This window comes from Vipera berus, assembly GCF_964194415.1.
Source record: "Vipera berus genome assembly, chromosome: 2".
Taxonomy (NCBI): domain Eukaryota; kingdom Metazoa; phylum Chordata; class Lepidosauria; order Squamata; family Viperidae; genus Vipera; species Vipera berus.
In genome coordinates, this window is record NC_138203.1 from 16545484 (window position 1) to 16683579 (window position 138096).

The 138096-nt window shown below is 42.2% G+C and overlaps 1 protein-coding gene across 2 annotated transcripts; it reads left to right on the top strand.

The window, feature by feature from the left end:
- The first annotated feature begins 73064 nt into the window (after positions 1-73064).
- On the top strand, positions 73065-121160 carry MALT1 (MALT1 paracaspase). Of its 2 annotated transcripts, XM_081320242.1 has the most exons (17): positions 73065-73281; positions 76990-77153; positions 79112-79233; positions 83668-83818; positions 88238-88416; positions 90114-90210; positions 96733-96765; positions 97096-97122; positions 99540-99569; positions 102693-102896; positions 106511-106688; positions 109389-109463; positions 110614-110741; positions 113640-113789; positions 115428-115585; positions 115847-115972; positions 117686-121160. In XM_081320242.1, exons 1-17 carry the CDS (start codon positions 73112-73114, stop codon positions 118136-118138), a joined length of 2445 nt encoding a protein of 814 aa, XP_081176368.1. In that variant the 5' UTR covers positions 73065-73111; the 3' UTR covers positions 118139-121160. The 2 variants fall into 2 exon arrangements, with proteins under 2 accessions (XP_081176368.1, XP_081176369.1); XM_081320243.1 differs by lacking the exon at positions 96733-96765.
- Positions 121161-138096: the final 16936 nt, after the last annotated feature.

Below are 138096 nucleotides of genomic sequence, written 5' to 3' on the forward strand. Positions count from 1 at the left end.
GCAGAGTTGGCAACCCCCGCGTCGCGTGAAGGATGTTCAGCGACTTCTTGGATTTGCCAACTACTATCGAACATTCATCCCTGGCTTTGCTGCCTTGACAGCCCCCCTCACCCGGCTCCTGCAGAAGAAGACTCGGTTCCAGTGGAACGCCCCCGAACAACAGGCGTTCCAAGCTTTGAAGGACGCCTTCATGAAGGAGCCCATCTTGAAGCATCCTGACCCGCAACGGCCGTTTGTCGTGGAGGCGGACGCCTCCGACATTGCCATTGGGGCCGTGTTACTCCAGGCAGCGACGCCCAACGGTACCCTTTTCCCTTGCGCGTATCACTCTCGGAAATTGAACCCCTCGGAGCGCAACTATACCATCTGGGAGAAGGAGCTGCTGGCCATCAAGGCAGCGTTCGAGGCTTGGAGGCATCATCTGGAGGGGGCGCGGCATCAGATCGAGGTCCGGACGGACCACAAGAATCTGGAAAGCCTGCAGACCGCTCGGAATTTGAACCAACGCCAGATCCGGTGGTCCCTCTTCTTTGCGAGGTTTGACTTCCGGGTGCGGTACATACCAAGCGGGCACAACCAGAGAGCGGATGCTCTGTCCAGGAAGCCCGAGTACACCCGAGTGGAAGACAAGCTTCCGCCCAGGACCGTGATCCCCGTCGAGTCTTTTGCTGCGGTGCGGGAGCCGGTGGATATACGGGCTCGGATCCGGGAGGCGCAGCAGCAGGAGGCGTGGGTGGCTCAGCGGAAGGAAGAGGTGGGGCCAGATTCGCCTTGGTCGGTCACGGATGGACTCCTGTATTATCGTGACCGGCTCTATGTTCCAGGAGGGCCACTCAGGGGACTCGTCCTCAGCCAATGTCATGATAACCCGGCTGCGGGGCATTTTGGCCTGTTCAAGACTCTGAACCTGGTCTCCCGTACATTCTGGTGGCCCCGAGTCCGACACGATGTCCAGTCTTATGTCACCTCCTGCGTCCCATGCAGGCAGGCCAAGTCAGCGACAGGGGCCCCGCCTGGTTTACTGCAGCCTTTGCCAACGCCCAAGAGACCCTGGGGGGCTGTGTCCATGGACTTTCTGACGGATCTACCCCCATCCTCCGGCTTCACGACAGTGTTTGTGGTGGTGGACATGCTGACCAAGATGGCGCACTTCATCCCCTGTCGCGGCTTACCGTCAGCTCGCGCCACTAGTCGCATGTTCATCCAACAGGTGTTCCGGCTGCACGGCCTTCCCGATAGGGTCGTCTCTGATAGGGGGGCCCAGTTTACAGCCCGCTTCTGGCAGGAGTTGATGCGGGCGTTGGACATTAAGGTTTGCCTCTCGTCCGCGCATCATCCTCAGACCGACGGGGGTACCGAGAAGGTCATCGGCATCTTAGAGCAGTATCTGTGCTGCTATGTTAACCTGCAGCAGGACAATTGGGTGGACTATTTGGCCATAGCCGAGTTTGCCTTTAACAACTCGCAGCACACCTCCACGCAGATGACACCGTTCTTGGCCAACGTGGGTTATCACCCTCGGTTTTTCCCCCTTTCTCCCGTGGACTCACCGGAGCCGGCAGCGAACGAATTCATGGCGGAGTTACAGGCGATCCATCGGTTGGTGCGACGGCAGCTGGAGAAGGCCAAGGCCGACTACAAGAGGTTCGCCGATCGGTCGAGAAGGGATACGCCTCCACTATCGGTGGGGGATCGGGTCTGGCTGTCCACCAGGAACCTACCATCCACTCGGCCGGCGAGGAAGCTGGACCACCGTTACCTTGGACCGTTCCCAGTCGAGGCCGTCATCAACCCGGTCGCCTATCGTTTAACTCTGCCACGTTCCCTGCGCGTGCACCCCGTCTTCCATCGGTCCTTGTTGGTCCCCGAACAACCGGCCTGTCCACTTCGCCAAGCGGAACCTCCTCCATCAGGAACTCGTGATGGAGGCAGCACCCCCGAGTACGAGGTCGCCAGCATCAGGGATTCCCGCTGGCTGAAAGGTCGCTTCCAGTACCTGATCGAGTGGAAAGGGTACGGGCCGGAGGACTTCACATGGGAAGACGCGACCGCCGTTCATGCCCCTGCGTTGGTGACTGCTTTTCACGAACAGTTCCCATCCCGACCGCATCCGGATCGGCAGACCCGGGGGAAGGGCCCTGCGGTGCGGGATAGTGTTGTGACTCAGGGCCAGCCTGTGGGTCCGACAGCCGGGTCCGATGTATCGGAGGACTCAGATGTGGGGGAGGAGGGAAACGAACCGGCTGATGATGATTTAGAGGCTTTGCAGAGTCCTCAGCCGGGGACCTCTTCTCAGCTGTGTGAGCCCGAGAGTGCGGAGGATGATGACCCACAGCTGGCCCTGTTCAAGGACGCCCGACGCAGGAGGCAGACGAGCAGGGACAAACAAAGAAAGACTATGGGACTCCTCGGGAGGAGGCACAGGGAGACCACGCCCTGAGCTCTCTATAAAAGAAGTGTTTGGGGAGGGGCTGGTTGCTGAAAGCAACCTTTACCGCTTGAGAAGACAAGCTCTTGTGTTTTTGTTAACTGCGTAATTAAATCTTGGCAGAAGCCTTTTAGCCTTGGACGCTTTCCAGACTCTTCTTTTGATTAGGGGTGCGAGAAGAGGGCTGGTTCAGAACAGCCCTCAACATCTGCTGCTGCCTCGCCCTGTCCACCACCCACGCCCTCCCTCCACCCTGCACCGGCGTCTGGCTCAGCGACGGCAAGATTAAGAAGATGAGAGTTCCGGCACCTTTTTTTTTTTTTTTGAGAAAAAAAGCACTGGATACCATGCTTAAAAATATATCATCAAGATGTTTATGGAGATTCTCAATCATCCAGGTCATAGTTGTCCCAAAAGTGCTTTTCCAAAAGGCAACTGGACTTAACTTGTTTTTTTTTTCCTTTTGGACTTTCCTTTTTCTTTTTTCCCCTTCCTTCAGAACTGAAGAAGCTTCTTGGATGAGAAGCAGAATATTTTCAAAGAAACGTTATTCCTCTTGTAGTGGAAGAGGCCATAAAACCGCGAGTTCTAATGGAAGATACTCAGCTTTGGGGCAAGAATATAAGCTTGTGCTTTCTCTTCCCCACAGACCTTCATCAAATGATTGACTTCCATAATGAGTAAAGGGCCAATACAGAGGAAAAAAGTTTCCAAGACTTATTCCAGGCATTTCTCCTTTAGCTCCACTGATAACATAGTTCAATTTCAATACAGAACCATGCAACTCAAACCAGTGAAAAAGAGAGCTAGCTGAGCCACAGTTAGAGCCAAAAGCACAATGGCAAGCATGGTCTCAGATCATTTCAATATTACAATAAAAGAGATGGAATTTGCAAACAGAATCTATCTGTCTGTCTATCTATCTCTATCATCTATCTATCTAGGTTTTTTTTTTCATAGAACGCTCAGAATGGAGTTCTGGCACATTTTTTGGATGGAACCTTGTAGGGTAGGCAGGTTGTATGACATGTGTGAGTTCCGGCACCTTTTTCTTCTACCATTCTGTTTGTCTGTCTGTCTGTCTGTCTGTCTGTCTGTCTGTCTGTCTGTCTGTCTGTCTGTCTATCTATCTATCTATCTATCTATCTATCTATCTATCTATCCATCCATCCATCCATCTCATATCTATCATATCTATCATCTACCAGTATAATATCTATCTATCTATCTATCTATCTATCTATCTATCTATCTATCTATCTATCTATCCATCCATCCATCCATTGAAGGAAAAGTCTTCATCAGGGTCCAGTCCAAGCTGGGAATAAACAACATGGCAACTCCTTTAGAAAGAAGGTTGTAGTTTATTGAAGAGGAGAGCCAGACAGAAAGACGGCTCTGGAAGAAAAAAGAGTGAGCACATGTAGTAGGGAGTGGGTTTTTATACTCTTTTGGCCTTTTGTTTGGAGTTGTTTCCTGTTCCTGTTTGAGGCTTTGTATTTCCTGCGTCATGTACTTTGACCTGAGTTTGAGTGTGCCCCTTTGGCATCTGTGGGTTAATCCTATTATGTCCTGTCTTAGGGTTGGGTGGGGTATGTAGATTTTAGGTGTCTTCCTAAGCTTCAAGCTGGAGGGCTCCAACCTTCCTGAATGGATTATTACATCTGCATTTCTACACAGTTTAAAGATGCTAGGATTACATAACACTGATTTAGGGGCATCATATTTTTGAGTCACCTGGAGTTTTGATTGTAGTTTAATGACTTTTTAATGCTTGTATCATTTCTTTGTGAGGCAAGATTATGGTACATAAGATGGATGTCTGAAGAAGTCATCTAAATAAATAAATAAAATCATTTTTTTAAAAACGTATCAGTTTTTATTTGAAATAAACTATGATGAGGTCTACCACAGGTCTAAAAGAAACTCGAGACTTTGATGTAGAGAAACAATTAGATGATCATCTTTGGCAATCTCTCTGGCAGCATGAGGGATTCTTATTAGCATCTATTCAGGAAATACATCCATGTCATTAATCTTACAAATAATGTCTAAATGCAGACTCACAGTAGGTTGCTATGAGGGTATAATTAAAGGGAATATTCTTTCACCTCTGGTGGGAATGTGATAAAATTTTAAATTTTTGGAAGAAGGTGTTTAATAAAAGATCATACATAACTGAACAAAAGACTGAATGCTCTCCAAAATTAAGCTTGCTACTCTGAACAAAAAACTGATGGTCTAACAACAACAGCAACAACAACAACAACAAACAGAAAAAAAATACTAAGTTTCTACTTCCTGCATGTAAATAGCTTATGATACAACAGCAGAAACATCTACATAATATAGCTTGATGGCGTGACAAGGTCTGCTGTAAAGCTTTGTTTTAGAAGGACAGTGGGAAGAAAAACATTGCACAACAAAGCAAAGTTGTGAATAATTGTTCTGACTTATAAGTTTTGAGTCCAGACTAGCTCTGGTTGGGTGGGCATGACTCAGCAGAAGAAGAGAAAAGGTGCAGCTGCAGGGGTAGGCAACCTTGGCTCCTTTATGACTCGTGGACCTCAACTCCCAGAATTCCTGACCCAGCTGTGCTTGCTCAGGAATTCTGGGAGTTGAAGTCCACGAGTCATAAAAGAGCCAAGGTTGCCTACCCCTGAGCTATGGTGTCAGGTGAGCAGATGACTCTTGACTGGAGGGTGCAGATGGAGGCAGCCGGGAACTTGAAATCCACAAGTCTTAAGTTTGCCAAGTTTGGAGACCCCTGATCTAAAGCCTTGGGGAGAACCCACCTCCTCACTTGCTGGGAGACATGCTGCCAGTTTGAGCTAAAAAAGGAGAAGAAATAATGGAGAGACACATTTCCATGCTTGATCCTGTGCAGCCCCAAGGCATCCAGGAAGTTACTGTCTTTGATAATTAACTTCCTGGATGCCTCTGGACCGTGCAGGAATTTGATGGCTGGAGAGAGACATCATTGTGAGAGACATCATTGTGATTGCCCATTGGAGTGGGCAATATCTTTTTCCTGGCCCCTGAGGGAGAAGAGGGCTGAAGGCATCAGCTGGAGGTTTCAAACTCAGGAGAGGAGAAGAGAAGTGAAGGCCCAAACAGAAGGATGTACTTCACCCCAAAGCAAACAGGGACAGAGAGAGGCAGCAGCCTGTGGGGCTGCAGGGGGATGCCTAAGGAAGCCCCAGTTTGGGAAGGTGGAGCAAAAGACTCCTAGGGAGATGCATCACTCAAGGTCTATGCAGAGGGCTGATCCTCAAGTTCCCCCAAAATACCCCACAACATGATGAAAATGTTTAAGCATACACCAAAACAACTCAGCCAATTCCCTTCTTATCTTTTTCCTAGTGAAATGCTGAGGAGGAGAATCAGGAGCAGTTGCTAGTTAAATAATGGAGTGGGTGGTTGCTAGAAAACAGTCCTGGGGAAAAACTAGAGAAAGTTTTCAAAAGACAAGAAGAAACATAGATTATAGAATCATCGGGCTGGAAGAAGATCTTGAAGGTTTTCTAGTCCAGGGGCAGGCAACCTTGGCTCTTTTGCGACTGATGGACTTCAATTCCCAGAATTCCTGAGCCAGCATGGTCCAACCCCCAGCTCAATGGTTCAGTCAAATGATTGTCCAGTTTATTTATGAAAACCTCCAGTGATGGAGCACCGACTTAGTAGTTCTCACTGTCAGAAGATTTTCGGAGCCATGGTGGCGCAGCAGTTAAAATGTAGCATTGCAGGCAAATTCTGCCCACAGAGTTCGATCCTGACCAGCTCAAGGTTGACTCAGCCTTCCACCATTTTGAGGTCAGTAAAATGAGGACCCAGATTGTTGGGAGCAATATACTGACATTGTAAACTGCTCAGAGAGTGCTATAAAGCACTATGGAGTGGAATATAAGTCTAAGTGCTCTTGCTACTGCATTTCTTCTTACTTCTAGGTTAGATCTCTCTTTAACAAGCTTCCATCCATTAGTTTTTGTGCTGCTTGCTCTGGCACTTTGGAGACTAAATCAATCTCTGTGACAACCCCTGGAGAAAGAGACTTTCTACTCAGATGTTTGGGACATATAGTTCTGTTTTTAATTCCTGTAAACATTCTTGTACAAGGCACAGAAACAAAATGTCCACCGGAGCTGGACCAGGAATACAGGAAGACCAATAAATAACCCTACACAAAAGGTGCCAGATTTTGAACTACCACGCCCTGAATAGGATTTGCACCTTATACGGCATCTCCCCGGACTCTCTAGGGCACGGGTGTCAAACTTGCCACATCACGTGACATGTCGTGATGTATTGTGACTTTTTTGCATTGCCAAAGCAGAGGTGGGCGCGGCCTCTGCATGATGCAACTGGCCCACAGGCCAGCAGTTTGACACCCCTGCTCTAGAGCATAGTATACTCCCCTCAGTGTGACTCTGGGGTCCCACGTCAAACTGATATCACATCACATCTAAGCTGAGAGCATATACTGATCCAGTGTCTCAATTTTTTCACATAAACAATGCTGCCCTTCAATGGTAAGATGGCATAGACCAGTGATGGCAAACCTTTTAGAGACCGAGTGCCCAAACTGCAACCCAAAACCCACTTATGTATCATCGGGTGCCGGGTGGGCGTGGCCCATTGGGTGGGCGTGGCCCATTGGGTGGGCGTGGCTGCAGTGGTAACGGCAGACTGGGTAGGACTAAAAAGTTCAATCAATCAATTCCAACTTTACGAGATTTTTTTTTCTCCACGAGAAGTTGAAATTGATTGATTGATTGAACCTTTTTTTTTTTTGCACACAGCAGTGGAGGCCTAAAGCGAAAAGGTTTTATAAAACCCAGCTGAAGGCCTAGGACTGGGCCGACGGCGTGCATGCCCACAGAGAGGGCTCTGCATGCCACCTGTGGCACCCGTGCCATAGGTTCTCCACCACGGGCATAGACACTGATATCTGAATATAAGTCAATGTATGATATGCCATATGCTGAATAAATAAATAAGCCAATACTTTTAAAATAAGCAAAGCCTCTATGGCCCCTGTCCCTATGAAACAACTGTTATGTTTAAAGCCACATGCACACCCAGCCAGGAAAAGTGCCATTCAGACATGTTGTGACAACTGTTCTGCAAGAAATTGTGGCAATTTATTGTTTATATGAGAAAAAAGCATCTGGCATCCACTTACATCAAAAATTGCAAGCAAGTTAAAATGTCCCAACACTTTTTAATTAAAAATGAAATCATGTTTGATAAAAACAAAACAAAACTGGTTATTACTCCATAAATGACTATCTTCCATAAGCACCAACGTAATTATTGTTAAGGGAGGTAGAAGCATGGAAATATATGTATTTTTTTCCAGTGAAAGTTAAACAGGCTGTGTGCACGCACACACACATTTACTTATTTTTATGGTTTGAAACTCCAGGATTGTGAGACCAGCTGATGCCTGCAATGACTGGGCTGTTCTAACACATAAAGGGATACCTGGGGATGTCTCTGAAATGAGCTTGCAAAAAAAAATATATCAGGAAAGGAGTACAGATGGCTTGCCAAAAATAAATGGCATGTTTTATTTTACAAGTGGAGTAAAAATAAATGCCATTTCTGAAAATGTTTTGCATGGTAATATTCTTGATCAAAAAGATTGGTGATTCATAAAGCAAAACAAATTCTTTATGGATTTTCCATTTGGCAGCTGTTTGTTCAGCTGGTAAAAACAATTAATTAGCTTCATTTTATTTCTTGTAGATAGGAGACCTGGCATTTGACCCATTTGCTCTTCGCTTCTTTTTATAATTCACATTCTCCTTCTCTTTACCTTCAAATAAGCCTCTTCCCATTCCATTCTTCATACAGCCCTTGGATATTGATCATCTATTTATTTATTTTTATTTATTTATTTAGATTTATATACCGCCCTTTCCCGAAGGACTCAGGGCGGTTTACAGGATATTTAAAATAAAATCAATACAAAAGCTAAAAACAATTTTAAAAGATTACATCATTCCCTGAGAAAAAATAAAAAACCCAGTTAAAGTTAAAAAAATTCTCAGCCTGGGCCAGAGAGCTCGAAGAGCCAGGTCTTCAGGTCCCGGCGGAATGAACGGAGGTTGGGGGCAGTCCTAAGCTCCGCGGGCAGCTGGTTCCAAAGGGCAGGCACGCCCACAGAGAAGGCCCTCCCCCTGGGTGTTACCCGCTGGCAATCTTTAACCGGCGGCACCCTGAGAAGACCCTCCCTGTGGGAGCGCACTGGACGAAGGGAACTTGATGCTGGCAGCAGGTGTTCCCTCAGATATCCCGGACCCTCGCCAGGGCGTTCTCTGTGGGTGCGCCTGGCCTTTGGAACCGTTTACCGGTTGAGCTCCGGATGGCTCCCGACCTTCGCTCCTTCCGACGTGATCTAAAAACCTATTTGTTTGAACAAGCTGGCCTGGTCTGATGGGTTTGGGTTTTAATTATTGTTTTAATATAATTTATTTTTACATTTGGGCACTAGGGTTTAATTTGTTTTTAATTTTGTATTTTGGTTAATTTGGTATTTATGGCCCTGTTCACCGCCCTGAGTCCTTCGGGAGAAGGGCGGTATACAAATTAAATTAAATAAATAAATAAAATAAATTTAGGGCTTTATAGGTCATCATCATATTTGAATATCTGAAAAATGCTGATTGAGTAATTATCTCTCCAGCTTCTCACTTTTGCAGCATTAACTGAGAAAATCAAAAGTACCTCACACAGAACTATTGCTAGTCAGTTGCAATAAACTAAAAACAAAAACATCATTAAGAAAATGCTGTAGTTCAGTTTGTCAGGTATTATTGTAGTTCTAGAAGCTTTAAGGTTCTATAAAACTGCACCAAGATTAAAGAACTTCAGCCCAAGAGTCAGGATTATTCTCTACATATCAATTGGATACCACATTACGGTCTGATGCTTCCTACAGTCAAGAAGAAGCCCTTCAAACCTTTACATGCTCTTTTTGGAGATAGAAAGAATAGCATATTCCGGTAATATAAGCCAAATCCCACTGAGCAAACCTCGTATGATGATATTGGTAAAGGTAAAAGGTCAAGGTTTGCCCTGTCCAGTTGTGTCCAACTCTAGGTGGCGCTGCTCATCTCCATTTCTTAGCAGAGGGAGCCAATGTTGTCCAAAGACACATCCATGATCACGTGGCCAGTGTTATGTACTGGGCTCTTGAGAAATACCGCGTGTGTTGCTGGAGCAGCTAACGGCTCTCCAGCAACCCAGACTACAAGTCTCTTGTGCTGCAATTGGCTATCTCCAGGCGGCAATGGTTGATTCAAACTTATTGGCTGCCACCTAGGGGCTAGACCAGACATGTCAAACACAAGGCCCGGGGGCCGGATCCGGCCCACGAAGTGGTTTCATGCGGCCCGCGAAGCCATCCTGGAAACAGTGAGGGAACGGCCCCCACTGCCTTGGCCCTGGCCCAGAGACCCTCCTTCTGCCAGAGACCCTCAGATCTGTCCCACTCCTGCCCAGGCCCCCATAGGCACCCTTAATGCAAACGATGTAGAGCTGGCCACGCCCACCCAGTAGGCCATACGCACTCTAGCCACGCCCACCCAGTAGGCCACACCCACCCAGGCCACACCCGCCCACCCCCCTGAGGGCAACCGCAATGCTGATGCGGCCCTCAATGAAATTGAGTTTGACACCCCTGGGCTAGACTATACATTGTGGCTAGTTGCAGCCATTTCCCCAGTACAGTTTCTGCATGAAATAAACTATGAGTTACCCTGTACTCAGTTACGCATCTTCATTCCTGCGCCAAAGAACTCGCTATTTAACAGCCAGCATGACTATATCCCAAGGCCCATGGAACACTCTTACTTTCCCACCATAGTGGTACCTATTGCTCTATTCACCCCATCGCCTAGCACTTGGATCTCGAACTCGGGCTGTTAGCTTTCCAGCTGACCCAACTGATCAACCAGAAATTGATGCAAAATTGTGGGATATACACTAATAATTTGGACTCAAAAAGTTAAACATTACCTGGCGAGTCTCTTTTTCCAATCTTGCCCTAAGGGCTAGTTAATGTTTACTTTGGGTGCAATCCATACAGAAACACAATTGACCATTTTGTTAGACACAATAGGAAACGAAGGCCCTGGCTGGAACAGGTTATATCATAAACCCGAGTGAGTGTTCCTTTAAAGCAGTGAATTTCAAACTTGGCAACTTTAAGATGTGTGGCACTTCGACTTTCAAAATTCCCCAGCCAGAAGACCTGACTATGCCTCTTGAGTTCTGGCAGTTTGGCATTTTTTTGCAGGCAAACTGTTTTGGTATTGTCATTTCGTTGCTCTGTGTCAACACCTGTCTTGCTTGCAAACTGCAAAAACCTGAAGTAAAGTCTTGGAACTAAATTCCTTGCTGTCTGTGCCTGTTTCGCCGAGACAAGGCAATATTACAAATTCAGAACATCTGCACATTCTTCTGTTATTTGGAAAATGTACAGCTGCCCTCCTGTTCATCAAAAAAGGTTGTTACCAAGAGAATGAAGAAGCTCAGAGACAAATTGGCTGCTAAAAGTGAAATAATGCAGTTGTTAAATTTATGTCACCTAATCCCTGTTCCTTTTCAAAATTGTGATTAGAAAAGCTTCTGTGAAAATCTTGGGAGTGCTTAGTTGTCACGATATTGGCATCTGGCTTGTCAGGAAATGAGATGATTTCAGCTGGGAGGCTGGAGAAATGAGAAATTAGGCTGAACTCAGTCTAGGGAGTCAAACAATTGGCACTTAGTCATTCTTGTTACTTTGGAACCAGAATACATCTCTTGTCTTCAATAGATTCTAGCACGATACGTAATTTGACTGAATAATCCACTACAATATGCCCCCTACAATCTGTCTTCCCTGCTGTTATAACAGAATACTAGAATAACAGAGTTGGAAGGGATCTTGGAGGTAATCTAGTCCAACCCGCTGCTCAAGCAGGAAACAAAGCATGTTTCTAATTTGCTTTTCCAGAGTATGTATGCAAGGAAGTTACATGCATGATAATTCATAGGCAGACTTCATGATGTCTTATACATAATTAACTCCCCATAAAAATATGTAATGAAGCGTATTTAGGGAGAGGGAGGCGAAACATGTTAATATCAACTACAGAAAGAAGGGCAAACATTAGTCCAAGATTTGATTCAACTTCGGGTTCACTTCCTGCCTTGTTTTAACAGAATAACAGAGTTGGAAGGGATCTTGGAGGTCATCTAGCCCAACCCCCTGCACAGGCACGAAACCATATTCCATTTCAGACAAATGGTTGTCCAATCTCTTCTTTAAAACCTACAATGTTGGAACATCCACCACTTCTGGAGGCAAGTCATTCCACTGATGAATTGTTCTAACTGTCAGGAAATTTCTCCTTAGTTCTAGGTTGCTTCTCTCTTTGGTTATTTTCCATCTGTTGCTTCTTGTCCTGCCTTCAGGTGCTTTGGAGAATAAGTTGACCCCCCCCCTCTTTTTTGTGGCAGCCCCTGAGATATTGGAACACTGCTATCATTAAGATTATTCATGATTTACAGATTAGCGATAATCAGGAGCTTCTGCTCTTTTACTTTATTCATCCTCCTTTTACAGTTTCACAATCCATGTACAGGAAGTCCTCCACTTGCAACCTCAGTTGAGCCCAAAATTTCTGTTGCTAAGTGAGACATTTGTTAAGTGAGCTTTGCCCTATTTCTTGCCAGAGCTGTTAAGTGGCAATGCACTGAATAGGTCAATCAACATTTCCTCTGGCACATCCTCAGCAGTTCCTGCAGCTGTGGGTAACACAGTTTGTATATTGCTTCTTTGCTTTCTCAGGGTCAGTTCAGTTGCAGCAGCCTCAGGCTTAGTAGTGTGAGGGCTGTTGCAGCCTAGATTTAAAGCGACAGTTCCCTCTTGGTGACGCTGTTTCAGGAGTGGGCACACTTTTTCTGAGCAAAAGACCCTTATTGGAAATATAGAGAAAAAGCTCAGAAAGGGCTTCATTCTGAAGAGCATGGAGGGAATTGTGGGCTGCTTGAATGATAGGAGAATTCTCATACATTGTGTTCTTGCTGGCAGCCACTCTACATGTAGTAGATCTATCAGAGTGAATTCACAGCGGAGCAGCTGGCTCAGGGACAGCCTAATAGCTTTTCTATTGCTCCAACGCCCTCTATTTACTCTCTTGTCATAAATTTGCAAAGTAACCTGGTTAGTTTGCAGACTGTAGTTATATTGGTCATCTCTTAGACCTTTGCCTGATTGAGTGTTTTCTCTGTAGGTGTTCAAATTTTTGGGAGGAGAACAAGGTCCTTCTCTACTTTCACCTTCTGAGTTAGCCATCCCATGTCTGTCCATGGTTATCCTGCCAAGTCCTTCCACAGTATTTGGGTGGCTCCTAACAAACTCTGCAAAAGACTCTTTCAGACAATCAACCTTATCCATGACAATTGACAAGAGATTATATATTGAGTTTACAGTTTGAGCTGTAAGCAAACATTGTCTAGAGAGGAAGTCTGTCACATTTTCCCCCTTCAAATTTGCTACATCTCCCTCCTGTGTAAAAGAGGCTGTTGCCAGATTCCAAGGAGGGGAGCCATTCTCCAAGAGGGAGGAGGACAACTCCACACGCTGTCTGCTCTCCAGTTCAGTTTGTAAGTCCCCTTCCAATGAGTCACATAAATTAAATTTATCTGATAAGGTGCCTGCGAATGAGTTACTTACTGGAGCAGACTGTCTGTTTGCAATATAATCCTCCATTTTCTGCTGCTTCAAAGGCTTGGATATACTTTCTGCTGCAGAGTGCTGTCTCTTCCTTCTTTTCCCCATTCAGGTTTGTTAAAACAGGTTTAAAAATAAGTTTAAAACTATGGTTTAAAAGGTTGAAATGGGTTAAAAATGGGTTTAAAACGTTTAAAAGAGGTAGGTTAAAATACAATATTAAAAGAGGTTAAAAAGTTAAAATAAAAATAAAGTAAAATAAAATAAAACCTTTACTTTTGGAGGAGCTCTTTACAGCCTTTGCTGCCTCTCCACCATCTTGGCTCCGCCTCCTACCATTCAAAAATCAGCTGTTAAGTGAATCCCTGCAGTTGTTAAGTTAGTAATGTCCTTGTTAAGTGAATCTGGCTTGCCCATTGACTTTGCTTGTCACAAGGTCACAACATGGGATTATGTGACCCCGAGACACTGCAACTGTCACAAATATGGGTCAGTTGCCTAGCATCCTGGTTTTTATTTATTTTTTTAATTTTTATTTATTTTATTGAATTTATATACCGCCCTTTCCCGAAGGACTCAGGGCGGTTTACAGGGTACTTAAAACATTGATACAAAAATTAAAAACGATTAAAAAGATTAAATTAAATCCCTGAAAAAATATAAAAACCCCGATTAAAACTCTCAGCCTGGGCCAGAAAGCTCAAAGAGCCAGGTCTTCAGGTCCCAGCGAAATGAATGTCGGGGGCAGTCCTAAGCTCCGCGGGCAGCTGGTTCCAGAGGGCAGGCGCACCCACAGAGAAGGCCCTCCCCCTGGGTGTTATCCGCCAGCAATCTCTTACTGGTGGCACCCTGAGAAGACCCTCCCTGTGGGAGCACACTGGACAAAGGGAACTTGATGCCGGCAGCAGGTGTTCCCTCAGATATCCGGGACCCAAGCCATTTAGTTTTGATCATGTGAGCATCAGGATGCTGCAACAGTCGTGTGAAAAATGGTCACTTTTTTTTCAGTGCCGTTGTAAGTTCGAACAGTCACTAAATGAACTGTTGTAAATTGAGGACTAGCTGTATTGAAAACATAACATCATTTTCATCAAAAACACACATACATGCACACACACAGAGACACACAGACACACAACCCGCAAGGCTCATAACCTGCAAGGATCTGCATTATTCTTAAAGTAAATCTTCCTATTTTGCCTTCCAAATATCCGGACTGGGCAGATGTATTCGGAAACAAAGACACGCACATCTGTCTGCACATGTCAGTCTGTAAGTGCACAATTAGTCTCATTCCTGGAGGCCAAATTCCTATAAAACACCCAAGCAGAAGTAGCCTACCTAAAGACACTTATGGGCAATAACTTCCACAAAAGCTTATCTATTGCCCCTTCTCCTCTCCTGCCAATGCATCCAACTTTTGGACAAGACAAAAAAGAGTGGCTCTTATGAGTACTGGATCATTAAATATTAAGAATAGCTACGTATCCCTTCCCTTTCATTTCTGAACAACTAGAAAAGTTTTTGCCAAGTTGAACCTCTGGGGATCTTCACTTTGATTTATATGGAAGAAGGGTAAATTATTTAACAGCTTTTGATTACTGCCACGGGAAGTGTGAATACACAGATAGTCCTTGACGTATGACCGTCATGAAGCCTGCCCATTACTCTTGTAAGTCATGATGGCCCTAAGGCAGACTGTCATGTGACCAAACTGATTTTACAACCTTTTTTTTTGCAACAGTCATCGAATGAATCACCATGGTCGTTAAGTGAATCTGCAGTCATAAAGCAAACATCACCCCTGAAGTCCCCATCCCTCCACCATCATAACCATACAAACTGCAATATATTCAAAACATAATGACAGCTGTCATAGGCCGCTTTTACGCGGCCGCACTGACAGCTGTCAAAAGGCAACGCACGCGCAGTCGCTCCTGCGGCCTACAAGTACACGCGGCCGTTTGACAGCTGTCAAACGCCGCGCATGCGCGTTGCGACCCGAACTGTCAAAACCGCGGCTAGCCCTCAGCGGCAGCCGCGAGCTGTCAAAATTGGCGCATGCGCTGTAACGGCGGCTAGCTGTCAAAACGCCGGCCGCCCGCCAAAACCAGCTGACGGGATTCCCTCCCCGGTTAACATGCTTGCGCTGTCGCTGGGGAGATTCTGCACTGACAGCTGACCAGATTGGCCCCTGTCCTTGGCGGGAAGAATACACCCAGCTGATTTGCTGCCCCGTTTGGCAGCTGCCTATATAAGGCATGTTTTCCCCGTTCCGTTGTCCGGGCTGACTAAATAAACCTGTTAAATGAAGACGCGTCTCCCTCGTCCTTCCTGCCGCTAAACCACCTGGCGACGAGGGTGGGATCCCGGTACTAGCTGAAGTCACGGCCCTGGAAGTCGCTGTCCGGTCAATCGCTGAAGTCACTAGCTAAGTCACCGACCGGACAAGCCAACCATCCGGGCGCCCTAAGTACCGCGGACCCAGCATGGCAAACCTAGGACACGTGAGGGAGTTCGACGTCCGGCACCCCGAAGGATGGGAGTCGCATTGGGGCCAGGTCGAGGGGTACCTCCTCGTGAACAAAATCACGGAGGACCGCCACAAGGCCGCCGCGCTCCTGTGCCTCAGCGGGCCGGCAGTTTATGACATCGCTGTCGGCCTCTGCAGCCCGGACCCAGTCGCCACTATACCGTATGCCGAGCTCACAGACCGCCTCAGCAAACACTTCATGCCAAGGCGGTCGGAGCTGTATTGGCGACTCTACTTCGCCCGACGGAAGCAGCAACCAGGTGAAACCTCCACCGCCTTCATTGCGGCTGTCAGGCACGCCGCCCGCAAGTGCCATTTCCCCGACCTGGAGGACCGAATTCGCGATCAGGTCATCGCCGGTCTCCAAAACGTGCATCTGCAGAGGAAGCTTGTGGCAAGGCCCACAATGGACCTCGCAGAGCTCACTCTAGAAATAATGGCGTATGAGGACAGCCATCGCGACGAGACAGAGGCGTTCGGCAAAAACTCGGGCACCTCCGTCCATCAAGCCCCGAAGCTTGACCAAGGACCCCCGGAGCCTGACTCCAGGGTCGATGCAATCCTCTCCCGCTTCAACCGGATGGTCGCCGGCCGGGAGAGGAACCGCAACCAAGACCGACCGACAGCCCCCAACATGAAGAAAACGCCGACCAATGCCAGGGCAAAGTGTGCAAGCTGCGGCGGAAGCCATGCCAGAGCTACCTGCAGGTTTAGGAACGCGAAGTGCCACGGCTGTGGCAAGACCGGCCACATCCGATCAGCTTGTCGCAGCCTAAACCGGGAGACCCTCCACGACCTTGATGAGATCCCCGCAGGTAGGACCGCCCCTCCCCGCCCTCCAACGGGGGTTGTAGGGTCCGTATGCTCCCTAACAAAAGCTCCCGCTAACAACATCCCCAGAGCCAAAGAGCGTGGGTCAAAATTCAGGGAATCCCCTGTGAAATGGAGGTTGACTCAGGATCCTCCGTTTCCATCCTGTCAGGGGACACCCTCCAGAGAATAGCCAACAAAACAAATCACCGCATCCCCATCCAACCCTCCAGGGTCATGCTGGCAGATTTTCAAGGGGCGCAGATAGATTTAAAGGGACAGGCCGTTCTGAAGGTCGATTTTAAAAAATTCTCAGGCCACTTAACAGCCCAAATAACAAAACAACCAAGAACTAGCTTAATCGGTTTAGACTGGTTCGAGGCATTAGGCATTCGCCTCGAAGGGACAAACCGTATCCACACTAATTCTTTAGAAAATATCTGCAAAAAATTTGCGGATGTGTTTGACGGCTCACTAGGCAAATATAACGGCCCCCCTATCGACCTCAAGTTCAAACCAGAGGTAGGACCAATCAGAATTAAAGCCAGGAAAGTTCCCTTCGCCCTAAAACAAAAAATAGACAGAGAACTAGACCGCTTGCTCAAATTAGGAGTCCTAGAACCCACTGACAGCGGAACTTGGGAAACCCCCATCGTGACACCTGTCAAACCCAATGGGGAAGTGAGAATATGCGTGGACTATAAGGCGACCCTCAACCGCGCACTCAATCCCCATGCATACCCAGTCCCATCAGTAAGAGATGTTCTTTCGGAAATAGGGTCCGGCTCCATTTTTGCCAAATTAGACCTGGCACATGCTTTCCTGCAACTCCCTGTAACCGGGGAAACTGCAGATGCCCAAACCATAGTGACGCACAGAGGGGCGTTCAAAGTAAACCGCCTCCAATTTGGCATCTCTGTGGCACCTGGAATATTCCAGGAAGTCATGGAACGAACTCTCAAAGGCATCCCCGGAGTCTGCCCGTACTTTGATGACGTTCTCATCGCGGGCGACTCCACCCACTCACTAGCAACCAGGCTGCACGAAGTCCTCACGAGGTTCCGAGCAGCAGGATTAAAACTAAAACGTGAGAAATGCTCAATAGGAGTACCCTCCGCAGACTTTCTGGGATACAGAATAGACGGCAAAGGCATTCACCCCACCAATGCAAAAATACAAGCAATCCAGGCCGCACCCCCCCAAAAAAATAAAACGGAGCTCCAGGCATTCCTAGGGCTCCTAAACTTTTACCACTCATTTTTGCCCGGAAAAGCCACAATAGCGGAACCACTCCATAGACTCTTAGACAAAGGAGCCCCCTGGCAGTGGACCTCACGTCATAACGACAGTTTCAAACAGCTAAAACAATTACTCTCTAGCGATACAACCATATCGCATTACAACGAGACCAAACCACTGTGCATCGCCTGCGATGCTTCACCTTATGGCATTGGGGCAGTCCTCAGCCACTCCCTCAACGATGGCACGCAAGCCCCAATCGCATATTACTCTAGGACACTTTCAAAAACCGAGCGCAACTATGCGCAAATAGATAAGGAAGCCCTGGCTATAGTAGCTGGAATTAAGAAATTCCATGATTACCTCTACGGCAGACCTTTTACAATCTATACGGATCACAAACCTCTCCTGGGCATATTCACATGGGACCGCCAAACCCCGCAAATTCTATCCCCGCGAATGCTTCGCTGGACCACATTCCTATCTGCTTACTCTTATCAACTAATCTACAAGCCAGGGAAGGAAATGTCCCATGCTGACGGCCTCAGCAGGCTCCCATTACCTCAAATAGACCCAGACCCAGACCCAGCCGGCCAAGTCCTGGCCATACAAGAACTCTCAGAATGCCCAGTAACAGCAAAAGACATCGCACACGCCACAAGCAGGGACCCCACCCTCAGCAGGGTACTCTCATGGGTCACATCAGGATGGCAATCATCCTGTCCCTGCCCCCCCATCCAACCATATTTTGCGAAACGCCACGAGCTTTCCACCCACTTAGGCTGCATCCTCTGGGGATGCAGAGTAATAGTCCCATCATGCCACAGGACCAAGGTTCTCCAAACGCTACATGAAGGTCACCCTGGCATCTCAAGAATGAAGGCCCTGGCACGCAGTTATGTCTGGTGGCCATCCTTAGACAAGGACATTGAGCAGCATGTAGCCGGCTGCTATCTCTGCCAGCAAACCAGACCCGCCCCACCCCACGCCCCAGTTCACAAATGGGAAATCACTTCCAATCCTTGGTCCCGCATCCACCTCGATTATGCAGGACCATTCCAGGGACAAACCTTTTTAATCATTGTAGATAGTTACTCTAAATGGCTGGAGGTTCTCCCGGTTTCAAGCACCACCTCAGGTGCCACCATTCAAGCATTAAGGGGAGTCTTTGCAACCCACGGTCTTCCAGATGTAATAATTACTGACAACGGACCTCAATTTACCTCCCGTGACTTCCAGATCTTCACGAGGAGGAACTGTATTAGACACGCAACATCGGCCCCGTTCCACCCGTCCAGTAATGGCCTCGCAGAGGTCATGGTGAAGACCACCAAGGACTCTCTGCGCAGAATGATCGTCGGAAACTGGCACCGTCGACTCGCCCGCTTCCTCCTCGCACACCACACCACCCCCGTGTCCACCACCGGGAAATCTCCGGCAGAACTAAGATGGGGTTGCCGACTGGTTACTCGACTTGACAGACTGCACCCGGACAGGCCAGCAGCCGAAAAAACCAACAATCTGCCACACAAAACATTCACTCAGGGACAAAATGTCTGGGCCCGAAATTATGGGGGAAGAGATAAATGGACCCAGGGGGTGGTTCTCGATCAAACCGGCCCCCTGTCATACACCATTAACGTGGGCGGGGGACTCACACTTCGGAGACATGCAGACCAGCTTCGCCCCCGGTCACCCCCCAACACCACCACGCCAGAAGCGGCGGCAGAAAATCCCGAACCCCCCAGCACCATTTACCCGGAAGATATCCCTTGTCATGCAGACCCGCCGCCCATCCCCCCCGTGGAAGTCCCCGCAACCGTAGAAGAACCTGCACCTCGCAGATCCACTCGTCAGAAGAGGCCACCAGCATACTTGTCGGATTTCGAATGGGCCGGAAGTTCGCCAACCAGTTCCAACACCAGTTAAAAGTTTACTTCGAGTTATGTGTTCAGTTCAAGGGGGGAGAAAGGGGTGCAATATATTCAAAACATAATGACAGCTGTCATAGGCCGCTTTTACGCGGCCGCACTGACAGCTGTCAAAAGGCAACGCACGCGCAGTCGCTCCTGCGGCCTACAAGTACACGCGGCCATTTGACAGCTGTCAAACGCCGCGCATGCGCGTTGCGACCCGAACTGTCAAAACCGCGGCTAGCCCTCAGCGGCAGCCGCGAGCTGTCAAAATTGGCGCATGCGCTGTAACGGCGGCTAGCTGTCAAAACGCCGGCCGCCCGCCAAAACCAGCTGACGGGATTCCCTCCCCGGTTAACACGCTTGCGCTGTCGCTGGGGAGATTCTGCACTGACAGCTGACCAGATTGGCCCCTGTCCTTGGCGGGAAGAATATACCCAGCTGATTTGCTGCCCCGTTTGGCAGCTGCCTATATAAGGCATGTTTTCCCCTGTTCCGTTGTCCGGGCTGACTAAATAAACCTGTTAAATGAAGACGCGTCTCCCTCGTCCTTCCTGCCGCTAAACCACAAACCTCCTTGGATATGCCCATTTTTAACACAAATTTATTCCACATTTTCTAATTCCTCTGGCCACACCAGTGCTTTGTCCTACCATTTCAAAGCTCAGCAGCCATTTCTTCACCTCAACTAGGTGTCCTCTTCTCAACCCATTCTGCTCATCTACAATTTTTTTGTCTCTTTGTTGCACAGTCTGGTGCCTCTGATTTCACCTTGGTAAATGTGCTTTTATCCGCTCCAGGTATCTAGGCAACAGCCTCCCCTGTGAATCATTTTCTCAACAATTGCCAGGATCTCCCCCCCCCAAAAAAAAACCCCAGATGACATTTTTAACAAGGAATTTTTGACCATTAAGGAAGCCTGTCATATCTGACACTTGCTTTTGAAAAGTGTTCATTGCCCTAATGAAATTAAACTGGACCACAAACTTTAACTTCTCAGCTCATGGGACAAATCAATCCCGGGTTGTCATTCAAAGCATAAATGAACAGGCTAAAATATTAAATTCTTGACACATTATACAAAGACTTACTCCCCTTGAGAAATCAATTGTACTGGGAAATATGAAAGAGAAAAAATGGATGCAGTCAATTTCAGCATTAAGGTTGATACACTCAATTTCAATGACAACAGATGTACCATTGGCAGACTTTGAGAATCAGGTTGGTTGAGAATCAGAACATCCTGGGGAAGATCTTTCTGTGTGGTTTCTAAGGATTGGCACTCATTTGACAGCACATAATCAAATTCCAAACATGCAAAACAATCAACCACATATTTTTTATCTTACACCCGCCCCCATTCTTCATTCAGAAATCTTTGCAGCCTCCTCCACATAACTTGCCCCTTGTTCCAAGAGAAAGGGAGATAAACCTTCTTTAACTGACTGAAATCATCTTCAGCAGAAATCATAAGATCCATGTGGTAACTGAACAAGACCATCCGTAAGCAACATATGGTCCAAGGGGTGTATTCTTGTTCCTTTGCAATTACATTGATTTAATGTTCCAAAGATTGTGTGTAGGGCAGGGTGAAAATAAACAGGGGTCAAAGATGTGAAAATACAGTTAAATTGTATCCTAGAACTTCACATACATAGAAAGCAGCCAAAAAGTTGTTTGTGGATAGAAGATATATCTACACCTTTTAAATATGAATGTTAATTCCACGTTGTAAGAACGCTGATCAATATGGCTCTATTTGGTTAATCTTTAATTCCTTGTTTATGATTTCAATATTTGTTGTTAGTTGCAAAGATGGAGAAGCTCTATACAGTCAGTAAAAACAAGACCAGGAGCTGACTGTGGCTCAGACCATGAGCTTCTTGTTGCAAAGTTTAGGCTTAAATTAAAGAAAGTAGGGAAAAGCGCTAGGCCAGTCAGGTATGAATTAAATCATATCCCTGTTGAATATACAGTAGAGGTGACAAATAGATTTAAGGAATTAGATCTGATAGACAGAGTGCCTGAAGAACTATGGACAGAGGTTCGCAACATTGTACAACAGGTAGCAACCAAAACCATCCCAAAGAAAAAGAAATGCAAGAAAGCAAAATGGCTGTCTGAGGAAGCTTTGCAAATAGCTGAGGAAAGGAGGGAAGCGAAAGGCAAGGGAGAAAAAGAAAGATATGCCCAATTAAATGCAGAATTCCAAAGAATAGCTAGAAGAGATAAGAATGCCTTCTTAAATGAACAATGCAAAGAAATAGAAGAAAACAATAGAATAGGGAGGACCAGAGATCTTTTCAAGAAAATTGGAGAGATGAAGGGAACGTTTCATGCAAAAATGGGCATGATAAAGGACCAAAATGGCAGGGACCTAACAGAGGCAGAAGAGATTAAGAAGAGGTGGCAAAATTACACAGAAGAACTATACAAGAATGAGCTTAACGTCCCTGATAATCACAATGAGGTGGTCACTGACCTCGAGCCAGACATCCTAGAATGTGAAGTGAAGTGGGCCTTAGAAAAGCTGAGCAACAACAAAGCTAGTGGAGGTGACAGTATTCCAGCTGAGCTATTCAAAATCTTAAAAGACGATGCAGTAAAAGTGCTGCACTCAATTTGCCAGCAAATTTGGAAAACTCAACAGTGGCCACAGGATTGGAAAAGATCAGTTTACATTCCAATTCCAAAGAAAGGCAGTGCCAAAGAATGTTCAAACTATCGCACCATTGCACTCATTTCTCATGCTAGTAAAGTTATGCTTAAAATTCTACAAGCTAGACTCCAGCAGTATGTGGATCGAGAACTACCAGAAGTACAGGCAGGATTTCGAAGAGGCAGAGGAACTAGAGATCAAATTGCTAACATACGCTGGATCATGGAGAAAGCTAGAGAGTTCCAGAAAAACATCTATTTCTGCTTCATTGACTATGCTAAAGCCTTTGATTGTGTGGATCATAACAAACTGTGGCAAGTCCTTAAAGAGATGGGCATACCAGACCATCTTATTCGTCTCTTGAGAAACCTATATGTGGGCCAAGAAGCAACAGTGAGAACTGGACACGGAACCACTGATTGGTTCAAAATTGGGAAAGGAGTCCGGCAAGGCTGTATACTGTCGCCTTGCCTATTTAACTTATATGCAGAGCACATCATGAGAAAGGCAGGGCTAGATGAATCAAAATTTGGAATTAAGATTGCCGGAAGAAACATCAACAACCTAAGATATGCAGATGATACCACTCTAATGGCAGAAAGTGAAGAGGAACTAAAGAGCCTCTTGTTGCGAGTGAAGAAGGAGAGTGCAAAACTTGGGTTGAAACTAAACATTAAGAAAACCAAGATCATGGCATCCGGCCCTCTCAATTCCTGGCAAATAGATGGGGAAGAAATGGAGGTAGTGACAGATTTTATTTTCCTGGGCTCCAAGATCACTGCAGATGGGGACTGTAGCCAAGAAATTAAAAGACGCTTGCTCCTGGGGAGGAAAGCCATGGCAAATCTAGACAGCACACTAAAAAGCAGAGACATCACCCTGTCAACAAAAGTGCGTATAGTCAAGGCTATGGTCTTCCCAGTTGCAATGTATGGCAGTGAAAGCTGGAACATAAGAAAGGCTGAGCGCCAAAGAATTGAAGCCTTTGAACTATGGTGCTGGAGAAGACTCCTGCGAGTCCCTTGGACTGCAAGGCGATCAAACCGGTCAGTCCTAGAAGAGATCAACCCTGACTGCTCCTTAGAAGGCCAGATCCTGAAGCTAAAACTCAAATACTTTGGCCACCTAATGAGAAGGAAGGACTCACTGGAGAAGAGCCTAATGCTGGGAAAGATTGAGGGCAATAGAAGAAGGGGACGACAGAGAATGAGGTGGCTGGATGGAGTCACTGAAGCAGTAGGCGTGAGCTTAAATGGACTCCAGAAGATGGTAGAGGACAGGAAGGCCTGGAGGAACGTTGTCCATGGGGTCGCGATGGGTCGGACACGACTTCGCAACTAACAACAACAACAAATACATATTATTTTTCATTTTCCTTTGTTTTGCTTTGCTTCTTGTTTTATTACTTTCTATTGCACTTAGATTTTTTTTTATTTGGTATGAATTTAAAAAGCCAAACAGGAGAAGGATCTAATTTCTAGACTAGAGCCTGACCCAGTCAGCAGGGGAACCATTTTCTGCTTTTATTCTCTTTATACTTCTGTAAGTGCAAATTGGATTGAAAAAAATTAGAAGATCAGTAGATGGCACCAAAGAGACACAGAAAACTTTAATTCATTGCTACGTAGTACTTACTAGTGGCTGCCCAAAGTTTTACAGCGCAAACCTGATTACTCAAAGTTGTGTATTTTGAATGGGAATGGGAAGTAAAAATGCAGGAGGAGGAGTTGTAGGACTGGCATCAGAGGGTTTTCTGTTACTGAAGTTTTGGGACACCTCCTAGTGGACCTCCTGGGGGACACTTCCAGGTGGATCAGCAGTTAAAGATGCTGAGCTTGTCAGCTGGAAAGCTGACAGCCGGATTCAAGCACCAATCGCCGGGCAACACGGTGAGTTCCTGTTCCTGCCCATCTAGCAGTTTGAAAGCAAGCAAATGCAAGTAGATTAAGCTGCATTCATTATTAAACCTATGAAATGCCCCCCCACACACATATTACTTGCTTAAAATACCCTTGTAAGAAAACATTTGCCACAAGACCCTGAGGGTGACAGGGAGAGACCCTAGTGCCCAGTGAACCAGATTGTTTATATTCATTGACCTTTTCTCAAAGATAGTCGTCAACTTGCAGCAGGTTGCTTAGCGACCATTCAGAGTTGCAATGGAGCCCCCCCAAAAGACTTATGATCTAGTTATGAAGTTCTGCCAACTCCCCACGGGTCACGTGGTCATATTTTAGCCACTTAATAAGCAGTCTGCATTTATGGCCCTTTGCCCTCCCATGGTCACATGACCATGATTTATGACAGTTTTGACTGTCATGAAGTTTATTTTTGGTTTCCAGCAAAAACCAGCCAATACAGATCAGTGGATTTGCTGGTCATAAAAACAGCCCTTTGACTGCATGGTGACCCTCTTTATGACTGTCACGACTTATGACTGTAATTGCCAGGCCAAGTTACAGTCATAACTTGAGGACTACCTGTATGGCTACCATGCTGACCTAATAGGGAGGGAGAAATAATGTGAAGGACATTCATATGGATTTATCAAAAGCATTACAACGCTATCCTGTAATATACACTTTGTCCGCTTTTGTCTTGTTTTGATATGTATTAGGTCAAAGCTGTACAAGATGTGGCTCTACTTTTGCTCAGGACTGCATACTAATAAAATTGAAAGTGACTTGATCGCTTTAAGTGAGCCGGGTTTTAGATGTAACAGAGAAGAATAGAAAAGAAAACAGGAAGTGATGAATTATTGAAAACTCCTTCTTTAATTTATTTATTTATTTATTGATTGATGGGATTTATATCCCGCCCTATCTCCCGAAGGACTCAGGGCGGCTAACAACAAAACATATAATAAGTACATAAATCAAGATAAAATGAAATTGAGAACATCAGTGCAATAAAAAATTAGAGAATTTAAAAAATGAAATAAAAATACTAAATATAAATTAATTAAAATGCCTGTCAGTCTAGGTCAGCCTGGTGGAACAGGTGTGTTTTGAGGCCGCGGCGAAAGGATTGGAGGTTTTGGGCTATCCGAAGCTCAGGGGGGAGCTGATTCCATAGGGTTGGCGCTCCCACAGAGAAGGCCCTCCCCCTGGGGGTCGCCAGCCGACATTGCCTAGCTGACGGTACCCTGAGGAGGCCTTCTCTGTGTGAGCGTACTGGACGATGGGAATTTGTTCCCGGCAGCAGATGGTCCTGCAAGTATCCCGGACCTAAGCCATGTAGGGCTTTAAAGGTAAGTACCAGCACCTTAAATCTCACCCGGAGGGCAACTGGTAGCCAATGCAGCTCACGCTGGAGGGGTGTAATATGGGAGTATCGGGGAGCTCCCATCACAACCCGTGCAGCTGTATTCTGCACCAGCTGAAGCCTCCGGGTGGTCTTCAAGGGCAGCCCCATGTAGAGAGCATTACAGTAATCAATACGGGAGGTAACGAGTGCGTGGGTGACTGTACGTAGGGCATCTCGGTCCAAAAAGGGGCGCAATTAATGCTGCACATGTAACGAAAAGACTGTATCCTTCTTCTAAATGTGGTGGCAGGTTTACAAACGGTAACAAAAAATAATTTATTATAGAAAATAATTCATTATAGAATGCAACAAATGTTGAAAGTCTATCCCATGTCATCCTAAATTATTTGTACATAACTTCTCTAAACCAAACATTTCTCCAAAATATTCTCAACTGTCGTTGTATATGTTAACAAATGCCAAGGGTTTTATATCCTTGTTATTGGAAAATGCCTTTGATCTCTTCTATGGAAGAATTTTGATCTCTTCTATGGGACGCGGTGGCTCAGTGGGTTAGGACGCTGAGCTTGTCGATCAGAAGGTCGGCAGTTTGGCCGGTCGAATCCCGAGTGCCGCGTAACAGAGTGAGCGCCTGTTACTCGTCCCAGCTTCTGCTAACCTAGCAGTTTGAAAGCACGTAAAAATGCAAGTAGAAAAATAGGGACCACTACGGTGGGAAGGTAACAGCGTTCCGTGCGCCTTTGGCGTCTAGTCATGCCGGCCACATGACCACGGAGACGTCCTCAGACAAGCGCTGGCTCTTTGGCTTTGAAACAGAGATGAGCACCGGCCCCTAGAGTTGGAAACGACTAGCATGCATGTGCTAGGGAACCTTTACCTTTACCTTTATGGAAGAATAGCTAACCAAATTGTGGAAGCAGGTTTTGATGCTCAAAATAAACTCATATTTATAAAGTATATCTGATGTAGAATTCAATTCTATTTGGAAGCTATTTTCAGATTACAATTTCATACATGGACTACTATACTGTATCCAAAATTTGGATTTTAGAGTTTATAATTTAATTTGACATATAATTATAATCTACATAGTATTTACAATATTTAATTAATGTATCATTTACTGTCAATTGTTTTTCTCTTTTCCTCTTATTGACCTCCAACTGTGTTAAACAGGTCTCTTTAAAGTTCCACAGAGACATATTTTGATTAGAAATTAGATAGGAAATGTCTTATAGCATGTTAAGCTTTTAATGATTCATTAGAATAGACTGTTTTAAATTTCTTGATTGCCTGCCTATAATCTATTGCTTATATTAGGTTTCCTATTCTCTAGACCAGGGGTGCCAAACTGCCGGCCCGTGGGCTGGGTGCATCATTGGAAAACCAGACCCACCCCATTGGCGGCAATGCCAAAAAAAGTCACGATACGTCGCGACACGTCACATGATGTTGCGAATTTGACACCCCTGCTCTAGACCAGGGGTGTCAAACTCAATTTCATTGAGGGCCACATCAGCATTGCAGTTGCCCTCAAGGAGCCAGGTGGGTATGGCCAGGGTGGGCGTGGCCTACTGGGTAGGCGTGGCTAGAGTGCGTGTGGCCTACTGGGTGGGCGTGGCCAGCTCTACATCGTTCGCATCAAGGGTGCCTATGGGGGCCTGGGCAGGAGTGGGACAGATCTGAGGGTCTCTGGCAGAAGAAGGGTCTCTGGGCCAGGGCCAAGGCAGTGGGGGCCATTCCCTCACTGTTTCCAGGATAGCTTCGCGGGCCACATGAAACCACTTTGCGGGCCAGATCCGGCCCCCAGGCCTTGTGTTTGACATGTCTGCTCTAGACTAGTATCTAATTGGGTTTTTTTTTACTCGTATCAGTATTATTCTTTTTTTAAAAAAATATACCGTATAACAAATATAACATGGAACTTGGAAAATAAGGGGGAAAGCCACTACTTCACAGAGGCTGTCCAAATATTAATTTCTGGATTTTTTTGTGTTGTAAGGTTTGCCCAGGATACTTAGGAAATTAAATTCTTTGTTTGTTTGTTTATAGTTACCCTTCTCAGTCAATGAGCCTGGGCGGCTTACAGTTCAAAAAGTTATAATTTATAACTTTAAAAAGTTATGAATTAATATTAAGAATACATAAATGTATACAAACTGGTGCACCCCACTATTTACTTTTGGCAATCTAAAGAAATGGATGGTTCAGAACCGAGTATTTAATTTTACTCTCCTCCCATGACATCACCAGGAATTCTGAGAGATGATTTTCACCACATGCTATACACAAATGACAAAATGACTTGGTCCAGATCTGGAAATAACTTACGCCAAACACTAACCATTTTTAAAATAACTACAAGGGTACATCAAATTACACAGCTATCAAAAGGCCAATTAAAATTCCATTCCATTCAAATTAAACCTTTAGTTCTCCCATTGGAGATACATAACGATAAGCCTGGTTAGGTATAAACATAGTCTCACATCACGCATTACTCAGATGTGCAACTATTAACCGCTTCATGTTAGGAGGAAAGGGTTTTTTCATTTTTCCCTCTCTCTTTTTCATTGCAGCCAGAGGGAAATTTCACAGTATGAATTTGCAGGTAATTCTGATAATCACAGCATCATCTCCTGCTTCTTTGATCAGTTGTTACTAAAGTAAAAGCGACATCTGCTTTTTAACTAAAGCACTGGCGTGTTTCCCAAGACAAATATATACAGAACAAGAGATAAGTTTTGGATTTAGAGTGATCTAAATGATGTGATTTCAGGAGCAAAACTGGAGGGAAGATGAAGCATCTTGCAACACATTGATCATTCTTGGATTTTTATTTTTATCTGTTTGCAGCTTTACAATGAGACTCTACTGGAGCCGGTTTATTGAAAATCTTACATTGTTGTGTTCCTTTGCTTTCTGAAGACAGACAACCTCATGTGTGGGCAAACTCTCTGAACTGAGGCAATGGAAGAGAACTAACAAGTTTCCATTACGGTACATAAAGAACTCGCATAGTTGTTTTCTTGTTCTTCTACCTTGAAACTCTGCCTGCTGGCAGACTGCATCAACCCTTCACTGACACCACTGACCTTTTGACAAGCTGAAGAAATGACAATTTGTCATGGTAGGCCTGTCACCAGTATGACTCTGAACCAGTGACTGGAAGGTTTTCTATGCTTTCTACTCAATCTCTGGGCAATGGAAACATGTTGTGATTCTGAAGCATGCTGGTTTCAAAATGACTATCCAGTGACCTGGCTTTTAGGACCCGTGAGCAACTGATGTGCTTTTAAATAGTCCAAAACATTTCTGTTTTTAGAAATAGAGGGATAGTGTTGAGCATTGGATAGCTTATTTCATACTTCTGGATTTTAACATAGGATTACAATGGTTAACATAGGATTACAATGGTTAACATAGGATTAACAATGGATAACAACAAACATGCCATTGTTATTTAAGCATGTGCTTAAATCTGAAGAGCTGCAGAAAGTGGCAGCGTCTGGTTGACTTTATCTAGGTTCAAAAGTGAAACTTGGGTCACATTGGATGGGAGACCCTCAGGAAATACCAGGGATGTAGGCTAGGTTGGGAATAGAAGTAGACAACAGAAATCACTTCTGCATGCTGGGAAGCTTACCATGAAGTCATCAGGACGCAACCTGAAAATTTCACCCATACCTAAGCATGTAAAATATGGAGGCAGAACATATCAAGAAAACTAAAAGTTCAGCTTGTTGTTTTTCCCCAGTAGTAGTTGATTTTATTTATTCAGTTCTAATTTTTCCAGTGTTAGTTACTGAAATGACACTATAGGAGTGTCATTTATTCAGGCAATAAAATAAGACATGTACACATACACCTAAAGACACTTAAAGAGAAAATGTATTTTTTTAAATTTAATTTAAATTTAAAAAGAGAACCAGTTTGGTGTAGTGGTTAAGGTACTAGTCTAGAAATCAGGAGACTCTAGGTTCTAGTTCTGTTTTAGGTATGAAAGTTGACTGATGACTTTGGGTCAATCCCTTTCTCAGCCAAGCTCACCTCACAGTTGTTGTGATGGAGAAAATAGGAGTATTACGTATGTTCACTGCCTTTTAACAAAATCACCATCAGTCAATTGCAAAAGGTAGCTTTCCTTGGAACACTTTGCATCCTCTGATGATGCCTTTATCACCGTCAAACAACTTCTGCCTATCAACTCGTTATTACCTATTATCATAATTATAAAACAGTAGAGGCTGAGGCTAACCTCAAGTCAACTAACTGTCAAAGAAGAAAAGGATGCATTGACTGATTATGTAAAAAACAGTCCAGAACAAGTACTGAAGTTAAAGCTAAAAATTAGAACTTACTGAAGGTAAAGGTAACAAAACATAAATATGAAAATAATGCAATAAAAATACAAACAGAATGCTGGCAAGGAAATGCTTTACGTGGTCAAGTTCTACAAAAGGTCAAGGAGAAAGTGGATAAATAGCTTAAAACTGGAATATTAAAAAAAAGAAATTGAAGGCTGAATTTTGCCTGTTCAAGAGCAAGCTATTTGAACTAATGTAATCAGGACCAGAACTGAAAAATCATCAAATGAATCAAAGTGCAAATTGTAGAAAGAAGCAGAAGAAACAGTAGATCATATATTGAGCTCATGCAGGAAGATTACACAAACTGATTATAAACAACAGCATAACACAATCACAAAAATGAGTCCTGAAACCTGTCTAAAAATTAGCATGTGCTAACAATGAAAAATCAGTTGGAATATATTGCTGAAAAAGTAGTTGAAAATGAGCAGGTTAAAATATTGTGGGATTTCCAAATACAAATGGGTAAAGAAGTGTGGATACCTGAAATGGCAGTACCAGAGGATAGTACTGTAGAACAGTAGAGAAAGAATTTGAGAAGATAATAAATTATCAAGATCGGAAAATTAAAGTTGAAATATTATGATACAAACTGGCAGTGGTGGTCCAAGTAATACATGGTGTAATGTAGGTGGATCTTCACATATACTCAGGGCTTTTTTTGTCATAGAACGCTCAGAACGGAGTTCCGGCACCTTTTTTGGATGGAACCTTGTAGGGTAGGCAAGGCGGGTTGTATGACATGTGTGAGTTCCGGCACCTTTTTCTTTTACAAAAAAAAGCACTGCATATACTACACTAATACACTACGACATCCTAGGTTCTTGGGAAGAAGTCAATGCGAATGAAGGTCAACACCAACTAAAGAACCAACAGTTGTGATTTTACATTGTTGTGTATAATAATAATGATTTCTAAAGTCCTTTCTTATTAGCTTCAATCACCACATCTCAAAGTGTACACAAGATCCAATGTCAAAAATTTCCAGATCAATTATAATTTCATGGCAGACTTAATTCTCTTGTTCTCACTCCCCATCACCTTAAAAAAAAAAGAAGTGGAGCAAGGAATGTAGAAAGTAAAGTTTGCTAAGTTGAAGCAAACTTGGCACTTTGGATGGTCCAAATGTGAGATTCACAGAGCGGAAAACTGATGGAGGAATATGTGACACCAGATGGAAAGAGAAGGTGAAAGCTTTCACCACTACCACTCTCTACACATCCTCCCAGTATTATCTTGTTCCTATTCTATACAATTTCTCTTTCATTTTCCATCTCTGCATTTTATAAAAACAGCATGAATGAAGTTGAAGAGGACATTTTTCAGTTTTTCTCTGCTGAGCTTGCAAAAACATACAACATACATGTAGAAAATTATTGCTGGGCCCAGCTCCTATTTAACTTATTTCTTTCATTGTTACATTGCAATAACACCTTTCTCTGCATGGCAGTAAGATAGATCAGTAGCCTAGTAGGTTATACCTTAGCTAAGTCATTTAGGATTGTTTAAAGGAACAGGAAATTTAGGAATGAGAAATCATAGTTCTGAGAACCAACGTTCTTGAGAAATAAGTAGAATATATAATCCAGATAATTCAAGAATTGCAAGCAGCTTCTTTTTTCTAAACTCTTCCTAATTCCAAAGCAACAAGGAGTTCATTCTGTCCACAGTTGAGAAACTGCCCTGTAGGAAAAAGCCACTGCTTCAGTAAAGAACACTGAATAGATTCAATATCAGATTTCTCTTTCCAGCTGTCTACTGGTCCCGTTAGTACCACTTGCTATTATCAGGATCTTCCCCGCCTGCCCTCTTTCTATAATTAGGACAGCAGCTATGATTTATCAGGGCCATTTTTCAAAACCAGATTTCCTCAACAGCAGTAGTTGTCAATCAGTAGATTGAATGGTTCGCATTCTTTCAGGACATGTTGGAATCAAGTACATTAAAGTCATTGCAGTTGCATCTTCCCAAAGATATGCTAGAGAAATAAACATTTTCTTACCTTCGGCGTAGCATTTTCCTCTGCTGCTTGGCTTCCTTCTGACAGACCAGTAATCCATTTGCCTACCAATCGGTCCCTTTGTTTGCTTCTTTGACCATGAAATAAAGCATCCTGGTTTGCAACATTGGTTAACCCCGAGGTGGTCTTTCCTGGTCTGTGAAGCGATGTGGCTGAACCCAGATGATTTATTTCCGTCTGAGTTGTATGAGGTTTGGAGTTGTGAAGCGGTTTGGCCGGTAGCACTTTTAAAGGATCTTCTGAAGAACGGGGCAGACAGGACTTCCCTCGCATCGTTTTCTTTCCCACCTGCATTACTCGTTGAGAGTTGGTTTCCCCTGAGAAGTTTTTGCATTCTGCTATATCTTCTTTGCCTGCTGCTCCTGAAGAAACATCTAAGTGTCTTGAAGATGATTTCATTGTTGAAGTTCCATTTTCTACGCCTTGTGATCTGAGGGCAGAAACATGACAACTTGAGTAACTGTTGCTACGATTTTCTTCTTCTGTTCTGGAGTAATTATTTTTGATCACCGGTGGTTTCTGCTTTTCTTTGTTTTTCATACTGGGATTCTTACTCTGCTGTTGTCCAAGAGTAAGAGTCATTCCTGTTTGCAAAGTTGATGGTCTGTATGCCGTCAAGTTGCTCCTGACAGCTACCTCTTTGGACTTTGACTGATATCTACTGAAGCAAATGGTGGTCTCCATAGGCATGGTGTTATCTGATACTTGAAACAGGCGAGGCATTTCACTGAGGAAGTAAGAACACCCATCACAATCGGTACTCGGAATTAGCTCATCCTCCTCGTCATCACTTTCCAACAGAAACTTCAGCTTTGCTTCCCAGTCCTCATACATCTCCTCCGTCATCACATCAGAACATTCAGTATCTTCAAGGAAATCATTCTGAAAACCCTCAGTGACCTCAATAAAGTTTCCATCCAGGTGAGGCTCAATGCCACTATTCATAGTATTAGTGGAATTCTCTGATAAGTAGAACTTATCTTTTATAGGAACCCTTGTGTGACTCTCAGACAGTATGTCTTTTTTCAAAACTTTGCTGAGGTTACCCTTTTCACATGTCTTGGCATATTCGGTTGTTTGACAAGCGGTTAAGTCTTTGGCATTAAAGCAACAGCTGCCCGTGCACTCAGAAATCTGACTTGCTAGCGTGGAATCTACTTCTGAGCTGTCAAATCCATCTACCTTGCCTTCAATAGAATTCCAACACTCTCCAAGACCATCATAAATAAAAAGACCAGAGACACTTTGGGTTCTGCTTGGAATAAAGCTGTCAGAGGGTACATTGTTAATTTCCATTTTTTTTCCTTCAGTCAGTTAGCGTTTTTGCAATGATTTTCTATTATAGGAATGTGTCAGGTTTACAGAAGATTGTTGTTCCTATGCTTTTCTTTGTTCATAGTCCAATGGATTCTGGTTCTGGAAAATTTAATCAGAAGAATCATGGGTTAATCACGAGCATTTTATAAGAGCTAAAGCTTTTATAATGTTTGCTCCTTTATTTCAGTTTTCTACGTATATGATGACTATCACCAAGCTAGATTTGATATTCTTCAGATTTTCTTGAAGTCAGGTTAAGAAAGCTGAAGAACAGTTTTTCTAGCCAATCACACCAGCTTGATGCTTGTACACCTCTAGATTTTAAAACACATAGAACATTAAATGTTAATCTTTACTTTATAGATCTATAGGCCATCCAAATTCCATCCATATAATACTAATATCAAACACTTAATATACATTCATTTAACACAGGCATATTTTAATGTATGAGTGAAGTGTTCTAAATAAGAAGTATCTTTGACTGTCAAATGGCAAAAGTTTGACCATTTAATATAATATAATACAGTACTCTGAGATTTAGAATCTAATCTAGGATGTAAATCTAATACCAAAGAAAGGAGAATGAATCAAGTAACCGGGATGTTCTTTAGAGCAGAGATGACTCCAGGATTACGTACTTGCAGAGGATTCATGGGGCTATAAAAGTTAATATCAGGCCTGGTGGATCTTCCCAAAGGCTTAGTCCAGTATTTTTTTTTCCTACAGGGCAGTTGATCAGACATCTCTGGACAATTCACAAGCAGGAGATAGATTAGAGACATAGCCCTCTTCTGTCATGGGTGTCCTGCAGCTGCTATTTGAAGGCCAGGTATCTCTAATACAAGAGGAAAACTGCATCTTCAGCACCAATAATCCTAGATGGATCTGCCCTCTATTAAGTGATCCAATCTCCTTTAAAAGGCATCCAAGTGAGAAGCATAACCACATCTTATGAGAATCAATTCCAGAGCTTAGTCATGCTCTGCATGTAGATGAATTTGTTCATTAGTTAAGCCAAACCATCTTGGACCACCAGGAGGTAGCAATTAAACTGATTCAGACAGAAGCAAAGAAACTAGCGCATTACCTCTTTGACAATGTAAATGTATGCAGAAAATAATACAAGAATATTTAAGGAAACGTTTACTGGTAAATTGCTCTTCAGCTACTTCACAGTAGTTTTTCAATAAAGTTTCCCAATTCTGGACAAGTTAATCATACTTGAGACATCCTCGTCCCATGGATTTTAATGGAATTTAAGCATTCTTACCCGTATACCTTTGTTGGCACACTGGTTTTCCGTTAATCTAACCCTTTTCTTGTAATTTCTTGCAATTATATAACCCGGTAAAAGAAGGGAAGGAGAAACATTTTGCTTCTGTGAGTCATTTTTTCTCAAATGTTATTGCTATTCTTTTTCAAACGCCAATCTTTTTTTTTCAGGGTTTTTTTTCCTTTTTAGAAAAGAGGGAACTATTGAGACTATAAACGTATCTCAGCCACAATTTCTGGATATAACAGCTTCTCTGTCCTCATGGTAAAATAACAAGCAGCGCTGAAAAGAAGCACTTGGACTGGAGCAGCATATAACACATCAGGTTGCCCAGGTTCACCTGGTGCGCCAGTTGTGGCCCTATCTGGACCGGGATGCCTTGCGTACAGTCACTCATGCGCTCGTGACCTCTCGTCTGGACTACTGTAATGCTCTCTACATGGGGCTGCCCTTGAAGACCACTCGGAGGCTCCAACTGGTGCAGAATGCAGCCGCGTGAGTTGTGCTGGGAGTTTCCCGATACTCCCATGGTACACCTTTGCTCCGCGAGCTGCATTGGCTGCCGGTTGTCCTCCGGGTGAGATTCAAGGTGTTGGTAATTACCTACAAAGCCCTACATGGCATGGGTCCGGATTACCTACGGCAACACCTGAGGCCGGCGGCAACTTCCCTCCGTCTAGAGAGGGCCTCCTCAGGGTGCCTCCGATCAAAGAATGTCGATTGGTGGCCCCCAGGAGGAGGGCGTTCTCTGTGGGCGCGCCAGACCTGTGGAACCGCTTGCTGGTCGAGCTCCGGATGGCCCCCGACCGTCGCTCCTTCCGGCACGATCTAAAAACTTATTTATTCGATCAATCTGACCTGGTTTGATGGGTTAGGGTTGGGGTTTTAATATGGTTTTTAATTATTGTTTATATTCGGGCATTATATTTAATTGTCTTTTAACTTTTGTATCTCGCTTTTATATTTATTGCCCTTTACACCACCCTGAGTCCTTCGGGAGAAGGGCGGTATAAAAATCGAATAAAACTAAAACTAAACTAATAACTTCACCACAATTTGACACAAAGATTTCAACCTTTTTGTCCCTTTTTTCAAGCCAAGAAATTCTAGTTAAACACACCTAAAGTTTGCAAAGAAACGTATTTTGAACTGAACCTTAAATTAAGTCTCTAGAAGAGTTAACTATGGTTTCAGATTGGACATACTCAGCAAGCTGTAGTTAATGAAAAAGGAAAAGGAAAGCTTCCAAACTCCTATTTTGATGGACAATACTGGAATGTGTGAACCTGAGAACTGATGCAGCTTAGTTTTTAAAAGTTATGATGTAATATATATTATGTTTTAGCTAATGTGCTGTTGGAAGAAAAGTCTTCATTATGGTTCATCCAAGCTGGGAATAAACATGGCAACTGCTTTGGGAAGAAGGTTGTAGTTTATTGAAGAGGAGAACCAGACAGGAAGATGGCTGGCAGAAAAGAAGGGTTGACCACATGTAGAGAGTAGATTTTTTATACCCTCTGGATCCTTTTTTTCTTCTTCTGGAGTTGCTTCCTGTTCCTGTTTGAGGCAATTTCCTGTGTCATGAACTTTTGACCTGAGTCTGAGTGTGCCTTTTCTGGTATTCTGATGAATTAATCCTATTGTGTCCTGCCTTAGACTTTGGGTGGGGTTTGTAGATTTCAGGTCTTGGTCTTCTTAATATTCTAGCTCCAACTTTCCTGATGGTTTACATTTGCATATCTATAGAACTGGTTTTCTGCTTGGGGGAAAAAACCAGGGACTATTAAGAAATCTGGGCATGCTTTCCTGGTTCTTCAATATCTTTTTAGGAAATATATTTTTCTGCCCTTTTAATATTTCCTTCTCTGGGGAGCTGACTTCCCACAGTGCTAAACAAAGAGCTAGTTTCGTATAGGCTAGAAACTGGGAGATCATGAGTTTTGCCTTAGGCCTTCAGGCCTTAGGCATGAAGTCAGTGGCTGACCTTGGGCTATTGTTTCTCAGCCCTGGAAAGCAAGCAATGGCAAGCATTTCTGAAAAGAGTATCAAGAAAAATGAAAGAATTTGTCTATGTAGTCACCAGGAGTCCAGACTGATGCAAAGATACACAGTCAAGCCTTCAAAGTAGATTTGATTAGGAGGCAAGAGTTACAAATAGCTTTTCTAAACCCTCAGGCCTCCTTGTAAGAACAATAGCACTAGCACATAGACTTATATACCGTTTCACAGTGCTTTACAGCCCTCTCTAAGCAGTCAGCATATTGCTGACTCAGCATATATCTGAGTCCTCCTTTTACCATCCTTGGAAGGATGGAAGGCTGAGTCAACCTTGAGCCCCATCAGGATCGAACTGAAGGCTATAGGCAGAATTTGCCTGAAATTCTGCAGTTTAACCACTGCGTCACTAGGGCTCAGTGAATGCTAATACTATTTTATTATAAGGTTAGAGTAAGTCTTGCAAATCTGAATACACCTCCCTCCACTTTGACTTTATCTTCAACACTGAGCTACAAATATTCTCCTTCATTGGTATTAAACTGTGGAATGATCTGCCTCCTGGAGCCATGGATACTCTGTTTCTAAAGGTTTTCAAGCCAAAGTTGGACAGCCTTTGACTGGGATGATAAGATTTCTCCCTTGAGCAGGAGACTGGACTAGAAGACTTTCAGGGTTTCTTCCAACTCTTATGTTCTAGGGAGGATTAATTCAGAATAAACTTTCATAGGATAATATTGGCAATGATTTCTTTGATGTTTTGTAGACAGGTTTCCAGTTTTAGGTTAATTTCTTAGAAATGCTCGAAAAATGAAAAAAGTGGCAATGACAGACTTAGGTCATAAAACTGATTAGCTCCTTGAATTTCTAATATGGAAATATCTTCCTGGCTTTTTTATTGATCGCTTGTTCATTCTTAAATCTGTGGTTTCAGGTTACCTGGAAACATGCAAAAGAGAAAAAATGGCTTTCCCATATTCACAGGGAAATATTTGTAAACATTAGCTTCTTCCCTGAGCAACAACACAATTCAATTCATGTTTTATTACCTGAAAAATATTAGAAAATGGGTTTTATATTCAGGCTGTCTTCAACTGGAAATAAAGAACAGAATACGATCAGAGCAGTTGCAGATCTACACATTGCATTGTGAATAAATCTGGGACATTCAATGTACATTTGAATAATCACCCCAATTGACAGATACAGGAAACATTAATAAATTATGCTGATCTATGTTCTGTAATATAGGGATGCCTTGCGTACAGTCACTCATGCGCTTGTGACCTCTCGTTTGGACTACTGTAATGCTCTCTACATGGGGCTGCCCTTGAAGACCACTCGGAGGCTCCAACTGGTGCAGAATGCAGCCACGCGAGTTGTGTTGGGAGTCTCCCGATACTCCCATGTTACACCTTTGCTCCGCGAGCTGCATTGGCTGCCGGTTGCCCTCCAGGTAAGATTCAAGGTGCTGGTAATGACCTACAAAGCCCTACATGGCATGTGTCTGGATTACCTATGGCAGCACCTGCGGCCAGCATCAACTTCCCTCCGTCCAGTGCGCTCCCACAGAGAGGGCCTCCTCAGGGTGCCTCCGATCAGAGAATGTCAACTGGTGGCCCCCAGGGGGAGGGCGTTCTCTGTGGGCGCGCCAGACCTATGGAACCGCTTGCCGGATGGCCCCCGACCTTCGCTCCTTCCGGCGAGATCTAAAAACTTATTTATTTGAGCAATCCGGCCTGGTTTGATGGGTTTGGGTTGGGTTTTTAACATGGTTTTAATTATTGTATATATCGGGCACTATTATTTAATTGTTTTTTAACTTTTGTACTTTGTTTTTTAATATTTATTGCCCTGTACACTGCCCTGAGTCCTTCGGGAGAAGGGCAGTATAAAAATTTTATAAATATAAATATAAATATAATATGTGTGCTAACTAACTTAAGTCATATCTATGGTGTATCCACAGGTGATGTGACAGTTACAGAGAATAAAGTTTATATTGATGGAGATATACAGAAACTACACACAGCCTTTGGTTAGCGACCACAATTGGGACCAGTAATCCTCTAGGATTAAGCAAAGTAGTCAGTAAATGGGAAATCACATGATCATGATTGTGATTTTCTTTTCCCCACTCCCAGCGCTGAAATAATTAGCAAGAAGGAAATTAATGTTTATATTTGCTTTCATTGGAGAGAAAGGGATTAGAAGAGAGTAACCAGGCACACAATGGGGAATATACATCTAAAGGGATACTGTGACATAACTTCAAATAGTCACTGAATGAGTGATCATTAACCCAGGATTACCTGTATGTAACAAGAAATCTAAATCAAGTTGAATGCAATGGGAATGGAGTACTTAAGAAGATTGCTTAAATCACAAGAAGGTGCTGAAATATGGATGATGTGCATGAAAGATTTATTTATTTATCTAGAAAACTGATATGGTCATAAATCTAACATACAAACTCTGGGTGGATAAGCATTGTATATGTGAATTCAGGGAACCCATCATTATGATTTGTAAAGTGGAGTTAGTACTGTGCAGATCCAAAAAACTATGCTGTACCGGTAATTTATTTTATAAACTGTAGTTTATAATGGTTTAGTACAATATTTGAATCCAATTAGTTTATAATCATTAGGTTTAGGCATTGAACTATGCCATGATTTGTGGCTAGGTTGGCATACAATGCCAAACCACAAACCATTGATTAAAAACTAAGGCTAGAATTTTGGTTAGAATTTTGGGTGAACCCAGCTGAGGTAAAAAGAGAGAAAGAAAATCTAGAAGGTGGATAGTATTTAAAAAATATAGTATCAATTAACTACTCTTGAATACAAAGTAATTGCAAGCCTGTGTAAAACCATCACAGTGGGTGGCAGTGCTTACCCAAACTTAAGGACCTTAAAAAAAATCTCAGTAGAGTTATAGCCTAGACTAGTAAGTTTAAAAAAAATCAAAAGAAGGAAATATAAATTTCTTCCAAATCATTACCAGCAAATATATGGATATGTTCATTTAACTCATAGGACTGTAATGCAACTCAACAGCGATTTTACTTCCTTTATGACTTTGTCTAAACTTTAATGATAGAACCATTTCTTAGAGCCATTATATTATATACATTCCAAGATACTTCGGCAAAGTCTTCACTTCATTAATTCTGCAAAAGTCTTTTGATTAAAGAATTCAAATAAGACTTTGAACATGACCCAGTAGACCTTGCCAGCTCCCACAGAAGAGAGTACGACATTTTCACCTTCTAACAAAGACACAGAAGGCATAATGACTAAACAAGAAGTTCTACTAATGAGAAGTGCCTGGCTCTGTTACCATCCTATATCACAGCAATCTTAACCCACGTGAAACTTTTTTGTTGCCTCTTGTTAGTCAGGAAACAATATGATAATGGGAAATAACCTAGACTTCCCTAAAATCTTTATAAAGTGATTTCATCAGCCTAGACTACCCTGCAAGTAGCACAGGACTAATAATTCACCAACTAAGTGATTTATGGTGGCTGGATGGAGTCACTGAAGCAGTAGGCGTGAGCCTAAATGGACTTCAGAAGATGGTAGAGGACAGGAAGGCCTGGAGGAATGTTGTCCATGGGGTCGCGATGGGTCAGACACGACTTCGCAACTAACAACAACAACAAAGTGATTTATATTTTTAATTTACATATTTCACTTGGGACAAACATAAACAGTAGTATAAGTACATTTGTTGCACAGCTTGACTTTCAATCAATCAATCATTCAATCAGTCATCTTTGGACACAGTTCTAAATCAAAGTATTTCTATTGCACAGAGAGATCATTTGTTTGGTTGCAGATGAATTAATTTTGAAGGCAGGTGTCACATCTGCGCATCTCGCTTCCATGACTTTTGCCTTGCTTCAGTGCCAGCTGCCATACACTCAGGGATGGGGGGAAGGAAGCTGTTTGGGAGTGGGAGAACTCCAAAGTACAGGTAGTCCTCAACTTACAACAGTTCATTTTGTGACCATTTCAAGTTACATTGGCACTGAAAAAAGTGACTTACGACCATTTTCACCCTTATGACCATTCCAGCATCTCCATGGTCACATGATCAAAATTTGGATGCTTGGCAAATGACTCATATTTAAGTATTTAAATATTTAAATATGATGGTCGCAGTGTCCCGGAATCATGTGATCCCCTTTTGCAACCTTCTGACAAGCAAAATCAATGGGGATCGACAGATTCACTTAACTACGATATTACTAATTTAATAACCGTAGTGATTCATTTAACAACTGTGGCAAGAAAGGTCGCAAAATGGGGCAAAACTCACTTAACAAATGTCTCACTTAGCCCCATAAATTTTGGGCTCAAAATTTGTGGTTGTAAGTCAAGGACTACCTACAATTTGTGGTTGTAAGTCAAGGACTACCTGTAGTTTGTGCCAGCCAGAAACAACATCTCAAGGACACTTGGCCAGAGAGAAGGATGCAGCTGCATTTTCTGAAAACATCTGGTTTGAATATGATTGGACACACGGGGACCAATGGGGGGGTCAGGTGTGGGAAACTTTGGGATTTCACTAGGGAGTTGGCATGAGAACTCAGATCTGGCTTTACTTTATTGGGCAGATGGTCCATGACTTACAACAGCTCATTTAGTGACCATTTGAAATTACAAGGGCACTGAAAAAAGTAACCATTTTTCATACTTAGACCATTGCCGCATCACATGATTTATATTCAGATGCTTGACAACTGACTGACATGTAAGATGGTTGCAGTGTCCCAGGTCATGTGATCCCCTTTTGCAACCTTCTGAGAAGCAAAGTCAGTGGGGGAAACAGATTCACTTAACAACAACCATGTTACTAATGAAACAACTGCAGTGATTCAGTTAACAAATGTGGCAAGGAAAGTCATAAAATAGGGTAATAAAAGTCACTTGACAAATTTCTCACTTAGCAACATAAGTTTTGGGCTCAATTGTGGTGGTAAGTACTTCACTTGACTTTAGTAAAACTATATCTCACTTTTAAAATGGACTCATAGGTCGTCCTTGCCTAGGGTTCAAGTTAAGGAAGGACTGACATTAGGTATTATTAAACTGATAATTATCCCTTAAAATTATATGAGACAGGTATAGTTTAAACCCAGCAGAGCTTCAAACACAATGGCACAAAACCATCATCTGGACATTTTGTGGAAATGCTTGAGGACAAACTACTTTGTAAACAGAAAAGTGAAAGACACAATATTATTCCTTTTTTAAAAAAGACATTAATGTATCAGTCCTAAATCTACCTCCCTGAAACTCAGTCCCATTGACCAAAATCATTAAAAGTATTTGTACCTTATTCTAACTTCATGTGGCTGCATTGGAAGCTGTTCCTTCCAATATACCATAAGGCTCTGTCTTAGGCCCAGTACTCTTCAATATCTTCATCAATGACTTAGAAGGGGGAAATGAAGGGGAACTCATCAAATTGGCAGATGACACCAAACTGACAGGAATAGCCAACACCCCAGAAGACAAGCGCAGGATCCAAAAACACAAACTTGAGCAATGGGCCCTATCCAACAAAATGAGTTTCAGTGCAGAGAAAAGCAATGTTTTACATTTAGGCAGGAAAAATCCAAGGTTTAAGTACAGATTAGGTGAGACCTGGCTCAAAAACAGTAACTGTGAGAGGGACTTGGAGTCCTAGTGGACGATCACTTGACTATGAGCCAGCAGTGTGTAGCAGCAGCCAAAAAAGCTAATACAATCCTGGATTGTATAAACAGAGGCATAGAATCAAGATCATGTGAAATATTAGTACCGCTTTATAAAACCCTAGTAAGATCACACCTGGAATACTGCAACCAATTTTGGTCACCATACTACAAAAAAGATGTTGAGACTTTGGAAAAAGTTCAGAGAAGAGCAACTAAAATGATTAAAAGCCTGGAGACTAAAACATATGAAGAACAGCTTGGGTTTGGCTAGTCTAAAGAAAAGAAGAAATAGGGGAGACTTGATAGCAGTATTCCAGTATTTCAGGGGCTGCCACAAAGAAGAGGGGGTCACGTTATTCTCCAAAGCACCAGAGAGCAAGACAAGAAACAATGGTTGGAAACAGATCAAAGAGAGAAGCAACCTGGAATTAAGGAGAAACTTCCTAACAGTGAGGACAATTACCGTATATACTTGAGTATAAGCCGAATTTTTCAGCCCACTTTTTGGGCTGAAAAATTCCACTTCGGCTTATACTCCAGTCAACAAAAAAACTTACCGAGGACTTGTGCGCGGCCGAGGCTTTGGTGCTTCCGGGATCGCCCGCACCTCTCCCAAGCCACCGCCGTCCGAGACCTGCCGAAGTTTGGGGAGGTTTGGGGAGGTGCGCGCGCACCTCCCCAAACTCCGCGCCTTGCCTGCCTGCTTCTTTCCGCAGCGGAAAGAAGCAGGCAGGCAGGGCGCGGAGGAACGGAGACTTGCCGACGTTTGGGGAGGTTTGGGCGCCTCCCCAAACCTCGGCAGGTCTCCGTTCCTCCGCGCAGACCTGCCGACGTTTGGGGAGGTTTGGGCGCCTCCCCAAACCTCCCCAAACCTCGGCAGGTCTCCGTTCCTCCTGCCGACCTTTGGGGAGGTTTGGGCGCCTCCCCAAACCTCCCCAAACCTCGGCAGGTCTCCGTTCCTCCTGCCGACCTTTGGGGAGGTTTGGGCGCCTCCCCAAACCTCCCCAGGTCTCCGTTCCTCCTGCCGACCTTTGGGGAGGTTTGGGCGCCTCCCCAAACCTCCCCAGGTCTCCGTTCCTCCTGCCGACCTTTGGGGAGGTTTGGGCGCCTCCCCAAACCTCGGCAGGTCTCCGTTCCTCCTGCCGACCTTTGGGGAGGTTTGGGCGCCTCCCCAAACGTCCCCAAACCTCGGCAGGTCTCCGTTCCTCCTGCCGACCTTTGGGGAGGTTTGGGCGCCTCCCCAAACCTCCCCAGGTCTCCGTTCCTCCGCGCAGACCTGCCGACCTTTGGGGAGGTTTGGGCGCCTCCCCAAACGTCCCCAAACCTCGGCAGGTCTCCGTTCCTGTTTGGGGAGGTTTGGGCGCCTCCCCAAACCTCCCCAAACCTCGGCAGGTCTCCGTTCCTCCGCGCAGACCTGCCGACCTTTGGGGAGGTTTGGGCGCCTCCCCAAACGTCCCCAAACCTCGGCAGGTCTCCGTTCCTGTTTGGGGAGGTTTGGGCGCCTCCCCAAACCTCGGCAGGTCTCCGTTCCTCCGCGCAGACCTGCCGACCTTTGGGGAGGTTTGGGCGCCTCCCCAAACGTCCCCAAACCTCGGCAGGTCTCCGTTCCTGTTTGGGGAGGTTTGGGCGCGTCCCCAAACCTCCCCAAACCTCGGCAGGTCTCCGTTCCTCCGCGCAGACCTGCCGACCTTTGGGGACGTTTGGGGAGGCGCCCAAACCTCCCCAAACAGGAACGGAGACCTGCCGAGGTTTGGGGAGGTTTGGGGAGGCGCCCAAACCTCCCCAAAGGTCGGCAGGTCTGCGCGGAGGAACGGAGACCTGCCAAGGTTTGGGGAGGTTTGGGGAGGCGCCCAAACCTCCCCAAACAGGAACGGAGACCTGCCGAGGTTTGGGGACGTTTGGGGAGGCGCCCAAACCTCCCCAAAGGTCGGCAGGAGGAACGGAGACCTGCCGAGGTTTGGGGAGGCGCCCAAACCTCCCCAAAGGTCGGCAGGTCTGCGCGGAGGAACGGAGACCTGCCGAGGTTTGGGGAGGCGCCCAAACCTCCCCAAAGGTCGGCAGGAGGAACGGAGACCTGCCGACGTTTGGGGAGGTTTGGGGAGGCGCCCAAACCTCCCCAAAGGTCGGCAGGAGGAACGGAGACCTGCCGAGGTTTGGGGAGGCGCCCAAACCTCCCCAAAGATCGGCAGGTCTGCGCGGAGGAACGGAGACCTGCCGAGGTTTGGGGAGGCGCCCAAACCTCCCCAAAGGTCGGCAGGAGGAACGGAGACCTGCCGACGTTTGGGGAGGTTTGGGGAGGCGCCCAAACCTCCCCAAAGGTCGGCAGGAGGAACGGAGACCTGCCGAGGTTTGGGGAGGTTTGGGGAGGCGCCCAAACCTCCCCAAAGGTCGGCAGGAGGAACGGAGACCTGCCGAGGTTTGGGGAGGCGCCCAAACCTCCCCAAAGGTCGGCAGGAGGAACGGAGACCTGCCGAGGTTTGGGGAGGCGCCCAAACCTCCCCAAAGGTCGGCAGGAGGAACGGAGACCTGCCGAGGTTTGGGGAGGCGCCCAAACCTCCCCAAAGGTCGGCAGGTCTGCGCGGAGGAACGGAGACCTGCAGAGGTTTGGGGAGGCGCCCAAACCTCCCCAAAGGTCGGCAGGAGGAACGGAGACCTGCCGACGTTTGGGGAGGTTTGGGGAGGCGCCCAAACCTCCCCAAAGGTCGGCAGGAGGAACGGAGACCTGCCGACGAGCCGCGGCCACACAGGGTATTCCTGTGTATTCAGGCTTGCAAAATGGCGGATCGAGCCTCTGCTGGCGGCAGAGGCTTGCAGAACGGCGGATCGGCTTATACTCGAGTCAATAACTTTTTCCAGTTTTTGGGGGTGAAATTGGGGGTCTCGGCTTATACTCGAGTCGGCTTATACTCAAGTATATACGGTAACCAATGGAACAGTTTGTCTTCAGAAATCGTGGGCGCTCCATCACTGGAGATTTTTTAAGAACAGACTGGACAGTCACTTATCCGAGATGGTATAGGTTCTCCTGCCTGAGTGGGGGGCTGGACTAGAAGACCTCCAATATTCTATTCTATTCTATTCTATTCTATTCTATTCTATTCTATTCTATTCTATTCTATTCTATTCTATTCCTGACTCCACAGGAATGGTTTCCAATTTTACGGGGTGGAATAGTCATGGCACTGGAACGTAAGAGAGGAAAACCCCCATTGAAAGCAATAGAGAACAATGCAGAACACTATACTGTATATGTACCACACTACTCTCTATATAGAACATAATAGAAAACAGGTCATCCATTTAAATGGATGGGTGTGATCTCTTTCAGTCTTACTGTCTGGGGTTTCCCCAGCTTTCTGTAACTCTTGCAATTTTCTAAAGTACTTTGATGACAAAGTATTCAGTTCATGAAACATTGGGGGTGGATCCCTGTAGAGGTGGGTAGATGGGAAATAGGGGTTTTTTTGGGGAGGGGGGGAACAGTCTCATAACCCTGCCCAAGGTCCTAACCCTAAGGATTGAAACTAATTTTCCCTATCTGTTGACAACAGTTAAGCAGCTGAACTGTTTGGGTAAAGACAACTTCACAATCTTACCATTCCTGTAGTTATCAGCTAGTTGGCTAAGATTAGGTTTTGCCACTATTAGGCTGGTTCTCAATGTAGGGAACTGAAATTCAGAACTGATGCTACACCAAACGTATTGTGTAACCAATAATATTATAGCCAATGTATCCAGCTTTTTAAAAGAGGTCGCTTGCACCTTATGCATACCCTTTTTCCAATGTTGCATTTCGTGCTTTTGCTGAATAAATAGCATACATCACGATCCCTCCAAATTATCTTACAGGAAAGATATAGGCTAGAAAATGTATGTAGAAACTCTGTGAAGATAAATTAAATTCCGACAAGCAAAACAAGACTCAGAATTCTTACGTTCTAACTTGATGTCTTTGGTATCAAACTCCACTTGCTGGTTCTTGGGGTGACAGTAAAAATAAAATAGATCCTACAAACTAAAGCAGTTATTTCTAAAACCTGGCAACTTTAGGTATGTGGACTTCAACTCCCAGAATTCCCCCAGCTAGCTTGCTGTTATAGGTGCAATGCAAAAAAGGTAGCATAGGCACACAGGAGCAGTGTTGGTATGGGAAAACCCATATGGAGTTCACTGTATACACAGATAGTCCTCGAATTATGACCATAATGGAGCTTGCCCATTATGATTGCAAAAGAGGTTGGTCACATGACTGACCCAATTTCACAATATTTTTTTGCAGTTGTTATTGTTGTTAGTTGGGAAGTCGTGTCCGACCCATCGCAACCCCATGGACAATGTTCCTCCAGGCCTTCCTGTCCTCTACCAACTTCTGGTGTCCCTTTAAGCTCATGCCTACTGCTTCAATGACTCCATCCAGCCACCTCATTCTCTGTCGTCCCCTTCTTCTATTGCCCTCAATGTTTCCCAGCATTAGGCTCTTCTCCAGTGAGTCCTTCCTTCTCATTAGGTGGCCAAAGTATTGGAGTTTCAACTTCAGGAATGCTGTAGCTGTTAAATGAATTTCTTGTTCACTATGTTGTGGTTTTGCCAAAACTCCATAACTAACTTACTGTAAGTAACTGTTGTAAAATGTGGTCACAAAACTGCAGGAAGCTGCAAGCAGCTGTAAATGCAGTTGTGTTGCCAAACACCCAAATTGCAGTCATGTGATCATGGGAGGTGTGGTGAACCATCAGAACTTTGGATATGCTTCATAAGTCCCTTTTTGCAGGTTGGTCATAAGTCACTAAGCAACTGGTCAGGAGTCAGGGATTCCTTATCACCTTCTGCTTCTACTTTGTGTTTCCATGTAGCTTCTACAGAGAAACCTCGCCACAAATGTCTATATTGATTCTCAGTCATCCAGGTCATGGTTGTTCCAAGGCTGCTTTTTCTTTTTCTTTTTCCAAAAGTCAACTGGACTTTCTTTGTTTTGCTTGAAGATATTTCACTTCTCATCCAAGAAGCTTCTTCAGTTCTAAGAAGCTTCTTGGATGAGAAGCGAAATGTCTTCAAACAAAAACAAAGAAAGTCCAATTACCTTTTGGGGAAAGAAAAAAAAAAGCACCTACATGGTACTACATGGGATATCATCCAGAACACCGATAACACTTCAACAAGTAAACAAAGCAGATTTGTATATTTTGTTGAAAAGAACTATATAACAAACCATATTGTGCAAGGATAAGTAATTATTATGCAAACAATATTGCAAAGGATAACTCCATTACTTTTTAATCCTTGTCTTCTGTTTACTACATTTGCTCCACAGTTATCTTCTTAGATAGGAACAAATGGGTAAATTAAGTGCATACATGTAATTATTCCACTTTGAATGAAACAGCTTTTATATTTGATTGCCAAAGTGTTTCCTTCCCTTTCTTCCCCTGCCACAAAGAAAAGGCAATCAAAATATCTCCTCGCCTAAATTGCAAATATTTTTCCTTTGAAGAGGCATTTGTTATTGATGCTTTCCACATTCCTGTAAGTACATTTGCAACACTAAGGCTTCCATAAATGGTTTCTCCATTGTTACTTATTGAACCTATCTACTGTATATACTTACATGATTTTTTACTGCTGGGGAACAAGTTGTTTCAATAGAAGATGTCGAGACTCTAGAAAGGGTACAGAGAAGAGCAACAAAGATGATTAGGGGGCTGGAGGCTAAAACATATAGGGAACAGTTGCTGGAATTGGGTATGTGTAGTTTAATGAAGAGAAGGACCAGGGCTGACATGATAGCAGTGTTCCAATATCTCAGGGGCTACCACAAAGAAGAGGGAGTCAAGCTATTCTCCAAAGCACCTGAAGGCAGGACAAGAAGCAACGGATGAAAACTAATCAAGGAGAGAAGCAACCTAGAACTAAGGAGAAACTTCCTGACAGTTAGAACAATTAACCAGTGGAACAACCTGCCTCCAGAGGTGGTGAATGCTCCAACACTGGAGGTTTTTAAGAAGAGACTGGACAGCCATTTGCCTGAAATGGTATAAGGTTTCCTGCCTGAGCAGGGGGTTGGACTAGATGACCTCCAAGGTCCCTTCCAACTTTATTATTATTATTATTATTATTATTATTATTATTATTATTATTATTATTATTATTATTATTATTATTATTTATTATAAGAAAACATAGCTAGCTGAGGGTTAAACTGTGGAGTTCTTGGTTTTTGCTGAGTTGAGTTGTTTGCTTATAGCTACTTCATTACCCAACTAGGTAACATCATCAGTGGAAGAGTTTAAGTGTGTGGTTTACATGTAGTAGCTAGGTGTTTTGCCATTTTGGTAGATTCCTCCTTGGTGGTTCTTTGATTATAGTTTTCTACCTAAACGTTCATCTGGTGTTAATCTCTGCTTATCTAAAAATTCTTCGCTGGAGTAGATCTGTTGTGCAGGTAATCCTTGAATTATGAGCAAAATTGAGCCCAGATTTTCTGTTTCTAAGTGAGACAGTTGTTAAGTGAGTTTTGCCTCATTTTACAACCTTTCTTGCCACAGTTGTTAAGTGAATCACTGCAGGTGTTAAGTTAGTAGCACTGTTGTTAAGTGAATTTGACTTCCCCATTAATTTTGTTTGTCAGAAGGTCACAAAAGGTGACCCCAGAACATTGCAACTGTGATAAATACATGCCAGCTGCCAGGCATCCAAATTTTGATCACGTGATCATGGAGATGCTGCAACAGTTGTAAGTCACTTTTTTCAGTGCTGTTGTAATTTCAAATGGTCACTAAACGAACTGTTGTAAGTCGAAGAGTATCTGTACTTTGGAGTGTCCCCCCCCCCAAGTCTAAAGTTATTTTATCTGCAACCAAGCAAATGAGATCTCTGTGCAATAGAAAGAGAAATAGTTTTTAGCATCTGAATTTTGATCATGGAGATGCTGCAAGAGACTGTTGTAAGTCAAGGTCTACCTGTAGACTTTTTGTTTCCGTACTAGATTTTATTATTTGAATAGTGTGTAAAGGTAGTTTATCTCTCTGTTATCTAGTTGTGTAATGAAGCATCTGCAAGTAAACAACCAAACTCAGAGCATCAAGAACTGCTCAAAATAAGTTGTATTAGATTTCATCTACTTTGGACCATTACAAAATACCCTATGGGTACATGATAACTGAGTCACACCATTCTGCATGATTCACTGTTCAAGCTTATCCTGGACTTAAAATGTTCTCTTAAAGCAGGAGTGTCAAACTCAATTTCATTGAGGGCCGCATCAGCATTGCGGTTGCCCTCAGGGGGCCGGGTGGGTATGGCCAGGGTGGGCATGGCCTACTGGGTGGGCGTGGCTAGAGTGCGTATGGCCTACTGGGTGGGCGTGGCCAGCTCTACATCATTCTCATCGAGGGTACCTATGGGGGCCTGGGCAGGAGTGGGACAGATCTGAGGGTCTCTGGCAGAAGGAGGGTCTCAGGGCCAGGGCCAAGGCAGTGGGGGACGTTCCCTCACTGTTTCCAGGATGGCTTCGTGAGCCACATGAAACCACTTCGTGGGCCAGATCTGGCCCCCGGGCCTTGTGTTTGACATGTCTGTCTTAAAGCCATTCTATAGATCTCGTCATTCCGTCTTTATAAGCTGGAAAACCTGGAAACACAGCAAAGATTTCCTTGCTTCTAATAGAATGCAAATTAATGTTTCCTGATGGGTGGATTTTAATAAAGCTTTTTGTTGCAGCTTTCCTATTTATTAGCCTTCTGCATTAAGCTTATTGTACTTTGACAGGCATGTCGGTTTAATAGGAAAAACTTTCCTTTCAAAAAAACGAACGACTAAAGCAATTTGGGCTTTTTTGTTTAGAAAATAGAAAATCTACCTTAAAGATTATAGGTAATTATTATCTAACCTATAATGGAATTTGCTTGGACTCACTATGCTGGGTTAATCCAATTATAGTGATTGACCCATAATGAGAACGATGGTTGGTTCACATAACATGCTTAATCAGGTCACTTTAACACCAAGTAGTTACATTTTTATGAGGTACTACAGGTAGCTCTCAACTTACGGCCACAATTGAGCCCAAATTTTCTGTTGCTAAGTGAGACAATGTTAAGTGAATTTTGCCTGATTTTATTACCTTTCTTGTCACCGTTATTAAGTGAATCACTGCAGTTAAGTTAGTAACATGGCTGTTAAGTGAATCTGGTTTCTCCTTTGACTGCTCGTCGGGTTGCAAAAGTTGATCACATGATCCCTGGGACACAGCAACTGTCATAAATATGAACCAGCTGCCAATCATCTGAATTTTGATCAGGAGACTATGGGGATACTACAATAACCATAAGTGTGAAAAAGATCAAAAGTCACTTTTTTCAGTACCATTGTAACTTTGAACGGTCACTAGATGAATTGTGTGTTGCAAGTCGAGGATTACCTGTATGCCTGATTCATTTTAACTTGGGATAATGTTTTTTTATGTCTTTACTTGGGACATGGGCAGTCTTGTCGACGTCATCTGGGAGGAATTTGATCCTGTGACTCCAAAGGAAGTGGACAGGATTATGAGGAGGTTGAGCTCCTCCACATGCTTACTGGACCCGTGCCCTTCCTGGCTGGCTTATGCAGCTCGAGAGGGGACACGAGGCTGGTTTCAGGCGGTCATCTCTGCTTCTCTGAGTGAGGGTCACTTCCCCGCCTCCTTGAAGGAGGCGGTGGTGAGACCTCTCCTCAAGAAGCCCACCTTGGACCCAGCTTCATTGAATAACTTTCGCCCAGTCTCCAACCTTCGCTTCCTTGCGAAGGTTGTTGAGAGTGTGGTGGCGCATCAGCTTCCTCAGGTCCTGGAGGAAGCGGATTATCTAGACCCGTGCCAATCGGGCTTCAGGCCGGGCTACAGCACGGAGACGGCATTGGTCGCTCTGATGAATGATCTCTGGAGGGCCCGGGACAGGGGCCATTCCTCTGTCCTAGTCTTATTAGACCTTTCGGCGGCTTTCGATACCATCGACCATGGTATCTTGCTGCGGCGCCTCAGGGGATTGGGAGTGGGAGGCACGGTTCTGCGGTGGTTCTCCTTTCTCCTGGGACGCTCGCAGTCAGTGTTGGCAGGAGGACAGAGGTCGGCTCCGAGGCCTCTCGTTTGTGGAGTCCCTCAGGGGTCGGTTCTCTCGCCTCTCCTGTTCAACATCTACATGAAACTGCTAGGTGAGATCATTCGTGGTTTTGGAGTAGGGTACCATCAGTATGCTGATGACACCCAGCTTTTCATCTCAACTCCAAACAGCATCAGTGATGCCCTCGACGTGATGTCCCGTTGCCTGGAAGCGGTTCGGGAATGGATGGGGAGGAACAGGCTTCAACTCAACCCGGACAAGACTGAATGGCTGTACATACCGGCATGCCAGGATACTCAGAACATTCCATCCCTTAACATTGGGGGTGAGTTATTACCCCCTGTTGATAGGGCCCGCAACCTGGGTGTCCTCCTAGACTCACAGCTATCCTTGGAAGATCACATAGGAGCTGTGACCAAGGGGGCCTTCACTCGGATTCGACTGGTGCGCCAACTACGACCTTATCTGGACCTGGATGCCTTACGTACAGTCACCCATGCACTTGTGACCTCTCGCCTTGACTACTGTAACACTCTCTACATGGGGCTGCCCTTGAGAGCCACTCGGAAGCTTCAGCTGGTGCAGAGTGCAGCTGCACGAACACTTTTGGGGGCCTCCCGATACTCCCATATCACACCTCTCCTCCGTGAGCTACACTGGCTTCCGGTTGCCTTACGAGTGAAATTCAAGGTGCTAACAATGACATACAAAGCCCTACATGGCATGGGTCCGGATTACCTACGGGAGCACCTTCTGCCAACGTCAACACCCCTCTGTCCTGTGCGCTCCCACAGAGAGGGCCTCCTCAGGGTGCCACCGCTCAAAGAATGCCGGCTGGTGGCCCCCAGGGGGAGGGCATTCTCAGTGGGTGCGCCAACCCTGTGGAACTGCTTGCCTACCGAAATCCGGATGGCCCCCGACCTTCGCACCTTCCGGCGCGACTTAAAAACTTACCTGTTCCAGCAGTCCGGCCTGGCCTGATAGCTCTTGGGGTTTCATTTGTTTTTACTATTGTTTTTACTATTGTTTAACTGTATACCTACCTTGCTCTGTACACCGCCCCGAGTCCCTCGGGAGAAGGGCGGTATATAAAAACAAACAAACAAACAAACAAACAAACAAACAAACAAATAAATAAATAAATAAATAAATAAATAAATATGGCTGGGCAGGGACAGGAGCCTCTCTTCCAAATTTAACAAGAGGCCCCTGGTGTGTTTTTTAGCTAAATGTTTTGAGGGGTTAGGGAGGGGGGTGGGTTTACCGGCTCGGTTGGAAACTAGGGGGGTTCCGCCAACCATTTCTCAGACCAGGTCAGGGATTGATCGCGCCGTGGTGGGAGTTGGGCTGGGGGCCTACGGGGCCCCGGGGCGGGGTGTGGGATTATCTATTCCCACGGCGGTTGGGAATGGCCACAGGTGTAGGAACAGAGGGCCACATCAATTCCCGGGGGTGCGTCCCCGCTGTCTTCAAGCGGTGATGCGCTCCGACCCTCTGATTTCAGCACGTGGTACCGGGAGCGAGGATGTGCAGCCACCTGAGCTCAGGCTCGTGTATTTCAATGCCAGGTCCGTTATGAATAAAGCACCTCTCATTCGTGATCTGATTGAGGAGGAGCATGCGGACCTGGCTTGCATCACGGAGACCTGGTTGGGCCCAGAGGGCGGAGTCCCCCTGGTTGATCTTAGCCCATCAGGTTTCCGGGTGCTGCATCAGCCTAGGGCTCAGGGTAGGGGCGGTGGAGTGGCAGTTGTTGTGAGGGAGACCCTATGTCCGCGGGAGGCCACCACAGTCCAGATAGCCGGGTGTGAGTCCCTCCTCCTGAGATGTGGTCCCAGAGCTCAGTTGGGCTTGCTGCTAGTGTACGTTTCACCTAGACACGTGGCAGCAGCCCTGCCTGAGCTTCTCGATATCCTCTCAGGGTTGGTGGTTGAGTTCCCCAAACTTATAGTTTTGGGTGACTTCAACCTACCATCCCTGGGGGGATCATCTGAGTTAGCTCGGGAGTTCATGGCTTCCATGACGGCCATGGACCTGAAGCAGGTTATTCTGGGCCCAACTCACGGGGGGGTCACACGCTCGATCTGGTTTTTCTATCCGGACGGTGGTTAGATGATCTTGGGGGGGGTTCCCCAATTAATTCACCCCTGTCATGGACCGATCATCATCTCCTGCGGATGGTCTTCCGTTTTGCCACTCCCTGTCGTGGGGTTGCTGAGCCAACAAGATGGTTCCGCCCTAGGCGCCTTATGGACCCTGAGCGGTTCCAAACGGCGCTTGGGCCCCCACCTGCCTCCTTTGCTCACAGCTCAGTCGATGCCCTAGTGGAAGCCTGGGAAAGGGCAGCCACAGAGGCACTCGACCAAGTTGTACCCATGCGGCCCTTGACCCGACGCAGATCCCAACGGGCCCCATGGTTCTCCATGGAGCTCCGTGAGATGAAGCGTCGGAGACGGGGCCTAGAGAGCTGTTGGAGGTCCAGCCGATCCGAATCCGACCGGTTACGACTAAGGTCGTTTACGAGAACTTATCTCGCAGCGTTGAGGGTGGCTAGGTCTAACCACTTTGCCACCCTCATCGCGTCCGCAGATAATCGCCCGGCCGCCCTGTTTAGGGTAACTCGCTCTCTTCTTAATCAGGAGGTGAGGGAGGAACCCTTGCAGGGTCGAGCCGAGGAATTTAGCCGATTTCTGTCGGACAAAATCGCTCGGATCCGGACCGGTTTGGACTCCGACTGGGCAGAGTCTGACGAAGAGGATACGGGCGGCCTTGTCGATTTAATCTGGGAAGAGTTCGATCCTGTGACTCCTGAAGAAGTGGACAAGATCATGGGGAAGCTGAGCTCCACCACGTGTTTGTTGGACCCGTGCCCCTCCTGGCTGACTTATGCAGCCCGGGATGGGACACGAGGCTGGCTCCAGGCAGTGATTACTGCCTCTTTGAGTCAGGGTAGTTTTCCCTCCGCCTTGAAGGAGGCGGTGGTGAGACCCCTCCTCAAGAAGACCTGCCTTGGACCCAGCAATTTTAAACAACTATCGTCCAGTCTCCAACCTTCGCTTTTTGGCGAAGGTTGTTGAGAGCGTGGTGGCGCAGCAGCTCCCTTTGTTCTTGGATGAAGCTGACTACCTAGACCCATACCAATCGGGTTTCAGGCCCGGGTACAGCACAGAGACGGCATTGGTCGCGCTGGCGAATGATCTCTGGCGGGCTCGGGACAGGGGTTGCTCCTCTGTCCTAGTCCTTTTAGACCTCTCAGCGGCTTTTGATACCATCGACCATGGTATCCTGCTGCGACGTCTCAGAGGGTTAGGAGTGGGAGGCACAGTTCTCCAGTGGTTCTCCTCTTACCTTCTGGGACGTTCGCAGTCGGTGTTGGCAGGGGGGCAGAGATCGACCTTGAGACCTCTCATTTGTGGAGTTCCTCAGGGATCGGTTCTCTCGCCTCTCCTGTTCAACATCTATATGAAGCCGCTGGGTGAGATCATTCATGGTTTTGGAGTTGGGTATCACCAATATGCTGATGATACCCAACTTTTTATTTCTACCCCAAACCACCCCAGCGATGCCCTCGACGTGATGTCCCGTTGCCTGGAGGCGGTCCGGGTCTGGATGGGGAGGAACAGGCTTCGACTCAACCCTGACAAGACTGAGTGGCTGTTCGTGCTGGCATCCCGGGAAATTCCGATTATTCCATCATTGGCCATGGGGGGTGAGCTATTACCCCCCGTAGATAGGGCCCGCAACTTGGGGGTCCTTCTAGATTCACAGCTCTCTTTGGAAGAGCATATTGGAGCTGTGACTAGGGGGGCCTTTGCCCAGGTTCGCCTGGTGCGCCAGTTGCGGCCCTATCTAGACCGGGATGCCTTGCGCACAGTCACTCATGCGCTCGTGACCTCTCGTCTAGACTACTGTAATGCTCTCTACATGGGGCTGCCCTTGAGGTCCACCCGGAGACTCCAGCTGGTGCAGAATGCAGCCGCGCGAGTTGTCTTGGGAGTTTCCCGATACTCCCATGTTACACCTTTGCTCCGCGAGCTCCATTGGCTACCGGTTGCTCTCCGGGTGAGGTTCAAGGTGTTAGTGATGACTTACAAAGCCCTTCATGGCATGGGTCCGGATTACCTACGGCAACACCTGCGGCCGGCGTCAACTTCCCTCCGTCCAGTGCGCTCCCACAGAGAGGGCCTCCTCAGGGTGCCGCCAATCAAAGAATGCCGATTGGTGACCCCCAGGGGGAGAGCGTTCTCTGTGGGCGCGCCAGACCTTTGGAACAGCTTACCGGTTGAGCTCCAGACGGCCCCCGACCTTCGCTCCTTCCGGCGCGATCTCAAAACTTTCTTTTTCGAACAAGCTGGCCTGGTCTGACGGGATGGGGTTGGGTTTTTATAAATAGTTTTAATTGTAATATGTATTAATTTTAAGGGCATAATGTTTAATGGTTTTTTAATTTTTGTATAATATTTTTATTGTGTATTGCCCTGTTCACCGCCCTGAGTCCTTCGGGAGAAGGGCGGTATAGAAATCAAATTATTAAATTAAATTAAATTAAATATTGTACAGATTCAGTCTGTTTGGTGAGTTCACCGTTATGAGAACCCAGATAATGGGTAAATTACAACTAATAAAGTTGCAAATCCATCTTGTAAACAGTTTCCTATAAGTGACTTATACTGACCTCAAATAGCAACCAGCCATCTGTTCTTATTGCAATTATTTTGGTACAGCAATAGTTGGATGATTCTAGAAAATGCTCTAATTTGCTGCTGGGGAAATGACCTACATATGCCTATGACCAGTGTTTCCAGTTCAAATGTCTTAACTGTCCTATCTTAAATCTGTTTCCTCAGAAGACCCTAAGAAGAAATATATTTGGATACACTGAACGGTTAGCCAGCAACATGTTACTCAAAGCGGCCAATTAGATATCCATACAAAGGTCAAAATACTTCCTCCACATTCACTGTCTCTAACATTTGGTAACTTCGAACTTCCAATATTGGAGGTAACATAACTAATAACCTCTGTGAACCTAATCTTCTTTTAAAATTATGCAAAGTGGTAGCTATTACAATTTATTTATTTAGATCAGAGGTCCCCAACCTTTTGGGCACTAGGGATCGATTCCATGGAGAAAGGTTTTTCCACAGACCGGAGAGTCCATAATTTTGTGTGCTGCCTGCATCCCATGGATGGGGCTTTGCTTGTTTGTGTGGACTGGTTACTGGCATGCTGCGGCCCGGTACCAGTCCACGGACCGGGGGTTCGGGACCCCTGATTTAGATAATGTATGTGGCTGCCCATTTCATAGAAGTGATTCTATGAGAGGCCCAGCTACTCCTGGACCCAACAATGACATTGTTTAATAGAAGGGACCTGGAGGATGCCCTTTCTGCTAGATCTGGTAGGGAAATAAAAACAATAAGAGAAAAGCAGCCCCAGAGCTCCAGTGGTGGCAACCAGCACCTTGAAGTCTACAAACTACAGGTAGTCCTCAACATACAACACTTCATTTAGTGAGTGTTCAAAGTTACAGTGGCATTGAAACAAGTGACTTACGTTCATTTTTCACACTTAAACAGTTGCAGTGTCCCCATGGCCTCATGATCAAAATTCAGATGCTTGGCAACTGACTGATATTTAGGACAGTTGCAGTCTGCCTGGGTCATGTGATCCCCTTTTGCGACCTTCTAATGAACAAAGTCAATGGGGAAGCCATATTCACCTAACAACCATGTTACTAACTTAACATCTGCAATGATTCACTTAATAGTGGTGGCAAGAAAGGTTGTAAAATATGAGGCAAAATTCACTTAACAATTGTCTCACTTAGCAACAGAAAATTTGGGCTCAACTTTCCTCATAATTCACGGACAGATCAGATCTACTCCAGCGAACAATATTTAGATATGCAGAGATTAACACCAGATTAATCATCAGGCAGAAAACAATAATTAATAAAGGACCACCAAGGGGGAATCCACCAAAATTTTGGGTTCAGTTGTGGCTGTAAGTTGAGGACTATCTGTCTACTTCTAATATAAAATGTAGCTAGGCTGACAGCTAAATCAGACGCCTATGAAGTGGGATTTAAACAGGTATAGGAAAAGATTTAAAAATGCACGGAGAAGCCAATGCTAAATGTCCTGCAATTTACATAACCTCATCAGCATGGGAGAGGGTTTTCTAAAGCAAGGCTATTTTCTTCCCTTCTTTAAAAATGCATCCACTGTTAGCAAAAGAACACCAATTTTGTGCTTGATTCTTTTTTAAACAAGAGAATGACTAACAACCTGTTTAAAAGAGGTGGTTGGGTGAATAATAGTAACCAAGAACTGGGATCTGATGTAAAAAGACCGAAGGGCTGTCATAATGCAGCCCTATAATGGCTTTGATCCATGGGGGTGGTGCAGAGGAAGCAAGTCCCTTATGCTTTCTGAAACCTGGGAAACTCAAAGAGAAGAGCATTAAAACCAGGCATGCTGGTTGGGCTTTGCACCACCTGTTACTTTAATCAAGGTCTGGCAGCTGCACCCAATCATTCAAGCCTTCTTTATGTGCTCATTCAGACTGGTGGGAGTTGGTTTCTGTGTGTTCCTTATCTCCTCATTCTGGTGTGTTTAAAGAAAGGAAAGCCTGGGGAAAAAAGGCTTTCCTGCCTCTAATGCCCTTGCACAGCTATTCAAAAGGACAGGCCCCATTTATCCATTGTTCTCTGAATGTGCTCGATCATTCTTTTTGCAGCCTGCAAAATAAGGTAACATTATATGAGCGTACACACACCTCCTATGACAGATGTTTCTGTAATATTATCTGTAATGTGTGGAGAAGCCAGCGGCACCATAGTGGATGGATTCACAGATCACACACAGCTGTCACAGCTTGTAAATCATGACCTGTGGCTCAGTGTGAGGTGCAAATTCAATCAACCATAGTTTGTTCAACTAACATGATTAAATAAAGCATGATTTATTGTGATATACTAGCCCAGTCCATGAGATTTGAACCTCAAATGCTTTGGCAGGTTGTTTAGTCTTTTAAAAATTATATTCTCAGATCCAAGATTATGGCTTCTAGTGTAACCAAAAAAAATTAAATAATTGTTGAACAGTTAATCAATTAGCTGCAATTAATATTATTTGTTCAGAATAAAAGTGAATTCATCAGCCTTTCTGAAAAGTCTGAATGGAGAATTATATAGGGAAGTCTTTTGTCCTATTTCTGGAAATTAAGGGCAACCATTTTGACCAGCAGTCACCTTTTATCTTTGAAGGTTTATGTATTTATGTATTACTGTGTTGCTATTACAAAAACTGTGGTGGCACAGTGGTTAGAATCAGTAACTCTGCTCACTGCTGGGAGTTTGATTCTGACCAGCTCAAGGTTGACTCAGCCTTCTATCCTTCTGAGGTTGGTAAAATGAGGACCCAGATTGTTGGGGGCAATATGTTGCCTCTGTAAACTGCTTAGAGAGGGCTGTAAAGCACTATGAAGCAGTATATAAGTCTAAGTGCTATTGCTATTGTTATTACAAGGGTGCCTGATGGCTTAGAAAAGCTGAACATGAAATCAGGAGTATCGGTTCAGGTCAAAAGATCAAGATGGCACCCACAACTGTTGGAATGAAGCTGTCAACGTTGCTAACATCAGATGTTCTTGCTTTTACAACAGATGGAAATGTAGCCATCTTTTCTCTTTCACTTTTAGAGTTAGTTGATGCTGAGAGGGGGGATGTGGATGAGAGTCCAGTTAGTCATAATAATAATAATTCAGCCATGGGAATCCAAAGTTATTGCGCCCAGAGTTGATAAAGATTTGGCGGGCTGGAGAGCCAGGGAGAAAGCCCAGGCTTCAAGATAATTGGGGGATGTGATTTATGACTGTTAATTGGAGGAGGGAATTGTGCTTTGCTACTTTGTGCCCAGGGGAGGAGAATTCAGTTTTTGGCTTTAACTATGTAGTGCTGATATTTTGTTTCTCGAATAAAAGATTCTTTAAACAATGCCTCAAAGTTCTTTTGAAGAGCTTCTGTCAGAACCATGACAGAAGCCCCAACTCCTTTCTACATGTCTTGTGTGTATGAAGCACATAAAAAAAGATGAGGCTTTGATCATACAATCACAGCTATTATCTTGACTTCCTTGAGCTTCTGCTGACACCTTTGCATAAAACCATAAAAACAAACCTCACATCCATTAATTCCATTTTCTCTCATTCTTCATTACAGCACAGTAATTAAAAGCTCTGCAGGAGAGCTCTGTTTTCACAGCCCTTTAAGAAACAGTTATAGAGAGTGCAATTCAAGTCTCTGGAAGTAAGGTGCTCCCTAGAGGGGACCATTTTCAAAAAAACCTCATTCTGGCTGAATAGACCAGATGGGTCAATTCCACTTGAAGTAGGTAGTCGTAGAGTAGAGTGTGGAGTGTGGAGTGTGGAGTGTGGAGTGTGGAGTGTGGAGTGTAGAGTGTAGAGTGTAGAGTGTAGAGTGTAGAGTGTAGAGTGTAGAGTGTAGAGTGTAGAGTGTAGAGTGTAGAGTGTAGAGTGTAGAGTGTAGAGTGTAGAGTGTAGAGTGTAGAATAGAATAGAATAGAATAGAATAGAATAGAATAGAATAGAATAGAATAGAATAGAATAGAATAGAATAGAATAGAATAGAATAGAATAGAATCTGGAAGTGACCTTGGAGGTCTTCTAATCCAGCTCCCTGCTCAAGCAGGAGAACCTATACCATCTCAGACAGGTGAATGTCTTAAAAATCTCCATTGATGGAACACCCCCCCCCCCAATTTCTGGGGGTAAGCTGTTCCACTGGTTGATTGTCCTCACTGTCAGGAAATTTGTCCTTAATTCCAGGTTGCTTCTCTCTTTGATCAGTTTCCAACCATTGTTTCTCGTCCTTCCCTCTGGTGCTTTGGTGAACAACCTGGGCCCCCTCTGCCTTGCGGCAGCCCCTCAGGTACTGGAATACTGCTTCAAAGTGTTTGTCAGGTTTTAGGAAAAACACTCCCCTCCCTTAACGGCTGATAGCATTTTCCAGCATCACCAGACATCACTGAAGTGAATTAAAACATACTATCCTTATTAGTCAAGCCTAAAGAAAATCAGCCGTGACTGTTCTTTGGAAGGACAGATACTGAAGCTGAAACTCAAATACTTTGGCCACCTATTGAGAAGAGAGGAGCCATTGGAAAAGACCTTGATGTTGGGGAAGATTGAAAGCAAAAGAAGAAGAGGGACAGCAGAAGATGAGATGGTTAGATAGTATCATTGACGCAATGAACATGAATTTGGACAAAATCCAGAATACAGCGGAGGATAAAGGGACCTGGCTTGCTATGGTCCATGGGGTCGGAAAGAGTCAGATGACTTAGTTGAACAATTAACAATAGTTAAGGTGTATCCATACCATGTCAGAAAAAGGAGCATCTCTGGAGTTCAAATCTAATCTTGGAGGGAAAAGATTGGAGGGAAAGCTTGAGTAACTCAAGAATATTGTGTTCATATAGAACACATTAAATCAATAAATGAAATATACAAGCTGTTGGAGACGCTACCTTGAAGAACCTAGAGTTCTGATGCAAAAGACAAAAAAAACCTTTTTAATCACATAGTCTGAAAGAAGGTTGGTATTACCCTACCTGTAGTTTTTAAACTATTGAACTTTAAAAGCATTACAATATTTTTTTTGAAAAGCATTGGTTATTTGCAACTATACACACAGAGTTACAAATATATATATGCAACTATACATTATATATATATATATATATATATATATATATATATATATATATATATATATATATATATACACTCATACACATGCATGCATGCATAAACACATATACAGACACCACATATATACTCATGCACATAGTTTATTATAGCCAGTTTATTATAGTGGTTAAAACACCAAGTTAGAAACTCTGAGAACAAGAGGTCTAATCTTGCCTTGGGTGACCTTGAGCCTCTTTCTCTCAGCCCTAGGAAAGAGGCCATGGCAAACCACTTCTGAAAATCTTACCAAGAAAACTGCAGGCATTATTAGTCCAGGCAGTCACCGTGAGTCAACACTGAGTGAAGGCAGAGAATAACTTAAATAGAAGAAATATTGGTAGTGTGTAATTTAATTTAAGGGGAGCAAATGAAAACTAGTCAGGCACAGAGACATGCTGATCCCATCCGAATCTATTTTTAAATCTGCATCTTGTAACTATATATGATACATTCAACGTGTGCAATTTCTTTTTAGCCTACATTTGGCATAAATGCAATGTATATCCAGAAATATACATTAACAAAATCTTGATAATTTTAGGTATCTTATGTGATGACACCTACAAAAGGCAAAGGATGTTTTCAAGGTTATTAATACGTAACTACAGTTATTGAAATAGTAGTCATTGTTTACATAGAATCAAAAGAGGATGTTGATTTTTTCCCCCGCCCCCCCTGAATTACTTTTATCTGGCATTTGAGGAAAGATTTAACAATACTATTTTTGGATATTTGGGAATGTCCTGAAACTTTATGAAGATACTTTAAACCCTAAAGGAAAACCTAGATCATTTACTATATAATTGATAACAAGGATGGTTAACTGTAGTATATTTTAATACAAGACAAGAAAAAAAACCAGCCCTTCAAACTTCATTGTAACAACAGAGAAATCCCATTCAACTCTACAACAGCCACGCAGCCTTTCTGCTAAATGAAATAGTAAATGGAACACACACTTACTTTGGAAGGGTGTTTGTGGAAGGGTATGTATGGCTCGTTCTTTTGCTGTAGTACTCCTCTTTGACAAGTTGTAAATAATTCTCACTTGTAACCAGGAAAGCTGAAAGTATCAATGTTGTTTTGCTGGGTGTGATCATATCACTGCATGTCCGTACAGGGTAGACTATTTAATCACAACACAGCAGGTGATCTTCCCCAAGGAGACCTTGATAAGATTCTTTAAGCCCATCTCCTTGTATAACATCTTTTCTTATTCAATTATTTTAAAAAACTTAAAAAAAAAGAACTGTTAGGCACTATTAATTTTTGACAAGTAATTTAATTCATAAATGTGTTTTCCATATCTGCTTTCTTGAGTAGCAATAAAAAAATAAAATACATAAATTGTAAGCCATTAATTCCTTAAACATCTCTGGTTGCCTATGTTGGTCCTGACATTTCATTTAAAAATGTTTGAAGTGGAGAGGGATCAGTGGGAAATACTGCTAATTAGAGGGACTTAATTGCTACCAGAAGCTAAGAATACACTCATAAAGATTTAAAGAGATCAGCGGGAGAAATTCAGTGTGAGAGTTTGAAGATTCTGTTGAGACAATGCAGGGACAAGAAATAACTCTGAAAATGTATAGAGCAGTAAAATGCAAGATAGTTATTTACTTATTAGACTTGTGCAGTATGCTGCCCAACGCACCTAGAAGCAGTTTTGGGTGGCCGATGAACATTACAAGCCCTTAAACATTAAAACAATAAATAACAATAATAATTTATTCTGACAGGCACCTGCCCTATAAACATTCCAGACTTAACAATTGTTGATAAGAAAGAACAAAAAAATCTGGAGAGTGGATGTGGTAATACTGGAGAAAGTAGAGCAGAAGAGAAAGAATTGGAGAGAATAACAAAATACAAAGACCTGCAAATAGAAATTGAATTAAATACTTTATTTGGCCAAGATCTCTAGATCAGATCTCAGGGTGCCTGATGCTTCAAAGGGCAGGAGCACAATACATATGAGCAAACATATGATATACAATCAGTGTTTGACTGATCTTCATATACTTGAGGGAAGTTTGACCCTGAAATGGAGAACATCAATGTTAAGTTTTCCTAAAATAAGAAAATGGTATCCTGGGGTTGTGTAACCTTTTCTCCCAATCTTTCTCTCTGATGCTGTTTTTAGCTTTGTTTGACAGGGCTGAAGAAATCTCTTCTACCTCATTCAATAAAGATACCTAGAGGGGCCTTCCTTACCGGAAGAAATGTTGAAAATTAATTCTGAAACACATTGGCTTAGCTAGTCAGCAGAAATGAAAATAGCCTGCGACAACAAAGCAATGCATTTCTATGAATACATAATCAAAAGAACAGCCTCTCCAAAAGCCTACAAATTTAAAATCAGATTTTAATAGCCTACAGATTTCTGGAACTAGTATAAACAATATGTAAACCTTTATTGCCCAATCAATCTTGCAATAAAGTTACATAAACAATTTTCAATTTATGGAACCTTCACTTGGTTCACTGCAAACCTAATTGAGCTTCCAACTGAGGTGGTTATTGAGCAATTTTCCTGCCTCGTTAAAAGAGCTTTAGAGGTATATGTAAACCAGCTGATATCTGCATCCTTTCCTTAGCTCCCCCTTGGGTCTTTGGCCTTTATTCTTAACATATAGGCAGAAATAAAAATCCATTAAAGAGAGAAAAATTAGAAAAGCTGCATAATCCCTTTTATCTGTGGAACTAGGAGTTGTCCATTCCAGAGATGCTCTGCGTGTCATTTTGCAAAAGATATTTTTATCTTGTGCAGATAAAGCAGTGCCAAAAAAGAGCTCTTTTATATGAAAAGGCACCAGCAATCGATATAATCACATTTAAAAGATTTTATCCTCTGCCTAAGCTTGAATAAAACAAAGGAATATATCACTGGTCTGAAAACAATTATTCATACGCTGATCATTTCCCAGCAAGATTATTGGAATGTGTTACAGATGGAGTTGCCTTTGAAAATAATATGGAAATTTCGGTTAGTTCTATGCCAACTGTGCTGGCTTCCAGTCTTATTCTGAACCCTAACAGTTTAGAGTGAGGCAAATTATGGTGCAGAATTTGGTAGATTTCCCAGTTGTGAAGGGTCCTTGGTGCTCTCTGAGCCTGCTTGTTTTCTTGAAGACATTTTATTACCCAAACTAGGTAACATGATCAGTGCTAGTCCCGATGATGTTACTTAGTTTGGATAATGAAATGTCTGCAAGGAAATAAGCAAGCTCAGAGAGTACCAAGCACCCCTCATTTCAAATATTCTCCTTTATTTCCCAGTTAGTGGGGAAAGACATTTACCGGCTACTCCTGCTGAAGTGGCTTGCCAGTCAGTGCTAAGAGAGGAGGGAGGTTTTGAGCTATTGCTAGAACGGTGGTTTAACCACTTGTCAGAAATGTTACAGTTCACTTTAGAGACATCCTGGGTAATCACTTTGTCTAGTAATCACTAGAGAAAAAAGTGGACTAAGCCTGCTTGCTCTAAGTACTCTGAGAAGTTCCTTCCATTCTACTTCCAGCAAGCGTGCTGTGGACTCTGTTGGTCAAGAACTTCCAGCTGGTGGGGTCCAGGAGAAGAGCCTTTTCTTCCATGGCTCCTGCCCTTTGGAACATCCTGGCCCTCGAGATGAGATCCACCCCCATCCTCTGGCCTTCTAGAACAGCCTTAAAACATCATCCTCATCATCATCATCACAACAACAATAACAACAAAACAACAAAACAACAACAACAACAACAACAATAATAATAATAATAATAATAGTAATAATAATAGTAATAATAATAAAGTTGGAAGGGACCTTGGGGGTCATCAGGCAGGAAACCCTATACCATTTCAGACAAATGGCTGTCCAGTCTCTTCTTAAAAACTTCCAGCGTTGGAGCATTCACCGCTTCTGGAGGCAGGTTGTTCCACTGGTTAATTGTTCTAACTGTCAGGTAGTTTCTCCTTAGTTCTAGGTTGCTTCTCTCCTTGATTAGTTTCCTTCCATCCTGCCTTTGGGCGATTTGGAGAATAGCTTGGCTCCCTCTTCTTTGTGGCAGCCACTGAGATATTGGAACACTGCTATCATGTCCACTTGGCTCTGCCGATTGCCCTGGGATTCTGATGGGGCCTTTCCAGGGGTGGAATTGAAATATGTGAACAACCAGATCTCTGTGCGGATGCTGCTTCCAGAAGTCCATTCTGGGCCCGGGCAACAAAAAATTAGCTAGCGGTTCTGCCAAAGTGGTGCAAACTGGCTGAATCCCACCAGTGAGGCTTTCCATCCTGGAGGTGATTAGTGGATTAAGAAAAGGGTCCACCTCAACTCTGTTGTATATTGCTTTCTTCCTTAGCTATCTTTGATTAAAATTATGGTAATATTTATCGTTATGTTTTTAATGTTTTTTTATACAATGTCATTTTTATTTTGTTATAAGCCAGCCAGAATTGCTTCACATTGAGATGGGTGGTATATATATATATATATATATATCAATAAAGGTAGTCCTTGGCTTACAACTATTTGCTTAGTGACCATTTGAAGTTACAAACAGCACTGGAAAAAAAGTGGATTTTTCTCATAATCTCCCATCCAACTACACTGCTTTTCTTTTGAGTCACAACCAAGGTTGCTGTGACTAGTTAAGCTTCCTTCTAGGCTACCACGGCTCCCGGATGCCTCCCTGTCAATTTAGATGGCGAAAGGACAAAGGGGGTCTAATATCCTGATGACAGCTTAAGAATATAAAATGACGAAGAATATAAAATAACGGAATCCTTCCAACAGGGAAAGTCTTCTTTAACTCCTAAACGAGAGGGACCAACAGCTAAAGCAGTTAAGTTCTATAGGGAAGGAATCCCATTCAGAAGAAAAGGTCTCAAATAATGTTTTCAACTCCAAGTCAGCCAGGTGTAGGAAATCAGCACGCACACACACACACACACCAAGGAGGAAATATTTTGGGGGATATTAAAAAAGACAGAATATTCTATTTTCCCAAAGAAATAATGGAGAAAAATCTTAGGCAGAAACTGAGCAGGCCAGCTTTTAGAAATTTATTTATTTTTATTTATTTTAATTCCATTTATATCCCGCCCTTCTCCGAAGACTCAGGGCGGCTTACACAAGCTTAGCAGATTTGATCATCATATTCAGGAAGACTAGGGGGCAAGGAGGTTTGGGTTGATGGGATTAGAAAACAAGGACAGGAACATGACCTTTAGGACATAATAGGATTAACCAGGGGTCCCCAACCCCCAGTCCGTGGACCAGTACCGGGCCAAGGCATGCCAGCAACCAGTCCGCACAAACAAGCAAAACCCCATCCGTAGGATGCAGGCAGCACACAAAACCACTCCCCCTCCGGTCTGCAGAAAAACCTCTCTCCACGGAACTGGTCCCTAGCGCCCCAAAGGTTGGGGACCTCTGGATTAACCCTGATAAAGAATTTGTTGTGCAGAGGTCTCCTTGTGCTACCAAAGAGTTGCACAGACAAGGAAGGGTACTGAGAGCAGTAAAATCACACAAGAATACACTGAGTTATAAAAAGCAAAAAGTATTTTACTTTTGAGGTGGTGTAAAAACAAAAATGCACAGTCAAAAATAAACAGTCCAGGTCATAAACAATAGCAACAGTCCAAGGAGTAATCCAAACTACAAAGTCTTCTTACCGGTCCAGAGGTCAAATACACAGTTCAGGTTACAACAGTAGTAAACCAACAGCAGAGCAAAAACAGTAATAGTAGAGATCAGTGAATTCAGAGAGAGAGAGAAGCTACGTTCCTAGCTCCCTCTTATTGTCATGAGAACACTTACACACCCATTGGTCAATTAACTTCTTAAAGACATAGCATTATGGTTAATATATTTTCAACCCAACATTGTAGGCTAACACCATATGCCTAACATTCTCCCCTTTGGGTAGAATAATATATAACTCTTACAATCTTATGCACATTCTTTCACAATTAGCATTGTGTTTCACAGCACTTTGTACCTTCGTAAAATGGTCTGCAATATTTACATCAGATGGACAATACTCTAACTGTATTAATTTATCTTTGACACATTGTCTGACATTTAAATAACGAAGATCAGTATGTTTAGATCTTGTTCTTACTGCAGCATTATAAGCCATCTTTATTGCAGCTTGATTGTCCTCATACACAATAAATGGATCATTTACATTTAAGCCCATGTCTAACAATAATTGTTTGTACACTAGCAGTTCTGTACACAACACTGATAGACATGAAAATTCAGCCTCCATTGTAGATAGGCTTATGTGTTTTTGTCTAATGGACTTCCATCCAATTAAAGAATCACCCAACATTACAGCCAACCCTGAGGTAGATTTACGACTGTTTGAATCAGAGGCAAAACTCGCATCTGCATATGCAGTAAGGATTAACTCACGATTTGGCTCTAGATATAACGAGTAGTGAATAGTTTGCTTCAAATATCTTAATACTCGTTTAGCTGATTGCCAGTGTCTAACAGTTGGATTATTGTTGTACCTAGCCAATTGATTTACACAGTAAGAAATATCAGGTCTAGTCCAATTACTAAGATACATAAGACTTCCTATCAAAGATTGGTACATAGTCTTATCAAATACAGGACTCTCAACATTAGTGTCCTTAAAATCCATAGCCATCGGAGTTTTTGCTGGTTTACACATTTCCATATTGTATCTCTTTAATAACTGAGATATTTTACTGGCTTGTGACATCTTAAAACCCCTATTCGTTTTCACAATATCTAACCCCAAATAGTGGCTAATTTCTCCAAGATTTCTAATTGTGAATTTATTTTGCAATCTTGAAATGATAGTTTGTGCTTCTAACTCAGTTTTTGTTATTATTGCAATATCATCTGTGAATAATAAAAGAAAAGATAATGCTCCGTTGTGTTCCCTTCTAAACAAACAAGGATCAGCATTACTGGCTACAAAACCTAATGCACTTAACTCATTAACTATACATTTGTTCCACTCATAGCCTGATTGTTTCAATCCATAGAGGCTTTTCTTTAACTCCCAACAATCATGGTTTCTATCACTGGTCAATCCTGGTGGTATTCTTAAATAAATAGTATGTTGCAATGGAGCATGTAAATATGCAGTTTCAACATCTACATGGGTAACCATATATTGGTTTTTAGCCGCCCATACTAAAGCTGCTCTTAAAGTAGTCGCCCTTAGACTGGGTGCAAACACTTCGTCATAATCCTCAGTAGTTTGGGCAAAACCTTGTGCAACCAAACGTGCCTTATGGGTTATAGTTCCATCTACTCCCTTCTTTATTTTATATATCCATTTACAACCTATAGCTTGCTCACCAGGTGGCAGTTTTGCTTTCTGATAAACCTTAAGATTCTGCAAAGACTTCAACTCCCTGTTCATTGCAGCTTTCCATGATGCTTGTTCTTTTTCAGGATACATCCTGATCTCATCATAGTTAGAAGGCTCTACATTAACTTGACATATACTAGCTTCATAGCGATCAGGTGGATGTCTGATGCGCGTTGAACGCCAAGGAATTACAGGGCTTTGAATTTCTGTCTCCTTTCCTTCCTCTGATTCATCTTTTATCTCCCCTATCTCCTCTTCATCTTTTATATTTACAGGAGATGCATTATCATTACTAGTTACGTTATCAGAGGAGTCCTCAAACACTAGAGGATCAGTATTAACAGTTTCTTGCTCTAACCTATCCCAACCAACGTGCTCAAGGAATCTTGCACTCGCACTGTTATATACATTAGTTGTGCCTCGTTCCCAGAAACGATAGGATCTATGGTTAGCTTCATAACCTACGAAGTATAATTGCCTAGCCCTATGTTGGCCTTTACTCCTGAGTTGTGCAGGAATGTGGACCCAAGCTGGGGTGCCAAACGTGTGCAGGTAATCAAGGTTTGGTCTTCTACCATGCCATATAGTATATGGTATTTTACCAGTAGAAGTATTAACAACTATATTCAGAACATGGTTTGCACATTTTGCTGCCTCCCCCCACAGTCTATCTGTTAAGCCTGAATCTTGTAACATGGTTCTCATCATGGCTTGTAACGTTTGCCCACGTCTCTCAACAAAAGCATTATGTTGAGGCCTATAAGGGGCTGAACGTTTATGCTCAATGCCAGCTGATTGTAGCATATCAACAAAATGCTTATTTGTAAATTCAGTGCCATTATCAGTAATTATGCACTGAACCTTTCTCTTTGTTTTTCTCTCCACGAACTTCAGCCAGTTTGCAAATTGTTGGAAAGTATCTGCCTTTGACTTAAGCAGATAACAAAAACCATAACGAGAGTAGTGGTCCAATATACTTAAAATATAACATGACCCTCCTAAACTTGGTTTCATGGGTCCAATTAAATCAGCAAACACAACTTCCAAAGGAACAGTTGTTTTGAAGCTGTTTATCCTGTTTGCCGGACTTGCCTTACTCTTTTCCTGATTACAGGCATTGCAATTCAAATACTTACTACATGGCTTCAGTTTAACTCCCTCTACTAATTCCACTGTTTTACGTAGTGAGTTAAAGTTTACATGCCCTAACCGCCTATGCAATAAATGTATACACTCGTCATGTGGCTTCTTGTTCTCACATATTGAGTTAGCTTTAACTGTACTAACCTGGTTACTTGTGAGAACGAATAAACCATTTTTCAAATTAGCAGTTACACAGGTTCCATTCCTCTCAATAGTGCATTGCTCCCCTCTGAATGTTACCACAAACCCAACTTTAACCAATTCCCTTACAGATAACAGGTTGAATCTTAGTTTAGGTATATATAACATAGGTAACTGTTCATCAATGCATGGACAATAGGAATTACCTTCACCAGAGGCCTTCATCCTCCAACCGTTTGCCAGTGAAACATATTGGTTGCTGTTTTTCATATTAATAAACCTCTTTTTCTCTTTAGTAATGCATTGTGAAGCCCCACTATCAACAACCCACAATTCATTATTTCTGGATGTTGGTTCATCAGAAATAGCCAAACCAATGCTCTTCTTAGCCTTCCCACTGCTATTCACATTCTGTTTTTTACCCTTTCTACAGAATTTGGCTATATGCCCTCTAGCCCTACAAGAATAACATTTCTTGACGTTGTAAGCAGTGGTAAATTGCTGCTCCTCTTGTGGCTGTGTCTCTCTCAGCTGGTCTCTGTCATGCCTTCTTCTGGACTCTTCCAGCAGTCTCCCAGTAATGTTAGTCAATGTCAGTTCCTCTCTGGTCAGGACTTCCAAAGAAGAAACATACCCATCATAACTCTCATCCAAAGATGACAGAATAATGTAGACCTGATGCAACTCTGAAAAAATCAGCTCCTTTTCATGAAGCTCTTGAAAAGTTGCCTTCATGTAATTTAAATGGGTCAGCATATCTCCATTCTTCTGCAGACGAGCCCTAAACAGCTTACGTGTAAGGTGTATATGTGCACCCACACTGTCACGAACATAAAGCCTTCGCAAAACGCCCCAACACCTAGCAGCAGACTCCTCACCACGAATATGGACAAGCTGCTGGTCATTCAGTGTTAGTCCAATAATGCAAAGAGCTTTCTCGTTGCTTCTTTTAAAGTCGTCTATCTTCTTTACATCCTCTTCGTCATCTGGATCCCAAGCAGTAGTATCTGGTGGGTTATTTACAACAGCCCATAGTCCTTCCTTGCGCAAAAGCAAGCAGCATTTTGTGGACCAGGAAACATAGTTTGTCCCATCCAACCGGGTTATCCAGGAGATGCCTGACAACAGTTCTTGTGCCATTTTACACCAAATACAAACTCAGCTAGGAATACTGTGTGTACTTACTCTCAGTACAGGCCTGGGCCCATAACCAGTGATAAAGAATTTGTTGTGCAGAGGTCTCCTTGTGCTACCAAAGAGTTGCACAGACAAGGAAGGGTACTGAGAGCAGTAAAATCACACAAGAATACACTGAGTTATAAAAAGCAAAAAGTATTTTACTTTTGAGGTGGTGTAAAAACAAAAATGCACAGTCAAAAATAAACAGTCCAGGTCATAAACAATAGCAACAGTCCAAGGAGTAATCCAAACTACAAAGTCTTCTTACCGGTCCAGAGGTCAAATACACAGTTCAGGTTACAACAGTAGTAAACCAACAGCAGAGCAAAAACAGTAATAGTAGAGATCAGTGAATTCAGAGAGAGAGAGAAGCTACGTTCCTAGCTCCCTCTTATTGTCATGAGAACACTTACACACCCATTGGCCAATTAACTTCTTAAAGACATAGCATTATGGTTAATATATTTTCAACCCAACATTGTAGGCTAACACCATATGCCTAACAAACCCACCACCATTAGAATGCCAAAAGGGCACTCAAGCTCAGTTCAAAATACATTGCACAGGAACAGGAACAACCTCAAATACAAAGCCCAATAAGGTATGAAAACCCACCCACTCCCAGCTCCATTTTGTCAGCCATCCCAGAAACATACTGTGTCACTGAAGTGTGTGGCGACTAAATAAACAAGAACCTTCTTTCCTAAGCAGCCTCCACTTTATTTCCAGTATCTTATCCCCTATTTTATTCACTCTGTTTTATTTACTCCCAGCTTGGACTGGACCTGATGGTTTTTCTCTCAACACAGGAATTTATCAAATTACGTAGAAACAAGCTACCTAAAGTTACAACTTATTATTATTATTATTATTATTATTATTATTATTATTATTATTATTATTATTATTATTATTATTATTATTATTATTATTTGGATTTATATATCGCCCCTCTCCCAAGGGACTCGGGGCGGTGTACAGGGCAATTAAACACTATAAACAACACATAATATACAAAAATTAAAATGAAATTAAACCAATAGCCCCAAACAACAAAACACATTCTAAAATTTAAAATTTTTAAAATTTAAGATCTAAAATCCCAGTCCCTCAGTCCAGGCTGGCAAGTTCAAATAGCCAAGTCTTCAGGTCACGGCGGAAGGAGCGAAGGTCGGGAGCCATCCGAAGCTCAACAGGGAGCTGATTCCAGAGGGCAGGCGCGCCCACAGAGAATGCTCTCCCCCTGGGGGCCGCCGGTCGACATTCCCTGACCGACGGCACCCTGAGAAGGTATATTACCTACCACACTGTTTAAGCCCCCCACCCCTTCACAGGCTGCCTTGTGAAACTAATTACAGATATGCAGCAGGAAACTCTGACAATAGATTGGATTAAGAAGGTTTTATACCTTGTACTAAATGTAACAAATGTAATCTTGTACCAGCAAGGGCAGAAGTGATCAACCAAATGTAAACATTAACTTCATGAAAGAAAAACTTTGTACAGGGGTCCTCAAACTTAGCCACTTTAAGACTTGTGGACTTCAACTCCTAGAATTCTGGCTGGGGAATTCTGGGAGTTGAAGTCCACAAGTCTTAAAGTGACCAAGTTTGAGGACCCCTGGTTTAAGCCAACTTTGATTCAGGGGGCTCGAGAGATTCGGACCTCTGTCCCGAGCCTGTAGCTCTCTATTTCTGCAGAAATAAACAGCTGAAAATTGCCTTCCTCGTTCCAGCGTGACTTATTGATCGTGCAGGCCGGAAAACAGAAGCCAGTTGAGACTCGCCTAACTAACACTGCCTTCACCCGGGAGGCTTTTTGCACTTCCCAGTAAAAGCCTGCAGCCTTGGTGATTTCCTTGTGGTCTCCCATCCAAGTCATAACCAGGCCTGGCCCTGCCTAGCTTTGGAACGCGGCAAAGATCGCCGAATAATCCGCCCGCCCTTGAACCTTCCACTTCTCTCCGACCCTGAGGCTTGCCGGGGCTCCCACGCACCCACGTGGGACTCGCCGCCGCCCTTGGGCTTCCTGCTACACGGGAGATTCCCCGCCTGCGCCTCTTCCTCCGCCTCGCCTCCGACCCCGCCTCTGAAAGCGGCCGCGACACTTCCCCTTTCCTTTCGCTTTCCCCGCCTGCCGGAGCCGTCCGGTGTGCCGGACCTCCGCTTCGCTTCTGCCGGGATGGCGGCGGCGGCGGCGGCGGCGTCGCTGCCGGCTGTCCCGGTGCTCATCCACCGGCTGGCGGAGCGCTTGCTGAGGAGCCTCAGCCAGCTGCTGGATCGCGCACCTCCGGGCAAGGGCTGGCGGGATTTGGCGCAGCTCGCGGGGAGCCGCGGCGGGGTCCGGCTGAGGTGAGGGAGCTCGGCCGGGGGAGAGAGAGAGAGGGAGGGTGGGTCCCCGGGAGGCGGAAGGAGAGAGGGACCCCCGAAGCCGCCCTGAAGGGAGGCCGGGCCCTTCCATGACCGCAGGATGCCCGGGGAGAGCTGTGCGCTTATCTCTGCGCCCCTGCGAGGCGTTAAGGAGGCACGTCTGAACACCAGCTACTATGGGCGTGGCGGCCGCGAGATGGCACCGCCGCCAGCTTGGGAGGCTTCCGAAGATCCTGGAATAAAGACGAAGGGTTGAGCTAGTCTTCCCGGCTGTGTCTTGTCTCCTAGGACCGGGTGGAAGGCCGTTCAGAGGCAGCGGCTAGAAAAGAGGAGCGCCTGGCTCCATCCGGGTTGAGGGCTTTCTACAGACAACTTCTGGTGGTCCGGATCAGAAGGAATTTTTCACACCCTTTGTTCTGTAGAGGCTTGGAGTAAACACGGTGGCTCAGTGGGTTAGGACGCAGAGCTTGTCGATCAGAAGGTCAACAGGCGGTCGAGTGCCGCTTAACAAAGTGAGCGCCTGTTACTCGTCCCAGCTTCTGCCAACCTAGCAGTTCGAAAGCACGTAAAAATGCAAGTAGAAAAATAGGGATCACTCCGGTGGGAAGGTAACAGCGTTCCGTGCGCCTTTGGCATCTAGTCATGCCGGCCACATGACCACGGAGACGGAGCCCCTAGAGTCGGAAACGACTAGCATGCATGTGTGGGGGGGGGACCTTTACCTTTACCTCTTCTTTGGTGAGAAGTCAAAGGAACCGCGGCTGTAAGCGGTTTAGAATAGCATAACAGATTTGGAGGGGGTCTTGGAGGTCATCTAGTCCAACCCTCTGCTCAGGCAGGAAACCCTATACCATTTCAGACAAATGGTTGTGCAATCTCACATGACCACGGAGACGGAGCCCCTAGAGTCGGAAACGACTAGCATGCATGTGCAGGGGGGGGGAACCTTTACCTCTTCTTTGGTGAGAAGTCAAAGGAACCGCGGCTGTAAGCGGTTTAGAATAGCATAACAGAGTTGGAGGGGGTCTTGGAGGTCATCTAGTCCAACCCTCCGCTCAGGCAGGAAACCCTATACCATTTCAGACAAATGGTTGTGCAATCTCTTCTTTAAAACTTCCAGTGTTTGAGCATTCACACCTTTTGGAGGCCAATTGTTCCACTGGTTAATTGTTCTATCACGAAGTTTCTCCTTAGTTCTAGGTTGCTTCTCTCCTTGATTAGTTTCCACCCGTTGCTTCTTGTCCTGCCTTCAGGTACTTTGGAGAATAGCTTGACTCCCTCTTCTTTGTGGCCACCCCTGAGATATTGGAACTGAAATAGTCAAGAAGTGCAGTCCAGAAAAGAATCAAAGGTCCTTAGTTCTACAAGGAACTGAGATTTGCCTGTACATGAAACAGTTTGGTTTACATAGTGGTCAGTTTGGTTAAGATGCTGGTCTGGGAGCCAAGAGACTGTAAGTTCTAATTCTCCCTTAGGCACACAAAAGCCAGCTGTGGCATACTCAGCCCAGCCCACCCTATCCCACAGGGTTGTTTTGGGGGAAAATAGGAGGAGGAAGAAGTATGCCTTGGGTTACTTATGAAATGAAAAAGACAGGATCAAAATCTAATAAATAAGGTACCAGAGGGAAGATGATCTTGCAACCATTGCTAGAGGAAGTAGTGCAAGAAATAACAGGTGCAAAAGCTGCAGTTATCTCTATTTGCTTAAATAGAAGGAAACATTCTTATGAGCACAATTAGGATCAGAATTGAAATGATAAGCAAGATGGTTGTTAAGTGAGTCACAGTCAATTATGACCTTTTTGCCACTGTTATTAAAAGAATCACTGAAGTTGTTAAGTGAATCATGCTGTAATTAAATGAATCTGGCTTTCTCCATGGACTTTACTTGTCGGAAACTGGCTAGAAATGTAACAGATGGTGATTACATGACTCTGGGATGCCTCAACCTTCGTAAATACATGCCGACTGGCAAGTGTCCAAATGTTGAACGTAATTACGGTACCTTGGGGAGGCTGCGATGGTTGTAAGAACCATCATAAGTCACTTTTCTTCTGGTGCTGTTATAACTTTGAATGATTGCTACCTGCACTAAGTTCTGTACAATAGCAGAACAATCTGTCTGTCCATGGAGGGCGGGAGGCCTACCACTTCAGGAGGGTTTTTAAAAAAAGCTAGGCAGCCATCTCTTGTGGATGGTTTCAGTGTTTTGAGGGGTTTTGTAGATTGCAGAGGGTCAGACTCGATGATCCTTGTGGTCTCCTCCAAGTTCTGTCATTTCACTTTTTTATTATAATTGCTACTGTGATTCTAGGAATGTCCTTAAGGAAGCTCAGACTCAAATCTGCCAGGTTCATCAAATTGAACATTCCCTAATGCGTATGTTTTGAATGAGGCAGCTGTCTCCAGAAGGAGCAAGATACCAGTTTGAGAGTATGACTTGATTTCCATCTGTCCTTGGGTTTGCAAATGGCAGCTGTGGTGAGAATTACACTTTGGTGCAGCTCTTCCTGGGTCAGTCAGCACAATTAGCCCTGCCTTGGGGTTATAACCGATCTTGGTGCACTGCAATGCACCGTACGTGAGGCTATTCTTGAAAAGCATCCATATATGGTATCACAACTGGTGCAATTAGAGCTGCCAGGTGACTGAGTGTGAAAGATGTAGAAATAGTTTATTTTTTATATTGGAAAATTCTGCACTGGCTTAAGCTCCCAGTTACTGGTTGATATCAATCCCAAGAACATGTGGAGTTACTTTTGAGTAATTACTTTATGATTGTTTGCCTAAAGCAGGGGTGTCAAACTGCTGGTCCACAGGCCGAATTCATCATCTGAAAGCCGTGCCCACCTCATTGCCGGCAATGGCAAAACTCTCTGATATGTTGCGTGACATCACATGATGTCACGAGTTTGACATGTCTGGCCTAAAGACAGAAATTGTCTTAAGTTAATCTTCCAATGAAATCAGTTGGAGAATGTGGCTATCGCTGAAAGAGTTTTTCAAGCGATAGCCTTAAAAACTCTCTACATATTTAGACCATCATTTAGCTATTGCTTCTGTTTTTTCTTTAGGTTGCTTTTATGTTCTATCACACTCATTTATAATGTAGCCTACACTTAAAGTATGTTCTCTATTGCCCAGCATTCTTGTTCGTTGAAATGCAGTGAGTGAAATCATGCGCTTAAGGATTCTCAAATTTTACACCTACCTCCTAAATCAATATGCCTATGTGATCTAATGTGGGCTTTTTAAGATGGCTCATCTGTGTTTTCCTGGTGCTTTTTTTAGCCTCTCTTAGATCATTGCAGAAAGTCTTCCCCTCGCACCGGATTCATCAGTTGGATGAGTCAATTGGGTTGGGCAAGGAGAGGAGAAAGCAACTTCCTATAGATGTTTCTTCTCTGACTATTATGTAAGGCCAACTTGATTTTTCTCGGCTATAGTATTCTTTTTGGGAGCTAGAGTTGCAATTTTACTCTAGACCAGCCTTTCTCAAACTAGGCAAGTTTCAGGTGTGTGAACATCAACTTCCAGAATTCCCTAGCTAGAATTCTGGGAGTTGAAGACTGCACATCTTACAGTGACCAACCCTGAAAAACACTGATCTAGATCTTACACATAATTAACTGTATGTACAGAAAGAGGTTTGCCTTATTATGGCTATTATTGTTGTCATTCTTTGCAGTTCTCTAGAGTTGGAGCATTGTTCTCTGCAAGTTCTGGATCCTGAAGGAAGTCCCAGCTGGAGTCTCCTTCAGCTGATGGGTGAAAGAGGCTGTACTGTTTCAGAGCTGACAGAATTGCTGCAGTCCCTACAACATACCGAGGCACTTCAGTTGCTCAGTCCAAGTAAGTTTGTGTACTCAGCCTAGGCCACCTCTTAGTAATCTTACTAGTGCAAGTTGCATCTTATACTTAAAGCATTAAATTATACTGGCTTCCATCTAACAACTAAGAAAATCAAATTGACCTTGCACTCTGACTGTCAGGGAAAAAAGAAATGATGACAACCTTTCTGTTCTTGGACAGACAGACCTCAACTTACAACTAGTCATTTAAGAACGAGTCAGAATTACAGCGGACCTCAAAAAATGACTTATGATGTGGATTCAAAGTTCTGACATGCAACCACCCACCCCCTGCAGTCACATAATTGCATTTTGGACACTCGGCAACTGTTTGCAGCATCCTGCAGTCACAACCATGCTTATTGTTTTCCTGAAACAAGGGTTTACTTCCCATTTCCAGGAAAAAAAATGCCCCATGGCAAATAGTGGGTACGCCTAACTACCACTGCATTTGATTTATGACTGCCACAATAGAATAGAATAGAATAGAATAGAATAGAATAGAATAGAATAGAATAGAATAGAATAGAATAGAATAGAATAGAATAGAATAGAATAGAATAGGAAGGGATCTTGGAGATCTTCTAGTCCAGCCCCCTGCTCAAGCAGGAGAACCTATACCATCTCAGACAAGCGACTGTCTAGCCCAGGGTTGTCAAACTGCCGGCCCGCCGGTAGGATGCATCATAGCAAAACCACGCCCACCCCATTGTGTCGAGATATGTCATGACTCATCACGTGACGTTGCGAGTTTGACACCCCTGGTCTAGCCTCTTCTTAAAAATTTCCAGTTATGGAGCGCAAGCTGTTCCACTGGTTAATTGTCCTCACTATCAGTAAGTCTTTCCTTAATTCTAGGTTGCTTCTCTCTTTAATCAGTTTCCAGCCATTGTTTCTTGTCCTGCCCTCTGGTGCTTTGGTGACTAACGTGACCCCCTCTTCTTTGTGGTAGAAGTGGGCAGCATCATGACCTACTTTATGATAATCACAACTTGTGACTGAAATTGCAGGCTCAATTACAGTTGTAAGTTGAGGAATATCTGTATATCTTCCAGTTTAGTGTACAGCTATTTAAGCCTTGCCTCCCTGTAAGAAAGAGCCTTCAGGATACTGCCAATGAAGAGTCAAATTGCTTTTTGTGAGTTAAATGTTACATGCATGTAACATGGTAATCCATAGTGAATCTACACAGGTAAGTTATTCATTTATAAGTTGCTAATAACATCAAGTCTGAAGTCCATAGATTGCAAAAAAAAGTTTATTTTTTATAATGTTCAATAATGGAGCATCTGCTTTGTTCCAAAGTCAATTTCCACATGATATAAATACAGTTAAAAATAATGTGAACATCAGTAAATATTACTTCTTATTTCATAGCTGAGTTGATACATGTAACTTCTTCCCCAAAATAACAAAGAACAGTAAATGAACATATGCTTAATTGAAGCATTAATCTCATTGCATCTCAAACAATATGATGCCTTTTCTATATAAACGCACTGGAGCCTAATTAATGAAATGTTATTTTCATTGAATAAGATTTTATAGGATACCTGGATGTTTTGATATTGATGTAAACATCACTTCCATTGCTGCTTGATTATCTTTTCTAGGATTTTCCCAGCTATTGATGTCAAGCTGTAGTTTCCTGGATCTACTTTTCCCTCCTTCTTGAACATTGGAATTCTTTTTCCACTACTCTGGCAGTTCCCCTCTGCTCCACGATCTCTGAAAGGTTTTGTTCAGTGGTTCTGAGATCATATCTGCCAGCTCTTTCAGATTTGCTTAAACCCTTTCCTGTTATATTGTGTTTTCAATTTGTCCTGTATGCAGTCTTGAGTTTTTCTGATGATTAGACAGCCTTACAAAGCCAACAAACAATTAAATAAGCAAGCAAGCAAACTTCAGTGTGTTTACATGAATAGCTTACTAATTAGATTACTCTTATCTTTTTCATAGGTATAAAGATCATTGTAGAACCAGAATCCCAAGCTATTTTATCTGGCCAGATGGTGAAACTAAGCTGCTGGGCAACAGGTTATCCTCTCCTACATTATCAGTGGTTTAAAGAGAAAAAAATGGTAAATAAATATACTAGAATGTAAGTGGTAGCTTCTAAAATGTAGAAAATTCTAGAACATATTGAGTGCAATTGTCTTTTTAAAAATATTTTTATTAACATTGTTTTCAATATAATAAAAGCATTGAAAGTATTAAAATATAGAAAATTAAACATAAAAGAAAATAAGGAAGGCGACAGACAAAAGGAAAAAGAAAGCGTAGAATTATGACTTTTAACCTCCATTTCATCCAAATTTATTCAAATATTCAAATTTATTCCATCATCCATCTCATACAAGGTGTTAAGTTTTGACATGATATCAAGGGTTGACACTGTGGTTTCAAGGGTTGACACCATGACATTGTACTGGCCACTGGCCTACTACAAAACAGTTTCCAAGTTCTTATTCTTGAAAGCATAAGTGGGATAAAATATGTAGTAAAATAACCACATTTCTTAAAGCCAACATACCATTTTTTCAGTGCCTATGATTTTTAAAAGAAATGGGTTTTTTCATATTTGAGGAACAATAATTTCCCAGGAAAATCAGCATATTGCAGGAATCTTGGCAGCACTCATAAAAACATTGTTGAATAGATGTTTATAGTGTATGAATATGAATATATGAATATAACTGTTTTTGGGGGACAAAACATTTCTATGACACCAAGCACTATTGAATAAGGACCTGTAGATACTACCGTAAATGATTTTATTCCTGGTAAACAGTTGTATTTGGCAGAACATAACTTCACTGATTTTATTTTGATCTGGGTGTATAACATGAAATTTTCCCATTCTCAAAAGTACACTTCACATCAAAAATAGGTATTTAATTAATTGAATTAACAGTATGTTATGTGTATGGAAATGTATTGTCATATTAGACTGCAGTTCTAAGTATTCAATCTATATAGGTTGTTCTCGACATGCAACTAATAGCAATAGACTTGTATAATGCTTCATAGTGTTTTACTATGCTATTATTTTTTGGCTCTAAGCGGTTTACAGAGTCACCATATTGCCCCCAACAATCTGGGTCCTCATTTTACTGACCTCAGAACGATGGAAGGCTAAGTCAATCTTGAGCCAGTCAGAATTGAACTCCTGGAGATGGGCAAAGTCAGCCGGCAGCACTGCATTCTAACCACTGTTTCACCACAGCTCTAAACAAAGTTCCAATATACCTATCTGGGTGGTATGCTCAACTCAGACTTGAAATTGCACATCACCTCACTTTGGGTGCTTGGAAACATCTGCATTTATGGCCGTTTGCAGTGTCCCACGGTCATGTGGCCGCATGTTATGTGGCTTAGTCAAAAACAGCCATTTCTGGTTTTCCGCAAAACCATGCCATAGTGAACCGTTGGTTTGATTAACAAAAGAGCCTCGTTGGAGCAGTGGGCTAATGCCTCCTTAAATAACACCAGCTGCCTGCAATTAGTGCAGGTTCGAGTCCCACCAGGCTCAAGGTTGACTCAGCCTTCCATCCTTCCGAGGTAGGTAAAATGAGGACCCAGATTGTTGGGGGCAATAAGCTGACTTTGTAAAAATGCCGCTTGGGGGGGGCGAAAGCCCTAATAAGCAGGCATATACATAGAATGAAGGCTATTGCTAAGCACATTGATTTGTGCTTTAGATTGTAAGCCGCCCTGAGACTTCAGAGAAGGGCGGGATATAAATGGGATTAAAAAAAAAACAACCCACAGATTAGCTTAATGACTGTCAAAAAGTAATCAAATTGACCATCATGAGCTACAGCTATAACGGGCAGGCTCCATTACAGTCGTAACTCAAGGATTACCTGTACAGTACTAAAGTATTAAGTCTTAATAAGGCAACATGTATTATTAAAGCCTTTTCTCACTAGGAAGTTACAGTGTCTTCATGGCATCATCTGGCTGTTGTTTAAAAGATATAATCCCCGAGTCCACTAAGGAGTTGTTACTTACATCCAGGTATCCTGGTAGTTTCACAAACTTTATTTTATTTCAATAGGTTCATGGTTAACAACCTTGGTCTCAATAGAGGAGAATATTTGTAGTTTAGGGTTGAAATGAGGTGTCCTTGGTGCCTTCTGAGGTTGTTGTTTTCTTGCTGATGTTTCATTACCCAAACTAGGTAACATTATCAGTGCTCATAGGGAGTGAGTTTTGCTCTCATTTTATGTTGACAGTGTTGGTGGGGTGCTCTTAGCAGTTCTTTGTTTGGGCTTTTACTGTCAGTCTGACCATGTTCAATGTGACAATCTGATTGTTAAGAAATCTATAATACCACTATTTTATTCTTTGAACTGCTGTGACCATTTGCCTCTCTGTCTAACTAAGCGATACTATGAATAATAATATTGCCCTTTCTATGGATTTGATCATAACAGCAATTGTTCTATGAGCTGTCATTCATTTTGACCTCAACGTATTAAGTTAAATTAATTTCTGGGGTGAAAAAATATCTGTGGGTTTCCATTATAGAAAATACCCTTCTGAACTAAGAAATGAATTCTATGAAGCACTTTAAAAGTAATAGTTAATTGAGTTTTTTAGGTGTGGATAAATCACGTTACAGAATTGAATCCTTGGCAATCACAGAGAACCTAAAGCAGGGGTCTTCAAATTTGGCCATTTTATGACTTGTGGACTTCATGTCCCAGAATTCCTCAGCCAGCGTGCCTGGCTGAGGAATTCTGGGACTTGAAGTCCACAAGTCATTCCTCAGCCAGCGTGCCTGGCTGAGGAATTCTGGGACTTGAAGTCCACAAGTCATAAAAGGGCCAAGTTTGAAGACCCCTGACCTAAAGGATATATTGAATTCTTTGAGCCAAAGCTACAAATGGGTGTTTCACTTCTATGCTATTTTTAATGTATAATCTTAGGCTATAGTGTCTTTATGTGTCAGAAATGGGTCCCTGCTTTTTTGAACAGCTTTTCTTCAAACTATTTATGGCCCCAACTTCTTGTCTTCAGGAAGCCTCCAAGGTCTGGCTTTTCCTGCAGAGTATTTTTTTTACCTCACTTGTTGATCTATCCTTTATTATGTAAGAGGTTTTACGTTTCCCTGATGTGGATTTTAGCAATCTTACTGTTATTTCCTTGATTTCTATTGCCTTGCATTGCCTTACAAATTATTTATGCTTTGTAAACTGCCTAGAGATAACTGGTATGACTTATAAGGTAGTGGGATGGATGGATGAAAAGTCAACATACTATAATAATAATAATAATAATAATAATAATAATAATAATAATAATAATAATAATAATAATAATAATAATAATAATAATAAAGTTGGAAGGTACCTTGGAGGTCATCTAGCCCAACCCCCTGCTCAGGCAGGAAACTCTATACCATTTCGGACAAATGGCTGTCCAGTCTCTTCTTAAAAACTTCCAGTGTTGGAGCATTCACAGCTTCTGGAGGCAGGTTGTTCCACTGATTAATTGTTCTGTCAGGAAGTTTCTCCTTAGTTCTAGGTTGCTTCTCTCCTTGATTAGTTTCCATCTATTGCTTCTTGTTCTGCCTTTGGGCGCTTTGGAGAATCCCTTGACTCCCTCTTCTTTGTGGCAGCCCCTGAGATATTGGAACACTGCTATCATGTCCCCCCTTCATCGTTCTTTTCATTAAACTAGACATACCCAATTCCAGCAGCCGTCCCTTATATGTTTTAGTCTGCAGTCCCCTAATCATCTTTGTTGCTCTTCTCTGTACTCTTTCCAGAGTCTTAACATCTTTTTTACATCGTGGTGACCAAAACTGGATGGAGTATTCCAAGTGTGGCCTTACCAAGGCATTGTAAAGTGGTATTAATACTTCACGTGATCTTGATTCTGTTCCTCTGTTAATGCAGCCTAGCACTGTGTTGGCTTTTTTGGCAGCAGCAGCACATTGCTGGCTCGTATTTACTAGATCTCAAGAATGCCTTAGAAGCTCCTCTTTGTGTTCTTAGTCTTGGTCCTGAACTGGAGAGACCATCAATTAACTCCCTGTTCATCTAGAGGTTTATCAGGCAGCCTTTACCATATCTTTGTCTTCCATCTTAATCTAGTTTAACACTATAGCTGTGTTGATAATATTTATGCTGAGTTTCTTGCAAAATGAAGATTAATTGTTAGATAACATAGCAATATAATTGTTAGATGAGACAGGACAAGAGTAAGTTGGATTGAGATGGGTGGGTATAGAAATTAAATCAATAATATTTTAAATCTTGAGTGCTTAAGATTTCATTTTTCCTGGTTAATTTGTTTCAAACAGGCAATGAACATGCATGAATTCCAAACTGATCTTTGCTGAAACACTCTATTCTATTGGTTTACAAATAATGCTCAACATAGAACAATGGCTGAGTTTGCCAGTCACTCTAAGTTTAAACAAACAATCAACCAAACCAGCTATATCTTCCTTATTGTGGCAATGTGTGCAATCATTTTGTTGTTGTTGTTGTATCCTAATTCAGGTTCCAAATGGGAATTCCCCAGAACTGATATTCAATCAAGTGACTGCAGGAGATGCAGGATTATACATATGTCGAGTGAACAATGATTCTTCCTATGAATTCAGCCAGTGGGCACAGCTGGATGTTTGTGATAGCCAAAGAGATTCTGATGGTGGGTTACAGACTTTGAACATGGTAGAAATGACAAGAGGGTGTAAATAGGCGGCGTACTGATTCCCTACTTTCATTTTAAAGTTGTAACAGTAATGTTTTTATATTTCTGAAGTTTTTTTCTCTTGGCATAAGGGTTAGGGATGATTGTGATTGATTATGAGGTCGTGGAATTCTCTCTATTCTCTATGGCTGCAGTTTCAGGAAACACAATTCATAAATCTCTGTCAGGTTAGGCTATAACTGCAATAGATTTCTAAAAACTTTTAATGAGCCCATGCTGGTATATTTGACCGCAACAGCTGACTTAAAAAGCATCTGTCCTGGAGATAATGTTTTCTAGCTTTTTTGCACTTTTGGAGGGGCACATGTCCATGCAAGTTTAAAGACTTGCTAAAGCCTAAAATGTATTATTTCTCAGTATTTGCCTGGAAATCTTTCATTGCTTGTTTCTTAGTGATTTTTAAGTTATTTTTAGATTACCTTTTAGTCAGAAGGATCTTAACACAGTATAAAAGTTCATGTTAAAGCAAGTTGATTAGCTATGCATATAACTTTCTGAAAAACACATGTTTTAGGTCATATATTAAAAACCATCTAATACTGAATGAATCAGGGAAGTCTTTCTCTCTCACTGGAAGCTGAGTAACAAATGGCTTTTCTGATCCTTCAAGAAAGCATTTAAATCCATTTTGTTGATAAGATCTACATCCTGAATTGAGCCCAATAACACTTGGAACCAATTCAAAAGATGTAAGATTGAGATATGCTTATTGCTGTCCAGTAAAAGAGAGTATTTGTAGCTCAGAATTGAACTGTGGTCCTTGGCACTCTGTGGGCTTACTTGTTTGCTTGCAGATGTTACATTACTCAAATAGGTAGCATATTACATAGAAAATGAGTGTATCCCTGTTTATACAGGTAGTTCTCGACTTACGACCACAATTGAGCCCAAAAGGTATGTTGCTAAGTGAGAAATTTGTTCAGTGAGTTTTGTCCCATTTTACAACTGTTCTTCCCACAGTTGTTAAATGAATCACTGCAGTTGTTAAATTAGTAACACCGTTGTTAGTTAATCTGGCTTCCCTATTGACTTTGCTTGTCGGAAGGTCACAAAAGGGGATCACATACATGATCCTGGGACACTGCAACCGTCATAAATATGAACCAGTTATCAAGTATCTGAATGTACCGTATTTTCTGGCGTATAAGACGACCCCCTACATTTAAATTATAGGGTTTGGGCTATACAACGCACACCAAATAAAAATTAAAAAACATCAGATTTGATTTTAATATGGTAATTTTAATTCAAATGCTTATGACATGCAGGTGCTTAGTAGGAAAACTGTCACTTATAAACATAAGGCTGTTTGTCATCAAACATGTAAACATAAAACAGTGCAAGTGGATTAAACTAGAAGAAGAAGGAGAAGAAGAAGAAGAAGAAGAAGAAGAAGAAGAAGAAGAAGAAGAAGAAGAAGAAGAAGAAGAAGAAGAAGAAGAAGAAGAAGAAGAAGAAGAAGATGATGATGTTGGAGGGGACCTTGGAGGTCATCTAGTCCAACCCCCTGCTAAGGCAGGAAACCCTATACCATTTCAGACAAATGGCTGTCCAGTCTCTTCTTAAAAACCTCCAGTGTTGGAGCATTCACCACTTCTGGAGGCAGGTTGTTCCACTGGTTAATTGTTCTAACTGTCAGGAAGTTTCTCCTTAGTTCTAGGTTGCTTCTCTCCTTGATTAGTTTCCATCCATTACTTCTTGTCCTGCTTTCAGGTGCTTTGGAGAATAGCTTGACTCCCTCTTCTTTATGGCAGCCCCTGATTCCAGCAGCCATTCCCTATTTTCCTAATTCACTTTTTCACTTTTCCTAATTCACTCTAAAGCTTTCCCTGTGCAGAGCCTTAAGTAACACAAGCTGCCTGCAATTAGTGCAGGTTCGCATCCAACCAGGCTCAAGGTTGACTCAGCTTTCCATCCTTCCAAGGTAGATAAAATGAGGACCCAGATTGTTGGGGGCAATAAGCTGACTTTGTAATAATGCTGCTTGGGGGGGGGGTGAAAGCCCTAATAAACAGGCATATATACAGAATGAAGGCTATTGCTAAGCACATTGATTTGTGCTTTAAATTGTAAGCCACCCTGAGTCTTCGGAGAAGGGCAGGATATAAATGGGATTTTTTAAAAAAAAGACCAAATGGGAGATCCGCTCCAGGTTTTCCAGCCAGCCCGCCCAGTTCCTGAGTCAAATGTGTCCTTAGAGCTAAGCCGCTGCTCTGGCTGCTGCCTTCCCCACCTGCCTTTCAAGTTGGGATATACTACAGCTGCTCTTCAACTTTAGAAGAATAGACGCCCAGACCCCATCCTGTAAAAAAATCACAGACTGCAGCCTCTTCTCCAATTGGTCCCGCTTTCCCTGCGCAGACTAAATGGGAGATCCGCTCCAGGTTTTCCAGCCAGCCCTGTCCCTAAATTTTCAGCACCCGGCGTATAAGACTTTTGAGAAGATTTTCATGGGTTAAAAAGTAGTCTTATACGCCAGAAACTACGGTAAATCACATGATCGTGGGGATGCTACAATGGTCATTAGTGTGAAAAACGGTCATAGGTCACTTTTTTCAGTGCTGTTGTAACTTCGAAGGTCACTAAATGAACTTTTATAAGTCGAGGACTGTGTGTATACAGAAGCTTGGTGAGGGTATGGTTTTTTCTCTTTGGTAAGTCCTTGATTAAGATATTGCTTTCTGCTTCATATGTTTTCTTCTCTGTACCATCTAATTTAGCTGTATTGTTCTGGATTAAATGCAATTTCTGATCACTCTTGCAAGACAGTATCATTTGACTGCTAATCGTAATATTAAAATGATAAGTCACTAAACTGTTTTCCTCAGATACTGTATATCTTGGTGGAGAATTATTTAAGCAATTGCCTGTCCAAAAAGGTAATACAGTACTTTACAACTCTAGTAAGGTTATTTCTCATTAAAGAGGAATATGTAATTAAGTAAGGCAGTAGTTACTAACACTTTTATATGTAGGTTTTATGGTGCATGAAATAGGAGTGAAGCCATATTTGTAATTCATTTCTACCATACATAATCAAGTACTTCTGCAATGAATTAGCATCTACTCATTAATATATGTTACCTACAGGAATATATTTTGCTTTAATAGTGGAAAATGTATTAACCACTGAGAAGTTCTCAGAACATGAACATGGCAAATAATTTAATATGAATTGAAAATCACCTAAGCAACTACAGTAGTCCTTGAATTACAACTGTAATTGAGCCCAAGTAATGACAGTTATAAAGTGGATTGCCATGTGACCGGACCCCGATTTTACTACTTTTTTGCAGGAGATGTTAAGCAAATATGGCAAGGAATGAAGTTGCTCACTTGGTTAGGATGCTGGGCTGATGATTGGCAAGCTCATGTTTGAGACCCAGTGGTTGCATGTGGCGGGCTAAGCTCCCACCACTGACTACATCTCCTGCCAGTCCAGCAGTTTGAAAGCGGGAGACTGTGAGTAGATAGATAGGTACCACTTTGGTGGGCAACTTAACAGGGGCATGTAAGAGCACCCTACTGGGCAATGATGATATAATTGGCTAATCCCTTCAACCTGGAAGTGCTTTGGCACTCCCAATACGACTGTATTAATAATAGCAAATGTGACAGTCATAAAGGGAATGTAGCTTTGTTAAGCAAATCCATTGTTTGCTATGGGGTGTCTTTTGCCGAAAACACAAAGTAAAGGCCAGTTTCTGGCAAAACACCATAAATCAGAGTACGGACGGTGGCTATGAAAGTGGGCTCGTTGCCAAGTGTCCAAAATGCAGTCCTGTGACCATGGGGGGGGGTAGGGTTAGGGGACAGACATCCAAATCTCGAAACCAAGTCATAAGTCCTTTTGTGGAGGTAGTACCTTCAAATGGTCACTGAGTAACCAGTTGTAAGTTGAGGACTATCTGCAGTACCTTTTTAAATTTAGTGTTTTGAATTTACTCTCTCAATTTAGTGTTTTGAATTTACTCTAACACCCCTCTCTAAAGCAGGGGTGGGGAACAATGACCCCTTTATGACTGTGGACTTCGATCCCCAGAATTCCTGAGCCAGCTTGGTTGGCTCAGGAATTCTGGGAATCGAAGTCCACAGGTCATAAAGGGGCCATCGTTCCTCACCACTGCTCTAAAGAAACAAGCCCACACTGTTTATTGCTTTCTTCTCAAAACCATCCTTTTCCTTTAAATTAGATGCAGCAAATAAAGGAGGAAGTCGCTGGGAAGGAACTGGGTTGTGGGTGAAGAAATTTTCCGTTCTTTGCTGACTTGCTTCTGCTCTGCAAATCTGGCATATCTCTCTTGCTTTGCTGAAAAGATTTTTATCTCACAAATGTTTAAACATTTTCACTTTAAGGAAGCTACCTCAAGTTGCCTGAAAAGAAAATACACATCTGCCTGCATCCGCAATCTCAGAAGTTGATGGCTGGAGAAAGGTTAATTCTTCAGTGTGAAGCCACAGGAAATCCTATGCCACAGTACCAGTGGTACAAGGAGGAATTCCCACTTCCTAATGGAGAGAAAAAGGCCTATGTGGTGAGTCCTTTTGCTTCCCCCCCCCCCACAGCTACAGTGATGAGGAGTTGATAGCACGAAATAAATTCTTCAAGAGTAACTCTGAAATTCAGTAAATAAAATAAAATGTTCATTAACCCCCTAATGTTTTGCCATTAGCATGTTGATAATAGTTGCTTGGTTCTCTGTGGAATATTGTACTCTGAAGTGAGTTTAATTGCTTATATCCTATTTCCCAAAGTATTTACTGGCTGAAAGGCTAAACCCAAGGCTTTCAATTATTTAGCATGACTGCAAAGTTGATGCAAGACTATGTATGAGCCTTAATGCAATGACCTCCATTAATTTAGTGTTAGTTTTATGAAATGCTTAATATGGAATGGAATGAATAGAATAGAATAGAATAGAATAGAATAGAATAGAATAGAATAGAATAGAATAGAATAGAATAGAATAGAATAGAATAGAATAGAATAGAATAGAATAGAATTCTTTATTGGCCAAGTGTGATTGGACACACAAGCTCACAGTTTAATTATAACTTGTAATAGGTCATAGGTCATAATCATAGTTACAATCATTAATCATAAGTTACAAACAATTGAATAGTTTTATTTTGGGCATTAATGCTGACTGTAGAAAGTTATTAAAGGTAGACCTTGACTTACTACAGTTTGTTTTGTGATCCTTCGAAGTTACAATGGCATTGAAAAAAGTGACTTATGACCGTTTTTCACACTTATGACAATTGCAGCATCCCCATGGTCATGTGATCAAAATTCAGATGCTTGGCAACTGACTCATATTTATGATGATTACCTGTGGGTTCATGTGATCCCCTTTAGTGACCTTCTGACAAGCAAAGTCAACGGAGAAACCAGATTCACTTAAAAACCGTGTTGCTAACTTAACACCTGCAGTGATTCACTTAACAACTGTGACAGGAAAGGGTGTAAAGTGGGTCAAAACTCACTTAGCAAATGTCTTGCTTAGCAACAGAAATGTTGGGCACAGTTCGTAAGTTGAGGACTACCCGTATTTCCCCTTAAATTTGTATAGCAAATAGAGTTACCTGTTTTCTCTTGTGGCATGACTGATTCAAAGTTTGGAAAGATGTGTGGATATTTAACGTAGTGTAAATTTTAGAGGGAAAAATAGGCACCAGCATTCTGTATTGGGATATATAGATAGTCCTCGACCTACAACCATTTGTTTAGTGACCGTTTGAATTATAACAGCACTGAAAAAGTGACGTATGACTGTTTTTCACCCTTACGGTCGTTGCAGCATCCCCGTGGTCACATGATCAGAATTTGGACACTTGGCAACTGATTCATATTTATGACGGTTGCAGTGTCCCGGGGTCATGTGATTACCTTTTGCAACCTTCTGACAAGCCAGGTCAATGGGGAAGCCAGATTCACTTAACAACTGTGGTAAGAAAGGTTGTAAAATGAGGCACAATTCATTTAAAAACCCGCAACAACATTTTTTTTCCTCTGTAAGGAAGGATTTTTTTTAATGGCGATACACTCCATTACATGAGCCTTTGTCTGCAAAAGTTTCTCCTCTCACTGAATTAAGCTGTAGAATTTGTACCTTCAGATTCAGGCTGCCAGAATGCAAACTTTATTGAAATGTATGCAGTAGTATTGCTGGAATAAAAAAAATGAACTTCAGAGAATAAACTTACTAGAAAATGTATGGTACTCTTGAAGGTATCCTGCGTAGACATTGAACATCAAGGAACATATTGGTGTCGAGTATACAACAATCAAGAAAATGAAGAAAGCAGAAAAGTGAAAGTAACTATAGGTAAGAAGTCTAATAGTAAATTTAATTAAGTAGTAAAGTGACATGTAATTGAGCTTGGGATATCAACATAAGAAATTACTCATGGGATCGGCTATAATTAACATGGCAGTTTTTATAGGACTTGTTTTCAATATATCTTAAGAAATTATTCCATAGAAAATTAAGGTCTGAACTTTGTTAGGTTCTTATTTGTTGATGCTGGGCACCGATACAGTTGCCATTCTTGTAACAGTCATAATTATTTTATAGATTTTTTTTTCACTTGCAGAAGATCTTGTTCAAACTGTGTAATTATTGTTTTCCTCTGAATGTCATTTCTGGAAGAGATAAGATTGCCACCAGCATAGGATAAACTTTATGCCAGGGGCAGGGGGGAAATGACAGTATCTCTATGCTGGTTATCAAATTTGTAAGCATGCTACCGTATGTTCACTTGATTTCCTGATGTTTATTCATGTTGTATGGGAAAGGGATATAATGTCAGTAATATTACCTACTATTTGCATTCTGCTAAGGATGTATAAGTAGGATACCCGTAATGTCTATGAAGATTCTCAGTCATCCAGGTCATGGTTGTCCCAACGGTGCTTTTCCAAAAGGCAACTGGACTTTCTTGGGTTTTTTCCTGGAAAAAGTTTTGCTTCTCATCCAAAAAGCTTGTTCAGTTCAGTAAGACAACTAAAGAAGCTTCTTGGGGGACTTACAGTTTTGTACGGTAGCGACCGGTCATGGACTTGCGGATTCTCTGCATCCCCGCAGCTAATTTCGCCCTTCCTGGGGACCCTAAATGGGTCTAAGTTACCCCGGAGAAGCAACAAAGAAAGAAGGGTGCTCCAGCGATTCTGGAATGGCGGCGGCCGTTCCGTTCGACTTGGGGAAAGCCTTCTAATCCAACAGAAGAAAGGCTGGCCATATTGCATTGACCAGCCCAAGCTACTAGCAACCAAAGGCCAAAAGCACTAACCAGCACAACTGTGAACAGCGTGCTTGAAACTGGGTGCGGAATTTGATCTTCTCTTTTCTATTCTACATTTATTTTTCTGGAAAAGATCCCTAAGAAGCAGAATAGCTCTGAAAGGGAAGGAGGAGGATTTCCGTTGCACCCTTATACTAACGGAAGCAACGAATTAATCTTTTTATGGAGGATTAAAATATATGGAAGTGAAATAAATATAAAACCTGTAATTTAAAACTTAAATCTGGGTAAATCTAAAATTGTTTGAATGGTTAAGACTCTCATTTTAAAGATAATTGTTTATTTTGGAAATTGAAAAACAAATAGTTGCTGACACCTAGTGGTGGATGAAGACTATGACAGCTATGACTTTAATATAAGACTTGGCAAAACCTGGGAAAAGCTAATTGTGTTTGTGACCTTCAAAGTTTTAACAACAAAGAACAGCTGACAAAAAAAGACAATGTGGGCTGTAGACAAAGAGAGAATTATAAATTTCAAAAAAAAATTATATATATGTCATTCTAAGAGGGATGAATTCCCTAAATAATATAGTATGCTTTTTTCCCTTTTTTGTTCTCTTTCTTGATATGAGTAATATAAAAAATTTGAGATCACTTAGAGATGAAGGAAATGTTTCAGATACTTAAATGTGATTGAATTTAAGAAAATTATAATGGATAAAAATGTTTTGAATAAGAGTTAAAGGACTAGATGACTAGATGTATTAAATGAAATGTTTAAAGATTAATTATGGTTAAAAATAATAAATTTAGGAAATAAATATATATTAGCTTAGGAGGGATATATATTTTAAATAGTACGTTATTTTTTATGTTTCTTTACTCTTTGCTCCCCTTTCTCTTTTTTCATTGTTTTATCTGTTTCTTAAGAAATGTAAAAGTGTGAGATGGTTCATATGGAAAAATAGAGTTAAATTTTTAAATGTAATTAATTTTTGAGAAAATCTTAACCAGTAAGAATACCTAGAATTTGGTGGGAGAAACAAATTAAAATAAGGACTGTAACAGGATCTATGATAAGGCAACCAGAATAATTGGATAGAAAAGAAATATTATATTAATGTGATTATTATTTTAGGAATATTGGGAAAAATTATATATTTAATTGTTATCTATCCAAACAATAAGAATTGTATTAACTCAATGTTTGCAAAAGAGAATATTTTGGGAAAAGAGGAAATCAACTAAAACCATTATGTGGATTATGGATTATAGAAATCAATTGTTAATGATTGTTTTACAAATGTAACCCAGACAACACACTGTTCACCAATTATTGTGATTTATGTTTTTAAAAAAATCAATAAAATATATTTTTAAAAAAGGCTTCTTGGATGAGAAGCAAAAAGTTTTCAAGGAAAAAATCAAGAAAGTCCAGTTGCCTTTTGGAAAAACACCATTGGGAAAAACACCATTTTCATATTTTTTTTTTACTTTTTAACTTATGCATCGCAAAGGAAAATGTATAACATATTGTCTATGTGTACTGTTACATAAAACATACACGATCAATTTTAAGTCAGGCTACAACAGCCTGCTTCAACTTTTAGTTTCTAATTGTATGAAAGAGACTGGATTTCAAATAGGTAGACAGTCAAAACCTGCTCTAGAATTGAGATTATATTGTCCTTCTGTAACACCCTGCATTTATCTACAGTTGTTTATATTATTTACAGTTCATTGTTCTACAAGACCTTTTACGTTTATAATGTGCTGTAGTCACTGTTGGTTGGACGACTCAATATTCTGTGTCCTCTCTTTATCACTCTCAGCCAGGCATGCTAATTTATATGTGTCAGAACTTTGAGGACTAGGAAACCAGTGCCATGTAGATTGGTTCTGTTTTATTGTAAAGCTATAGTACCGTAATACTGACCTTGTTTTTACTGGTCAGTAAAAACAAGACCAGGAGCTGACTGTGGCTCAGACCATGAGCTTCTCCTTGCAAAGTTTAGGCTTAAACTGAAGAAAGTAGGGAAAAGCACTAGGCCACTCAGGTATGAATTAAATCATATCCCTGTTGAATATACAGTAGAGGTGACAAATAGATTTAAGGAATTAGATCTGATAGACAGAGTGCCTGAAGAACTATGGACAGAGGTTCGCGACATTGTACAACAGGTAGCAACCAAAACCATCCCAAAGAAAAAGAAATGCAAGAAAGCAAAATGGCTGTCTGAGGAAGCTTTGCAAATAGCTGAGGAAAGGAGGGAAGCGAAAGGCAAGGGAGAAAAAGAAAGATACACCCAATTGAATGCAGAATTCCAGAGAATAGCTAGAAGAGATAAGAATGCCTTCTTAAATGAACAGTGCAAAGAAATAGAAGAAAATAATAGAATAGGGAGGACCAGAGATCTTTTCAAGAAAATTGGAGAAATGAAGGGAACGTTTAATGCAAAAATGGGCATGATAAAGGACCAAAATGGCAGGGACCTAACAGAGGCATAAGAGATTAAGAAGAGGTGGCAAAATTACACAGAAGAACTATACAAGAATGAGCTTAACGTCCCTGATAATCACAATGAGGTGGTCACTGACCTCGAGCCAGACATCCTAGAATGTGAAGTGAAGTGGGCCTTAGAAAAGCTGAGCAACAACAAAGCTAGTGGAAGCGACAGTATTCCAGCTGAGCTATTCAAAATCTTAAAAGACAATGCAGTAAAAGTGCTACACTCAATTTGCCAGCAAATTTGGAAAACTCAACAATGGCCACAGGATTGGAAAAGATCAGTTTACATTCCAATTCCAAAGAAAGGCAGTGCCAAAGAATGTTCAAACTATCGCACCATTGCACTCATTTCTCATGCTAGTAAAGTCATGCTTAAAATCCTACAAGCTAGACTTCAGCAGTATGTGGATCGAGAACTACCAGAAGTGCAGGCAGGATTTCGAAGAGGCAGAGGAACTAGAGATCAAATTGCCAACATACGCTGGATCATGGAGAAAGCTAGGGAGTTCCAGAAAAACATCTACTTCTGCTTCATTGACTATGCTAAAGCCTTTGATTGTGTGGATCATAACAAACTGTGGCAAGTTCTTAAAGAGATGGGAGTACCAGACCATCTTATTTGTCTCTTGAGAAACCTATATGCGGGTCAAGAAGCAACAGTGAGAACTGGACACGGAACCACTGATTGGTTCAAAATTGGGAAAGGAGTCCGGCAAGGCTGTATACTGTCGCCCTGCCTATTTAACTTATATGCAGAGCACATCATGAGAAAGGCAGGGCTAGATGAATCAAAAGTTGGAATTAAGATTGCCGGAAGAAATATCAACAACCTAAGATACGCAGATGATACCACTCTAATGGCAGAAAGTGAAGAAGAACTAAAGAGCCTCTTGTTGCAGGTGAAGAAGGAGAGTGCAAAACTTGGGTTGAAACTTAACATTAAGAAAACCAAGATCATGGCATCTGGCCCTCTCAATTCCTGGCAAATAGATGGGGAAGAAATGGAGGTAGTGACAGATTTTATTTTCCTGGGCTCCAAGATCACTGCAGATGGGGACTGTAGCCAAGAAATTAAAAGACGCTTGCTCCTTGGGAGGAAAGCCATGGCAAATCTAGACAGCACACTAAAAAGCAGAGACATCACCCTGTCAACAAAAGTGCGTATAGTCAAGGCTATGGTCTTCCCAGTTGCAACGTATGGCAGTGAAAGTTGGACCATAAGAAAGGCTGAGCGCCAAAGAATTGAGGCCTTTGAACTGTGGTGCTGGAGAAGACTCCTGCGAGTCCCTTGGACCGCAAGGCGATCAAACCGGTCAGTCCTAGAGGAGATCAATCCTGACTGCTCTTTAGAAGGCCAGATCCTGAAGCTAAAACTCAAGTACTTTGGCCACCTAATGAGAAGGAAGGACTCACTGGAGAAGAGCCTAATGCTGGGAAAGATCGAGGGCAATAGAAGAAGGGGACGACAGAGAATGAGGTGGCTGGATGGAGTCACTGAAGCAGTAGGCGTGAGCTTAAATGGACTCCAGAAGATGGTAGAGGACAGGAAGGCCTGGAGGAATGTTGTCCATAGGGTCGCGATGGGTCGGACACGACTTCGCAGCTAACAACAACAACAACAACAGTACCGTAATACAGGGCTTTTCAACCTTTTCACCCATTGTACGACTTTTAGGATATGGCAACATCCGAGTACCACCAGTTGCCTTGCAAGGTGTCAAAAACTTAATGACCAAAAAAAGGGGAAAAAGTGATAAAGTACAGGTAGTCCTTGACTTACAACAGTTCACTTAGTGACTGTTTGAAGTTTACAATGGCACTGAAAAAAGTGCCCCCCAAGCCACAGCCGAGCAAGACACTTTCTTGCCCGCCCGGCGGCACTCTTCCTCCTGAGCATTTCTGTTGAGGATTGGCAGGTGGGGTGGGGGGTGTTTGGTGTTTATTTCCCCCCCGTCTGCTGGGTGGTTGCAGCAGGTTTTGGTCTCTTCACATGACCCTGGGACACTGACCATCATAAATATGAATCAGTTGCCAAGCATCTGAATGTAAATCACAAGAGCCTGGAGATGCTGCAACACTGCAGATGATTGGCGCTTCTTCTGGGCTCAGCAGTAGCGCCAGGATCAGCGCCGAGCTCCCGCTGGACCCTGGCGCTGATCCTGGTGCTTCTGCTGAGCCCTGATAGCCCCGAAGAAGCGCCAATCAGCTGGAAAGCGGCACTGATCCTGGCGCTTCTGCTGAGCCCTGACAGCCCTGCAGCTCCAGCCTTTTCTCGCTCAGGTTTGTGCAGTGCTGCCACTGGTTCAGCTCATTCCCCTCCCCCGCTACCACTTTTCTAGGATGGCTGCATACCACCTGCCAGGTGCCAATGTACCACAGGTGGTACCCATACCACTGGTTGAAAAGCCCCGCCATAATAGAATCTTGCAAGTCTGAATACATTTCCCCTTCCCTCCCTTCTTCATGTGAACTAGGGAGGAGCCTGTCTGAAATATTTACTCATTATTTTCTCAGCCCTGGCTGATGCCCTCTTATCTGCCTGTTGCCCCATAGCAGCTCTTCCTCCTATTCTTCAGGTCCATTCCATATGCCCTCTATCTACAGCATATCTGCCTATGTGATAGACAAGGTCATTTCCTTAAGCTCGCTCCCTTTGGATCTCTGAACAGTGGCAGTGGAATAACTGACTTTGCTTTTCCATTATAAATATGAGGTTGGCTCCATGTACTTAGAAAAATAAAGGTCTACAGTGAAGAAAATACTTTAAATACCTATGCATGTCCTTTATGAATTTGATGCAAAAAACCCCATACACTTATTCTGTGATTCTGTTCAAGGGTTTTGGTTTCCAAGTTTGAAATTTTAAATATCCTCATAAGAATATTGCATCTGTCATTATTAGATGCTTAGGCCAAAAAAAAATAGATCCATTTTTCTCACAGTTTGACAGACTCATTTAAGTATGAATTATGCAGTAATGGATTGTGGCTGTGGACCTGTTGGACATGTAAATATAACTTACCTCCTATGTGTATTGTCTGTCACGAATAAAATCAGGAGCTTCACTATAGCATTCTTTTCTCTTGAAACTCAAGGTGGAAAATCTATTCCAGTAGAATGCACAGAAGGTAATGTTAATCAAATACCATACAGCTTTCGGATAAAACCTAAATACTGACAATTTGGTGATTCTGGGATCTGTAGCTAAAACGGAATGTTGTGCTGTATTAGTCTATGAATGCCAATATAATATAGTGTCACATACTTGCACGTGCTTTTCATTTCTTCTTTACATCTACTAATTATACAAAGCCAGTCCTTTTCTTTGCCACTAACTTTGTAAGCATTTTTCAAAAAACATTTTCCTTCTATTTTAAATTTTAATTTTTGGTTAATTGATAAATCCCTTTTCATATATTTATCTAACCTGTATGTTCATTTTCCTTTGTTCCTTTCAGAGGAAGTAAATAACCTTGCAAGACCTGGTAAGTATATTATACAGGATAATATATAAAACATATAAGGATAACATATAAAAACTGCAGATCTTTGCTCATATATGTTCATGTACTGTATATTGTCCTGGATAACATATATAAAATCTTTAGGATCTTTGCTCATTAATAGAAATGTGCTTAATACTGTTATTGATAGTGCTTATTATTTTTTTAATCTTTAAATATGTCATTGAGTTTATAGTCAACCTGTACATATATTCAGGCTATCCACCAATTTAAATGTTTCCTTGGCCTGCTGTCCAGCTAAAAGTAGAAATTAAGTGTATAGCCAATGTAATAAGTTGATTTATTCATATGGTGGGCCGAATCAAAGCTATTTTGACCTCCTAAGTTCATTAGGAGAATTCTCCTCCAGTAGCTAAAGACTTGAATCATTGAGTGACTATGTACAGGTAGTTTCAGCTTTAACTGTGGAGAGAAACCATAAGAAATATATATCAACTATTAATGTATATCAGCTACTGTATTATTTATATATGGTAAGATGATCCAGATACTAAGCGAAGATAGTTTGAAATGAATCACACTTTGTTGATCATGTTAAAACTAGTACAGGTATATAATCAAGTGCTTTGTAATTCCAAGGAATTATTAAATGATACTTCCATTAAGAATTATGCCAAGCATTTTGTTCCCTGTCTAAAAATCATGTTGGGTCTCTTACATATTTGAATTTTGACAAATATTGCTGTGGGTTCTGAGCCACTTTTTTGCACGATATGTCTTTATGGGTATATATTTATTCTTAATGTTGTGAATTATTCTGTAATAATAGAAGAACGAAAAACAACATCTGGCATAGAAGCTGATTTTAATTTACCAATGGACAAGAATCTTTTACTAGCTCAAAAGCAGGAATTAGAATCCCTGAAAGCTACATTAGGATTATATAATGAGCTTCGAAAGATATTTCTGATTTACATATTAAGTTCTCAGTAAATAGCATTATTGGAATATTTTCATGACTGATAAAATGAGAGTAAATAATTTTGCAAGGCGTTTCCTTAGCTTATGCAACACTTGGGAACAGCAGGACTGTAGTAAGTATTAGGATCCAATTTTTAATTTCTTGGGGCTTAATTCTGCTTTCGGCATTCTGGAAATAGAAGTCTTAAAAATTCCAAGATGTTAACATTATTAGGAATATTTCTCTCCACTATTAGATAAAAATATCAAAAGAGGGCTTCACAAATTATATTGGAAACAGATTGTGGCTACCATCAATTAGGAGCCATGGTGACACAGTGGTTAGAATGCAGTTCTATATTGCAGGCTAACTGACCACAGCCAAGAGTTCAATCCTGATGAGTTCAAGGTTGACTCAGCCTTCCAGGCTTCTGAGGTCAGTAAAATGAGGGCCCACATTGTTGAGGGCAATAGGCTTACATTTGTAAAACCGCACAAAGAATGCTGTAAAGCACAATGGAGTGGTATATAAGTCTAAGTGCTATGTCTATTATGTGTCTGTATTTGTTGTTTATATTGGCCTGATAACTGGAACATTGGTTTTTCTGAACAGATTTTATCGTACCCACATTTCACAAAATTCCAAACATATTCAATTATTTAATATAATATATTAATTAAATTAAAATATAATTATGTCATTCTAGCAGGTAGCTAAAAAAACAGACAGCTACTTCTACCAGGCCCAGAAAATTATAATTATTTCAATATTTATTTATTTATTTATTTATTCGGAATAGGGAAGATTGAAATTTTACTTGTGAAACCTTCATACAGGTAGTCCTTGACTTACAACCATTTGTTTAGTAACCATTCAAAGTTACAACAGCACACACAAAAACTTATGACTGATCCTCACACTTAGGATCATTGCAGCATCACAGGATCAAAATGGCAACCAGCCTGTATTTACAATGGCTGCAGCATCCCAGGGTCATGTGATCGCCATTTACAACCTTCACATCTGACTCAACAAGCAAAGTCAGTGGGGGAAAACCAGATTCGCTTAAGAAGCATGTGATTCACTTAACAACTGAAGTGATTATTTTAACAAGACTGACAAAAAAGGATGTAAAATTGGGCCTGACTCACCTTAAAAACCGCCCTGCTTAGCAACAGAAATTCTGCTCCCAATTTGTAAGTTGAGGACTACCTGTAATATTTATCCAATAATGTTTTGACTTTATAACACAGATCAGTCTAGTAATGCTCAGTTTTAAAAGTGACGTAAACAGAATTCCAACAGGAAGTAAAACTGTGATAACTCTAAGTGTATATAACTTTTTTAAAAATTAAAAAACAAACATTTCCTTTGTTAAGAGCAAGAGTGATCCAAGCTGAAGAACATTTGATTATTTGTAAATTTTATTGACATTGGCGATGTCCAAAACTTTTTTCATTCTTTCTTTACAAAACAGATCTTGAACAACCAACTGAAAGACAGTTTGGTAAGTAGCTTAATATATTTTTCCAACCAGGCAAATACGTATTTATTTTATTAAATGCCATCCATCTCATTAATACAGTAACTCCCAGCCGCTATAATACAAAGATGATGCATATCTAAGCTAGTGTTTCCCAACGCTAGAAATTTTAAGATATGAATGGCTGGCCAGGGAATTCCTGGGAGTTGAAGTTCACATAACCTAAAAGTTGCCAGCATTGAGAAACACTGATCCAAGCCAAAAGTCTTCCTCAACAAATTATAGAAGTTCTCCCGTTCTCCAAAAACTCACTTCTCAATACCAGATTGCCCCATTTATCCAAGCAAAAAAGAAATACAGCAATATGATTCTAGGCAAGTTTAGGAAAAAAATCAGTATTAATAATATTCAACAATGAATTAAAAGACTTTTGTAAACTTAAAAACATTCTGTATTTGTAATTTGTAATACTTTGATGTGAATATCCTATTGCTGTCTGATGGTGTCTGCATATCTGGTCCATGTTATATATTATCTAACCAAATCTCCTTATTTCATGTTTTGTGGTACCACAGTATCCTTCCTAATTCATAATGATTTGGACTGTGACTTCCTCCACAAATTTTGTCTTTGCCTAGCAGTAGGAATAAGGAATAAGGAAACAAATAAGTTCTAATCTAGGTAAAAGGTAAAAGTAAAGGTTCCCCCGCACATGCGTGCTAGTCGTTTCCGACTCTATGGGCTGGTGCTCATCTCCGTTTCAAAGCCGAAGAGCCAGCGTTTGTCCGAGGACATCTCCGTGGTCATGTGGCCGGCATGACTAGACGCCAAAGGCGCACTGAACACTGCTACCTTCCCACCGTAGTGGTCCCTATTTTTCTACTTGTATTTTTACGTGCTTTCGAACTGCTAGGTTTGCAGAAGCTGGGACAAGTAACAGGCGCTCTGTTACACGGCACTCGGGATTTGACCCGCCAAACTGCCAACCTTCTGATCGACAAGCTCAGCGTCCTAACCCACTGAGCCACCGCATCCCTTTTCTAATCTAGGTATACAAATGTAAATATGTAGATTTATCCTTACTTATTGTTTATTTCGATTTATATTCTGCCTTTCTTCCCGGAATTTAAACTAGCTTACTGGGGTACCTCTCCATAGCAGCCTAATGGAAGAACTCTCATGCAAGTTGAATTTTCTTTACACAAAGTTGACAGGTCCAGACCAGTACACCAGTGGGAGAAAGACTGATGATACAAAGTCTGAATTTGCAGGAGCAAATCCTATCATTAACTACATTTGTTTAATACAATTACAGCAACCCATTAAATTAAAATTTTAAATTTAAAAATTTAAATTAAATTTTAAAACATTCATGTTCTTTTATAGGTAATACCTTCATCATTGTTCAAAAATTATTGAATTCTATAAATAATTCATTTTTAAAAAAATGCTTTCTTTTAACTTCAGAACTCCTAATAGTTAAATTAAATAATTGATTTCAGACAAACATGGTTTATACAGGGGATTTAAGTACAGCCATGAACAATAAAATGTCAGTAAAAAAAAGCACAATAAAATGCAAACTATTTGTATGATGCTACATAAAGATCCTCATTGCAATGGAAACTAGTTGGGCTATTGCAATTTTATTAAGCAAATACAATGGTGGAATTTGCTCTGGCACATTCAGAAATTGTACCATCAGTCTTTTTCTCACTGCTGTACCAATCTGAATGTGTCATAAAGAAAGAAAGTAAAGAAAATTTAACTCAGATGAGAGGTATTTCATTATGCTTCTATGGAGAGATATCCCTGTAAGCTACCTTAAATTCCTGGGAAAAAGGCAGAATATGAATCTAAATAAATAATAAGGATAAATCTACATATTTTAATAGCACATGTGATTTAAAAGTGATGCTCCCACCATTATTATAAAAACTGTTCAGGAAAGCACGAGATTATTCAAAGATGAGTCAAGAATTTGGAATTCTTATTCACAATTTTGATCAACAATAAGAGAGCATTTAATAAAATGCAAAAATTCCCAACTGAAAGTACAATTCATGCTGTTTGTTGTTTATATTACATCTGATAGTTTGCAGGCTGTTGCTAATGTATACTTTCTTTTTGGATGAAATCCTATCCATAAAAATAGGCCCGTATTAAATTCCTCTGTGCTGTATCAACCACCCCAAATAGGTGATAATTGAACTCTTTAGAGTGTGCAGTCATTTGTGACTCTCTCTGTGAAATGGCTGTTATTGAAATAGACCTTGACAGACTGTACAGTATTTCATCTATAAACTATTTGTTTAATCGCTGAAGCTGCGAGGATAAACCGTAAATATAAGTCCAAGGCAAAGAAATTGGTTTGCAAAGGTTTCAGAAAAATGATTAATTCTTACCATTTTTTAATGCCTTGAGAAGATCACACTTGGAATACTGCATCCAATTTTGGTTGTCATGATGTAAAAAGCTCTGAGCTACACTGCAATATTAAAGGAACATGAGAGAGGGGGAGGGAGGGAGAGAGGGGGAGAAAAGAAATGAAAAGAAGGACTGTGGGGTGACATGATAGCAGTGTTCCAATATCTAAGGTGTTGCCATAAAGAAGAGGGAGTCAACCTATTCTCCAAAGCACCTGAAGGCAGAACAAGAAGCAGTACATGGGAAATAATCAAGGAGAGAACCAAACTAGAACTAAGGAGAAATTTCCTGACAGTTAGAACAATTAATCAGTGAAACAAGTTGCCTCCAGACGTGGTGGGTGCTCCAACACTGCAGGTTTTTAAGAAGAGATTAGACAATCATTTGTCTGAAATGATACAGGGTTTCCTGCCTGAGTATGGGGTTAGACTAGAAGACCTCCAAGATCCCTTCCAACTCTGTTATTCTGTTAAAACAAGGCAGGAAGTGAACCTGAAGTTGAATCAAATCTTAGACTGATATTTGCCCTTGTTTCTGTAGTTGATATTAACATGCTTTGCCTCCCTCTCTCTAAGTACGCTTCATTACATATTTTTATGGGGAGTTACTTATGTATAAGATACCATGAAGTCTGCCTACGAATTACCTTGCATGTAATTTCCTTGCATGCATACTATGGAAAAGCTATTTAGAAACATGCTTTGTTTTCTGCCTTTGTAGCGGTAGATAAGGTAGCACTGCTGATGGGAAACATGAGCTACTATAACCATCCCAAGCTCAAGGCTCCGTTAGTGGATGTTTATGAGCTGACCAACTTGCTGAGGCTAATGGACTTTAAAGTGGTCTCCTTGCTGGATCTGACTGAGCCTGAGATGCGGAATGCAGTGGATGAATTCCTACTGCTCCTGGACAAAGGTGTCTACGGTAAGAATGTGCGATGTGGTGGCCAAACAAGATGAGCTTGATATTTTGCCAGAATGTATCTTCTATGGTTACCTTATTTGGTTGAATTTGAATTCTGCATTCAGGAGGGAATTGGACTTGATAGCATAAATAGCCTCTTCTAGCACTGTGATTCTGATTCTAATAAAGTAAACAAATAGTCTTATTTTATAAAATATATAAGAAATGTGTTTAGTTGTAGGCATCTACCACAGGTGGTCCCTGACTTACAACCATAATGGAGCCCAGAAGTCATGATGTTGTAAGTCAAGCACTCATGTGATCAGACTCAATTTTATGACTTTTTTATGGCAGTGATTAAGTTAATGCCACAGTTGTTTAAGTGAATAAAGTGGTTGTTAACCAAATGTGGCGGTGGTTAATCAAATCAATGTATTCCTAGGGGTGTTTTGGGGGGAAACCAATCAAAGATGTCATAAATCACAGTCATATGGGGACGGAATGGTGCAACCAGTTGTTCGGGTCAGTTGTCAAAACACCCAAAATGAGGTCATGTAACCATGGGGTTGTGTGTAGCCATTGGAACTCAGGAACCAGGTTGCCAGTAGCATTTGGGAGGGTCTGTCACAACAGTTGCCAAATGACTGATTGTTAAATGAGGTCTACCTGTGTACAGTAAGTAAAACTGCCATCCTGATTAAATTGGCACTGAATGTGGCTGAAGTTCAACACGTGAAGCTTCCATTCACCGTGGTGGGCAAGCCATATTCCATATTGCTGTCCAAAATTTATAACAAGGATATATCTCAGGCCTCTCTCTAGGCAGAAATGCAGTCTGTGGCTACCTTCTCTAACAGATGATAGGCCTCATCTGTGTCTCCATTTGGTTTATAAATTATGAATGAAAGTGAATATACGTGTCCCGGGATAATATTGCGGGATCCAACATTATGGGTCGGTCACCAGGACCAGAGGTTTAGTCTTCCGAGCTTTCAGACTTGTGCTGGAGTCCACCATCAGGAAACTTCTCAAGTCCAAAAGCTTGGAAGACTAAACCTCGGTGACTGACCCAGACTGGATCCTGGTTTATAATTTTTTCCTGACCTGACCCTTTTTTTGTGTGTGAGCGTCTCTTAACTTTTAATCGTAATGGTATGAATGGTTTGTTATTGTTTACTTTCTAAAAGAAGTAACATTATCTTCAATTCGCATTTTACTGTTTGCAAAGTCCTACTTTATGTTGATTTTATGTGATGGTCTGGCCATTACATTTTGTTAGGATCCTTTCAGGGTAATCTGACGCCCTCAAGAGTCTTTCAGTCAGTGTTAACTTTTTTTTGATAATTTCCAGAGTAGATCTGCTTCATTGGATGGCTCTATGTTCACTGAATTTCAAATAGATCTTTAGATCATGTCACGATGCTTGCTGTTCATCCTAAGTAACTATGCTTGGGCACTGAATTTTAAACAGATTCATGCTTGGATTTTTAATAATGCTACTAGGAAGTACCTAAGAAGTGGCCTTAAAATGTGATAATGCCGTTCAATAAATTTATCGGTTATAAAATTTGGAATGCCCATTTACAAATGTAACGAATGAATAAGACAAATTTTGATTTGACTTTATCTTCCCACCATTGTGGTCTAGTCAGTGCTTTTTTTGTAAAAGAAAAAGGTGCCGGAACTCACACATGTCATACAACCCGCCTTGCCTACCCTACAAGGTTCCATCCAAAAAAGGTGCCGGAACTCCGTTCTGAGCGTTCTATAACAAAAAAAGCCCTGGGTCTAGTGTTTAAGACCGTTTCCAAGTTGGAATGCAGCCTTCAGGCTGTAAATTTCTTCCCCCGCCCCCGTTCATTTTGTGTATACTTGTTTAATCAAGCATGGTCTGTTCTATCAAATGCATCCCTCTCACGTGTCTTTTTGCCAGGCACAATCTTTTAAATGAAGAGGCTGTGGGCTACGACCTCTCAAATCATTCATACTCCTATTACATGCCTATTACTTTTTCAAACTGTTTGAGAAATGCATGTCTCTGAAATCTCACCAGTTTATTCTATTTTTCGTAGTTGTCATTACAAATACTTCACCAGGGAGGATAGGAAGAGCCCAGCGCCTGATAGTACATAAATATAATCACGTATCAGTTCGAGTTGGACGTGTCTCTGCAATAGATGCTAGCACGCAATGTGAAGTTGTTATGTATCCAGCTTTCTCACTGATCAGAGGCTTTACGCTTGACTCTCTTAGTTCTTCCTGATCTGACATTCAGAATGCCTTTAGCTTTTCATGTTGCTGAGCCAACAATCACTCTTGACAGGAAGATTTATTGTAATAGCACTCACAGACTTTCAGACCACCACCACATTCTTTGAAAATCCTTTTAAGCAGGCTTGTCAGGAACATTCAGATCACTTGCGTCTTATCGATGTGATGTTGCAGTTGCTTCCTGATCAGGCTCAGGCATGCTTGTGTCATTACCATTGTGTTCTTGGTTTTTATTTACTTATTTTTGAATCGAATTTGTATAGCCGCCCAACTCACACATAGGTAATTGTAGACAGCTTACAAAATTTAGAAAATCCACCGTATAATAAAACTGATTTTTTTAAAAAAACCTTCTCATGGCAGCAACAACACAATCGAATCAGCCACTTGATTGGATCCGTCTCCGTCCGTGGGCCCCAGGCCCATTGGCAAAGCTATATTTTTAGGGCCTTTCAGAAAAGCAATAGGATGGGGGCCAACCATACCTAGGGGGAATGATACTCCATAAAGAAGGAACCACCAGTGAGAAAACCCTTTTTCGTGGTGTCACTAGATGGCAGTCCCTAATCAGTGAAACTCATTGCATGCTCTGCCTTCCTCCTGGTGGGCCAGGTAAATGTAAAAATATTTTAACATTGTTATCAAATATTTTTAAAGTTCTAGGTCGCAACGTATGAAAATCCAAACACGACAGAAAGAAAACCACATTTGTTATCATGGATTCTTCAGAGTCCATATCATGATATTATCTAGAGATTATTTAACAAAAAATGTTTTGCATAGCCATAGAAGCAAACTTCTCCAATACCCACAAATTTTATACAGTTTATAGCTAAAGATTTATTTTTTTAAAAAAATACTCAGTAGCTTTCCCTTCCATTTTATTCAAGCTACATTGTGCAGGAAAGCGTAAAGGCTCAATACCACTTCCTTTAGAGAAGCATTTTTGCCAAAATAAGCTCGACTCCTGGGCACTTAACAGATATTTGTAGCAGATTTCTTGGCCACAGTACGGAAGTGGTTTGCTTCTGCATTATATTTTTCTTGTTTAATTGAGTGAACTTTCCTTGCACTCTGAAAGGAATCAAGGGAAGATGGTGTTAGAGCAACCAGCGGCAGTGATATCTGGGTATTATGAGCACAGGTTCAATACAAAACACCCTTAAACTGATGCAACACTATGTTGGGTTAAGAAGGCTGCATTAAAGCACAACATCCTTTACAATCAGCTGAAGTAGGTCCTTATCCTAATCTCTCAGCATAGATTCCTTGCTTGTTTAGCAGTGAAATTAAATGAATAGGGTTGCTTAGCAATCTTGCTTAGTACAATTGTTAAATTTGTTTTGGTTTCCCCCCCACCCCAGGTCTACTATATTATGCTGGGCATGGCTATGAAAATTATGGTAATAGTTTTATGGTTCCTATTGATGCTCCAAATCCCTATCGAGCTGCAAACTGTCTATGTGTGCAAAACATCCTCAAACTGATGCAAGAAAAGGATACTGGCCTCAACGTATTTTTACTGGATATGTGCAGAAAACGGTATGATATTGTTTTCATCACTTAAGAATTCGATCCTGATAATTCAGGGCCCAAGATACATAGCTATAGGGATTCTGCAGAAAGAAACATTTGTTAAATCAGCTAGCTAGATACGTGTTTCACAGTTTTCCAGTACTTGGAAAATTATTTTTAAAAAACTTGGTTTTCAGAACAAATGCAAAATAATACAGAATAAAAAGAAGGGGTCCTTGGTGCACTCTGAACTTGACACAAGGACCCCCTCATTTCAACCCCGAGCTACAGATATTCTCCTTTAAAGAAGTATTTCCTGGGAGTTATATTTCGCTGTTGTGTAAGAGACTTAATCTGCCTTCAAAGTTAAATGGTAGATATAACATGATTACCAGCTGCAAACCAAGCTTTTTAAGAACATTGAATGTTTCCTTCCAGCTGATATAAGCTCAAAATCAATATTTATTTTTATTTTTATTTTTATTCCATTTATATCCCGCCCTTCTCCGAAGACTCAGGGCGGCTTACAAGCTTAGCAGTAGCCTTCATTCTATGTATATGCCTGCTTATTAGGGCTTTCACACACACCCCAAGCGGCATTATTACAAAGTCAGCTTAATTGCCCCCAACAATCTGGGTCCTCATTTTACTTACCTCGGAAGGATGGAAGGCTGAATCAACCTGAGTCAGTCAGATTGGTTGCCGATTGTTGGTGGACAGACATTTTCAGGTCCCTCCGGAGATATTCAGTAGGGTTCAAGTCAGTCTGAGATCTTGAGCACTGTGGAACAGGTTTTCATTGAGGATATTCCTGTACTTTGCTCCATTCAGCTTTCCCTCAACCGTAACCAATCTTCCCAGTCCCTGCTACTGAAAAACAACCCACAGCATGATGCTGCCACCACCATGCTTCACTGTTGGGATGATATTGGGCAGCTGATGAGCAGTGCCTGATTTCCTCTAGACATACCATTTAGAATTGAGGCCAAACAGTTCAATCTTGGTTTCATCAGACCAGAAAATCTTGCTCCTCACAGTCTAAGAGTCCTTCAGGTGCTTTTTTGCAAACTCAAGCAGGCTTTCATGTATTTTGCACTGAGTAGAGGCTTCTGTCTATCCACTGCCATAAAGCCCAAATTGGTGGAGGGCTGCAGTGATGGTCCTCCTTCTGGAATTCTGTCCCATCTCCACATAGCATCTCACCAGAGTAACCATCAGGTTCCTGGTCACCTCTTACTAAGGCCCTTCTTCCCCAGTTGTTCAATTTGATTGGGTAACCAGCTCTTGGAAGAGTCCTAGTTGTGCCAAACCTCTTCCATGTGATAATTATGGAGGCCACTGTGCTTTTAGGAATCTTCAGTGCAGCAGAAATTTTATTGTAGCATTCCCCAGACCTGTGCCTTGCAATAATCCTGTCTCTCAGCTCTGCAGGCAGTTCCTTTGACCTCATGGCTTTTGCTCTGCTACAGTATGCATTGTCAGCTGTGAGGCCTTCTATAGAGAGGTGTGTGCCTTTCCAAATCATGTCCAATCAATTCAGTTTATTTATCACAGGTCGACTCCAATCTAGGTGTAGAAACATAGCAGCAATCAAGTGAAATGGGAAGCACCTGAGCTAAATTTCAAGTGATGTGGCAAAGGGTCTGAATACTTATGCCAATGTGATATTTCAGTTTTTTTTCTTTTTAATAAATTTATAAACATTTATAAATAAATTTATAAACGTTTCTAAAATTTTGTTTTCACTTTGGGCTACTGTGTCATGGTTCCAATGAATAAGACAAATCAAACAAATTGCAGGCATATTATTTATCTAAAAAGACTTAGTAATGAAATGAAACATCGGCACTCATGGAGGGATGCCAGAATCTGAAATCTCTTCCCCCCAAACCCATCATAACACACACACAATCCCCGGCCCTTATCTACACGTCATAAATCACATTATCCAATTAGTTTTACATATGAGGTTTCACTTCCCATTCTGTACCTGGCTTTTTGCAATCTTATCACAACTTCTGGGTGATTCCTCCCTCCCAAATGAAGCAATTAAAATAACAGGCTGTCTCTTATATTGTCAGTGCAAAAACATGTCAATGTTTGCAGCATTGACATCCGGGCCCCCCTTACAAAAGAACAGATCCTGTAATGTAAACAAACACAAGTTAGGAGCTGGCTTTTGGTTTGTTGGGGTGTTTGTCATAAAACCTTTTGATAAGTCTGTCAGCTTATACTGAGTGTAGATTAATGAGAACAAAATTTAGTTTCAACAACTGTAGAATCAGGCTGCAGCATAACAAAACTGACAAAAGTGAAGAGGGTCTGACTACTTTCTGAATGGATTGTATGTTTCATTATGTGATTACCCAATATTGTAAATCTCTTTGCTTCACTGGCTCAAAGAGATTTTTGGGTCCTTGCTATATATGAACGTCCAAAGAAATGAAATGACTTGAAAGACTGAAATTCAGATTCCAGTTCTGTTCTTCAGGACTTCTCTCCTTCAATTAAAAAGCAACATGAGTTGTTTACCAAGCCGATGGAAGCACTTCACACTTCTGCTTAAGTATCCATTGGCAGATTCTTCCAAGGGAGTGAAAGAAAAAGATTTGGAAATTAACAATAATACACATGGGTCATAAAAACATTAATTGTTCTATTCTTGTTTGACTGTTCTATTCCAATTCAGTGGTATTTTTATCCTTTTTATTCTTATGTTTATTGAAGGAATGAATATGACAATACCGTTCTCATCTTGGATGCCCTGAAGGTTACAGCTAACATAGTTTTTGGATATGCCACGTAAGAATAGCTATTAAAGTATTTATCTTTTTAAAATGTGGTAACTTGTTTCAATTTCTAACTAATAATAATATGAGTAATCTTTGTTTTTTTTAAAATGGGTATTACATGAATAAAATTCTGCTTGGGGCTTTAGCAAAGCTTTATAATATGTATGTTGGAAGTTAAAATCTGTTTTTATTCATGATCATTATTTAAACTCTGAATGGGCATCAAGAGAGATTTTTCGTTCCTCTGTCACTGAGTCATGGACATGACTTTCAATATTATAAAATATTGAAATATTAAAGTTATGAATGTCTCATCTCTTCCTTGCCACAGAAGAGAAGTAAAGAAATAACTTTGCTTTTAAAGGTAGGATGAGGAGATAAAGCATTCAGTTCAGTTTAAGACATCTCACTACCTACATTGTTTTCTCACTGTGTTGAAGAAAAGAACATGTTAAGTCTCAGAGTATGTTTAGAAGTTCAAAATAGCAGCTATTCTTCTTCAATGGAAGAAAAATGGAGGGAGTTTTCTTAATGCCACATAATGTATCCATGACAGAGATGGGCTAGAATCCAGATGAGATTCTGTTTGTGGAAACTGTTGGTTTTCAGAACTTGGAGGACTCTTTTTTCAGACTTGGCATCTATGCCCTCTGACACTATGGCTACTCATTTCTCTTATGAGTCAGTTTGTGGGAAGGATCCATTCATCCATCAATCCAATCTCAGAAAGAAATACTATTATGTGCAGATAGGTTTTTGTAGAGACTATTTCCCTGTATGTCAAATGGTCACTCTGAAGGATGAAGCTGGCCTGCACAGTCAGTCCATCCATCCATCCAGTCCAAGCCAAGCCAAGCCAAGCCATTCCATGCCATGCCATCCAATCCAATCCAACTCAATCCATCCATCTTTCCATCAGTCCAGCCCAATCCAATCCAATTCATCCATCCATCCATTGAAAGAGTCAATTAGATGGTCTGTGGCTTGTTGACATAATAAGTTATTTTCTACCTATCTGGTCAACTTGAATAATTAAAAATATTCCTGCTGCACCATCTGAAACAACACTGCCTCAGAAGTTTAACATTGTAGTTTAGATGCTGCATGATAAAGATGCCTCTCCATCTATGGTAGTAACGTCCTGTCAATATATTGTTAAGGTGTCAAGGGGCAGAAGCATTTGAAATTCAGCAGTCTGGATTGGCCAATGGAATTTTCATGAAGTTTTTGAAGGAACGCTTATTAGAGGACAAGAAAATTACTGTGCTGCTGGATGGTGTAGCAGAAGGTGAGAAAAACCTACCAGAAATAAAGAGAAATGTTTATGGATTAATTGTATAATAGTCCTTGCTTAACAAGTGCTTATTCAGTGACAATTTAAAGATATGACAGCCCTGAACTAGAAGTTATGACCTGTTCTCATTATTGCAGCTGCTGCAGTGGTCTTGTGGTCGTGATTCAGGTGTTTGGCAACTGGATTGCAATTATGACATCACAGCATCCCGCGGCCACATGATTGCCAGTTGCAAACTTCATTGCTGGCTTCGGACATGCAGTCAATGGGGAATCTGGTAGAAAGTCATAAATAGTTATCATATAACATGTTTAACAACCATATGAGATTCACCCAATCACAATCAGAAGTACCAAAAATGCCACTGTAATTTGGTGCAGTCATGTGACATCATACTTAGTGACTGAGTTGCCTGTCCCAATTACCATTGTTAAGTGGGGACTACCCATGTTTTATGTACTCTACTTAGAAGGAAATTTCTAAGCAAGGCTTTATTGGAAAGGTATTGTGGACCAGAAATATAACCCATTAGTGACGTACAAGAATGCACTCCAGAAAATTACCCTACATTTAGGTTTTGATCAGTTCATAAATTCTTTCCTATATCTGACTCATTAATTACAACTGTCACCCATACAGGCAATTCTTTTGCATAGCCTAACTTGGTGTTTCATTTGGTTCTACACCAAGAGACTATTGTGTGAAAAGCTAGGGCAGGGGTAGGCAACCTTGGCTCTTTGATGACTCGTGGACTTCAACTCCCAGAATTCCTCAGCCAGCCATCAAAGAGCCAAGGTTGCCTACCCCTGAGCTAGGGAGTAAAGCAGGTATGCCTTATTTATATAAGCTTACTTTTTTTCCCTTATCAACCTGGATGGGGGATTTTTTTGCTCCAAATTGTCCCTCAAATAGATTTTTTTGCCATATTGGAATACAGATACATATTTTAAACAAGCATCTGTAAGTCTGAGCAAAACTGTGTGAGGAAATGGGGTAATTTCAGTGAAAACGGTGGTGGTGATGAAAGAATTAGCAAAGCATGCATCTGTCATTTTTCTATTCAAAATCATCCCTTTTTGCAGCTTTTGTAAATAGAAATGAAACCTGTCTAAGAATTTGCTGCTAGCGTTATGAAAAATGTTTAATGTGCCTTCATGTTTTCGAAGCTGATTTTGGGGGTTGCGGGAGCAAAGTAAGAGAGGAGTGGAGAAGGAAATCCCTCTTCTCTTTGCTCTTTTATGTAGATTCTACAGCTAGTCACAACTATTGTTTACGGTCTGCTGCTAGTTTGGTGCCATTTCTTTTATAAGAACGAATTTCTCTGATAATCTCAGAAAATCAAGGAGTTAGGTCAGGGGTCGGCAACCTGAAAAAGCAAAAGAGCCACTGGGAACCGGTTCCATCACACATAAAAAAAATGGGAGCGCGCGGCTCCCACTTTTTTTTATGTGGACGCACCTGCACGCCGGCGGCGACAGGTCTCCCTGGTGACGGGCGCTGGGTTGTGGCGCCGCCTTCAGCCCGGGCGCTGCCAGAGCCACCCCCCGGGACCTCCAAACTGCGGCCCATTCGGAGAGCTGCGCGCGCACCTCCGCCCGATAACCCATTTGGAGACCTGCTGCCGCTGGTTTAGAAAGCTGCCGCGGCCCGTTTGCAGAGCTACCGAAGGCGGTAGCTCTGTAAACGGGCCATGGCAGCTTTCCAAACGGTGGCAGCAGGTCTCCAAACGGGTACCGCTGCCGCCCATTCCGAGAGGTGCACGCGCACCTCCTCCCGTTGGGAGTGGTGCGCGCGCACCTCCACCCATTCAGAGAGGTGCGCGCGCACCGGGCAACTGGGAGATGGCTTAAAGAGCCGCATGCGGCTCCGGAGCCGCGGGTTGCCGACCTGTGAGTTAGGTACTAAGTGTATAGCTATTAGGTAGTGAATTAAATAAGGAAGCTATGCATTGGTCAGTTATTCCCTTGATAGTCAATTTTCTGGGAACTCCAAGCCTGCCTACTAAACAGAGAATAGAAAAAGGATACCAGGACAAGGCAACATGGCACATCCATAAACACAGTCGTCAAAAATGCTCAGTTCAGTGTTTACCTTTATAAAGAGGAAAGCCGCCTTCATCTCATACCCCAGTCCTAGAAAACTCCTGCCATTCAATAGAATGGGAATGGGAATGGGAATGGGAATAGAACAGAACAGAACAGAACAGAACAGAACAGAATAGAATAGAATAGAATAGAATAGAGCCAGCCCTTAAGTAGACAAAATGGCAGTGAAGCTCAGCTGAGGATCCTTGATACTTTCTGAACTTGGTTGTTTCCTGGCAGACATTTCATTATCCAAACTAGGTAACATCATCAGCAACATAAAGATATTATCTAGTTTGAGTAATGAAATATCTGCAAAAAACCCAACCAAGCTCAGAGCACCAAGAACCCCTCATTTCAACCCTGAGCTACAAATATTCATAAGCTCAGCTGAGTTCACAGCCCTGCTGAATCCAAACCCCACCAGGTGGGATCTCTCTTGTCTCTTTCTTTCTTAGCTTAACAACTGTCTTGCTTAGCAGCAGAAATTTTGGGCTTAATTGTGGTCGTAAGTCGAGGACTACCTTTATGTCTGGCTCTCTTCTGACCTTCAAGAAAAAGTTGGAAGCTCCATTTTAAACAGGGATTGTGTTCTGGGACTATCATCTGTTGTATTGTCTGGTTTAAATTGTATGAACTGAGGCAACTGGGATACCTGTTTTATATTGTTTCATTATAATGTGTATTACCTAGAATCTTAAGGTTAGCAGTATAGAAATTATTGTACCAAATGAATATTTTCATAGGGAAGAAACAGCATAATTATTAACCAAGATGAGCTTGTGGTTTGTTTGTTTTTGTTTTTTAGATATGGGAAAGTGTCATCTTACCAAAGGCAAGCAAGCTTTGGAGATTCGCAGCAGCTTATCTGAAAAGAGAGCGTTAACTGATCCTATTCAGCAAACTGTAACCTCAGCAGAAGCCCTGGCACGCAATCTACAGTGGGCGAAAGCGCATGGTACAGTAAATGTGAAAATAACCGTTTCTGCTTATCCACAAAAGACAGCTGGGTGTCCTTGGGCCATTCACCCTCTCTCAGTCCAACTCACCTCACAGGGCTGTTGTTGTGGGAAAAATAAGAGACAACTGTTTATTGGATAGGTTTGCTGCCTTGAGTTATTTGTAAAAGCAGAAAATTAAGTAAATAAATCTGTAGCTCCTTCATGGCCTAGAAATATGTACTTAAGAAATTAGGTTATTTGTTTGGAATGAATCAGCTTCTGAACTATGCAGAAGTGAGAAGAGATAGAGGGTAGGAGCAAAGGAAATGAAATATAGAGGGAAATGCCATTATTTCCTTGCTTAATTTACTTTGCCAATATTACCCCATTACTCAGGAGCTGGCAATTGTTTTGTTGCCCCCCAATTGTTTTATTGCCTCCAAAAAAATTGACTTTGGTAGTACCCAATCCTGCCCCATTTACACTTCTGAATTGTCATGGAAAAACTACAACAGGTATAGCTTTAATAAAGATAAAAAATCATCCCCATCTCTGGAATACTTTTTATTTACAGGAAGTCCTTGACTTAAGGCCACAATGGAGCCTGCTCCTTATAGTTGTAAGTTATCATGGTCACGAATCAGGTCACCCATGTGATCAACCTGATCTATGACTTTTTTTACAGAGGTCATTAAGCAAATCACCACAATTAATAGAATAACACAATTGGAAGGAACCTTGCAGGTCTTCTAGTCCAACCCCCTGCTCAAGCAGGAAATCCTACACCATTGTAGGATTGTCCAACTTCTTCTTAAAAACCTCCAGTGTTGGAACACCCATAACTTCTGGAGTCAAGTTGTTAATCCAAACCATTATTTGCTATGGGGCATTTTGCCAAAAACCAGAATTAAATGCCAATTTTCAGCAAAAATGTAAATCATGATTACTTTGCTGCAGGATGCTGCAGTCGGCCCTAAATACGGGCCAAGCACCTGAAATGTGGTCATGTGACTGCATGGGGGGAGTGTTGGAATTTTGGAGCCTGGGCATAAATACCTTTGGGGGAGGGTTTGCTATAACCAGTTGTAATTTGAGGACTACCTGTATTTGACACCCCCCTCCAATGTTACACCTGTCCTAAACTACTAAATATAGCTCCTAGCTATAGTTTCCCCTCCTTGCTTAATTATTTTCAGATTTGCTAATTGTCACTTGCTATTCCTACAAGGCAACCTTTCACAATCTGAGACCTTCAAGGGCAGGGATGGGTAAACTATGGCCCTTTCACAGCCTGTGGACTTCAACTCCCAGAATTGCTGGCTCAGGAATTCCGGGAGTTAAAATCCACAGGTTGCAAAGGGGCCATTGTTGCTCACCTCTGTAACAGGTTGTTTTAGGGTGCTATTAGTAAATGAAAACAAGGGGAGGAAGGAGGAAACAGTGGATTATAAGGCAAGGCAGAAAAATATATGATAGCATCTTCCAGTGGTTGGAAACCACTTCCCTATATCTGAAACTGCGGAACTACTACCATAAACTTCTGCAATTCGGGGAAGATCATGACTAATAGGCATGAGGAACAATGCTATTTGCAGGACTGTTTTTAAAGAGAAACAGGTATGGATCACCGCCTTCAAATATGTGCTTGTTTTCAGAGCTTTCTGAAAGTATGTGCCTTCAGTTTCAATGCGGGGTTCGGATCCAGCTTGGTTTTGCTGCAGAATTCTCCAATGTCATGATCATCTACACAAGAATTGTAACGAAGCCGCCTGAAATTACTGTTTGCAATGCTTATGTCACCGATTTTCCCTTTGTAAGTTAGTCTCAGAAGATGGCACGTTTATTGTTGGGAAGACGATATGTACAAAACAGAAATATCTTGCTTTAAACATGAAACACATTTGGCATGATAATAAAGCAGGAGTCTGGCTGGGGAATTCTGGAAGTTGAAGTCCGCAAGTCTTAAAGTTGCCAAGTTTGGAGACTCCTGATATAAAGGATGAGAATGAAGGAGAGGGGGTTGCAAAACCTAACCACCTCATCATTTTCATTTTAATGCTTTCAATTTCTACAGGAATTGGATGTGGATCCGAAAGAGGCCAATAAAGGAACTCCTGAGGAAACCGGCAGTTATTTACTTTTAAAAGATTTGCCCAAACACTGCCTCTACACAAGAATAAGTTCACTACAGAAGCTAAAGGTAATTACTTGCAGGCAAATTTGGTTTGCTTTCTTATATTTCTACATCCCCTGAGTGGCAGCAACGCTGTTCAATTATTGTTTAGACCAGGGGTCTTCAAACATGGCCCTTTTATGACTTGTGGACTTCAACTCCCAGAATTCCTCAGCCAGCTTGTCTGGCTGAGGAATTCTGGGAGTTGAAGTCCACAAGTCATAAAAGGGCCAAGTTTGAAGACCCCTGTTCTAGACCTACTAAGGTTATCCTTTGCTTGCAGCTTTAGAAGCAAAGTATGTATGTTGAAGGAGCGGCAGGGTAGCCTAGAGGTGAAGACGCTCGCCTCCTACTTGGAAGGTTGAGAGTTCAATCCTAGGCAGTGAAGATCAGGGTGCAAGGAGAAAATATCTGCTCTGAACTCTACATAGGCATCAGGAAGAGCATCCGGTCGGTAAATTCTCAGCTCCATTCAGTCGCGCCCCCCCCCACCCCCAAATCCACACCACTAAAAGAGTCTACAACATCATAAAAAGAAGAAGAAATGTGTATTGAAGGCTACCAAATGGCAAATGTTTCACCTTTCATTCATTGGATGTGGGTCAATGGTCTCTGGAATAGTAAAGCAAACTGTATGGAGAAGTTGCTAGAAAAAGAAATAGTACCGAAGAATACTGGCTTCTGTAACAAGTCTTAAATATGCATAGGGCCAAGAAATGATTTGGGAATGAAGTATAATTTGAGATATACTGTAGGTAGTCCTCGACATAGAACCATTTGTTTAGCAACATTCCAAGTTACAATGGCACTTTAAAATATTATTTATGATGGTCTTTGCACGGAAATTGCAGTCACATGATCATGACTCGGGCACTTGACATGTATTCACTATAGTTGTGGTGTCCTGGTCACCTTTTGCAACCTTCCCAACCAGCTTCCAGCCAAGTCATTGGAGAAAGCTGGTTTTGCTTAACAAGTGTGGAAAAGAAGTCATAAAAATCAGGTGTGGTCATGTAATGACTCACTTAATGACCTCATTGCCTAGTGATAGAAGTTCTGGTTGTGATGGTGGTCATAAGTCGAGGACTCCCTGTACTATTTTGAATGAGGAAATTGCCCATTGAAACTGCAGTGTGACTTAGCAAAAAAAATGTAATTTGATTTGCAAATCACTCTAATGGCTGGTGATCCAGTACAACTTTCTGTATATAAGATGAGACAACTGGAGTTTATTCTGGAGAATACTGATCTACCATGAGTTACACTGGATAGGGAAAAATATATTTATTTCTTGATTTAATTTTCCATGGAATGTCTCCCTCTCAAAGCAAATTATTTCTGTGAAATTCATTTGTTTGTCTGGTTGTATACGTTCTCTAGTGGAGAGCAAGCCAGCATAAGACCATCATATCTATTTCTAATGTCTAGTGCAGGGTTTTCCCAATCTGGCAACTTTAAGACTCCCAGAATTCTTTAGTCAAAATGGCTGGCTGAGGAAATCTGGGAGTAGAAGTCCACAAGTCTTAAAAGTTGCCAGGTTTGGAAACCCCTGTGCTAGATATGGTGATGCCACAACATTGGAAATAGATGGCCAGCATCATTTTTTTTCTTTTTAAGGTATCCATTTGGGAATTTCATGATAGAAATATAGAGATGTTTGATGACAATCATATTCTGAATTACACTGAATGCCTGCTGCAAAAAGCTATCAATATTAATATATCTCCCTTTAAATCATAGGAAGATTTAACATTCACTGTTTGTCTGCATTATGAATACATGGGACTTGAGGACGCTGTGGATGAAAGAAAGGTGGTTAACATCGGCAAGCCGCTGGTTGCTAAATTGCGCATTCACCAAGGATTTGGCAAGTGCAGCTGCTTCCAGAGCTGTTGTTTGCCTCATGACACTTCCTCCGCCCAGCCACTGGCCACGCAAGCAGCTGGATTCTGCCCATCTCACCTTAATCAGCCGCATTCTTACACAGGCTTTGTCCAATCAAGTCCTTCTCTTATAGAAAGGCTGAGGCAGCCACCAAGATGCCACTGCTTGATGGTTCCAGATAGATTAATGGGATGGCAGTCAAAATGGTCACACTCATCCGATTCAGACCTGAGCAATATTCCTGTGGAGACCACAGACGAACTCGAATCTGATTTCTCCGGAAGTTTAAAACTATCTCATGAGCCTTAAACAAGTTTCTGTGTAGGTTGGCGTAGCATTTTCAATGGCACCGCCCTGGAATGAAATTCTAAGGCCTGGTGACCTCTTTGTCTGGATCCATACATTGGGCTTACAGTATTGGCTGAGGGCGAAAGAGATTTAAAAATGTTTTCAGACAACCGGAAATTCAGGTTGGAACGTTCCCAGGTATTAGCCCTTGTGAGGGAAAAGATGAAAAAGAATTTAGTGAAGGCAGACTAGATTTCTGCGGGAAATGACTTCCTAATAACCCAGCACGTTGATTGTCAGAACAAGCACAAGTCTTTTACGATACAGAATTTTTAACGTGCTGACTGACATCAGACATCTACTTCACCAGGCAGTGAGGAGAGGGGGAGTAGCAAATAGGCAGAAAATCAGGCGATCCCGATGGGCAGAGCAGGCATGCGTGTAAGCAACGTTTTGAGAGGAAGAAGCAAAGTGGCCTATGATGGAGTCTGAAAAGAAGCCATCACAGAATGATCTTACAATCCAAAGAAGCGGATATTAAAGGAAGTTAAGGGCTACCGAGCACCAACTTGCTTTGCTTTCAGTTACTGCTGAGGCAGGCAGAGTGCGCGGGCCAGTTAAACGGTGGCGGCAGTTGAGTAAGAAAGTTGGCATGCTAAGATCTGCCCCCACCCTCCATATCCTTCTGCAAGAGCCTGAAGACCTGGCTCTGCTGGCTGGCCTGGAGTCCAAATGGAGGAGTTCCACTCTGCAAATGGCTGCTGGATTCCCTCCCTCCTTGTTCTCTGCTATCTACTTGTCCATCTTTCTTTTTTGGTAACCTTATAGTTATACAGGTAGTTCTCGACTTAACGACCACAATTGAGCCCAAAGTTTCTGGTTGCTAAGTGAGACAGTTGCTAATTGAATTTTGCCCCATTTTGCAGCCTTTCTTGCCACAGTTGCTAAGTGAATCATTACAGTTAGTAAGTTAGTAGCAGTTGTTAAGCGAATCTGGCTTCCCCATTGACTTTGCCGGTCAGAAGGTTACCAAAGGTGATCATGTGACCCTGGGACACTGCGACCGTCATAAATAAGAATTACCAAGCATCTGAATTTTGATCATGTGACCATGGGGATGCTGCAGTGTTTGTGCGAAAAACATCAGAAGTTACTTTTTTCAGTGCCGTTGTAACTGAACAGTAACAAAGAACTGCTTGTAGTCGCCTGTAGTCTACTTATATTTCTCGCGGTGTTCTCTTTCACTGTTTATTTTATTCTTCCAATATCTTAACTTCTGTTCTGTTCACACTCTTCATTTCATCTTTTTTATTGTTGTAAGCCGCCTAGAGTGGCCCCACAGTGAGGTAGGCGGCATATAAATTTAACAAATAAATAAATACATAGGCTAGTGATCCAATGAGATAGGCTAACTGCCACTTGCAGAAAGAAAGAAAAAAAAGCAACGTGCATCAGACTTGTCCTTTTTTTAAAAAAATGTGTGCTATCAAGTTAGTGTCAACTCTTACTGGATTTATATCCCTCATTTCATTCAGAAATTAAGGTAACATACAGACCATTCCTTCCTCCCATTTTCCTGCAACAGCCCTGTGAGGTGGGCTGGACTGATAGTCCCACGTCCCTGAGTGAGCTTCCGTGGCTGAACCCTGGCCTTTATGCTGACAGACAATATGGCTTAACCCTTATACCACACTGGCTGTGCCCGCCCCCACCCCCAAAATGATATAATCATGTGAACACCAACTCTTTCATTTCCTGGGGTGTATCCATTGTGCTAAGTCATTGTTTATTTTAAACATAGTCTGTTCGATCAAGCCACAATGGCCATTAGGGTTTATAATCATGGCTTCAATCAGAATAGAGCTGGAAGGGACCTTGGAGGTCTTCTAGTCCAGCCCCCTACTCAACCTTCTGCTGCTTACGAAACCCATTTTGAGCTTGTGTAGTTAGGATTACCCCAAGGGTGCTTTTTCAAAAGGCAACTGGACTACTTTTGTTTTTCTTTGAAGACATTTCACTTCTCATTCAAGAAGCTTCTTCAGTTCTGAGTTCTGAAAAGGTGCATCTCAGTTCTGAAAGGTGCTTTTTCAAAAGGCAAATCCAGTTGCCTTTTGAAAAAGCAATCTTTGGGACAACCATGACCTGGATGACTGAGAATCTCCATAGACATGTAGCTATGATTGTGTATGTCAAGTAGGTGCCGCCACTCAGTGATAACATAGTTGGATTTTCTCCGTGATGCACCCATCACTGCTGTAACTTAGACCTCCTTCCTTGCTGTGGTCTTCCTTTCTTTCCTTGCACCTTTCCCACAATAAGAGAGCTAGATCTTTGCCTACTGTGGCTGAAGTATGGTTAATTTGAGTCTGGTCATCTGTGCCTCTGGCGAGGATTCTGGGTTGGTTTTGATAATTAATACATGTGTTTGTTTTCTTGGCTGGCCACAGTATTTTGAAGAGTCTTCTCCAGATTTTGCTCTTCCAGTACCCCAAACAACCAAAATATTCTGGGTTTTGTTTCTGCTGGACCCTGTCTGTCCCCAAATTGTTCATCGGAAATTCCAGAACATGATAGAATCTCCCTTGTTCAGGACAAAGCATACGTTCCAGGTGGTGCTTATTCTTAATTCTATTTCAAGTACCAGGTCAGCTTTAGTTATTTAAGCAATTTCATCCATATCCTTTTTATAGTATTTACCGATAATTATCGGCCTATTCTCAAAAGAGGTTTCGAAATATCCCATTAAGAAATTAATTCTTGTTCAGTCTTTTTTTTTTTTGCATTTGTTATTTTTCTTAACATTGTTAATTTAAGGTATTCCCAAAGATCCAAATATAATAATTTATAAGAATTCCTTGACTTGAGTTTTTATTTATTCATGCACACATGCAGGGCACTTTATTCTTTCCAAGACAACAGAATGTTGCAAAGAAATTCTGTAGAGGATTTTGAGATTCTTTCTCTGTACCCTTCTGTATTTTTATCTGTTCGAAAACAGATTGGAATTGAGATGAAATTTTGTGTGGCAGGACAAACTAGCAAAATGAAGATCAAGATAAAAAATTACTTGGATCTGGCTGCCAGTTGCAGAACATAATCTTGAGGTGGGCGGGGGGAGGAATCCTCTTTTGCATCTTAATGGGAGAAGCAGATGGGGAGCAGTTTGAAATGTTGCCAAGATCCAGAATGGAGCAAACACGCATGGAGAGAATCACAAACGCAACGCTAGGAGAGAGCAGAAACAAACGGAGGCAATACATGCATCTACAAGGGTAATATGTTCAAATGTATATGTATCTGCTGCACAAATAAAGCACACTGAGTAGACTCTCGCCCACGCACAGATGCTTAGGCAACACATGCAGATATGCTGATTAGCCCAATCAGAGAGTGTACACCAACACTCACTGATAGAATTCATTACTTTACTACATAGAAAAAAATAACAGGCACTTCCTATAGCCACCAAGAGAGGTTGGGAAGCATGCTTTCCCTATGTTGTTTGGGGAAGGTAACTTGGCACTGATAGTATCAATGGAGATGCATAACAAAGATTATAAGGTACGTCCAGATCAGTATTAGGCCATTTTGCCTGCTTTGGCCAACTAGGTACCTGCAGGTTCCCCCGCACATGCGTGCTAGTCGTTTCCAACTCTCGGGGCCGGTGCTCATCTCCGTTTCAAAGCCAGAGAGCCAGCGCTTGTCCGAGGACGTCTCCATGGTCATGTGGCCAGCATGACTAGATGCCAAAAGCGCACAGAACACTGTTACCTTCTCACCGTAATGGTCCCTATTTTTCTACTTGCATTTTCACGTGCTTTCGAACTGCTAGGTTGGCAGAAGCTGGGACGAGTAACAGGCGCTCACTCTGTTGCATGGCACTCGGGATTCGACCCGCCAAACTGCCGACCTTCTGATCGACAAGCTCAGCGTCCTAACCCACTGAGCCACCGCGTCCCTGGTACCTGCATAGGTTAACTGATTAGAGACTATTTTGATGACCAAACTTTTGTACATATACTCAATTCTCTGTCAGTAGCTCCTTTTAATAACCACAAGAAGTAAATAAGTATACCCTACTGTAGCCATCTAAGTAAGTTTTGCATGTGGTCAACTTCCAAATCTCTCCACTCTTGACCATTTAACCATTTGTTATTCCTGTTAAAAGTGGAATGCTGGAAACAGACGGGAGAGCATGGATCATTAAGGGCTCTCCCAGCCAACTCCAGTTAATTCAGTGCCCTCCTCATTTAAGCTACAGCAGCGTCTGGAGTAACCTATTTGCTTGGCCCTCGCTATGGTTAAGCTCATGAGCCACCCAACAATGACCAAGTCTAAGCTTGAAGAGCTCTTTGAGATCACTTCTTCTCAAACTTCTGTTGCATTACAGTTACCAACATTGCTAATTGGTATGTTTTCTGTGCTTCTTGGTTATTATGGGGATTGTAGTACTACTTAGTGCTTTTTTTGGACATAGAATGCATGGAATGGCGTTACAGCATCTTTTTTTGAATGGATGAACCCGTTCCTTCTAAGTGGCCAGCGTGAGTTACCAGCATTCACTCTCATGCTTCCCCCCCCCTTCCTGCCACGCAGGACTCACCTGGAAAAGATCTGTCTCCTCTCTGCCATGGTTCCTGCTGCCACTCCAATCTGAGGCCAGGGGACGTGTCCACAGCCCCCCGTGGCCCGATCCAGGCTCCAGAGGCCTAGAAAAGATCTCTTCTGCCCTGATCTATGGCCGCGGAATGATTTTGCACACACACCCCCGGCAGCCCGATCTGGGCTCCAGAGGCCTTTTCCAAGCCTCCGGAGTCCTGATCCATGGTCATGGAATGATTTTGCAGGAGCCTGAATAGGGCGGCTGGGGGCCTCAAAATCGTTCCGTGGCCATAGACCTGAGCTCCGAAGATCTTTTCCAGGCCTCCAGAGCTGCAAGGCCGCAAAATGGCTCCGCAGCCATGGATTCGGGCTCCAGAGGCTTAGAAAAGGCCTCCGGAGCCCAGATCGGGCCACAGGGAGGCCCCATAAAATCGCTCCACGGCCATGGATCCGGGTTCCTGAGGTCTTTTCCAGGCCTCTGGAGCCCGGATTGGGCCGCGGAGGGCTGTGTATGCATCCCCTGGCCTCAGATCAGAGCAGCAGCAGGAACCGTGGCAGAGAGGAGACAGACCTTTTCCAGGTGAGTGATCTGCGCCTCGGAAGCTCCCTAAAGCGGTTTCTTCTCCATGCCCCCATTCCATAAAGGGCTTTTGACTGGAGTCGGAGCTTTGTGTGAGTTCTGGCACCTTAAAAAAAAAGCACTGGTACTACTATACTGGAAGTTATCCATTTGGGAACATCTTCCAATCATTTATTACTGCTCCATTATTTAGTCTGCATAATTCCTTGATCCTTGAAATATAATCCTGTTTTATAAAATCTTTGTGAAGCTCTGTGTGGAGTTGTAATGAGTAGAAAAATTCTGCAAAATTTATAACAAAGCTCAGCTTTAGTCCACAAGGCCATCTGCTGATCATGATGTGCTTGATCAGGGTAATGTTCTTTGGTGCAATATTTGGTGTCACAGAGGAGCTAATTGGATGCCTTCAGAAACTCACAGCCATAGACAGACCAAAACATTGATGGTTGTTTATCTGAAACAGAGATTGTGACAGAACAACTGAATTGCCAGTATCTGGCATTCTGCATATGAATTTGGCATATAAATTTGCATACAACTGCCACCAACCTCTTGTATTTATTTAATAGATTTATGTACCTAGTCATCTCACGTATGCAATGAGTGGCACAGGAAACTAAAATAACAAAAAACAAACAAAGCCATTAAAAAGTACAGTTAAAACAGTTAAATTATAATAAAACAAAAACATAGGAGAGTGCATTTCAAAACCCACAGACAGGATGTCTGTTTTGCAGCCTCCATACTCCATGAGAACCATCGGCCCAATGACAAAATTAGGTCCTCAGGGCCTTCAAGGAGGACAGTGGAGTTGGGGCTAATCTCCCTTTGGAGGGATGATGTTCCAAAGAGCAGGCACCAAGCAGAAAAGGGACTTCTTAGTCCTCCTAGACCAGATATGTCAAACTTGTGATGTCACATGACGTCACGCAATGTATCAGAGCCTTTTCGCCATTGCCGGCAATGGGTTGAGCGCGGCTTCCGGATGATGCGTCCAGCCTGCGGGCCGGCAGTTTGACACCCCTGCAAGGACCTCCTCCTGCTGGGCCTCATGGGATATAATGGGAAGTAGATGTAACTAAGGAGAAGCCTGGCCCCAAATAAGGCTTTAGCGGTCATGTTGTTGTTAGCTGCGAAGTCGTGTCCGACCCATTGCAACCCCATGGACAACGTTCCTCCAGGCCTTCCTGTCCTCTACCATCTTCTGGAGTCCATTTAAGCTCACGCCTACTGCTTCAGTGACTTCATCCAGCCACCTCATTCTCTGTCGTCCCCTTCTTCTATTGCCCTCAATCTTTCCCAGCATTAGGCTCTTCTCCAGTGAGTCCTTCCTTCCAAGAATTAATCCTAGAACCAGACTGGCAACGAATGCAGCTTGCTGAGCAGAGGTATAATATTCAGTTGAAGGGCCACACATAACTGTCCAGGCCACCACATTTTGCATCAGCTGAAGCTTCCAGATACTTCTCAATGGTAACCCCGTGTAGCGTGCATCACAGTAGTCCATTTGAGAGGTGACCTAGACAGGAGTGACTGAGAATAGAGCTTCCCAATCCAGGGACAGGCACCACTGGTACACAATACAAAGTTGCACAAAGGCCCTCCTAGCCACGACTACCATCTGCTCCTTCTGCAGGAATTTTAAACCCAGAAGGATTCCCAGATTGTACACAGTGTCTTTACAGGGCAATGCCACCCCATCAAGCACTAAAGATGGTATATTCCTAGCTCCAGAAACCTGCCCAGACCCTAAGCCACTCAGTCTTGCCAGGACTGAGCCAAAGTCTGCACAGCTGATGGTAATAAGAGCTGCCAACTATCACAGAGGACAACAAGTTGAGAACACTTGTGGCACAGTATCACACAAAAATAGGGAACCTGTCCTTCCAGCATAAAGTTCATAAGCATTGTCATGGCATCAGCTGAATCTATTTCCAATATGTGATTCCTACATTTCCGTTTTCTACGTTCAATTCTAAATCAGAGGTATCCAATCTTGGCAACTTTATATTTTGTGGACTTTGACTCCCGGAATTCTGGGAGTTGAAATCCACAATTCTTGAAGTTTCCAAGGTTGGATACCCATGATTAATATGCTTCAGTTTCATGCTTAATAGATTAACAGCCTCTATTTTTTATTATCTTGTGGGAGTAAATTGTTGTTGCCTTTGAAGTCTGGACATATTTTGATTAATTGATCATGTGCCATTAAGTCAGTGTCAACTCTTGGTGACTGCATCAAAAATTCTACTTAAGAATGAATTAATATATGAATATTATTTTATGGAGATCACATCAGACAAACATAGAAAGTGACATTGTATTTGTTTTTTTACACGGCATTGACTCCCCTTCTCATGAAATTCAATTTTTCCTTCTGTATTAACACTGCAAAAAAGGCTTGGGTGCTTTAAACATTTCTTTAGAAAGATAAGAGAATTTCAAATAGATGTTAAATATTATCATCTCTCTTCCCCTCTCTTCTAAAATTAAAAATGTAAATCTGGAGATCACAAGGACCATGTTGTATGTATCTAATCTGCAGAAGAATATTACCAGTATTTGAACTGATCTTGCTATAGGTAGATTCACTTAATTATTTCACATTATACCCTTCCTTTCTACCCATAGGTAAATGACTAGATGTGTGCTAGTCATTTCCAACTCTAGGGGCCGGTGCTCATCTCCATTTCAAAGCCGAAGAGCCAGTGCTTGTCCGAGGACATCTCCATGGTCATGTGGCCGGCATGACTAGATGCCAAAGGCGCACGGAATGCTGTTACCTTCCCACCGTAGTGGTCCCTATTTTTCTACTTGCATTTTTTCGTGCTTTTGAACTGCTAGGTTGGCAGAAGCTGGGACGAGTAACAGGTGCTCACTCTGTTACGTGGCACTCGGGATTCGACCCCCCAAACTGCCGACCTTCTGATCGACAAGCTCAGCATCCCAACCCACTGAGCCACCGTATAGGGAACTCAAAACAGCTAATATTAAAACAGAAAAGAAATGACTGTGTTGTGAGGAAGAGGGAGAAAGTTTCAAGATCTTAAAACGGTCTGCTGGATGCTTCAGCAATTTTCTTGATATTCCCATCAGAGTAAAAGCTTAGTAAGTGCTGGAGATCATCAAATAACGTTCTTGCCGGCAAGGAGGTCAGTCAGGGTCATTTGTGATTTTGAAGTAAAACCCAGGCAGAACATTTCCCCTGCAGCTTTTTTTTTTTTTACTGGTTCTCAGTCTGATGAAGGGCATGTGTTTTTCAACTTCCTTGCAAAAGAGAAAAGCATTTAAGTGAAATTCCCCTTGGGGTTGGCACAGGAGCATCCTTTCCCTTTTTTAGTTACAAGATGATGGATATGAATAAAGGCAGGGCTTTTTTTCTCATAGAACGTTCAGAACGGAGTTCCGGCACCTTTTTTGGATGGAACCTTGTAGGGTAGGCAAGGCGGGTTGTATGACATGTGTGAGTTCCGGCACCTTTTTCTTTTACAAAAAAAGCACTGAATAAAGGTAATCCTCGACTTACAGTCATAATTGAGCCTGCAATTACAGTTGTAAGGCATAATAGTCATTAAGCGGGTCACCACGTGACCGCACCCAATTTTAGGACTTTTTTTTTTCTACAGCTGATGGTCGTAAAGCAAACACCATGGTTGTTAAGCAAATGCTGCAGTTGTTAAGCAAACGCATTGTTTTGCTATGGGGCTTTTTTGTTATTTTGCCAGAAGTAAGAAGCAAATGCCGAGTTTCAACAAAAACACTGTAAATCAGTCCTCTGACTGTAAGGCACTGCAAACAGTCATAAATGTGACTGCAGGAGGTGAGGCACAGTCATTGAAATTTCAAATCCAGGTCGTAAGTTCCTTTTTCAGGGTCTATCATGACTTCAAATGGTATCCTGTCTTTTCTCTGTATCATTCTCCATCCTCTCTGGCTTTCCATGGTTCCGTGATTAAATCTCAAGGAAACTGGAAACTCCAGAAGAAATGTGTCCCAATGGATACTTTTTGCAATGAAGTTCTTCCCAACCTTAAGGAATCCTGCCTTTTGGAATGTGGTACTTTTTCCCTCTCACTGGGACTCAACTTCAAAGGCCTATGTTAGAATATTAAATTTAGTCGCTGGAACAGTAAAGTGTACAATGGGCCAGAACTCACAGCTGTAGTTGATTGGTTTGAGAGTGCTGGCTCCTGCAAGAGGCTATGTACACTATGATCGGTTGTGTGGGTGTAAAGGGGGAGTTCCCCTCTTCCCTGCCTTTTTCTTCTGTTGTATTCCGCATGCTGTTTTAAAATTTACCTCATGATGTTCCTGTGCGCCTGACTAACTTGTCTGCTGTGAATATTAACATAAAATATAATTGTTTATATAAAACTACAAGTTCAGGTCAAGGTCTCTGACTTCATATGGATAGCAGCTAACACAATTCCCTGACAGACTATTTGTGTCCACCCAATTCTCCAGAACTGGTTCTGGTGTCACTATTGATCTAGCCTTCTGCAGATTTCTTGGCCATAATGTGCTCCTGTCTCTCTAATACTTTGTGTCAAATAGCAATAGCACTTAGACTTATATACCACTCCATAGTGCTTTACAGCACTCTCTGGGTGGTTTATAATGTCAGCCTATTGTCCCCAACAATCTGGGTCCTCAATTTACTAACCTCAGAAGGATGGAAGGCTGAGTCAACCTTGAGCCCTTCAGGATCAAACTCCAGACTTTGGGCAGAGTTAGCCTGCACCACTGCATTCTAGAGGGACGCGGTGGCTCAGTGGGTTAGGACGCTGAGATTGTCGATCAGAAGGTCGGCAGTTTGGCGGGTCGAATCCCGAGTGCTGCGTAGCAGAGTGAGCGCCTGTTACTCGTCCCAGCTTCTGCCAACCTAGCAGTTTGAAAGCACGTAAAAATGCAAGTAGAAAAATAGGGACCACTGTGGTAGGAAGGTAACAGCGTTCCGTGCACCTTTGGTGTCTAGTCATGCCGGCCACATGACCACGGAGACGTCCTCGGACAAACGCTGGCTCTTCGGCTTTGAAACGGAGATGAGCACCGGCCCCTAGAGTCGGAAACGACTAGCACGCATGTGCGGGGGAACCTTTACCTTTACTGCATTCTAACCGCTGCACCACCAGGGCTCTTTAATTTGATCCCAATAACTTTGATTAACAAATGAAGTGTTTCAAAAACAAAAATTAAGGAGTTGTGTGTATTGCTCTCTTCTTTTGTTAGCTTACTTGCTAAATCTCAGTCATCAGTCCTGTTGTTCGAATCCCTGACGTCTTGCAGCTGTGCGCCAAGAACAGCACTGTCTCCTTTGTTTTTAAAAAATATAATATCCCTGAAGTAAAGTATTATTCCTTACATGACTGATATGTTCAGCCACATTTCAGAAAAGCCCCGAGAGATCCATCGTATACTGGTGGGAATGCTGCTAAGGGCTATTTAGCCTGCTAAATTGTCATTGTCTAACCCTAGAAAGATAAGCTTGTGACTGACTGGATGCCTCCTGAAAACAGTACAAGGAAGTGGTTGATTGGCAGTTTTTGCATTCTGTGGTGAATGATAGGACACTGAGAAGGTGTCCTGGCATTTCTAGTTCTCCATCTAACTATATAGAATTTAATCTTTTGATATCCCATTGATTTCAGTGAGGAACCTATGTATGTGCTGAAGTATCTGAAATGAAAAAAAGGCTAATGCTAATGTCTCTAGAATCGGTATCTGTAGGAGTTAAAATATCTGTGTTGAAAGTCTGAACTATTTAGCCCTTAATTTGGGGAGCAAAGTTTAAATAACTGTAACCTTCAATATTTTTGGCAAGTTTATCAATATCTGTGCACGGGAATAACAATAGGAGAATAGACACATTCCAGTACTTAGGTGATGAGTGCATTCCCAAACTATTCCACAAGAGGTCAGACATTTCACATCGGTGACACCAGAAAGAAAGCTTGTGTCCCCCTTTTCCTAGGACTATGCTATTGTATTGAACTGTTGTTCCATTGTTGTCTAACATTTATGCCAGGAAAATTGGATCCAGAATCCAAGAGCAATTAAGTCTGGAGCAAAACTGAAATATAAGAAGAGCAGCAGGCTATATCCAAAGTGTGTTCTTCCAGTGTCTTCATCTACTACTACATCAACTGAGAAGATCAGATTAACTCATGACACAGAGTTGTCTCTTTTGTAAGCAATTGGTGCTTGCTGGTTCTGCCAACCAAGATACAAATTTGTATCCCATCTAAAATCTGTACGACAGTAGCACCATTTGGCAATCCCTTGGCTTGGCTGTGAGGGCAGAGCAACCTATGTGAATATACATTTTAGCCGACTCGAGGACAGAGAAATAGATATGGGTACTAAACAGCTCCTCCCTACATCCTGAGTGTCGTTGTGAATTCCAGCAGTTGGCTCTTCTCACAGAGTTGTACACCTCCCTTTGCACCAACTGGTAGGCAATGTAATTTTGTAACTAGCTTAATACATTTTAATAAACTCCTCCTTGGTAGTAGCTATTGATGTTTTTTTATTATCCTGCATTAACTCCAGTTCAAGGTGGCCTACTCTTCCTCTCACACAACAACTCTGTGGGGTAGGACAAGTTGAGAGAAAATATTGGCCCAATGATTTTGGCTATAGTCCTGGTCTGATGTCTTATTCACTATGCCACATCTTCATTGAAATATAACACAGGGGCGGAATAAAAAAAGGTATGATGAACTTAAAAGAAATAATCACAGTACAACGATATGAAGAAGCTACGGAATAAAATCAGTAACATCTACTCCAAATTATAATTTAAGGGAAAGTTGGTTTTACAGATATATAACTCTGCCAATAATTACCAAGGAGACAAATTATATGACAATGAACATTGGAAATTCCATAACAAAAAAGACTATTTTAATATATGTCAAAAAAGACCCAAAAGTACTGGAAAGAAATGTTATGAAAATATTCAAAAAGTCCTAAAAGTAAAATTTGAACATATCTCCATTTTTACTAGTTGTTATTCCAGATGAAAAATAGATTAAAGACAATCACAATTTACTAACATATATACTGACACCTGCAAAGACAAATTCTGGTACCACACTGGAAAAGTGTAAAGTTACTGACAATACCAGATTGCACAATTTTAGAGCAAAATGGGAGAGTATGAAGCAACAGCCGCACTGACAGTATATATTAAGCAAGAATGGTTCTTTTTTATATTACAGCATACATTTCATAGCTAGACAAATTTAGATGTTCAGAATATGGTTTTAGGCAAGATGAGGCCTCAGATATCAGTGATAACTTTCAGTGTAAAGTGTTAACATCTAGGTTGTGATCAGCAAATGTGTTACTGGAAAGTTTTCCCATATTTTTATTTATGCTCAGTACTTGTTGCTTTTTTTATTCTTCTAATATACTGTAGACCTTTTTTTCCTTTGTATTTCATTATTTTAATAATAAATTTTTTAGAAAATCATTAAGCCACATTCAGTCTCATATTATTCATCACTTGGATTTATCTTCCCGTGTCTTCTTGGTGTTGCTATTCACAACTGATATCACAGATGGCTTTTTTGTTGTTAAAGCCTGCAATGACCTACCATACGCCTAACATTTGGTTTATGTTCTCATTTGGCCACTCTAGTGGATCTTCAAAATCATAATGTACTATAGCACATAATACAAACATTTTGCTGTGGCAGGTTCAAAAGGAGAAGGTCTCAGAGTGGACCTGTTGGACAAATGCCTTCCTTTCGTTCTCTGTAGGATATCTGAAATGACTTTTTCTATAGGATATCCAAAATGGCATTTTGTCCGATATAATTCTAATGATGAATTGAGGCAGAGCCAGGTTGACTGAGATAGAGTTGGTGCATCCATCCTTGTGCTCCCATGTTTTCCAACAAAGGTGTCCTCCCTAACTGACAGTAGTGGTTAGAATTCTGTGGTGGTTTTCTTCCTTTGCTTGAGGTACAACTTGGTCCTGTATGCCACTTCTTTGTGGGGTGGCTACACTAGCTCTCCCCTCTATTCATCAACTACCTGAATCCATATCAAGGTTCAGTTATCTCTTTTGACCCCAGGCCATCGAAGTGAGGCTGTCAAAGACCTATGCCAACATCTGGAAGCTGCTTGTATCTTGACTGGGAGGAACTGTCACTGAATCAATCCTATCAAGACTGAGTTGCTGGGGTTTTTAGGGCCACTTAGTTATAGAAATATTCCCTTTGCCTTTTGATTGGGTTGTCCCAAATGTGCTTTTTTCCAAAAGGCAACTCAACTGTTTTGGATTATTGAGAATCTCTATAGACACTGAGGATGTGATGGATGATTGAGAATCTCCATAGACATCTTGACAGGGCTGCACTTCCCCCTTCAAATGTGGTCCACAATTTGAGGATCTTCATGGATTCACACTGGGAAGTAGGAGGTAGCTGAAGTCATGAAGGCCTTTACACAACTTCACCTATCAGGAAGATCCTTCAGTTAGTCATTCATGCCTAATTATCTGACTCAACCATTACAATGTACTCTAAATGGGGCTTGGAAGATTCAGGCAATCCAGAATGCAATAGAGACAATTATGGACATATCTCAGTCTCCATTACTTAGCACTGTGGCACACTATACTTAAGAGTGTCAATTCTCAAGAGAGTAGCCGGGTTATTAAAACAAAGATATACAACAACCTGGATATGAAGTTAAATATCACTAATATTCCATGATGTCACCATGCAGATGAGCACACAGGTTTTGAATAACTGATGACAGGACAATTTGGGAAAGACAAGCACAGATTTTCTTGATAATCTGTGTGGGTCATTATCAGACATGGGTGTAACATATAATGTGTGATAAGCAGCATATGTTTAGTACATATTGAGAGTAAAGTAGTACAAAGGAAAAGGTGAAGAAAAACATTTTACAGATTTCCTAAGCAGAGAAGCTGGACTAGACCAGGTGTTCATAGTGTGTGTATTTAATATCCACTGAGTCTGAATCACAGAATATAAAAATATGACTCAGGAATACAAACAATTGTGTTTTTCTTCTGAAAAGAAAAAAATATCAAACGGTACAAAGAGAAGAAAATGTTTTAATGGCGAACATAGCCCTAGTCTGAAATATCTCATCTGAACACCAGCTTTGTCTTGCTTTGCCTGTTCCAATGAGCAATAATTTCTACATCCCTCCACTGGGTTGGGGAAACCAACTGCCGTTCTTGCCCACAAAAAATAGCCTAAATTTGCATAAAATCTGCATATGCTAACAGATGCAAAAATAGACAGAAATGCTAAGAATAAATAATTACTGTAATTAACCTTATTATAGTGGGAAGATTATGACTAGACACCATCTGCTCTGTGTTGATGCTTAAATCCTAAATGCTTCAAGGCTTTGGGAGTCCCATCTTGGATTTAAATGAGTGACCCTTCAGACAAAGGACTATCTTCTGGTGTCTTCTGACACCTGTAAACGAAGATCTGTCTTTTGTCACAATTATTTCACACTCTCTCCCCCCACACCAAATTGGGGCTTTTTCTCATGGGGGAGATTTAAGCTCACAGCCCACTGAGGCTAAATACATTTAGAAAACAAGTGAAAACCAGCTCTAATGGTCTTGGACTGTGACTGAGGACATCCAGGTTTAAGTCCACCTTCAGCTATCTTTGGGCTACTTCCACTCTCTCGGATCCATGTACAGCATAGGGTTGTGTTTGGGGGATGAAATGAAGATCCCCATGTAAATCATCTTGAGCTCCTTGAGAAAATATAAATCTAAATAATGATAATTGTAAAGATCATGGGTGGGCAACTGTTGGTTTTTATAAATATATAAGAAATCTGTTCTACTTAGAGGGACTTATAGAGGTGGCGCGGTGGTTGGAATGCAGTATTGCAGGCTCACTGCTCACTGCCAGGAGTTCAGTTCTGACCAGTTCAAGACTGACTCAGGATTTCTGGGAGTTGAAGTCCGCAAGTCATAAAAGGACAAAGTTTGAAGACCCCTGTTCTATGCCCTCATTTCTTGACAAGATCTTCAGGAATCACTCTTCATGTTGCAATGTTCTATGCTGACTGCCAGGTTGCCATGAGATGGCAGTCTCAGTGAACTCTGTGATGTAAATGGAAGAAGGAAACTTTCAGGATGAATCTATCCCCACTCACACATTTATGTTTGGATCCTGTTCCACATTTTTGAATCTTATAGACCAACATCAAATCCATCTGTAGCAACTCTTTGTCGTTCCCGAAAGTCTTGAAGCAAGATTAGACACTTCAGGACACATTCTGTAAGGCACCAGAGAGGTTTAGACAGTTTTCACATGGGAAACAGTCTTTGTGTAGATCGGATGTCAGACACAAATAATTTCTGCAAATATATGAGAAAATCTACATCAGTTGGTGAAATTAAACTCACATATATAACTGTAAGACAGATACAGTGAATAAAGGTAACAGGTAGCAACCAAAACCATCCCAAAGAAAAAGAAATGCAAGAAAGCAAAATGGCTGTCTGAGGAAGCTTTGCAAATAGCTGAGGAAAGGAGGGAAGCGAAAGGCAAGGGAGAAAAAGAAAGATACGCCCAATTAAATGCAGAATTCCAAAGAATAGCTAGAAGAGATGAGAATGCCTTCTTAAATGAACAATGCAAAGAAATAGAAGAAAACAATAGAATAGGGAGGACCAGAGATCTTTTCAAGAAAATTGGAGAGATGAAAGGAACGTTTCATGCAAAAATGGGCATGATAAAGGACCAAAATGGCAGGGACCTAACAGAGGCAGAAGAGATTAAGAAGAGGTGGCAAAATTACACAGAAGAACTATACAAGAATGAGCTTAATGTCCCTGATAATCACAATGAGGTGGTCACTGACCTCGAGCCAGACATCCTAGAATGTGACGTGAAATGGGCCTTAGAAAAGTTGAGCAACAACAAAGCTAGTGGAGGTGACAGTATTCCAGCTGAGCTATTCAAAATCTTAAAAGACGATGCAGTAAAAGTGCTACACTCAATTTGCCAGCAAATTTGGAAAACTCAACAGTGGCCACAGGATTGGAAAAGATCAGTTTACATTCCAATTCCAAAGAAAGGCAGTGCCAAAGAATGTTCAAACTATCGCACCATTGCACTCATTTCTCATGCTAGTAAAGTTATGCTTAAAATTCTACAAGCTAGACTCCTGCAGTATGTGGATCGAGAACTACCAGAAGTACAGGCAGGATTTCGAAGAGGCAGAGGAACTAGAGATCAAATTGCTAACATACGTTGGATCATGGAGAAAGCTAGAGAGTTCCAGAAAAAACATCTACTTCTGCTTCATTGACTATGCTAAGGCCTTTGATTATGTGGATCATAACAAACTGTGGCAAGTCCTTAAAGAGATGGGCGTACCAGACCATCTTATTTGTCTCTTGAGAAACCTATATGCAGGCCAAGAAGCAACAGTGAGAACTGGACATGGAACCACTGATTGGTTCAAAATTGGGAAAGGAGTCCGGCAAGGCTGTATACTGTCGCCTTGCCTATTTAACTTATATGCAGAGCACATCATGAGAAAGGCAGGGCTAGATGAATCAAAAGTTGGAATTAAGATTGCCGGAAGAAACATCAACAACCTAAGATATGCAGATGATACCACTCTAATGGCAGAAAGTGAAGAGGAACTAAAGAGCCTCTTGTTGCGAGTGAAGAAGGAGAGTGCAAAACTTGGGTTGAAACTAAACATTAAGAAAACCAAGATCATGGCATCCGGCCCTCTCAATTCCTGGCAAATAGATGGGGAAGAAATGGAGGTAGTGACAGATTTTATTTTCCTGGGCTCCAAGATCACTGCAGATGGGGACTGTAGCCAAGAAATTAAAAGATGCTTGCTCCTTGGGAGGAAAGCCATGGCAAATCTTGACAGCACACTAAAAAGCAGAGACATCACCCTGTCAACAAAAGTGCGTATAGTCAAGGCTATGGTCTTCCCAGTTGCAATGTATGGCAGTGAAAGCTGGACCATAAGAAAGGCTGAGCACCAAAGAATTGAGGCCTTTGAACTGTGGTGCTGGAGAAGACTCCTGCGAGTCCCTTGGACTGCAAGGCGATCAAACCGGTCAGTTCTAGAGGAGATCAACCCTGACTGCTCTTTAGAAGGCCAGATCCTGAAGCTAAAACTCAAATACTTTGGCCACCTAATGAGAAGGAAGGACTCACTGGAGAAGAGCCTAATGCTGGGAAAGATTGAGGGCAATAGAAGAAGGGGACGACAGAGAATGAGGTGGCTGGATGGAGTCACTGAAGCAGTGGGCGTGAGCTTGGATGGACTCCAGAGGATGGTGGAGGACAGGAAGGCCTGGAACATTGTCCATGGGGTTGCGATGGGTCAGACACGACTTCGCAACTAACAACAACAGTTAATCTGCTAGTTGTCTAGAATCAATTTGGCCAAACCCAAATTTCAAGGTAGAGTGGGGTAACTTGATACAAATATTCATTTTCCTACTTGGGCTTAAACTTGCTCTGTTCTGAAACTGAATCACCACAAATCTTTAGTACCAAGTGCAACATCTTGGGAGTAAATGTATCATTCTGCCTCATTGTTGCCCAGTCTTGGATCCTAGCAACTGTGTGACATATTTTATGAACCGTTAGTTACTTGACTGGAACCAATTTATTTTATGAAAAAGATTTGCAAATAAATCTCTTCCACTTCTGCTTCAGTCTCTGATAATCACCTCTGAAGTCTCTAATAATCACCCTTCACATACTCCTTATACTGTAACTAACTGTACTTTGCACACAAAAAATCCTGAAACTGTCTGAAATGGGCCACATTTATTCCTCACCAGGGTAAATTACAGGTAGTCCTCGACTTACAACAGTTCATTTAGTGACTGTTCAAAGTTACAACGGCACTGAAAAAAGTGACTCATACAACCGTTGCAGCATCCCCATGGTCATGTGATCAAAATTCAGACGCTTGGCAAATGGCCTGTATCTATGTCAGTTGCCGTGTCCTGAGGTCATGTGATCACCTTTTGTAAACTTCTGGCAAACAAAGTCAATGGGGAAGCCAGATTCACTTAACAACTATGTTACTAACTTAACAACTGTCATGATTCAATTAAAAACTGTGATGAGAAAGGTCATAAAATAGTAAAATAGTAAAATTTAAGTAAAATTCACTTAACAAATGACTTAGCAACAGAAATTTTGGGCTCCGTTGTGGTCATAAGTCGAGGACTATCTGTATTGGGAGGGCAGACCTTATTCTTTCTGAATCCTACTTTTGTTCTGGCGATCGTGTCAGATTTTGACATCGCCAACAGATTCAGGCTAGACATGTTTTCCAGAACTTCACACGTACAGCGGTTCACAAAACATTGGATTCCCTCCAGTTGATCCCTCTCCAATGTGTCTTTACCTTGGGTAATTTAGCCATATATATCAATTTCCTAAAGTTTTTATGAGGGTAAGCCATGCATATACTTGTAGAACAGTTGTTGTCTGAATCTACTGTATCATGACTTTTATCAGAAATCTTTGGAAGTATGCCTGCATATGGACACTAAAAAATAAGATTATTTGTTTATTGGACGGGAGTACCCTCAAACCACCAACCACTCCCAAGACGGTATACCACTGTTAGACCCCAATGCCAGTTGGCAGAGACTGATCTTCCCACTCTTCCAGAAAGCCAGAAGAATGGGACCAGCCTTATCCCTGGAAGCAAGAGTTTAAATAGGATGGGGGCAATGGCAGAAACAGCTTTCTTTCTAATAATGTTAAGAATATTGGGGTAAGAGGCAAAACAGATCTGATCCCTAACCCAACAGTTGCTATGAACTGGAAAATGAATGCAACTTCTAGTTGTGACATGGAGGTTAACTATAGAAGAAGGAGCCAGATGAACTGAAGCAGCAGCAAAATGAAATGAAATAAAGCAAAGCAAAGCAACACAGGTAGTCCTCGACTTGCAACCTTATTGGAGCCCAAAATGTCTATTGCTAAGCGAGACAGTTATTAAGTGAGCTTTGCCCCTTTTTACTACCTTTCTCCCCCTTTGTTAAGGGGATCATGGCATTTGTTAAATTAGTAACACAGTTGTTAAGTGAATCTGGCTTCCCCTTTCACTCTGCTTGTCAGAAGGTCGCAAAAGGTGATCACATGAATCTGGGACACTGCAACCGTCACAAATATGAGTCAATTGATCACTTGACCATGAGGATACTGCAATGGTTGTCAGTGCCATTGTAACTTTGAACTGTTACTAAATGAACGGTTATAAGTCAAAGACTACCTGTACAGTGTGTTTCTTGTCTCCATGGAATCAAATTTCCAAAAAAAAACCCCTGTGTAAATGGGTAATGAACGTGATTTAAAGCATTTTCTCCTCTTATTTAAGAGCTTTGCCAAAACTTAAGACAGATTTACCATGAAGGGATTTTTAATACTGGCAATGCTCTTACATCAGTTGAAATAACACTGAGGCAAAGCAAGAATAAAGCGGTTGGTTGGCAAAGCAAGAATAAAGCGGTTGGTTGCAAACACGCTTAAAGAGGAAACCTCATTCAGATCACCTCAGCCTGATTTGTTTTGCCCAGTATCTGTCTCCTCTCTTATTCCACAACCTCCCACCTTCTTCTGGGGAAGAAATACATACCTTTCCAAATTCACTCAAGCAGTGTGACTTCCTAGTTTGATTTCACAAATGTTACCTCCGATGTAACACTTCGTTTTCTTACTAAAAGGAAACATTGTAAGCCAGAAAATTTTCAAAGTGTTGGCTGCAATAAAACAGCTTCTGG

Excerpts from the sequence above, each read along its gene's own strand:
- MALT1 (XM_081320242.1), top strand. The coding sequence starts at position 73,112 with ATGGCGGCGGCGGCGGCGGCGGCGTCGCTGCCGGCTGTCCCGGTGCTC. Across the intron at positions 109,464-110,613 it reads ATAGTTTTTGGATATGCCAC|GTGTCAAGGGGCAGAAGCAT; the intron begins GTAAGAATAGCT and ends TATATTGTTAAG. Across the intron at positions 110,742-113,639 it reads GCTGGATGGTGTAGCAGAAG|ATATGGGAAAGTGTCATCTT; the intron begins GTGAGAAAAACC and ends TTTGTTTTTTAG.